The sequence below is a fragment of the Neomonachus schauinslandi genome, chromosome 2, assembly GCF_002201575.2.
Source record: "Neomonachus schauinslandi chromosome 2, ASM220157v2, whole genome shotgun sequence".
In the NCBI taxonomy this organism is placed as follows: Eukaryota; Metazoa; Chordata; class Mammalia; order Carnivora; family Phocidae; genus Neomonachus; species Neomonachus schauinslandi.
Genome location: NC_058404.1, coordinates 122,453,563 through 122,597,741, shown reverse-complemented (window position 1 = coordinate 122,597,741; position 144,179 = coordinate 122,453,563). Strand labels below are relative to the sequence as shown.

The 144,179-nt window shown below is 39.0% G+C and overlaps 3 protein-coding genes across 4 annotated transcripts in view; 1 reads left to right on the top strand and 2 right to left on the bottom strand.

Annotated features, from left to right (window-relative positions):
• The window catches only part of EIF4E (eukaryotic translation initiation factor 4E), a 43,073-nt gene extending 31,187 nt beyond the window's left edge, over positions 1-11,886 (bottom strand). Inside the window, exon 1 of the mRNA XM_021680388.1 lies at positions 11,771-11,886. Coding sequence (XP_021536063.1) covers positions 11,771-11,788 — 18 coding nt within the window. The 5' untranslated portion in view covers positions 11,789-11,886. The remainder of the gene's footprint in view (positions 1-11,770) is intronic.
• A 54,132-nt stretch (positions 11,887-66,018) lies between these two features.
• METAP1 (methionyl aminopeptidase 1) lies at positions 66,019-132,331 on the top strand. Its single transcript, XM_021680387.1, has 11 exons — positions 66,019-66,200; positions 101,525-101,576; positions 107,204-107,316; positions 108,474-108,534; positions 112,627-112,718; positions 113,958-114,041; positions 116,756-116,894; positions 118,449-118,580; positions 122,188-122,331; positions 126,322-126,387; positions 130,546-132,331. Exons 1-11 carry the CDS (start codon positions 66,087-66,089, stop codon positions 130,707-130,709), a joined length of 1,161 nt encoding a protein of 386 aa, XP_021536062.1. The 5' UTR covers positions 66,019-66,086; the 3' UTR covers positions 130,710-132,331.
• Positions 132,332-140,803: 8,472 nt separating this feature from the next.
• LOC110572115 (alcohol dehydrogenase class-3) overlaps positions 140,804-144,179 on the bottom strand; it is a 15,020-nt gene continuing 11,644 nt past the window's right edge. For both annotated transcript variants that reach the window (XM_044912667.1, XM_021680386.2), the window contains exons 8-9: positions 141,260-141,398; positions 140,804-141,123 (exon numbers count right to left, since the gene is read on the bottom strand). In XM_044912667.1, coding sequence (XP_044768602.1) covers positions 141,099-141,123; positions 141,260-141,398 — 164 coding nt within the window. In that variant the 3' untranslated portion in view covers positions 140,804-141,098. The remainder of the gene's footprint in view (positions 141,124-141,259; positions 141,399-144,179) is intronic.

The window sequence follows — 144,179 nt, the reverse complement described above, 5'->3', positions numbered from 1 at the left end:
TTATTTATTCTTTCAAATAAACTTTACAATCATTTTATAAAACAGGAGCTTGCAAACTTTTTCTATAAGGGGTCAGAGAGTAAATACTTTAGGCTGGTGATCTTTGTCACTTATTCTCTGCTTTATTTTACAACCCTTTGAAATACAAAACACATTCTTGGCTAGCAGGCCACACAAGAACAGACCTAAGGCCAGTTTGTGGACCTCAGCATATAGTTCCCCATCCCACTGCAAAGATTTTGGCATTTTGATTCAATACATACTGAATTAATTCAGGAAAAATTAACATCTTCCCAATATCAAATCTTTCCCAAAAGCAAATTATGACTTTGTTTACTAAAGCCCTTCATTGTATTCCTCAGTAGAATTGTAGAGCTTTCATTTATGAATCCTGCAAATTACTTACTAGGTTTGTAATTTCTGGGCACTTGAAGGCACTGGTACCTGGGTACAGGAAAGCAGCAAATTACTTGCTAGGTTTATTATTCCTGGCACTTTTTGCCTAGTTACAGAAAAACTGTAATACTGTATTCTATGATCAGAATGAAACAATGTTACTTTTTAAATATCATGCTAAGTGTTACTTCTTTACTTTTTTTGCTATTCAGTAATTCAGTAACTTTAAGCTCAAAGGAAAGCCAGGTTAAGCACTCAGAAGTGTCTAGCACATGATAGTACAGTACTCAAATGTTTGAATAAATGAAAGATTTTAATTTTGTTCCTTCTCAAAATCCCACTAAAACGATAATAGAGATTTTTTTCTAAGTCCACAACTATGGGAAGAGCAAAGAAAAAAAGAAAAGAGCTGGAACATAGATGGACAAGTGGTCCCTAATCAATATACACACCTAGATCCTAAAAGTCTCAAAAACTGGCAGCACCTTTAGAACTGAGAGTGAAAGAAGGAGGTAAATTAAAGAGAATATGGTGACAGCTATTGAAAAATAACTAGATCCCTCAATTTCCTCCCTCTACCTTCACAGGAATGCTGCCATGAGTTCAAAAATAAAAAAGAAAATAAGCAACTTGGAGGGAAGAGGCAGGGAAAAGAAAATGCCTTCAAAAATATGTAGCTCTCTATATATCCTCAAAAGGTTAAAATGTGGGGTGCCTGGGTGGCTCAGTTGTTAAGCGTCTGCCTTCGGCTCAGGTCATGATTCCAAGGTCTTGGGATTGAGCTGAGCCCCGCATCAGGCTACCTGCTCCGCGGGAAGCCTGCTTCTCCCTCTCCCACTCCCCCTGCTTGTGTTCCCTCTCTTGCTGTGTCTCTGTCAAATAAATAAATAAAATCTTTAAAAAAAAAAAAGGGTTAAAATGTTGCATCACAATTATAGGAAGTTATAAAGTGAACACAAGAGAAGTGTCCTGGAAATTAAAATTATGACAGAAAGGCTTGAAAATAAAATTTCCCAGAAAAGACAGAAAATGAAAACAAGATTTAAACTTAAAAAAAAAAAAAAAATCAGAGACCCATGCTAGGAGATCCAGTATCTCAATAACTGTTTCAAAGAGGGGAAAATCACAAATAAATCTATAAAGTGATGAATAGGAGTTGCCACGTTAAAAAAATGCAATGAGTACCTAGCCCAGTGGAGCATGTCATTGTGAAATGGGGACAAAAAAAATTTCTCGGTTGAAAAAGAACTGGTCACACAAAGAAAAGAAGAGAAAAGAAAAGAAAAAAGAAGTCATTAGACTATCTGACTGAACAGCCACAACAGAAGATGACCTGAAATAATGACTTTAAAATTCCGAAGAAAAGAATTCTACACCCAGCCAAACTACAGATATGACATTGTTTAATAGGCAAGGTCTCAAAAATCTTTAACTCTCATGTATCTTTTCTCAAAATATTACTGGAGATGTGATCTACTGAAATGAAACAAGAAACCAAGTAAGACAACAAGGGACACCAAGAAGTCAGATGAGAGGAAATCACGAGCACAGTCAAAGACAAGTGTGCACCAGATATAGAGAGCAACATCCAGATTGGACCAATGTGATTCTTCATCTGATGGCTATAATGATCAAGATGCTTATTATTCTACCCTCAAAAAAAACAAAACAAAACACTGATTGCCATGGTTTGTCTGGCCCAGACTTATCTTTACTTAACTCAGCTTAACCCTGTGTTAACAAAGCTCCTTTTCTCTCCTTTGTGCCCTTCCCCCTGAAACAGCTACAAATTTCACACCAAATGAGTTCAGCTTTAACCCACACTTAAAACAACACACAAAAACACAAAGCATCTTACTACCACAAACCACTCTCCTAACTAAAAGTTCTTTGCCTGGCCCACACCATAACCTGCCAGATAACAACTGTGGAGTCCTATGTTTCCCAGAACATGTTCATGATCTTGCCCACTGGTTTCCCCAAGTGGGGCTTTAGTAGAGATTCGAGGAAGCTGAAGCCATCATAAAGACACGATGATGTCTTAGGTGATGAGTACAAAGGTCATCAATTTATTACTCTAAAACTTATGCACATGTGTATCTTTTATGTTTTTTACATATAAATTTTTCACAATTAGAAAGAGGTGTAGTTCTAAAAAAAATTATAGCCTGATAGCCAACTATAGTCACAAAGCGTTTTATCTAACCAGTAGTTTCTAAATTTTCAATTTACTGGCAAAACATTTACCTTTCATCTATACTACCTCATGTATGGAATATTAGAAGGCTATTCACCATAAACTGAATTAGCAAATGGTTGGAATAACCCAAATGTATAGAAATACAATATAGAAATAACTATGTTTAAGACCAAACCGTGCAATACATACCAACAAAAAAAAGTGAAAGGTTTATGTGCTAATATGCAATGCTCTAAAACACCTATTATTAAGTGAAAAACATAATGTGCCAGATTAATGTATACAGTTGACTAACATTTTTTAAAAATGTTAGTCCTTGTTGCCTATATATATAAATCTCTATGGAAAGATAGAAGTGACAATACTGGTTGTCTCTAGAAGTGATCTACCTGAATGGGATCAGCCTGAGATACAGACTTCACTATATAGTCTTTTGTACAAAATCTGATTTTCAAACAACATAAAGTACTGCCTACCCACAAATTTTTTTTAAACAGCACAAAAAAGGCTATAGGACAATTCTAATTATCCATACAAGAGCAAATAATTGCCTTTGAAATGCATATGTTTACACCAGATAGGTCTAGATTCTACAGCTACACTGTCCAATTTGGTAGCCACTAGCAACATATGAAATTAAATTTCAATTAATTAAAATGACATTTAAATTAAATGAAGTATAAAATTCACTTCCTTGGTTCAATCAGTCACAATTCAAGTGCTCAAAAGCCATGTGGGGCTAGTGGCTACTGTACTGAACAGCACAAATGTAGAACATTTCCACCATCACAGAAAGTTCTCTTGTACAGCCCTTATCTAAAAGAATCCTCAAACTGGTTAACAGTATGGATGCATTGGAAAAGGGAACTAGATGGCTGCAAAAGATAGATAGGAAATAGGTTTTTCACAATAAAAAGACAGGACTGGGGCGCCTATGTGGCTTAGTCAGTTGAGCATCCAACTCCTGGTTTCTTGGTTTCAGCTCAGGTCGTGATCTCATGGTCATGGCACTCAGCAGGTAGTCTGCTTTGAGATTCTCTCTCCCTCTGCCCCTCTTGCTCATGGGCTCGCTAGCGTGCACTCTCTCCCCACAAAATAAATAGATAAATCTTAAAAAAAAAAAAAAGACAAGACTGAGCCTGTGCCAGGCAGCATCCTTAAGGCAGCATCCTTAATGCTGCATGTTAACTCAGTTAATCCTTACTGTACTTCAATGTAATTAGCTTCTTTTGTAATCCTAAGTATTTTACTTAATGCATTTAAAAACATTATTCTGACAATGGGGCCATAGACTTCACCGCTAAAGGGATCTATTTGAATTTTGGACCATGAGCATGTATTACTAATTCAAGAAAAAAGTTATTAAAAATAAATAAATAAAAGCTAAATGGTAATTATTTATAAACCAAAATCCAAAAGAGATTTTACAATCCTGAACACTATTAAAAAATACAGCGTACAAGTTCAAATGAATGAATAAGAAAAAAAAAAGAGAAAAACCTGTATTGCTCCATGCCACAGCCCATAAGTCATTTGGTATGTCTTTTCAAAGACAGGCATTTTTTTTAAATGTTTATTTGAGAGAGAGTAGAGAGAGAGGGCGTGCGCATGTGTGGGGGAAGGGGCAGAGGGAGCGAGAGCAGCAGACCTCCCACTGAGCATGGAGCCTGACCCTGGGCTCAAGCCCAGGACCCTGAGATCACAACCTGGGCCAAAATCAAGAGTCTGCTGCTTAACCAACTGAGCCATCCAGGTGCCCCTTCGAAGACAGGGCTTTATATTTAATTTATTTGTGCATAATGATGATCTATCCAGCAATTTTATGCTTAAGGTAGGAGTTTTACTGAAGATAAGGAGTTAAGGCTTTTTAGTCTTGAATTTCAGTTTCTTTTTTTGAACAGAATAGTAACACAGCTTGGGGCCAAGGCCTGGGTTTGAGTTCTAAGCTTGGCAGGAAAAAAAACTACTTGAAATATGAATTTCCCACCTATTATTTATCTCAAAATATTAAGAGAATTAGGGGGGTAAAACTACAAGAAAAATATGTGTTTCATCTTTCCTTTAAAATATTACATTTTCTTTCCTTAGTTAATACTTGGAAGTTATCAGACTTTGTAACTGCATAAGCTGTTGCCCTAAGATGACTATGTAAAACCCCATAAAAATTCTTCATAAGAACACTAACATAGGACGCCTGGGTGGCTCAGTCAGTTAAGTGTCCGACCCTTGATTGCAGCTCAGGTCAAGATCTCAGGGTCCTGGGATCAATCCCGCATCAGGCCCCATGCTTAGCACAGAGTCTGCTTGAGATTCTCTCTCCCTCGCCCTCTGCCCCTGCCCCAACTTGCGCTATCTCCCTCTGAATAAATAAAATCTTAAAAAAAAATCCACACTGACATTAGTTCACATAAATATAAAAATCTTGTTGACTGTCACTATAATAAGCAGAGCACATATTTTTTTTTTTTTAAGATTTTATTTATTTATTTGACAGAGAGAGACACAGCGAGAGAGGGAACACAAGCAGGGGGAATGGGAGAGGGAGAAGCAGGCTTCCCGCGGAGCAGAGAGCCCCATGTGGGGCTCGATCCCAGGACTCCGGGATCATGACCTGAGCTGAAGGCAGACGCTTAACGACTGAGCCACCCAGGCGCCCCCAGCTATGGAATTCTTTTTCTTTTTTTTTAAAGATTTTATTTATTTATTTGACAGAGAGAGACACAGCGAGAGAGGGAACACAAGCAAGGGGAGTGGGAGAGGGAGAAGCAGGCTTCCTGCAGAGCAGGGAGCCCGATGCGGGGCTCAATCCCAGGACCCTGGGATCATGACCTGAGCCGAAGGCAGACGCTTAACGACTGAGCCACCCAGGCGCCCCACAGATTATAATTTCTGTACAGCATTTTATAGTAACAAGTTTAGAACATATATCTAAAAACATGCAAATATATGTTTTAGCTCTAACAACTACTGCAAAGCCTTGAGTTTCAGAGAAATGGTCTTACTACTATCTTCCTCAAACAATTGAGCTTTTAAGACTAGCAACATTAGGGGCGCCTGGGTGCCTCAGCTGGTTAAGCGACTGACTCCTGATTTAGTCTCAGGTCGTGATCTCATGAGATCAAGCCCGGTCTGGCTCCGTGCTCAGTGGGGAGTTGGCTTGAGATTCTCTCTCCCTCTCCTCCCACCCATCCCCCACATGCACTCATGCGCCCGAAAAAAAAGAAAAACAAGACTAGCAATATTATACTGAAACTTTTTCAAAACAACTGCTTAACTCTTAGACCTTTCACCAAAATTACTAACAGTACAAAGGTAGTTACGAATAAATTCCATAATCACAAATTTTTAAAAACTTACTGCACTGTTTTTACTAGGAAAATATTTTAATTGGCAAATCATTTGATTTGACAAGGTCCAAAAATCAAATGAGAAGGGGGAGAAGGGAAGTGACCATTTGCTTTCTTCAGAAATCTATCCAAAATGTTCTGGACCAGTTTCTAAAATATAACCTTATGTGTAACAACGCGTTTAGTCCTTGAATTTAGACACCACAGTGCTATTTTCTTACTGTACTTTGGTTGTTATCAAACACTGTAGAAAAAAAGAGCCTAAAATGTCCACACATTTTCTTTTAGAGCTGCAGTAAAATACCTAGTAAGTTTATCAAATTAATCTCCCCAAATCCCATAAGGAAAACACATTACATGGCTATTGGAAAGACGGTATCATGGTTAAGAACACATCCTCTGGAATTTGGCTGCTTTAGTTTGAACTCCACCCCACCATTTACTAGCTGTGTGATCTTGAGCACGTTAGTCACACGGTTACTTAATCTCTTCGTGCCTTGGTTTCCTCATCTGAATGAAGGATAATAATATCTACCTCATAGGGCTGCTGTAGGATTAAATGAATTAATATATGTAAAGTACTTAATGTAGTGCCTAACATACATATATGCTATATGTTAATTAGTAAGAAATAAAGATCTGCCTACATTAAAAATCACTGTTACAAATAGGTTGTGATTAAAGGTCATTTGTTTTAAAGATTTATTTATTTGACAGAGAAATAGAGCCAGAGAGCACAGCGGGGGGGGGGGGGGGGGGGATGGCAAAGGGGGGGGGGGGGGCCGGCAGGGGGCCCCAGGCAGGGCTCCATCCCAGGACCCCGGGACCAAGACCTGAGCCGAAGGCAGACGCTTAACCACCTGAGCCATCCAGGCGCCCCTTAAAGGTCATTTTTAGGGCAGCTGCTTAGAACTCTAAATCCATATCCCTGGAAATTCAATGCTGGTTAGATTTGTCCTAATGCCACTGAAACTTACTGAACAATGTGACAATATTACAGCTTCCCATTGTTTCTGTGGAATAATGTATCAAAAGTTCCAACTGGAGGGAAAAAAACACTTACTTTCTGACCACATACCTGAAAGTCAAAAGTGATCCTTTCTTTTTCCTCCAGACACAAACAGGAACTTTTGAAGGAACACTAGTGATTTTTATGATAGGGATAGGAGTGGGAAGAGTATCTGAGGATTGTAGAGCATAAGCTTTGCATTTCTTGCCAATGACTAAGGATTGATAATCAAAAAGCAGCTATGTGAATTTCTTAAAAAAAAAAGAAAAAGATGAGTATACATGAGTATGCATGAATACACCTGCATGCAACACACTCATGGACTATTAACTTGGTATACCTAGTTTTTCATAACGGACAAACTGTCATCTCTGAATACTGAATTTGAAAATCAAAATCACTGTAAAATATCTTATTCCCATTTTCTCAGCTAGACTTAGAAATTTCAGCCAGGGTGACACAGATATTAAAATTAGACTATACCCCATGCTCTTTCCCACTTCTCTAAGAAGTCTCTCTAACATAGATGAAAAAACTCATAGGTACCAGAAGAGCAAGAAAATTTCCAGCAGTAGCAGAGAAGGAAAAGTAATTACCATTGCTAAAATAACCATTTCACAAGTTCCTTGTTACAACCAGGTACTCTACATTTTTAACCTGATATAAATTAAACAACGTATTTTAAGTATTGCCTAGAATTTGCTGTCCAAATTGGATTAAGTTTACCTAATTCATTTAATACTATATTCTCTGCAACTTCAGTGTATAAACTAGGACTGCTTTCTAAATTGGATTTCTGAGGGGCGCCTGGGTGGCTCAGTCGTTAAGTGTCTGCCTTCGGCTCAGGTCATGATCCCAGCGTCCTGGGATTGAGCCCCGCATCGGGCTCCCTGCTCGGCGGGAAGCCTGCTTCTCCCTCTCTCACTTCCCCTGCTTGTGTTCCCTCTCTTGCTATGTCTCTGTCTAATAAATAAATAAAATCTTAAAATAAATAAATAAATTGGATTTCTGAGTTAAATGATTATGCACAGTATTAATTCAGAGTATAAAATGAAATGAAACTTGAAAATATAAACACCAGAACCAAATTTATTTGGTTTATCAATGAACTTTGATACATGTACTGGGTTCTTTCATTAAGGCAAAAACATAATATTAATTTGCAAGGTGTGCTTGTCAATCAACAGTCTTTGATTAAACAAAAACACTGAATTATATACAACATATTTGTCCATATATACGTAAGCCTTATTCACTTTTAATAAGCTCTTTGCAGTACAAAACACGTTTCTTTTTTTTTTTTTAAATGGAAATTCTTACAATTAGGTTTTTTTTTTTTTTTTTAAGATTTTATTTATTTATTCATGAGAGACAGAGAGAGAGAGAGGCAGAGGGAGAAGCAGGCTCCCAAGAAGCAGGGAGCCCGATGCGGGACTCGATCCCAGGACCCCGGGATCATGACCTGAGCCGAAGGCAGACGCTTAACCATCTGAGCCACCCAGGTGCCCCCAAAACACGTTTCTAAAGGGTAAAAATGGAAACACCGACTGTCCAAGTTGATTCCAGTAAGCAATTAATGTAGCTTTAAAAATCCAAGAAATACAGGGCACCTGGGTGGCTCAGTTGGTTAAGCGACTGCCTTCGGCTCAGGTCATGATCCCAGCGTCCTGGGATCGAGTCCCGCATCGGGCTCCCTGCTCTGCGGGGAGCCTGCTTCTCCCTCTCCCACTCCCCCTGCTTGTGTTCCCTCTCTCGCTGTGTCTCTCTCTGTCAAATAAATAAATAAAATCTTAAAAAAAAAAAATCCAAGAAATACAATGTAAAAACAAATAAAACTGTATACCTTCAGTTTAAACAAACAAAAAAACAAAAAACCTCTTACCTTAAAAAGAACTACAAGTCAAAAAACAGCCCAATAATGAAGAATGCAGAATGAAGATAAAGTTACAAAGAAATGTTTCGCCACTGGAAGCAAGATGGCCTGGGGAAACTGCCTCCCCATCTTCACTACTAATATTAAGTCTAATTTTGATCTAGCCACAAAGGATAATTTTGGCCTAGCCACAGTTCAAATGCCAAGAGAATAACAGAAAAGCACTGTTTATCCCAATGGTCAAAATTTGCCATATTACCTATAAAGAGGTAAAATGCTTCCTTTAATTTTCCCTATCAAGCTTCTCAACAAATTTAGTATTTGTAAGCCACATCTTAATGTAACTGATCTCTTACACACACTTGAAAAAATCAAATATCGAACTGAAAATGACTGATATTTTATGTAATTTCCATAGATAAAAATTCCCCAAATACCTATGAAAGGTGGGACAATCAGGAAAAGCCATGATTCTTTAAGTGCTTATGATTATGCCCTACAGAAGAGCAATAAGGAAACTCACAAGCTAGCTGAAATAGCAGTGAACAAATATAATGGTTTCTGTAGGCTTCAGCAGGAATATCTCAACTACAATCAATACTAATCAGCTGCTGTTTAAAAAATTAAAAAAAAAATAAACAACCTCCCAGTATTTAAAATAGTCAAAGAATTCTAAAAGACTAACCTGTGAAAAGGGTGCATTGAAAGTGCAAAAAATTTGCCATTCTCACTAGAAATGAACACGTCAATGTATTTTACATACATCCTCAAACTACTACTGGCCTTCCACTTTCACACACTTTTAGGTTTTTAGGTTCCCTACTACCCAAATTTAAATGCTGTATCCAAGTTTCCCTGGGTCAGCACTAGAATGAATACTATACTGTATCACCCACCACATCACTGGGAATTAAGCTCCTTAAGAGTTTACGTTGAACAAGGTACAGAATCACATTTTGTATAACTTTGTATCCTAAAGAACATTTGATATAACCTCCTAAACATAACAGAGGCTATAAATATTTACTGACTCAAAATAGTCCTTCAACACTTTGTAGTTCTGTTCTGTGCGGTTGAAAGAAAACTGCATAGCTTTACAAAATCCAAAGGACCTAAATGTTACTGAAACTTCACAGAATACATCATTATTTCGCAGCTTAGAGGTTTTAGCCTTGCCCCTATTACCCGCTGTAATGCTTTTTAATGACACTGGTACAGTAGGGAGGAGAGCAGATCCAGTAAAAAGTTGACATGGGAACTTGTTAAAAGGGAGTATTTTCATATTCATCCTTTACCCTTTTATTTATGTAACATTAATGTTCTAAAGTCAGTTAACTGTATCAGCAAATTAAGAGACAGTTTTGCCGAACAAAGATGAAAACTGATACCAATAAAAAACAAGTAACCAAAGAGAAGAGCTGCCTTAAATTCCGGCAACAAGGTAGGATAGTTCACACCAATGTAATGAAAAATAAGTCTTTTTGTAGTCTATAAACCGTCCATGACTAATTTTTGAGCTAGCTATAAAGGTCTCTAAAAAGTTAAAACAAATTGGTTAAGTCATAATCAAAATCACAAACTATCATTAAAGATACACAAAAATATCTCGCAACCAAGGTCTAGAATTGGTTCCAAGGTCTTCAGTTGTTAAAATACTCCATTATGCCTCTAAAACAATTTCACTTAGATGTGACATTCCTAAAACAGCAACACAGGCCTGTAAGTTTCAGTGAGCCAGTGCCGGCAAAACCAAACTATGACAAAGATATCCTCTCCTTTGGGCGGTAACTACCAAATTACTGTTCTGGGATCGGCTTGCTTCAACTAAGTTTAAGATGGTGCCTAAACTGAAAAGAAAGAGGCAGAACGCGTAAAGGAAAAATAAATAGAAAACTAATTTTAAAAGTTAAGTTCCTATTTCCAGTAAACTGTGTCTTAGAAATCTTTCAGACGATAAACGCGCCGAAGAACAGATGGATCAAGACCCAGTCGCATTCTCTTGAGACGTGCGCACTGCGCGGAAAAGGATGAATGAATGGAAGACAGGCGCGTGTGAAATGCAGCAGGTCCGGCCGGCAACCAGACCAGCAGCAGCGATCAGTAGGCCTCGCTCCTCCCCCTTCCCTCCTCCATGACAGCCCAATATCAAGCATGGAGGGGAGAGGACAATGTGATCCCCCTTTCTCACCACCACCACCCTTCATCCTACTCTGAGAGCTCTACCGCGCAACACGAGGTTCTCCTCCCCACCCCAAACCTTTCTCGCCTCCCCTGCCGCCAACCCCGGCAACTCTCGGGCGCGCTGGAGAAACATGCGCTTGCCCCTCTCGGCTCCCCTCGGCGAGGTCGAAGCTTCTCCTCGCGTGCCGCGGCACCACTCTCGCCCAACCCACCCTCCGGCAACGCGCGCCCACCGGCTCCCTGGCCCACCGGTCTAAAGAAGACCCGCGCGCGCCTCGCACACGAACCCCTAGGCTGGAGCTCGGGAGGGAAGTAGGGACGGAAAAGCTACCCCGGGGCTCCCTCCTCCAACTCATTCCAGGCCGGCTCGCCGCCCACCCTCCCTGCGGATCCCGGCGCCCCCTCGGAGCCAGTCCTGCGCCCTTCTATCCCGAAGACACAAACCCCACACACCAAGTCCACGGCCCCGATCACCCTCAACCCTAGCAGACCACCTCGCGGATACGCAGGAGGCGCCGTGCCGCCCCTCCCCCACCCCCTTCCCCCAGCTCTCGGGCCCCCACCAGAACGTGTGCGCTACACGCCGCCGCGGCCAGCCTCCGGGGCGCCCCCAGTTGCCCGCGGAGAGGTCAGGCCCAAGAAGAGGGGGAGGGGGCTGCAAGGGGTAGCGTGCGCGCCGGGAACGCCGTCCCGCGGGGTCCTCCAGTCCGAAGGGAGACGGAGCGCGGGGACCGGTGGGGGTGGGGGCCAAAAGCAATACTCACCGGTTCCACAGTCGCCATCTTAGATCGATCTGATCGCACAACCGCTCCTGAAGGGGGGGTGAGAGGAAAAAAAAGAGATTCAAACCGGATTGGCCGGCTACTGTCCACGTGACGGACGTGTCCGTTTGGCCCTGGCGGCGCCTGCGCAAGACTGCGGCTGCGTGGGTAACAAGAGGCTTCTGGGAAGTGGAGTCTCTCTCGCTCAGTGTCTCTCTCCCTCTCTCTTTTTTTAAGGGCAAAGAAGTTAAAAAAAAAAAAAAAAGACTGGTCGCGTGGTTGGTGGGTAGGGTGCGCAGTTCTCGGCGGCGGACCCTAGCGTGCCGGACGGTGGTTTTCAGTCCCGTGCTCTTCCGCCTGGTTAGATGCTGTCGCGTTTACTGCCAGGCATGCCTGCTGCGCCCTTTGTTGCCCTGTCCTCCCATCTTCCCCGGAAAGTTGGGAACTTCAGGCTCAGCACGCACAATGAGGCTTCATTTGCTTAGTTGAGGTCCTAGGACAAGTTGTCTGTTTATTTAAATTTTGTTTGACTTCCCACCATTTTCTCTTGCTTTCAGAAAGAGGCGGCGATGGAGAGTCCTTGTTTAAAGCAATCAACCCTCCCCCGTCCCCCGGCTCTGCTAACGCTGGTGGTCACTCATTGCCATCACTGCGAAAGGGGGTGGCGGAACCGCCCGCAGTACCCACTTGCCACAGGTTGGGGGAGGGGGAGTGCACCCGACAGCTTTTCCTGTCCCAAATCCTGAGATTAAGACCTCAGGGCTAAATCTTGAGTAGAAGTAAAAATTATTTGAAAGTTCTGTCCTCTCGGTTCCCCTACTCTGCTTAACAGAACGGAAATAGCCTTAGTCCAGGTGCCAGCCAGGGAAGCCACTCCGGGCCCCGCTGACTAAGCCCTGGACTGATCGTCAGAAGTTAGGTCGCTCAACTATGACTCTTGACGTTGACTCATTCTCCTTAGGCGAGTGACTTAATCATTCAGTGCCTCAGCTTTTTCATTTATGAACCACAGATGATAATACACTTACCTCACAAGGGTGTGCTGTGGTAATGATTGTAACCAGCTTTGAAAATGCATTGGACTCTATAAGTGCTTAATAATAAGGCACCTTGTGCCTCCCTAAGGATAAGCTGCTTCCCCTGATGTTTTTTTAAACAATGTTTTAAATTTTTTTTTCTGTTTACTTTGCTACATTATCATGTACACCAAGGAATTTAAATTTTAAAGTTTCAAGATGACTTTTTTCTTTATCACTGTAGCTACCTTCAACAGAGGCTTTATGTCAGGAATATATTGTAATATTCACAACAATCACTGGCAGTTAGAAATTTATCCCCACACTAGCATCCTACATTTCCTTTTCCTCTGAGATACTCTGCTGTTTTCCTTAAGACCGTGTTATTCTGCAGAGTTTAGTCGTTAATAAAACAAATGGAGATAAACCTAACAGACCACTACTATAAAGTTCTAATGAGGAAGACATATCATTACTATTTTCCATACTTCTTAAGAATGTTAACACTAGAAACATCAGTATAAGCAGGCTGCCTCTGCCTGCCTGCTTTAGTGTTGCTGATGTCCAGAACTGTGTCATACCTATTATTGAGTACATAATGGTTGCTTGAGTTGACTAACACATAATTGAGGCTGTATATACAAAACCATTGCCTTTGCATATGTTTTGGTTTCCGTGGATGTCAAAGGTGATTAATGAAAGCTTTTTTTCCAGTCAGCTTAGCTCTAATAGGCTTAAAGTAGATGGAATTGTGAATAAATATATAAATGAATTTCTACTTACAGAAACTACTCTTACTTAAACTATCCAAAGTAATTACAATAGATCTCAGTGATATCTTCTGTAGTACCTGGTTATCTTCTTTGAGGAGATAGCATAGATGTATTTTCTTTTTTTTTAAAAGATTTTATTTATTTATTTGACAGAGACACAGCTAGAGAGGGAACTCAGCAGGGGGAGTGGGAGAGGGAGAAGCAGGCTTTCCGCCGAGCAGAGAGCCCGATGTGGGGCTCGATCCCAGGACTCCAGGATCATGATCTGAGCCGAAGGCAGATGCTTAACGACTGAGCCACCCAGGTGCCCCAGCATAGATGTATTTTCATTGTGCTGCTAGATAGTAGCAAAGAATTAAGGAAATTTCCGTCCCCATATGAGACTGAAAGCCAGTGATATTCTTAAAACTCTTTTTAATTATAGCTTCCATTTTATTAACTTTTCTCGATTAAAAAGCTCCCCACTTTTGTCAGTCATCCCAGTACTTCTATAAGACTTATATATGCTCCTATTCTTTGTAGCTTAATTTATCTCCATTTTGTATATGCTTTGTTGGATGTGTTTATGGCACATTCATGTGTCTTTGCCTAATATCACCATTAGATTCTACCACGTCATAGATTTGGTGATTAGATTTTTATCTATGTGTTTATGTGGTGGTATTGTTTTTGTCAGTCTGAATCATGCAGAGTAGAAATGTTATACTTTATTTTTGTACTAATATACAAAAAAATTACATTTGTTATATTACTACCATATTCATGCTTATACTTAAGGAAAAGAAAGGGCAATAAAGAGATATATGAAATGGGATACGGTATTGAAATACTATTCTACTTCATCATGTTAGTTAATACATAACTAATGGCCCAGCATCGTATCATGGTAACTGTTACTTAAAAACCTGGGATGATTGGTTACCATTTAGCACGTATAAATAGTCATGATCTTTCCCTACATAATATATTCCTCAAGCTGCTATATTACTAGCCTTTATAGATTTAACTCATGGTAAAAGATTTTAAATAAATTGATAGAATACATCAGTTTTTATCATTTATTTACCTCTTTGTCATTGGAACTTTATTTAGGTTTTCTAGATAACCAGAGTCATTGTTTTGCTGGGCATTGTTCAACTATGGTTCAAACTGATCACATCTGTTACAATCAATCCCTCAAAAATATTATTGCTGTACCCTCTGGGATTTTTTTTTTTTAAGGCCTTGGAATTTTATTTTTTTTTAAAGATTTTATTTATTTATTTATTTGACAGAGAGAGAGAGAGCACAAGTGGGGGGAGCGGCAGGCAGAGGGAGAAGGAGAAGCAGACTCCCCGCCAAGCAGGGAGCCCGATGTGGGGCTTGATCCCAGGACCCTGGGACCATGACCTGAGCCGAAGGCAGACGCTTAATGGCTGAGCCACCCAGGCACCCCGGGCCTTGGAATTTTAGACAATCTGTTCTTATTAGATGCCTTTCTTAGTTTTTCTTAATCTCTGATCAGCATTAAGCAACCATTTTTCTTAAAATGAATAGATCTTCAGACAGAAGATACGAAATTACATAATAAAGTAAATGGTCCTTAATATTACAGTGTTGGCTATTAACTTCAGATATAATCTAAAGCAACCTCTAGTTAACATTAACATTGAGGTTTGGTTTTTGGGGTTTTTTTAATTTTATTTACTCTCTTTTTAAACTTGATCATACCTTAAGCTCTATTTTTTTGTTACTGTCACTTTCTACAGTGATGTTCCTTAAAGAAAGACTTAAGGTGATGGCTTCAGACAGGATAAGTAATCTTTTAAATTATAATTGCTTAGTTTAATATTTAAGAACGAGCTGTGATTTCAAATGATCTGATTTGTAATCCCAATCCTACCACTTACTATATGACCGTATGCAGATTATTTAATCTCTCTGTGTCTCATTTTTAAAATTTTTTTTAAGTAGGCTCCACACCCAACATAATTATTTAATCATAATTATCATGATGTGATATTGTAGTAACATAAGTTTCTTATTTCTACTTTTTAGTTTAGTCTAATATGCTTAAGAATTCTTTTATGCAGGGGCGCCTGGGTGGCTCAGTTGTTTAGCGTCGGCCTTTGGCTCAGGTCACGATCCCAGGGTCCTGGGATCGAGCCCCGCATTGGACGCCCTCCTCCTTGGGAAGCCTGGTTCTCCCTCTTCCACTCCCCGTGCTTGTGTTCGTCTCTCGCTGTGTCTCTCTCTGTCAAATAAATAAATAAAACCTTAAAAAAAAAAAGAATTATTTTATGCAGAGAACCAACCCCAGCCCATTATCTTTAAGGATACTCTAAGCTTTCAAAGTCAAGTAACATTTATTGATTTCCTATAACTTACCAAGTATTTTTCATATCGATTACTTTGTTTGACCTTTACAACAATTATGTGAACTAAGCATTATCATTCCCATTTTATAGATAAAGAATAAATGCATTAAAGTTAGAGGACATATGCAAATCCATACAGCCAATGGTGAGCTGGAATTCAAACCCAATTCTCTTGACTCAAGATTCTTTCCTCCATACCATAGCAACTTTCCTCTGATAGGTTCTTCCAAACACCTGTTCTTTTTCAAAGGACTTCTAATACTAAGTTCATTTGCAGAACTGACAAACCAGTCAAGAAGTACTAAGTCAGTAATGGGAAATGTGTAATCACTGGCAGATATTTAAAGCACTTGGAAAGCCCATGCACTTCCTTCCTGGACTGTAAAATCTGCTTGGCATCCTAAGTCATAGAAATATAAATAGTTCAGTACCCATATAAAGAAGTGTGACTAAGAACCAAAAGGATGCAGCTAACAAACACCATAACAAGCACTCATTCATCTAATGAATGAGACAGTCACATAGTTCCTTCCTTCATTTCACTCAGGTCTCTGTTTTAATGCCATTCCTGAGGGAAGACTTCCTTGACCACCCTACCTAAGTTAGCATGCTCATTACTCTTTATTGCCTTACTTTGCTTTATTTTTCTTCAGACCACTTCATTACCCTAGCTCTACACCCAAGTGTATATTAAACATTGTTTAATTAATTATAGGTTGTCTCCACTATTAAAATATTAGCTTCTTGGTGATTTGTAGGTAGATTGCTAACAAATATTTGGGAAAATTCAAATATAATTTTAAAAACTACATAAAATTTCTAGTCTGAAAACTAATAATGTAATAGAAAAATTATTATATGCCAGGCACCATGTTATGCAGTTTACTTGCCATGGTAATAACCTAATTTTATCTTCAAAACAACATTCTGAGATAGATAAGGAAACTGAGGTTAAATAACTTTCCCCAAAACACAGTTTGGTTTTTAGGGCTCTTAACACTATATAATATTGACTGGATTGTGATTGGACTGCCTAGTAAGTGAGATCATTGTCTGAAATAATGAGAAAGAAATAATCTGCAAAGAATACATGAAAAATTCATATAAGTAGTATGTTGGGCAGCTCCCAAAATGATTTACCTTAATTTACCTTTAAAACTGAAATTAAGAAAAATGTAAACATATGAGATGAGATCAATAGTATTTAGAAATAACCTGCAAGATTGTAAACACCCAAAATTCAGAGATTTAAGTGGAACTCCCAGGGAGGCATGACTGAATTGCCACATATGTGAATAAATGCCTACATTGAATTTCTCTAAAGACAGAAATGTATTAAGGGGTGGCAGATGGCCTGCTTGCTATCTATAAAGGAGAAATCTAGAATGACAATATTTGATGATCTGTCTCTAGCATTGTTTTGCTGAGAAGGTGCTCTGGTGCAAAAATATAGATCTCAGGTCCATTGTTCCTCATTGGAGATGGTTTCTTGAGGACACTAACCATACAACTGATTCACCTTGCTTTGATTCCAGGTTCACAATCATATGGTAAACATATCTTCCCATGTTGATTTGTGCAACTGTGGAGCTGATATGGAAACACTAATATCCAGGTCCATAATAGTTATATTACTCAGAGTCCATTTAAAAAAAATTTTTTTTAAGTAAGCTCTGTATCCAATATGGGGCTTGAACTCATGACCTCAAGATCAAGAATCACATACTCTACCAACTGAGCCAGGCAGGCACCCCAGAGTCCGCCCCCCCCCTTTTTTTTTAAAGAGTACTAAGTTTTATAATTACGGTCTCTGAGCTTGGAAAACAGCTACCCCTGCAGACTGGATTTTCTCTGTGTCCTCAGATTGTAATGATTCTGTGAAGAAATGTCAATCTGTAGGAATTGTCTGGATGGCTAATCAGCCTTCTTTAGTACTTGCCACGTGCCTTTTTTTTTTTAAGATTTTATTTATTCATTTGAGACAGAGAGATACAGAGAGAGAGAGAGAGAAATCATGAGCAGGGGAGAGGCAGAGGGAGAGGGAGAAGCAGGCTCTCAGCCAAGCCAGGAGCCAGGCGTGGGGCTCGATCCCAGCACCCTGGGATCATGACCTGAGCCAAAGACAGACGCTTAACCATCTGAGCCACTCAGGCACCCCTTGCCATGTGCTTCTCTATTCCAACTGCATCTTTAGAGACCTGTGAATTAGGAACTTTTGACTTGCCTGCCTCTAAACTCCTTAATTTCAGAGTTTGAGAGATACCAGTCCTCATTCAGGAAGTTGCTTAAAAACAGGAGATGTACTAAAAATTCTGATATGACCCTATGTTTTTCAAGTAGCTAGTGGAAAACCATGATTATTGTTTTATTAATATAAATTATAAAATAATGTTAATAATACTCAAAGAGCCATTTGCATTGTAGGAAAAATGAGAAATCGCTATTAAAGGCACGCTATCTGGGGAGATCTTTTGCCAGCTCTACAGATGCATTTAGTACAAATTCACCAACAGCATCAGAGCTCTGAAACGGAAAGTCAGTAAACAAAGGTCTATGCTTTATCATGTCAGTACCTGAGGTAATCAGGTTTTAAGAAGAGGGAAAGGGTTTGATCCAGATATGGGTATTAGCAGACTGGATATATTTAGCGTGTAAAAACTGACTTCTGGGAAATGACAAAATACCATTTTCAGCTGACCTCTGAAGCTGTTAGTTTAATTGCCAGGCAATTTATGGAACTGGCACCTTAAAAAAATAATCCCACCTTGTTTAAAAGTTCTTCCTTATAGCCCTATATGCATCCTCCCACCCAACCCTGCTAAGTCGAGAGAATTTATTCAGATGAAAGTTAAATGTGGTAACTATTTCATGTTACAATAAAGTAAGATGGCAAGGTGAGTAAACACAATCTTATCATTTTATTAGAGCTAAATTTTTACATTCTGAAAGGGATTTTTGGAAATATATAGGAAAATATCAGCAGCCTTTGTTAAAATTGAAAAGCCAAGGGGAAAATATTTGTTTTGTTAATTACAAAAAAAATTGGCTAAATGTAATATTTGAAAGGCAGAGCAATCAACAGTACTTGACTGAAAATATTTGAGTGAAAGTTTTAAATATTTTAGCTTATTACTTTTGTTAATTTTTGTTCTGAAAAGCAACGTTACATTGTATGTCAACCATACCACAATAAAGCTGTTTGTTTTTTAAGCTGAAAAGAGAATGTTTAATATAGGAAATTCATGCTATTTTCTAAACCTGCCTAGAGGGTAAAGGTATTTAAAGTACTGACAGGGGTGCCTGAGTGGCTCAGATGGTTAAGCGTCTGCCTTCGGCTCAGGTCATGGTCCCAGGGTCCTAGGATCGAGCCCCACATCGGGCTCCCTGCTCTGTGGGAAGCCTGCTTCTCCCTCTCCCACTCCCCCTGCTTGTGTTCCCTCTCTAGCTGTGTCTGTCTGTCAAATAAATAAATAAAATCTTTAAAAATAAATAAATAAATAAATAAAGTACTGACAAAGAGGGGCGCCTGGGTGGCTTAGTTGGTTAAGCATTTGATTCTTGGTTTCGGCTCAGGTCATGATCTCAGGGTCCTGGGATCGAGTCCCTCATCGGGCTCCCTGCTCAGCAGGGAGTTTGCTTCTCCCTCTACCTCTGCTCCTCCCCCACTCGCCTCTCTCTCGATCTCTCTCAAATAAGCACATAAATAAAATCTTAAAAAATAATAATAAAGTACTAATAAAGAAACTTGGAATTATGTTGCTAGTTTGGGAAATTAAGTCAGATATATAATAGAAGATAATATTACTTAGAAGTCTTGTGCTTAGCCCATTAAAAAAAATTACACCCACTCCCAAAGGTGAATTTGTTTGCTTTTTAACTTAGAGCTGGACTTTAGTAGATTTCATTTTGGGGTTGGAACAGCTTAAATCAGTTTGAATCTACAAACTTTTGCTTTTCAAAATGATTAAGGAACCTTGGAGCAGAATTAGAACTTTAAAAATTATTTTATTATTCATGTTATTTTTTATTGTTCTTCCCCTTGGTGATTTTTTTTTTTAATTTATTCATGAGAGACAGAGAGAGAGAGAGAGAGGCAGAGGGAGAAGCAGGCTCCCAAGGAGCAGAGAGCCCGATGAGGGACTCGATTCCAGGACCCTGGGATCATGACCTGAGCTGAAGGCAGACGCTTAACCATCTGAGCCACCCCGGCGCCCTCCCTTGGTGATTTTTTAAATGCGTTTAATCTTATGTTGGTTTCATTTTAAACACAATATAACAAACAATATTAAAGAAAAATTTTTTTATTATTTTTTTAAGATTTTATTTATTTATGAGAGACAGAGGGAGAGAGGCAGAGGCAGAGGGAGAAGAAGCAGGCTCCCAAGGAGCAGGGAGCCCGATGCGGGACTCGATCCCAGGACCCCGGGATCACAACGAAAAAAATTTTTTAAAGATGTTTTTATTTGAGAGAAAGCAAGCGAGCGAGCGGGGGTGGGGGGCAGAGGGAGAAGGAGAATCTCAAGCAGACTCCCTGTTGAGCGTGGAGCCCAAGGCACGGCTCAGCCCTGGACTTGATCTGGATCCCACAGCCCTGAGATCACAACCTGAGCCAAAACCAAGAGTTGGATGGTGACTCAACCGACTGAGTCACCCAGGAACTCCAAGAAAAAAAAATTTTTTTAAGAAAATCTCTTCTATTCCAGTATATCCAACATGCCAACATTTTATACTTTTACAATTGTAGGGCACATGCAATTTTAAACTTGGCGTTGTTTCACATGATATTTTATTGAAAATATTGCATATTGAACATTGGTTACAGACTGGATAACATTTTTAAACATTTTATTTTGAAATATTATCAAACTTACAGAATCGTTTTAACAGTAAACTCTCACAAATGTTTCTAAATTCACTAATCATTAAAATGTTGCCTTGTCTCTCAATCTTTCTCTCATTATTTCTAAGTCATTCAAGAGCAAGTTGCAGACATAATGACCTCTAAATAGTTCAGCATATTCCTGAGTATAAAGACGTTTTCTTATAGAGCCATACAATTAATGAAATCAGGAAATGTAATATTAAGTCAATACTTTTATCTAAAATATATAATCAATATTTGAATTTTGCCAATTGTTCCAATAATTACTTTTATAGAATTGGTTTTTTTTTTCCAGTCCAGGATCACGCATTGCATTAGTTCTCATGTCCCTTTTGTTTTCTTTAATTTGGAAAAATTTCTCAGTTTTTCTTTGTCCTTTGAGATATTGACACTGAGGAATAAAGGACAGTTGTTTTGAAGACTATCCCTTACTTTGGTTTATCTGATTGTTTCCTTACCACGGTTTGACACTCAGTGCTGATAAGGTTACTGTGATCTTATTATGTTGATACAACATTTTTGGATTGTGCATCTTTGGCAGAAATGCTATGTAAGTAATATCGTGTCCCCCCTAGTGCATCATAACATTGGTAACATTAGTGGCTTCAGAATATTCCACTGAGTAGGTATATTACAATTCTCTTACCCAATTCCCCAGTTATATATTCAGGTTATTTCCACTTTCTCCTATTATGAATAAGGCTGGACTGTGCCAGAAGAAAATTCATGAAAATTTTTTTTTCATATTTTAGATGATTCTTTCAGGATGAATTTTCAACAATGGAATTAAACAATTTATAAGGTATAAACAAAATGTTCACTCTTTATATATATATTGGAATTCACACGGCTCTCTAAAAGTGTTATATTGATGTAACAGGTCACACAAACTCATCAGCATTGAGTGTTAAAAAAGAATTAAGAGAATATATTGGGGCGCCAGGGTAGCTCAGTCGGTTAAGTGTCTGCCTTCGGCTCAGGTCATGATCCCAGGGTCCTGGCATCGAGTCCCGCGCATCGGGCTCCCTGCTCAGCGGGAAGCCTGGTTCTCCCTCTCCCACTCCCCCTGTTTGTGTTCCCTCTCTCGCCGCGTCTCTCTCTGTCAAAAAAAAAAAAAAAAAAAACTTAAAAAAAAAGTATATAAAAGCCAATGGGGCCTGTCCCTCAGAATTATGGAAATAGTTAATAGGACATGAAGTCTCTAGGTGCAAAATAGATGGGCAGCCAACAAGAAAGCTATTTGATTTGTACTATCAAAAAATTATGATGGATGGTAAGAAGGCCAAAGGCAGTCATATCAATAAAACATCACAATTTTTAAAATTCAATTATGATTAACATACAGTATTATATTAGTTTCAGGTGTACAATATAATGATTCAATAATGCCATACATTTCTCTGTGCTCATCAAGATAAATGTACTTATCACAATCTTTTGCCCAATTCCTGGACCTGAGCCAGTTTTCAGACCCATATTCCACTGACTGAAGGAGCTGGGTGCCCCAAAGAAAGGAATCATGGCCAGTAATAGGGAAATGATTTTCCCAGTCCTCTCTCAAATGGATCTAAGGCCATTTATTTGGGTAATTGCACACCTTGGAGAGGGGAATACCTAAATATTTCTAATATCATTGGACTCAGGTCTAACTTTAAACTGATACCCAGAGGCCTGAAAAATCATCCTGGCTCCCCCTCTTAGAATGAGGGCATATGGAATTCAAGTAATAAATGGAATCCCCATTAGTGCCTAGTACACAGTCAATCCACTGTATCAAGAAACCCACTGGGTAGTTATTTTACCATTCCCCGAATGTGTAGCTGGAATAGTCATACTTTGTAGTTGGAACCTTGGCCCTTGGGAGAAAAGGTTTCATACTGGTAAAGGCCAAGTGAAAACCTCTGAAACTCTTCCTCCTCGCCCACTGACTCCAGTTAAGGTAATAAGCCAGAAGCAGTATATTTCTGGGAACAATGGTAGTACCACTCCTAAAACTCAAAAAGGTGCAGGGATGGTAGTCCCCATTATATCTTAATTTAATCCACAAGTCTTACCCATTTAAAAACTAGATGGATCCCAAAATATGACATTAGATCTTTGAAACTCAAATAAGTGGAAGCTCAAATTGCTGCTACTGTACCAGACATAGTATCTTTGCTATAGCAGATTAACATGGCCTCAGTACATCGTATATGTCCATTAGTTCAGTGAAATTTTTTTTTCCATCCTTATCCAAAATGTGGATTAAAAAGACTGCATTTACATAGACAGGACATATACATTTATAGTTTTGCCCTCAGGCTATGTTATAATATGGTATACGATATGCTTCTGTCATAATATAGTTCCATGAGGTCCTCAATGGCTGGACATCCTGCAGAACATCACATTTACTTGCTGTATCAGTGACATCATTCTAATCAAACTGGATGAGCATAAGGCTAGCACATTGGAGACTTTGGTAGGACATATATGCATCAGAATGTAGAAGATAAACACTACTAAGATTCAGGAGCCTGACATGTCAATACAATTTTTAGGGATCCAATGGTCAGGGGCATGCCAGGATATCCCATCCAAACTAAAGGACTAATTGCATCTCACACCACCTCCAGTGAAAAAAGAAGCATAACATCAGGATATATGCTTCTTCAGGTTCTGGAGGCAGCATATTCTCCTTCTGGGATAAATAAAGTCATAAAGGCTGCTAGCTTTGAATGGAGCCCAGAGGAAAAAGGGCTCTAGAGTAGGACCAGATTAAGGTGCAAATAGCTCTGCCCTTTGAACCATATGAACCAGAAGACTTATGATGTTAGAGGTGTCAATAGTGGTGAAAGATGCCATGTGGAATTTTTGGCAAGCCACAGAAGGATAATCACAATGTAAGCCTCTGGGGTTCAGGGCAAGGCCATGGCATCTGCAGCAGAGAATTTTACTTCTTTTGAAAAACAATTTTCTGGCATGCTGTTAGACCCTGATAGAAGGGAAATACTTGCCCATGGGACATCAAGTGACCATATGGTTGCAACTACCCATGATGAGCTGGGTTCTGTCAGACCTATTCCACTAAGTCACAAGGCTAGGCAGCCTGGCAATGATTCATTACGAGATGAAAGTTGTACACCTGGAATCTAGCATAAGCAGGACCAGAGGGCACAAGCAGGTTGTAGCAGCACATCTCCTTCACCTTACACTGTGGCCATATGGAGAATTACTCAAGATCACCTGATGGAAGAGGAAAGGTCAAGTTTGAATCATGGCTGGGTCCACTCAATAAGTGGGTGCAAGCTGAAAATAGAAGTTCACTGCAGCTCCACATGGGTGTGGCCTTAAAAAACACTGGTGAGTCCCAAAGACAATGAGATACCTAGGAATAAACCTAACCAAAGAGGTGAAAGACCTGTACTCTGAAAAATACAAAATGCTGATGAGAGAAATCAGAAGATGACACAAAGAAATGGAAAGACATTTCATGCTCATGGATTGGAAGAACAATGTCTATCCTATCCAAAGCATTTTATACATTTAATGCAATTCCTATAAAAATACCAACATCAGGAGTGCCCAGCTGGCTTAGTTGGAAGAGCGTGTGACTCTTGATCTCGGGTCATGAGTTTGAGCCCCATGTTGGGTGTAGAGATTCCTTAAATAAATAAAAAACTTTATAAAAAATACCAACAGCATTTTTCACAGAATTAGAACAAAAAATCCTAAATTCTATATGGAACTATGAAGACCCCGAATAGCCAAAGCAATCTTGAAAAAAGGAAGCAAAGCTGGAGGCATCATAATTCTGGACTTCAAGTTATATTACAAAACTGTAGTAATCAAAACAATATGTTATTGGTACAAAAAAAAAAAAAAGAAATATAGATTGATAGAACAGAATAGAAAATCCAGAAACAAACCCACAATTATATGGTCAATTAATCTTCAACAAAGCAGGAAAAAATGTCCATTGGGAAAGAGACAGTCTCTTCAACAATGGTGTTGGGTTTTCCCAACTGGACAGCAAAATGCAAAAGAATGAAACTGTACCAAACACAAAATAAATTCAAAATGGATTAAAGATCTAAATGTGAGACCTGAAATTATAAAAATCCTAGAAGAGAGCACAGACAGTAATTTCTCTGTCATTAGCTGTAGCAACTTTTTTCTAGATATGTTTCCTGAAGCAAGGGAAACAAAAGCAAAGATGAACTATTGGGACTTCATCAAAATAAAAATCTTCTGTACAGCAAAGGAAACAATCAACAAAACTAAAGGGCAACCTATGGAATGGGAGAAGATATTCGCAAATAACAAATTTGATAAAGGATTAGTATCTAAAATATATAAAGAACTGATGCAGTTCAACACCCAAAAAGCAAATAATTCAATTAATTCAGAAGACATGAACAGACATTTCTTTAGAGAAGACATACAGACGGCCAACAGACACATGAAAAGATGCTCATCATCACTTATCATCAGGTAAATGCATATTAAAACTACAGTGAGATATCACTTCACACCTGTCAGAATGGCTAAAATCAAAAACACAGGAAACAACAGGTGTTGGTGAGGATGTGGAGAAGAAGGAAACTCTTGCACTGTTGGTGGAAATGCAAACTGGTGCAGCAACTGTGGAAGATAGTATGGGTGTCCCTCAAAAAGTTAAAAGTAGAACTATCTTATGATCCAGCAATCACACTACTGGGGTTATTTGCCTAAAGAATATAAAAACACTGGGGTGTCTAGTTGGCTCAGTTGATACAGCATATGAGTCTTGATCTCAGGGTCATGAGTTCAAATCCCATGTTGGATGTGGAGCCTACTTAAGAAAAAAAAGGGAAAAAAAGAATACAAAAACATTAATTCAAAGGGATACATGCACCCCTATGTTTATATCAGCATTATTTACAATAGCTATGATATGGAAGCAGCCCAAGTGTTCATCAATAGATGAATGGATAAAGAAGATGTGGCATATATATATATATATACACATACATACATTTATATATATATATTTTTTATATATATGGAATATTATTCAGCCATAAAAAAAGAATGAAATCTTGTCATTTGTAATGACATGGATGGAGCTAGAGCATATAATGCTGAGTGAAATAGATCAGTCAAAGCCAAACTACTGGATTTCACTCATATGTGGAACTTAAGGAACAAAACAAACAGGTAAAGGGAAAAAAAAAAAAAAGAGTGAGAGAAACAAACCAAGAAACAGACTCTTAACTATAGAGAACAAATTGATGGTTACCAGAGGGGAGGGGGTGGGGGGATAGGTGAAATACCTGATGGGGATTAAGGAGTGTACTTGACATGATGAGAACCAGGTGATTAAAATAAAAACTTAAAAAAAAAATCACTGGTTAGTGAAATTCCTCCAAATGAGTACACTGTGCACTGGGTCCTCACTTTGTATGGAAAGATAAGCGGCCTAGGGTTAGAATGTATAAAAACTCATGTCAGTGGTGAATGGCTCGGCCAGCTAGATAGGGGCCTGAAAGAACTATTAGAAGATTAGAGCCAAGTAGATCTGGGGTAGAACATGTGGATAAACATATGTGAACACAAGTATAAGGATCCCTGTGTCACATGTTCATGTCCACCAAAGAGCATCTACCATGGAAGAGACTCTAAACAACCAAGAAAACAAAATGACTTGACCACTCTACATTAGCCAGCCTCTGTCATCAGCCACCTCAGTGCTTGCACAATGGGTGCATGGACAGAATACCCAAGGGAATGGTGAATGGAGGCCACACAAGGCCCCCAAAAGACGAACTCACTCACCAAGGCTGATGTAGCTACGGCCGCTGGCAAGCTCCAACTTGGCAGACAAAAGGAGGACCCATCCTTCCGTCAGAAGTCATTGACCCTGCTGATCAGGATGAGGTAGAACTGCTATTAAGCAGTGGGGGCAGGGAGGATACACTTGGTGCCCAGGAGATCCACTTGGGGGCCTCCTGGTACTTCGTTGCCTAATTTTAAAGGCAAATGGACACAGAAGGGCATGGCACCCTGGGAATCTGACTCTTAGGGTAAGCACCTGGGCCAAACCACGGGGCAAACGACTAAGACCAGCACGGATGCTCTCTGAAGCTGAGGAGAAACGTGAGGGGATCATGGAGGAGGGAGATAATGAGGCTTAGCCCCAGCCCTGACATCAGCTGCTGTGGTGGTGTCTGCTCATCTTCCACTTCCAAATTCCCCTTGGAAAACAGGTCCACTGAGATCTGGGAGGAGGTGTTCCAGAATTTATGTGAAGAAGCGGATCTGGACACCCGAAACGAATGTAACATCGTGTGTCAACTGTACTTCAATTAAAAAAAAAAATTACTTAAAAAAACAGGAGTAGGTGTGAGCAGCACAGGGGATAAACTACTGTTAATGCAATGGTGACCCACCAAGACTTGCCTTTAATGAGTGACTTGTTGGCCTAGGCTCTGTGTCAGAGTGTACTGTCCGGAGTGTAGAACCAGCAACAACCAATAGACATAATACTATAAAATTCTGAGCAGTGGGAAATTTGATATCTAGGTGTAGAAGAACACTTATGTTTAGTACTTTTTAAATGAAATATTTTTAAAAATATGTACCAATAATTGAATAGGCCTAGAAAAATTCATGATTGAATCATAATTTATGAATAAATTGGAAAATATATAATGGCATAATTTGTCATAAAACCCTGAGTACATCTATTAAGCTGAATATGTAAATCAGAGTGAAAAATATTAAATTGTCATGTGACACATCTGGCAACTTAAGTTGTGATTTCCAGATTTTTTTCTAAACTGCTATATAAAGAATTCATATGTCCTGACCCAAAGGATTATTACAGCTTTTTAGGGTAATACAGTTTGAGAATGTGGCTGAATATTATTATACTTAGATGGGTGGCTTACTCACTTCTATATTTGGAAATGCTAAAATCCTGAAACTATACTTTATGTTATTTATAATGTTCCTGCTTATTTATTTATTTATTTATTGGATTGAGAACAGGTAAAAATTCAGCATTTAGACACACTGACCTCATAGTCTCCAATCCCCACAATTAAATTCTAGCTCGGGCTGCTAGGACAAGACCTTCCCACTAAGTGACCTTATGTGACTATATTAGGGTTTTCCAGAGAAACATAACAAAACAGAGCAATATCCTGCTATAGGACATTTATATATCTCCTATATACATGACTTATAGGAATTGGCTTATGCAGTTATGGAGGCTAAGAAGACTCACAATCTGTTGTCTGCAGGCTGGAGAACCAGGAAAGCCAGTGGTATGATTCAGTCTGAGTCTGAAGGCCCAAGAACCAGGAGAGCCAATTGTGTAAGCCCTAGTGCAAGTGCAAAGGCTGGAGAACCAGGAACACTGATGTCCAAGGGCAGGAGAAGATAGACGTCCCAGCTCAGGTAGAGAAAAAATTCACCTTTCCCCCAACTTTTTATTCTGGATTGGGTGATGCCCACCCACATTGATGCGGGCAGTCTTATTCAGTCTACCATTCAAATGCTAATGTCTTCCAGAAACACCCTCACAGATACCCTCAGAAAAAAATGATTTGCCAGCTATCTGGACATCTCTTAGCCCAGTCAAGTTGACTCATAAAATTAACAAGCACAGTGACACTGGAATAGCTAAAAATACTATCTGGGACTCACCAGCTTAAAGTAGAATTGCACTCTTAATAACCAGCCTCCTCCAATGTTGACCAGGTGTTTTATTTTTAAAATAAAATGCTGCAGGGGCGCCTGGATGGCTCAGTTGGTTAAGCAGCTGACTCTTGATTTTGGCTCAGATCATGATTTCAGGATCATGAGATCAAGCTTGGCGCTGAGCGTGGAGACTGCCTAAGATTCACTCTGCCCCTCCCCTACCCCCCAACCCCACCCTGTTTGCAGGCATGCCCCCCATGCTTTCTCTCTCAGCAAATATTTTTTAAATAAATAAATAAATAAAAATAAATGAAGTGTTGCAGGGGCACCTGGCCGGTTCATTCAGGAGAGGGTGTGACTCTTGATCTTGGGTTTGAGCCCCATGTTGGGCATAGAGATTACTTAATAATAATAATAAAAAAATTAGACTGTTGCAGATACTGTTGCAACAACCCCTTTTGTATTCCTCCTACATCACACTTCCTTCGACCCTCCCCAGTAGTCCTAGGGCAACCTTCCTTAAGATTGAACCTCTAAAAATACTTTTATATATTGTTGGTCATATATAACTTATAAGGGTTAGTAATCTTTCCTGATTTAAAATGCTTACTATTTGTCAGCCTCAAGAAAATTTTCAAGAAATTAATATTAAGGTACTTTGTCAGAACTTGTCAAATGGAATTCCTAGTTTGAATGCTAGTAATTAATATGACATTTAATTCGTCAAGAGATTGTGAATAGAATTGATGAAAAATGTGCTTTAAACTATGAAAATTATGGTTGTATAAGATGAGGGAGTGTGTTTGTGTGACTCTTACATCAGTCTTGGTGATTTCTTTTTTTTTTTTTAATTTTGTTTTTAAACAATCTCTACACCCAACATGGGGCTTGAACTCACAACCCCAAGATCAAGAGTGACACACACATTCCACCGACTGAGCCAGCCAGGTACCCCAGTCTTAGTGACTTCTAACTCAAAGACCATGATATGATCCTGATTGTATGTTTGCTCACTGCTGTTTTCTTTTCTTTTTAAGATTTTATCTATTTATTTGAGAGAGAGACAGAGATAGTGACAGGGAGCATAAGCCTGGGAGGAAAGGGAGAAGCAGGCTCCCCACTGAGCAGGAAGCCTGATACAGGGCCCAATCCTAGGACCCTGGGATTATGACCTGAGTCGAAGGCAGATGCTTAACTGACTGAGCCACCCAGGTGCTCCTCACTACATGTTTTCATCCATGCACTGGTAACAAGGAAAAAGTACCGATAGTCTGATCCAGTTGATTCTACATGAGTGCTCCTTGAAGAAATAGCATCTTATATTTACAACTTTTGAGGATCCTATTAGTGAAAATAAAGTTCAGAACATCCTGTGTAACCTTAATGACATATCTCGAAATGTTTTGTTCTGTTGAAACAAAGTGATGCTTCAGAGATGGTAAGAACAAAATGGGAGTGTCCTTAAAATAAAGAGAATATGTTATTTGGGGACCTAGCACAAGCAAAAAGAGGGAGATTACTTAAGAATCTCTTTTAAATGGAAGAAGTTAGAGAAGAAAAGAATGAAACTAAGTCTCAGGAACAGGGAATTTGAATGACCTCAAAACCTCCTCTGTCTGTAATTTGCGCTCTTCATGTCTGCTTCATTCTCTCTCACTGCAAACTGTCTCCAAATTGTAGGAAAACATGGCTGCCCAAAACTCTGAACTTCACTGTCATACTATAGGCCTTGCCACCATAATGGTATTGACTCCCATGGTCTTGTGCTAAACTAATCGCAGGGAAGGAAGAGTTCTAAGTCATGGGCCCACATCTAGACCACAAACGATGAAGTCCAGCAAGGGTGGCTTGTTATGATTGGCCTGACTTAGGTTATATACTCCTCTTGGACCAGTCAACTCTGCCTGGGAAAGGGGTAGCATTTGCAATAATGTAGTAACTTTCATGTGAGTCAGAGAGTTGAAGGAAAAGGAAGAGTAGTTTATAGAAAGGTGAAAGGAGTGATGGGATCTCAAGAAAGGAGTGTAAATTTAGCATAGAAAAGAAAAAAAAAACAAGACAAAGCCTTCATTAAAATCATACACAGGGGCGCCTGGGTGGCTCAGTCGATTAAGCGTCTGCCTTTGGCTCAGGTCATGATCCTGGGCTCTGTCGCTCTGAAATAAATAAAAATCTTAAAAAAAAAAAATGGATGGATAATTAACTAAATCAACCAACTTAGATATTATAAGATAAATAAGCTCAAATAGAATAAAAACTGAGCATATTTTGAAAGAACAATAAGATGTAAACATCCAGAGGAATACATATCAATGTATTAGCAATGGTTATTTCTGGGGAATGTGTGGGGGGAAGGGTCGTGCAGATACTTCCATGTTTTACACGCCTATAGTGTTTGAAATTTTTATGATCATATGTACTTTTGTAGTGTACCAAAGCTTATGAAGAAATAGCAAACAAAGACAGAAGACCCAAGATTCCTTAAAAGTCTGTTAAGCAACAGTAATAGAGGAATATTATATACTGGGAAACTAAGAGAGGTGTCATGGTGTGATGAAAAACACACCAGAACCTATAAAATGTAACAGTCATCAATTCTGTGGATTTGAAATGAAGAGTGAGAACAGTTCTCCTGCTCTCTGGGAGAAGAATATCTGCAAAAGAAATAACATACAAGCTGATGAAATGGGTATGATACTTCCATGAGGTCGCAAAGTACGTTGAAGTCTAGATATATAAAAAAGAAAAATAAGTAATTAGAGGAATCTGAGGCAAGAGAAAGTTAGTTAGGGATAGTTCAAAGATTTCTAAGGCCTAGGTTGTGGAGATGAACCCATAACCAATACTTCCCAAATGAGGTAGAGAGTAAATTTAGTTGGTTCAAGAAGCTAAAAGCATAGTATGACACAAAGTGATGAGTATGCTTCCCCAGTGAGAATGGAACTCAGAAGTGTAATGCATGGTCTGTTTAGGTAGAACTTGTCATTTGTTTTAACAAATTTAAAAATTGCCAGGCGCTACTCTCAGCAGAGACAGAATTTCAGTTTAGAGCAGATTATTTTTGGTGGGGGGGTATAGAATCACCCGAGTGGCTGCTTTTGGTTATATAAATGTAAGAACACAGGCACCCCATACCCTTTATTTTGTCTTGACAAAGGCTGCCCTTCCACATGCTTCTTGATATGCAAATTTTCATAGAAAACAAGGAGCTTCCTGGGTGGAAAGGAACCAAGACCTTGACCTCTTCTCTTCTGATATTCCAATATATTACAATCTATTTAGTGGATTGAGATGGTGCCCTCTGGCAGTAAAGGACACCAAAGGCACCAGGAATTAGCCATGAAGAAAGGGGGCATCTGGCGACAGGGACAAATCCCTATGTCGCATAGCATATGGCTCACAAGCTTTTCTCTTTTCTTTTAATTTTATTTATTTATTTATTTGACACAGAGAGAGAGAGCAAGCGCACAAGCAGGGGGAGTGGCAGGCAGAAGGAGAGGGAGAAGCAGACTGAGTAGGGAGCCCTACGGGGGGCTGGATCCCAGGACCCCAGGATCATGACCCGAGCCGAAGGCAGATGCTCAACCGACTGAGCCACCCACGTGCCCCACTTTTCTCCTTTCTACCTCACAACTTGTCTTGGAGAGTGTGTTCTTAAATATGTTTAAATGGTATAGCTTTGGGGGCACAAACCTACAATGACCAGTGCCCCATTTTGACCAGCAAAGTATTATTGTATTAGTAGACAGAATCATAACCCCAAACTAGAGCTGTTGGTGAACTGGTATGCTTCTTCAATTCTCTTTTCTGTAGCTAAGCAGTTTAGGATTAGAACAGGTCTTCTTGGACTGAATAAGTTTCCAGGCTTTTTTAGTAATTCAGGGGGTAATGCCAAAACAGAGCACACTCCTCCAATAATGAGTAGAAAATAACAAATTCAAGAAAGATGTTCTAGGTATAAATTTAGAGAAGCACAATTGGGTTGTGATTTTAACCAAGAAACTGAAATGAAGTGGTTGCAATATATTCTGCCTGAACAACTGTGCTTTAACAAGGGAGAGGGAGTTAGTGGTAGTCTCCCTGTCATATTTAAAAGGAAAGTTGAGAAAGATAATTTGGGCTGTTCCACCTGCACATTCAGAGCCTTGGAACACAAATATGGTAGCTGACCTGTGAGCCAGGAATCTCTTCCTATTCTAGACTAACGAAGTTGGTGACACTTGTTGTTATTAAGTAGGTTATAAAATTTAAAGGTAGCCCTATAAAATTAATCCTAAAAATTGCTTCCAGATGAATGCTAATGAAAATAAGTGAATCTCTTTTTTACCTAACCAAACATGATTCTTTTCCTGAATTCTTTGTCCTGGTTAATGATAAAAATCACCTTCTAGCCACTCTTTTTTCTTCAAATCTTGTCATCAGCCCTCCAGTGACTCTTTCTCTCATCCTCCATATCTAGAAAATCATCAGGAATAAACAATTCTTTTAAACATTCCCAAACATCCCCTCATCTCTTCATTCTCACTTACCTTAGTGTAGTGGACATATTTAGATCCATAGCTCAGCTTCTCCTTCCTCTGGTAACAGTGATTCTCTTTTTCTGATGACCTACTCCTCTCCCACTCTAACCCTGTGGTCCTACTGGGGTCCCTCTCAGACATCTTCTTACTCTAGCCACAAGTGGAGGCACAGGACCCAGGGGAGGAAATTAAAAGGGGAGACAAACTTGACAGGATGTACTTCAGAAATTTAACCTTCTGCAAATCAAGGTTATTGTAGTTGTCTTGGTAGATAACTCCCCAGCAGTGGTCTCTCCCCAGATGGTTAGCCTAAGTCAGTAAGTCCCCATACTATTGACATTTGCGGTCAGAAAAATCTTGGTTGCGGGGGCTGTTCGGTGCATTGCAGGATGTTTAGCAGTATTCTTGGTTTCTACTCATCAGATGCCAGTAGCACCCTTTCCTGAAGTTGTGACCAAAAAGCCTCCGGATATTGCCAAATGCCCCCTGGAAGGCAAAATCACTTTAGGTTGAGAACTGGTTTGAGCTATTTATGGTGATTCCCTTACTTTTTCCTGTGGTAGATTTAGGACTGAGTTGAGATCCCCAACCTGGCCAATGTGTTATTAAGGAATTGTCCACTAGAGGGCTTCTAGGAAGAGGTCCTCACTCCTAGGAAAGTGAACCTGAAAAGAGACGTTCTTGCCAGGAAGTTGTGTCTGCATGTTAGTACTTAAACTGCCGCAGCTACCTGGTAATCATAGAACAAGCCCTAGGATGAAGGCAATATGGAGGGAGAAATGGAGAAATGTAGAGAAATGCAAGAAATGGGCATCCTTAAGTACTGAGCTGATGATTTCCTTGCACGTTCATGCAATGTAGTAATACATACCCGTTAAAATAATAAGATATGTTTCTAGTTATTGACATAGAAAATATCTATACTATATTATTGACTAAAACAGTACATTATATAAAGGCATGTATAATATAATACTTTTTTTTTTTAATTGAAGATGATTGGGAAGGATGTTTACCAAAATGTTAACAGTGGTTTTAGCTGGGTAGTAGGTCTCTGGTCAATTTTACATTCTTTATGCTGTTCTGGAATACTTAAGTGTGTTATAACCAGCTTGTATCGTTTTTAAAATCAGAAAATAAGTGTTATTTTCATGTCAAAAGCAAAAACCAATAATGGTAAAGTCACCTTTTTTTTTTTTTAAGATTTTATTTATTTATTTGACAGAGAGAGAGCCCAAGCAGGGGGAGTGGCAGGCAGGGGGAGAGGGAGAAATAGGCTCCTAGCTGAGCAAGGAGCCAGACGTGGGGCTCGATCCCAGGACTCTGGGATCATGACCTGAGCCGAAGGCAGACGCTTAACCGACTGGGCCACCCAGGTGCCCCAATGGCAAAGTCACTTTAAAAGAATGGCTTCTAGACCAACTTGACTGGACTGTAAAAGATAGAAAGCATTAACACATCAAAAGAAAGAAAGTGTGAATGTGTCAGCCCCTGAAGGACTGGTCTACTATGGAAGCACTGAATGAAAAGAGAAACTTAGGCAGTACTCATGCAAGTACTATCCAAGAGAGGGAGAATCATGGCCAGTGGAGAGGCTTTACTGACAAGACCATTCTTATTGTGTTGATGAGTTATTTCAGGCACCCTCAGCCTAATGCATTAAATTATAACAAAAGAGAGAAAAACCAAACCTATCATGTTAGGAATGAGAGAGAGTATTAAAAACCAAAAATTCAGAAAAGATTTTTAAAACTTACATGAACATGTTATATACAACTCTGTTGCAAAAAAAAAGTTTTTTTAAAGAATTTAGTCAAGGGGGTACCTGGGTGGCTCAGTTGGTTAAGCGTCTGACTTAGGCTCAGCCAAGAAGAGTCATGGCTAAATATACTAGTAAAAACACAAAAAATTGAGAAGATGGTCAAAGTGTTAGCTCTCCCCAAAACAAATGGCCTAAATGGTTTAATTGATAAATTATATCAGATTTCAGAGAGCGGATACCATACATTCTATTTAATATTTTGGAGCAAATATAAAAAGATGGGAAACTTCTCAATTAATTTTAAGAGGCTAACATGATTCAGACATCAAAACCAGACAAAGAACAAAACTTAAAATTAAATCTATAGAAACAATCACTTAAAAATAGAGAAAAAAGGGGGGTGGGAGGTGATTGAAATGGGCCAACGGGGTAAAAATACAAACTTTCAGTTATAAAACAAATAAGTCCGGGGATGTAATGTACAACCTCGGTACTATAGTTAATAATACTGTATTGCATATTTGGAAGTTGCAAAGGGAGTGTATCTTTAAAGTTCTCATAACAAGAAAAAATGTTTAACTATGTACAGTGATGGATGTTGGCTAGACTTACTGTGGTGATCATTTTTCAATATATACAATTATTGAATCATTATGTTGTATACTTGAAACTAATATAACATTATATGTCGATTATACCTTAATAAAATTAAAAAAAGAGGAAAAAGAATTCCAAATAAAATATTAGACAAATATGCCCATTATGTCTTAAAATGAATCATGGCAAAGTAAGATTTATTCCAGCAATGTAAAATAATGTATTTATTTAAAAGCCTATTATATGTATGCATGTATTATGTATAAAACTGATGGCCTTAAGCCCTTATAGGAAAAAGTTCACAAACTCATCGACATAAATACTGAAAATATGTTTAATAAAAATTCGGCGGCCATTTCAGATTCAAACTAGAATTGTAATCTACTTCTTTATTATCATAATAATTACTTATCTGAAACAAATAGCCAGTTAGTCATTCTTAACAGTGAAATCTTAAAAGCATTCATGTGAAGCCACTCGTGGATATTTTCATTCTTTTTGAAATCTTTACCAAGATAATTGTTGTTAAGGCTTTCTCTATGTATTCACTTAAGCAAAATTTCTGAACATAGCTGAGAAACTTCAATACCTACAAGCCTAGGCAGATGGCATAAATGCATGACACAGCCCGGGTATAATAAAGTATTTTTTTGCTGCAAAAAAGAGTGCTATCTTCTTTTTTCAAGAAATGTATGACACATGGGTATAAGGACGGTTTCCTGTCCTCTGAACTTTACTACGAGAAACACAGCAATGCAAGTATAATGATAAATGTCAACTGACGACAGCATTAATGTGGGGAAATTCTGTAGAGTGATGATAGCTGTGTGTGTGCTTGCTCGCAGGGAAGCAGAAAAACACACACAAGGAGAGCTTCAGGTGCTACTCTGTCAGTCTGACTCTTACATGTAATTGTGAACAATTGACAAATCAGAGGTGGGCCTCAGGGATGTGACGTGGTATTATAAGTCTTCTGTTTACACTATCTATGAAACGGAAGAAATTGTTCCATAGGATAAGAATTCCCCAAAAGATAGTGTTGAAATCTTTTATTGAGACCACATTCATATGGTGACCAGACCCCTGGTGTGTCTTCTAGTAATATTTGGCTTTGGTTTTCCTTAGTCCCTCTGTAATTTGGGATCTCTGACCTCTGCTTGTTGTCTTGCCCCTCAGTACTATCTCCTGCCACCAGGATTTCCCTCAAGCCTCAAAATTTTCTAATTCATGTTCACATCGCCTGGATAGTTTTTTTCTCTTCAGTACACGTAACATTTTCTATCTTGAACATGTCTTAATGTTTAGTTTTCAGCGTATGTAAAACAAATTAGTGTAGTTCAAAATTTTTAACTTTTTAAAAAAAGATTTTATTTATTTATTTGAGATAGAGCGAGAGCAAGCAAGGGAGAAAGAGAGAGAGAGAGAGAGCACGAGCTGGGGGGGAGGGGCAAAAGGAGAGGGAGAAGCAGACTTCCCACTGAGCAGGGGGCTGAGCTGGGGCTCGATCCCAGGACCCTGAGATCATGACCTGAGCCGAAGGCAGCCGCTTAACCGACTGAGCCACTCAGGTGTCCCAAATTTTTTTTTTTTTACTTAAAATGAAGAGTATTTGTATACAAGTTAGAGGAATAATAGTAGAAATTACTTCTGCTTTATCATGTGTCAAGCAATGTTCTAAGGACTTTACATGTGAAATCTCATCTAATCGCCCCCCCCACACAACCCTATGAGATAGGTACTGTTATTATCCTTATTTTCAGATGAGGAAATTGAGGCATGGAGATGTAAAGTATATTATACAGGCTCACGTTGCTAACAGGTGCGGCAGCAGACTGTGAACCCACGCTGTGTGGCTCTGGTATGTGGCTCTACCCCAGCCACTTTGCCGTGTTGCTGTGAGACCACAGACAAAAAAAATGAAGGGAAATAGTCCTTCTTTTACACACGCCAATGCTTCTCATTTATCATACTATTTGGAATGCATACTATGAAAAAAAAAGTGGTCTTCTGGGAATGGTACAAACGTTAAAAAGCAAACAAATAACCAGCAAGTGCTACAGAAACCCAAGAAATATATAAACTCAGTAGGAAATAAAACAGATTAACCAATTACATTAGTGATTTATTATAATCAGATTTGCAGTTAACTTTATTTTTATTTAATTTTTTTAGAGAGAGAGAGGGAGGCAGAGGGAGACAGAGAATCTTAAGCAGCCTTCACGTCCAGTGCATGAGCCTGACTCTGGGCTCAATCTCACAACCCTGAGATCATGACCTGAGCCCAAGTCAAGAGTCAGCCGATTAACCGACTGAGCCACCCAGGTGCCCCTTGCAGTTAACTTTAATCCAGTTCATGACAAATTGTTCTTTTGTTTTTTTAAGATTTTTTAAAATTTGGGGTGCCTTGGTGGCTCAGCTGGTTAAGTGTCTGCCTTCAGCTCAGGTTATGATCCCGGGGTCCTGGGATTGAGCCCTATGGGGCTCCCTGCTCCGCGGGGAGTCTGCTTCTCCCTCTCCCTCTGCCTGCCACTCCCCCGCTTGTGCTCTCTGTCAAAGAAATAGATAAAATCTTTTTAAAAAACTTAAAAAAAAAAGGTTTTTAAAAATTTTTATTTATTTATTGAAGAGAGAGAGAGTGCTCACACAAGCAGGGGGGAGGGGCAGAGGGAGAAGCAGATTCCCTGCTGAGCAGGGAGCCCAATTCAGGACTCATCCCAGGAGATCATGACCTGACCTGAAGGCAGAGGCTTAACTGATGGAGCCACCCAGGCACCCGACAAATTGTTCTTGAATCCCTAATAAATGCTTTCGACATTTCTCAACAAAACTAACTGAAAACTTCATTTTATTTTCTCTATTTAATTCTGTTTAATTTGGATAAAAATGTTGCTTTAAGCAAATCTAATTTAGTTACTCTCGAATTATCATGATAGATTCAGTCTTCATTTGTTCTTCAGTCCTATGAGTTACTGACAGCTTTCTAAATTATTCTAAGATTCTGGAGTGCAATGATTTATTATTTGCGCAATAATTTCTGCAAAGCTGCTGAAACCTGGCAAGTCTATAACTAATTACATATATTAGATGAAGCATTTGGCTCTGACATGAAGTGGGTTTTGTTTTTCTCATCTCTACAGTATGTTCTGTTACTGTGTTATCACTTCCCTATCTATAGGAATGCCTTGTTTCTGTTTTAGTGGTGTAGAGAGCATATGTATTTGCGCACATTACTTGAAGTTCTCCTAATTAATCTGGAAGATAGAACTGGGAAAGAACAATATACCCAATAGTACTGAAGTATAGAGCGGAGTCCCCATTTGAAACTAGGATAAGTTTCAGGCATGAGCAGGGATGTCTGGCAAACTGGTAGGATGGGCTCCCCCAGAATCATTGGTACGAAGACAAAGTTGTCTCTTGGGAGAAACCACCTTGAAGAAAGACCAAGTCAGAACCAATGGACTTGAGTCTGTCAGAGAGCCTTATTAGGAAGAGAACAGTGCTCTGTGGGCCTCCTGGTGGCTGTTATTGAGCTCATTCTCATTTACAAGGGGGTATTTAGGGCGTAGGGAGAGAGAGGGCTCTACGTAAAAGTTGAAAGTGTGTTTCACTGAAGGCCCTAAAACACTGACACTACTGGTTTGGATTGTCCCTCTCGGAACTGAGGGGGAGAAGCATATTCCTTCAGTGCCGTTATGGTAGTGCTTGGTGACAGACACTGGTGGGCTGAAACGCCATGCCTGTTGGAGCAGCGCAGAAGCTGGGAGGCCCCACAAACACAGCAGTGTCTGCAGGGAACTTGGTACCTGCAGTGCCCATCCAGGGATCTGGAGGCCTCCCTGAACCTCAGCGGAACCCAGTAGAAGTTGCCACGCACAGCTCCGGCTAGGGAAACAATGCTGGCGGAAAAGTTCCAGGTTCCTGTGAGCAAATGTGGTACCTGGTGGGTGGTTGCTGAATCAGGGTGTGTTGGTGAGCATATGTGGGACACCCACTGAAGATGCCTAAAACACCTCAAGACAGTGAGATTTCAAAAAAGGACTGAAGTCCTGCATTATGCAGGTGATGACATAAGCCAGTGACTACTGGGTTATTCCTCTTAACATGACCTTATTTGTACCTACAAGTTAGTGGAAGCTGGACAAACGGATATATAAAATACTCTAGAGGTCAGAAGTCATCATCAGAACTATTGAGGATATTTGAAGGGAACTTGTGTCATAATAATTTAGAGACAAATAGAACGTGTAGTCTGATTTTGTAGCCGTAGTCTACCTTGTTGTATAAAGTCTTATTTAAGACTAAATAACCCAGACTTTGGAAAATGTACCAGTTTGGACTCTGGTCATTGCCTCACAGAGGTCATGGAACCAAACTGTGTCTGCATGGGGCAGGATGAGGTTTTATCCCCAAAGGGAAAGGATATGTTTATATTGTGAAAGCAATATTTCCTTTATTTACTCTACCTTTGATAGTAACACTGAGCAAGCTAAGCCTTAGGATATCTGTCTGCCAATAGCCCCTCCTAAGAGGTCCTTGCCTTTAATACTTTTCTAGAGTTTTACTTCTACATAGAATTCTCGTCTTGTATAAAATCACCCTGTCATCTTAACCACAATTGATGTGAACAAAGGCAGTTAGTTATCTGATCCAAGGAAAGCCAATAACCCATTCAGTTAATAGCATACGAGTGGATCTTTCATAGAAACTCAGTTGGGAATAACTGTATTTAGGCTGATGAGTATCATCTTTCCTTGAGAGGTGTTCAAATAGTAACACAGGCAAAAACTGAAAGACAAAGATTGAGAAAAGGTAATTAGTAGAAGCCTATAAGCAGGAGAAGCCAAGAATGAGGAGAAGCCAAGAATGAGGAGAAGCTGAAATTAGCGGATGCCATTATTTTGAGAGGAAGAAGATGGTCAGTTTATTGGTGGCATCTGGAGAAGGACAGTCAGACACAGTGATTGAGTCATTGTTATGGTTGAGCATACAACAAAGGTCACTGGAAGGTTACTGAGTCACTAGAACTGCTGAACATCATGACAGACCTTGCAGTTCCCAAGCTATATTCTGTCTCCTTGAGTCCTGGTAACTTGAATATGTCTCTATTTCTGTAACCTCCTAGACCCTAGCTACCTCCTACACTACTACAATGAATTTTATCAGTTTAAAAAAAAATACTGATTTGAATAGTGAACTTGTTTACATGGTATGCCTCATAAAGTTAATAATATGAGAATGACAATCTGAAATCAGAATTTAAGAATAATGAATTAGTAAATATCCTCACTTCAAGGGTCTATAATTGTTATGTGCATTGAGCATAAAATTTGAGCCCAAGCTTCTAGGTATCTAAGGCAAGAATTAAAAAAATTAAGAACAAAAATATTTTGAAACATTTAACTTTTATCTCTTTATTTTTCCCTTTCCCTTTCTCTGGGTAGGTGGGCCAGATCTGTGCTTTTTTCACCAAGAAGAAGTATGTACTAAGGATGGATATTGAAGTTGCCAGGAAAACTTTCTGGCTCTTATTTCAAAAAGCTAAGTCTCAGTAGAGGAGAGAAGTTGCAGGTAGAGACAAAATTGCTTGAAGAAAGCTGAAGTAAAAGAACTTCCCTCACTTTAGTACAGAAAGATTCTATATGCTCAATGGGACCCAGAAGACTTGGGTTTTGGATGCAGGAACCTGGATCATGCTCTCAGGCAGTATTGTTAGGGAGGGAGCAAGATGGACCTCAGAAAGGGATGGCTCAGGGTAATATGAGACCCCAAGCTTGGAATTCTTGGTAAAAATATCCATGCTGCAAACCTGGTGCAGAAGCAGCTAAGAGCTGCTGGACCTGAACAGGACAATGCAGACAGAGCATGGTCCGGGCTGTGAACAGATGCCTAACAACCAATGGCTTTTCTTCCACCTGACTGATGCCCTGGCACTGCAGAAGACTCCAGGACTATGAACAGCCCCGGGTAGGTTGGAGTCAGCTCCAAGAATGAACAAGATCAAATTTCCACAGACCTGGTGGAATGATGGTGGTGGGGTTCAGCATCAGGAAGTACCTTGATAGAAAACATTTTTGCACCTCTGGATCTGTGAACTGAGATTCACAAGGCACTATACTTGTATCATTGGAAAAGAGAAAAGTACCAAGATCACTTCTTAGTTTCAAATGAATCATAGTGGCTATGACGACAGGCTCTTTCAAATCACAAGCTGAAATGACATGCTAGGGAAGCTTAAGTGATAGGGCTTTAAAATAAGGCAGACAAATAACTGTCTTGCAGTCAGGCCCCCCACCCCCACTGGAATGAATCTGGAAGGTCATTTGGGATATTAGCAGTTCATGCCATTGTGTTGTCATGTCACCATGGATCCCTACCGCAGTCCTATACCATTCTGGTGACTCAGCTACTCTTTGTAGCTGCTATTCCTGCTATTCCATTCTCTCCATTGTCTTTCTTAGCTTTTGCCATTCCTGGTTTCTGACTACTCTTGGGTTTTATTGTCTCATGGCTTCTGATTATTGCCTTTTCTCTGGGTGTTTGTTTGGTTGTTCTTTTCATTTTCTGAATTCTGCCTCCATAATAAACTGCTGACCTACTCGGTGTGTTACACACTCAGCCTTTGTGAAAGAGGATACTGGTCCATTCATTCAGTTATACAGCCACCTCTGGTCAACGGAGCACTCACACCTGTATCATCTCTGCTGCCGCCAGCGCTATGTGTTCTTGAACCCTTCTGAGCCTACCTCAACAAGGAGAGTTTTAGGGACGGACTCTTTTTTTTTTTTAAAGATTTTATTTATTTATTTGAGAGAGAGAATGAGATAGAGAGAGAGCATGAGAGGGGGGAGGGTCAGAGAGAGAAGCAGACTCCCTGCTGAGCAGGGAGCCCGACGCGGGACTCGATCCCGGGGCCCCAGGATCATGACCTGAGCCGAAGGCAGTCGCTTAACCAACTGAGCCATCCAGGCGCCCTAGGGACGGACTCTTTGAAAATAATAATAGTAATATCTCACACTTACGGAGTGCTGACTGTGGGCTGGACGTTGTTCCAAGTGCTTTATAGTTAGTCTGTTCTAACCTCTGAATAAAATTCCCATTTGACAGATAAGGAAGCTAATATGGTGAGAGGTGAGCAGTATTTCCAAGGTCAAATGGCCGGTAAGCAGCAGAGCTAGGATTCTACCCAGGCAGTCTGGCTTTTACCCACTACATTTCCGATCTGACTGAATTTAAAGAAGCCTACACTGGAGCTACTGCACACAGCAGAGGGGCTAGCTGACGACTAACGCCTCAAATTCTGGGCTCATAGTGGAGAGTTGTAATTAGGAAGCAGCTGCCCGGCCAAGGATTATGTTTTCTGGTCCCCACCCCCTTTTTTAAAAATAAAATTAGTTTATTTAAAGTAGGCCCCACGCCCAGCTTGGGGCTTGAACTCACGACCCTGAGATTAAGAGCCACATGCTCCACTGACTGTACCAACCAGGCACCCCTGTTTTCTAGTCCCTTTGAATCTAATCAAGAGCCTATGACTGGTTCTTGACAATGTGAACATAAGTGATGTGTTTCACATTCATGTCAGAGAGGTTGGTGTCTGGTGTGCTTTCCTCATGCTCTATTCCCCTTCCATGAAAACCTTGGAATCCACCTATTTAAGATGGTAGTTCCATAAGATGGAAAGTGCCTGGTTCTCTGACTGACCACTTGGAGAAGAATTGCCTAGGAGAGCTGTCCGATCAGCAACATCTACAAAACTTTGCAAGTGGGAGAAATAAACTTTCATGGACTGAGATTTGGGGATTGTTATGGCAGTTAGCCTAATCTGACACAACATGTAAGCGTGAATTTCTTGCCTAAAATTTGTAAATCTGTCTATAAATGCATGGTTGAGATGTTCTAACCATGTAAATGTTTTAGACGTTGATGTTATGTGACCTAAATAAACAGTTTTAACAAAGGCTCTGGGAAGAAAAGGTTAACTCTTTACTGATCTTTACTAAAGATTAATACCTTCTAGCAGTAATTCACTCTTCTCTTCTGCATGTGTGGCTATATATGCAAATATTGTTGTATGCTGGGGCATCTTTCTCTGGACCTCCTAGAATTATGTGCATAATCATGGTCATCCATTGGGAAATACTGTGAGCTGCTTCCACATTTCTTGAATCTAGATTCTGATAGATCTGATTGAGATTATATTTCTCAATATTATGGGATGAACTGTTTCCCCCAAAATTCATATATTGAAGTCCTAACCCCCTGGTACTTCAGAATGTGACTGTGCTTGGAGATAAGGTCTTTAAAGAGGTAATTAAGGTAAAATGAGATTCTGTGGGTGGGCCCTAATGTAACAAGACTGGTGTCCTTATAAGAGATTAGGACAGGGGCGCCTGGGTGGCTCAGATGGTTAAGCGTCTGCCTTCAGCTCAGGTCATGATCCCAGGGTCCTGGGATCGAGGCCCACATCGGGCTCCTGGCTCGGCCGGGAGTCTGCTTCTCCCTCTCCCTCTGCCTCTCCCACTGCTCATGCTCTCGCTCTCTCTGTATCTCTGTGTCTCAAGTGAATAAATAAAATCTTTAAAAAAAAAAAAAAGAGAGATTAGGACACAGACAACACAGACCAAGGGGTGACTGTGAGGACTCAACAAGAAGGTGGTCATCTGCAAGCCAAGGAGAGAGTGGTCTCAGAAGAAACCAAACCTGACAACATCTTGATCTTGGACTTCTAATCTCCGGAACTGTGAGAAAATAAACTCTGTGAGTGATATTTTGTTATGGCAGCCCTAGCAAACTAGTACTTTCCAAAAGGCCCTTTGCTCCTCAGAATTAAGATTCTGCTTCTTTAAATCTCCTAAATCATCACAGGTATAATCTTGCACAGTGTGGGTAGGATTTTTATGTGTGAGTCAATCTCTAAATATTGTGAACACAAAGCTTTTTTAAATTTTACCAATTCCATGGCCAAGAGCACTTTTCTAGCATCCTACAAAATCCCTGTGTGTTAGAAGTTGTTCCTTTATTTTCTGAATTCAGACAGATAATCCAACTCTTCAATTAAGTCAGGAATATCCCACCAAGCTGATTGCAGTTCAATCTTTGAATATCACTAAGAGAAAAATTCTTTCAATAATCTCACAAATTCATTAAGCATTTTTTTCCCTAAGTGAAAAAGAAGATAGAGATCTGATTATGGCAAATATTTTTCTTCAATATTCAAAACTACGAGGAGCACAACATGGTTTTGCTGGGGACCTCTATTTTTGTTTATTTTAAGGAAGCCTTAGAAGAGCAGTTTCACTAATATCAGACTTTTCAAAGAGCCCTCTAAAAGCGTTTTATGGTTGGGGCGCCTGGGTGGCTCAGTCGGTTGAGCATCCAATGCTTGATTTTGGCTCAGGTCATGGTCTCAGGGTGTGAGACCGAGTCTCTCATCAGTCTCTGTACTCAATGGGGAGTCTGTTTCTTTCTCTCTCTCCCTCTCCCTCTGCTCCTCCCCTTGGCTCATGCTCTCACGCTCTCAAATAAATAGATGAAATCTTAAAAAAAAGTTTTTGGTTATGTCCTATTCAGTTTTTATAAATTATAGAACCAAGTATTTATAGATAATACCAATGTTTTAAATATGATAAAATGACGTAAGGATTTGGAATCCTATGCTGTTTATCATTGTAAAAAATACCAGAATACATGGCGAAAACAATGATAAAAATACAAACTTACTTAGGAATCCTTAGAGATGCATTACTAGTATTCTTGTTGTAAAGACTATTATTTTTTTAAGTTTATTTTTTTAGTAATCTCTACACCCAATGTAGGGCTTGAACTCATGACCCACAAATCAAGAGTTGCATGCTCTTCCAACTGAACCAGACAGGCACCCCTGTAAAGACTATTATTGAAAAAAAACTTGCTTAAATGTGCCAAGTGTTTGGGAAGAAATATGGTTTAACTGTAAGACAAGGAAAGAGCACTGTTGCATTATTCAATTACATTATTCATTTTCATGCTGATGAGATTGGACTAAAGCAAAGTAGATAGCTTGTGCAATCCCAGGTTGCACATTGACACTTTGAATTATCAGGAGACACTTGATTAAGCACCACCACACTGTCACACTGGCCATTCTCACACAGCAGCTGTACTCACAGCTGGATGAAGTGGCATTCTCACAAAGGCATTCTGACCTTGGTAGCATGTCTGACCTCTCCTTTGAGCCTTCTCTGCTAGCTTCTGTAGATCTCACCTCTCGCACTGCTCTCAGACATGCCCAGAATGGAGCTGAAATGGAGTCCTGCCATAAATCAAGATCCATGAATGGATACTATAAATTTCCTGATTTATACACTACGTGGTGTGTGTTCCTTTGAGGGACATAAAGCTATGCAAATAGAGTAACTAGAAGGCATGATAGAGAAGGACCATTTTGCTTCCTAAGAAAACAGTAGAAATCAGTAAGCTTGTTTCTCGTGAGTATACCACCAAGTAGTGCCAAAGGGCAGCTGTAGAGGGCCTTGGAAGAAGCTTGGCTCAGCTATCAGAGAAGAAGCTGATAAATTTATCAGACAGGGTGCCTGGGTGGCTCAGTTGTTAAGCGTCTGCCTTCGGCTCAAGTCATGATCCCAGGGTCCTGGGATTGAGCCCCGCATCGGGCTCCCTGCTCCGCGGGAAGCCTGCTTCTCCCTCTCCCACTCCCCCTGCTTGTGTTCCCTCTCTCGCTGTGTCTCTCTCTCTGTCAAATAAATAAATAAAATCTTTTAAAAAAATTTATCAATCAAACAGATGCTTGTCTTTCATTTCCAACCTGGTTTGGTGGAGTGTAGTTGTCTTTCCTGTCATCTACTTGGAAGGTATGACAAACCATTCTGGTAATTTGAGCCCAAAGTGAAAGATGTAAAAGAATTGTACTTCCCCTTGCTTCTTTCCTGGGCTTCTGTCTTTGCTAAAAAGGTTGCCATGAACATAAGTTATTTCCTTGTATATAAATTTTAGATGGGTAATCCAATCTCTATCTTTTAGATCCTGCTAGCCTGTAGATGACATGTTACTTCCACAGTTCAGATAATAAATAAAGTTCAGAATCTGCAATGTGACTTTGGTGTTAATATATATGTCACATATTCCACAATTTATGGATATTTGTCTATTTCTAATCACTCAAAGATTTCACTTTTTAAAAATTTATCACAAGCACTCCAGACAGAACACGAGAATGGTGCTGACTATACACTACATCTCCAAATCCACTTCTTTAAAAAAAAAAAAAAATCACTTTTAGTTCAACTTGTATGGGTAATCAATCTTAGACCAGTCTTATAATACTTTGAAGAATATGTCAGCAGAAATAAATTCAAGCAACTCTTCAGTATCTCTTGCTGCCCCAAAGGGTTAGCAGATGATGCCACTTGACATTTTAATTTGTTAAACAGTATTGAGGGAAACTAGACTGGAACGTGGAACACATATTTCAAATTAAACTTTGTAGTGCTTGGTTGATATTTATCTGAGGCATTGCATTTTCGAGTTGTATTAGCACAGAATTTGAGTCAATTAATTCTGAGGCTGACTTGTACCTGAAACATGCGTTTTCCATGAAAAGTAGTGAAGATGATCCCAGGAGTTTGCTAGGCTTTTGAGTTCAGTACTCTTTCTTAGACACTATTTTTTAGAAATGCAGGTTGAAAAATTCCCATCTTAAAACTTTTTTTTTTTAAGATTTTATTTATTTATTTGACAGAGAGAGACACAGCGAGAGAGGGAACACAAGAGGGGGGAGTGGGAGAGGGAGAAGCAGGATTCCGGCGGAGCAGGGAGCCCGACGTGGGGCTTGATCCCAGAACCCTGGGATCATAACCTGAGCTGAAGGCAGACGTTTAATGACTGAGCCACCCAGGCACCCCGAAAAATTCCCATCTTTATAACTGGACTGAAATCCAGAACTTGTAATTAATTAAAAAGAAATCAGAAAGTTTGGAAAAATAGTGTGGCTATCATATTTATTATAAATAGCATATTGTGTAAGTTAAAGAAATAATATTTCTTCTTTTTAAAATAGCTTTCCCCCTTCGTTTTAAGAACATATTCATTGACAAACCATGAGAAACTCTGGACTCCGGGAAACAAACTGGGGGTTTCAGAGGGGAGGGGGGTGGGAGGATGGGGTAACCAGGTGATGGTATTAAGGAGGGCATGTGATGTGATGAGCACTGGGTGTTATATGTAACTGATGAATCGTTGAACACTACATAAAAAACTAATGATGTACTATATGCTGGCTAATTGAACATAATAATAAAAATAAATAAATAAAAAATAAAATCAAATTTCAGAGACACTAAAAAAAAAGAACATATTCATTAAGAATACTGGAAAGTACAGAAATGCATAGAAAAAAACCCTATTTGTCATTGTTCCACCATGCAAAGATAGGTATTATCTATATTTGAGTACGTTTCCTCTGTGCTTTTTTATCCCTCTGTTTTGAGTTTCTCTTTGTATACAATTATTTTTTTATTCTGCTCTTTTTAGTTAATAGTAATAATACCATTTATCTTTGTTAACACATATCTTTGCAAACAATTTAAAGGGTCATACAATTTTCTATTAAATGTGGGGTCTGTAAATTATTTATCTAGTCCTAGGTCATTAGATATTTAGGTTGATGTAAGTTTTAACTTTCATAAAATATACTACTGTGAACATCTTTGTGCATAGAACAAACTCTTAATTTTGAATTTTAGATTATTTTTGTAGGTTTTCTTCTCAGAAGGGAAATCATATTTAAAGACCTTAAAAAAAAAGGACGCTACCATAAGAAACTTATGAGAATGCTGTTCAATGGCATTATTGTGCCAGTTATCATTCTATTTTTAAAAAATGATTTTATTTATTTATTTGAGAGAGAGAGCAAGAGAGCATGAGTGGGGTGGGGAGGGGCAGAGGGAGCAGCAATGACCAGTATTATATATATGACTTCCTGTAAAACATGGCACCATGACCATATATATTTATTTTCTCTTTTACTCAAAGCTTCATTAAAGAGGCGGTAAAAAAAAATTATGTATTCTAACTCAGAAGATTAAAAAAAATGAGAATGAAAATGAAAATATGAAACTTGGGGGCTCCTGGGTGGCTCAGTCTGTTAAGCGTTTGACTCTTGATTTCAGCTCAGGTCATGATCTCAGGGTTGTGAGTTTGAGCTCCATGTGAGGCTCTGTGCTCAGTGGGGAGTCTGCTTGGTATTCTCTCTCTCTTCCTCTTCCTCTCCCTCTGCCCTCCCCCCTCTAAAAAAATATGAAATCTGGACCACAGGAAGCAGTTACTCCAGGAGCTGACCAGAATAGAGGGAAAAATATGCCGACTCTTTCCTGGGGGTTGAGGCTGTCAGATATATACAACTTCTTGGCAGGAGATAAGAGAATTATTTTCTTGAATAGCCTAAGATCAGGAGAAAAGACCACCAAATAACATTTTGGGCTCCTAACACAAGGGCTGACTCTGAAATATTCAGACAGAAACTTAGAGAAGAGAAAGGGCAGAAAATGTAAAAAAGAACGTTAAGAGTCACATTAGACACAGAAAAGAAATTGAATATATGTGTAATTGGAATTTACTTTTAACATATGTGTAATGAGAGATACTAAGAATTCTCAAAATCCACCAAGAGCCAGTAAGCCACAGAGCCAGTAAGCAATAGACTACAAGCAAGATAAATACAAAGAAAATCATGTCTGGGCACATCATAGAAAAACTACTGAAAATCAAAGGCAAAGAGGGAAATCTTTAACGTATTGTTGGGGGGGGGCGGTTGGCTATCAGTTTCAAAGGAACAACAACAACAAGGTTAACACTGGCTTTTAAACAAAAGCCCTAGGGGCGCCTGGGTGGCTCAGTTGGTTAAGCAACTGCCTTCGGCTCAGGTCATGATCCTGGAGTCCCGGGATCGAGTCCCACATCGGGGTTCCTGCTCAGCAAGGAGTCTGCTTCTCCCTCTGACCCTCCTCTCTCTCATGCTCTCTGTCTCTCATTCTCTCTCTCTCAAAATAAAAAAAATAAATAAATAAAATAAACAAAAGCCCTAAAGACCAAGAGCTATTAGAATGATAACTTTAGGGGCACCTAGGTGACTCAGTCAGTTTGGCTCTGCTTTCAGCTCAGGTCATGGTCCTGGGGTCCTGGGATCAAGCCCCGCGTTGGGCTCTCTGCTCAGTGGGGAGTCTGCTTCTCTTTCTCCCTCTGCCCTTTCCCAGCACACTCATGCTCTTTCTCTCAAATAAATAAATAAAATTTAAAAAAAAGAATGATAACTTTGAAGTCCTTTTCAGGAGAAGCTCCATGTATCAGTCTTTACATATTTTTCCTTTTTTGTTTCATAGTAACTTTTAAAAATGAGATATAATTCATATATCATAAAATCCACCTTTTCCAAGTATACAGTTGAGTGGTTTTTAGTATATTTACAAGGTTGAACAACCATGGCCAGTATCCAATTTTTGTCATGCAAAAAGAAACCCTCAGTCACTCTCCATTCTCTTTTTGCCCTCATCCCTGGAAACCACTAATTTAATTTCTGTTTCTATGGATTTACCTATTTTGGACATTTCATATAAATGGAATCATACAATATGTAGCCTTTTGTGTTTGGCTTCTTTCACTTAACATAATGTTTTTGAGATTTCCCCATGTTGTACCATGTGTTAGTCTGCCATTCCTTTTATGGCTGAATAATATTGTTACATGGATATAACACATTTTAAAAAATATTGTTACATGGTTATAACAACATCATCAGTTGATGGACATTTGTGTGGTTTCCATTTTTTGGAAAATAAATGTATGGATTTACTCCTGGACTCTCAATTCTATTCCATTGATTTATATGTCTGCCTATAAGCCAGTACCACACAGTTGTGTATTTTTTGTGAAAGCAGTTATTTATTTATTTGATTCTTGTCAGAACAAAATACATTCAAGAATACAAAGTCTATGTTGTCTGTTGTATCCTGAGAATCTAGAATAGTGTGTAGGATATGGTAGGTAGCAATAAAACAGGCTAATTCTATTGTATTTCCAGAGTAAAAATTATTATTGGAGATACAATTTACCATATCCATTATCTAACAAACACCTGGATATTGTAGATAAGCACAAGAATATGCTTTGTGTGGTTCATAGATGAAATGTACATTTGTGTGATCCCATTGTGCTTTGTTACTCTGGGCACATATACACATAAAAACATACACAAATACGTACATTGTTAATATTAATTGTAAAAAAACACTTCCTAGTAGAATTAAAATATGTACATGCAAAAATTAAAGCATATAAATCAGGGTCAAAGTACCACCTCAAAGTAGGTCAGACAATTTTCATAATACCTAGAGGCAACTTTTTAAAAAAAGTTGTAGGCAGAGTTTATTATACAATGCATTAGAAAAATTAACTAGCATACATAAAATATTATTTTTTTAAAGATTTAGAGAGAGCGAGCGAGAGAGAGTGAGCTTGCTAGCAGGGGGAGGGGAAGGGCGAGAGGGAGACAAGCAGACTCCTCACTGAGCCCAGAGCCAGACATGAGGCTCAATCCCAGGACCCTGAGATCATGACCTGAGATGAAACCAAGAGTCAGAGGCTCAACCAACTGAGCAACCCAGGTGCCCCCATAAAATATTATTTTATAAATACTTTGTATAGGATGAAGCTACTTTTCTTGAAACAATCTTAAACTTAGAGAAAAGTTGTAAGTACAATACAAAAATTATTGTTTCTTTAATATTTGAGAGAAAATTGCCTACCTGATGTCCCATCACCTCCTAATAGTTGAGAGTGTATTCTCCACAATGAGGACATTCTTCTCTGTAATCACACTACCATGAAGATCAGAAAATTTAAAAAAAAAATAAAGAAAATTACCATTGACACATTACTACCATCTGATCAGCAGACCACATTCAAGTTTTACCAGAAGTTCAAATAATGTCCTTTATAGCAAAAGGATCCATTTCAGAATCATGAGTTGTTTTTGATTGTCATGTCTCTTTAGTTTCTTTTGTCCAAAACAGTTTCTTAGTCTTTCCTTTATTTTCAGAACTTTAACTTTGGATCATATTAAGGCAGTTGTCTATATAATGTTCCTCAATTTCGGTTTGTCTGATGTCTCTTCATGATTAGATGCAGGTTATGCATCTTTAGAAGAGACATACATTGTCATTGCATCCTATCAGGTAGAACACTATTTCGATTTGTCCCTTTGCTGGTGATGTTTGCTTTGATTACTTGATTAAGGAGGCATCTGCTGGGCTTCAACTCTGAAGTTACTTTTCCTCCTTTATAATTAATAAGAATTTGTGGGGAAATATTTAAAATCATGTAAAGAGGGGTGCCTGGGTGGCTCAGTTGGTTAGGCGTCTGCCTTCAGTTTGGGTCGTGGTCCCAGGGTCCTGGGATCGAGGCCCGTGTCAGGCTCCCTGCTCGGCCAGGAGTCTGCTTCTCCCTCTGCCCTTCCCCCACATCGTGCGTGCATTTGCATGCTCTCTCTCTCAAATAAATAAATAAAATCTTTAAAAATAAAATAAAATAAAATCACGTATTCTATTCTTTTTTTTTTTTTAAAGATTTTATTTATTATTTGACAGAGAGAGACATAGTGAGAGAGGGAACACAAGCAGGGGGAGTAGGACAGGGAGAAGCAGGCTTCCCCGCGGTGCAGGGAGCCCGATGTGGGGCTCGATCCCAGGACCCTGGGATCACGACCTGAGCCGAAGGCAGACGCTTAACGACTGAGCCACCCAGGCGCCCCCACGTATTCTATTCTTTATCAAACTAGCAATTTATTCATTTATCATTTATAGCAGTAAATGACTTATGAGTAATTATTTTTTATTTTATTTAATGGGCTATAATCTATTACCCTTATTATCATTATTTTTGTTCCTTTTAGCTGATACTTAGAAGCCAAGATCTGGCACTAGGTATGATCTTTGCTATTGGGATGATGCTGGTCTCAGCCTCCCTAAGTGGCTAGAGCTAGGGAATGTGTCTTTATTTACATGCACACATATACTTACAATTAAATGTATATTTGTGTCTATATCCATCTCTGTATATTGAAAACCATAGCTCACACTGATTCCTCCAATTTCATTCACCCTCACAGGGTTTCTTTCAGTGTTCCACCTTTCCATATTTGCAATTACCTTCTTTGACAGAGGGAGAACTGGCTTCGATTATTCTTAACATATTTATTTGTTGGATCCAGCATACACAACCAATCCCCACTGTTGCTCTTGTCCTCCTGTGAACGCATTTTCTTCTTATCATACCTGGGCTCCAATACCCCACATCAGTCTTCTCCTTCACTGGTATGATTTCCTCACCCAACTTAGGCTGGGACACCCCACACTTGCCCCCTTTCCCTGTGGATCTCCTCCCCACAGCAGCTAGGCTCTGACTACCCATGTTGGCCCACCCCTCTGGAGGGACACCCACCTTACCTCCATTAGGCTCTGACTTTTCATGCTAATCTGCCCTTCTGTGCAGGCACCCTCCCCAACATACTCAAGGGTTGACTCCCTTTGCCAGCCTGTCCCTCTGTGGGCATGTCCTTCTCATCCTGCTCTGGTCATGACACCCCAGGTGGGACCATTGCAGAGATGTCATCATCATTGTGCTGGGGCTCTGACATCCTACCCCAGGCTATCTCCCTTGGGGGGACATCTTCTTTACACCTACTGTCAGATCTTAAGCAGGATGAAAAGGGAATCTCCAAAGAAAAGGTGCCCAGTGTGGGTGTCAGCCTGAGTGGGGTGCGTGCAGTGTCAGGCTCTGATACTGAGCATCAAGCTGCCCCTCATATGGACTCCCTCCACACACCTGTTTAGGTTCTGACACTCTATTCTGAGCTGCACTGACCACCCACCCCCCACCCCACCGCATGGACTCCTTCCTCACCTCTTTAAGCTCTGACACCCTGTGTCATTTGTTTTTCCCCTCACCTTCCCATGGATACTTTTCTCACACCTCCTGGTGCTAAGTACTGAGAATCGCTGGAAAAAAAGAAGTAGAAGGACCGCTCCTTCAGATATCAGTACTTATTATAAAGTTATATTAATTAAGGCAGTACAGTATAGAGCCAAGGGATAGCCAAATAGACCAATATCATTTAACAGCATTAAGACACGAATACACTCACATATCGACCCTTGATTTAAGAAAAAGATGGCAAGCAGAGCTGAGGGAAAAGGGTGGATTTCAAAAAATGAAGCTTTTGTGTCCTGTTTAAGAAATTGCTGCCTTCCACAATGTCATGGAGATATTTTCTAATGTTATTATCTAGAATCTGTATTGTTTTACCTTTCACATTCATATCTTTAATCCCCAGAAACTAAATTTTTCTGTGGCTATCCAGAAAAAAAAAAAAAAAAGAAAGAAAAAAATGTGAGTCCAACAAAGAAGTCTCAAGGAAGTTAGACTTCTTGCATGGTGGTTAGGTACCAACAGGGAGTATTCCAAGAGGAGTTAAAGTTGAAGCTGCAGCTGTCTTAAGGTCTGACCTCAGAAACTTTAGCATTCACTTGATCCAAGGGTGTTCATGTCTGAGGAAGATTGAGGTGGGGATGATGCAAATCCTGAAGTAGAGCCCTTGTTGCTTCAGAATGGAATAGAAAAGGATTAGTCTCTTGGCCAGCAGATTAAAATGACAAGCCTTCCATGTGAGATTTTGGAAGCAAGATTTCAAGAGAAGGAGCTTCTGGCTCTGTTTCCTAAGGAAGGTCGATATTGCCATGATTTTTTTTTTTTTAAAGATTTTATCTATTTATTTGACAGAGAGAGACATAGCGAGAGAGGGAACACAAGCAGGGGGAGTGGGAGAAGGAGAAGCAGGCCTCCCGCAGAGCAGGGAGCCCGATGCAGGGCTCGATCCCAGGACCCTGGGATCATGACCCGAGTCGAAGGCAGACGCTCAACAACTGAGCCACCCAGGCACCCCTGCCATGATGTTATTAGACCCATTGGTCTAATAAAGGTGCAGCAGCAGCATTTGCTAACCAATCTCCCCAGACTCCACCTCTGGGAAATGAGACTGTTGAGAAACTACTAGGTTCTCAATGGACCTTAACAGCACACAGTGAAAAAGCTGTAGTCACTTTAGCTGACACAAGTTCAATATTAAGGTTTTTAAAAAGCTAAAAAAAAAAAAGTGGATATTAGGTGCATTCATATGTGTATATTTCATTCATTTATTTATTCTACAAATATCTATTAAATGCCATAGCAAAGACTGGATAGATGCTGACCAAACTCATTTTCTCCTATTTTAAGGCTACAGTGACTACATTTACTAGCATTGCTTGGAATATGACGTGGCCAGTGACTGACTTCTGGCCAGTGGAATGGGCTAGAGTGAAGTGTACCACTCCCAGGGTTGGCCTGTTAAATCTCATGCACAAGAACCTCACGTATCAGCCTATCCTCAAGTGATGATTCCAAGAATCTATGAAGTGGTGGAGATAAAAGATGGGTCTGGAATCTCTGATGACTAAGAGGGCAGGGCTTCCCTGCTTCCCTGGCTGACCTATGGCTGACTCTGACATGAGAGAGACACAAACTTTTTTCTTAAGCCACCGAGTTTTGGGATTGTTACAGTAGTTAGCTTTCCCTGATTAATACTAATGCAATGCCTATTCTGTACCAGCCCTCATTCTGGACACAATAGCAAACGAACAAGAGAGACAAGGTTTCCGCTTTTACAGGCCATGTTATAGACAATAAACAGTAATATTTTACATTCATATGCTTTATAGCTTAAAAAGTATTTTCATTGGCACCAACTCATTTGATTTTCGTAATATTTTAGATGGAGAAACAAAGCTCAAAAATTTTCCATGCCTTGCACAAGACAAAGTTAGAAACTAGATACATGGAGCTCAGTTTTCTGACTCCCAACCGATAATTTATAACGTGTTTCCCCAATATAAGGATATGACAGAGCAAAGAAAGAGTTGTCAGAAAAATACATTATTCAATCTTATTTTAAAAATGACGTATTATGGAGAAGTGTGAGAATCTTTATGGCTGTACTCATTGTAAGAGCACAATGTGGAAAACAAAGTAAATGTCTATCAGCAGGAGAATGCATAGATTTTGGTATATTCAGAGCATCGAATAATGTATCATAGGGAATATAAACAACCTAGAGCGGTAAGTGCCCACAAAGATGGATCTCACAATCATAATGAAGAATGAAGGTAAGATGAAGACTACAAACAGTATAATGCCACTATAAAATTTGAAGATATTCATGGGAACAATGAACACCAACTTTAGGATAATGACTCCCCTGCAGGAGAGAAGGATGCCATAGGGGAGGGATACACTGAGCACTTCAACTGTATTGGCCATATTCCATTTCTGAAGATGAGTGGTAGGTACAATGTTGTTCTGGATTATCTTCCATTTGCCCCTGTGGATCCATGTTCCACCCTTCTCAATCCAGCCCTCTGCCCTGAGAGGCTAACTTACAGGGTCCACTGTAGATCAATGAGCTCCTTATCCTTTTTAGCTTTTAGAGGATTAGAAGGAGGGAAGAGAATGAGGTCTTAGATTCCTGACTTTAGGGTGGCTTTGGGTTGGCTAGGTCTCTTAGGCAAAGCTCACAGCTCCTGTAGAGGCACTTTCCTCCCAACGTACTCTAAGTTTTGGTATTTACCCAGTCCCCTTACTCCTTCAAGCCTAGGAATAGAAATGTTGCCCCATTGTTATCTTTGTTCATTGCACTATTTCTGTTGTTTTTCCAAGACACTGACTTGCCTTGGTACATAATGCCTTTAAGAAATCCTTCACTCTTCCCAAATTATCCAGCTTGAGAGTATAATTTACTTCTTGCTAGGATCTAAATGATAACCTAGGTATTCTCTCTTTCTGTCTCTAAACTCAAACACACACACACACACACACACACACACACACTCTTTTTTTTTTTTTTAAAGATTTTTATTTATTTGAGACAGAATGAGAGAGAGAGAGCACATCAGAGGGGGGAGGGTCAGAGGCAGAAGCAGGCTCCCTGCCAAGCAGGGAGCCCGATGCGGGACTCGATCCAGGGACTCCAGGATCATGACCTGAGCCGAAGGCAGTCGCTTAACCAACTGAGCCACCCAGGCGCCCCACTCTTTTTTTTTTTTTGTATATTTGCGATAATTCATGTTTACAAAAACTTAAGGAAAAACATTTATTGAGTACTTACTATATGTCAAGCATTGTGATAGGGTTAAGGATTGGGAATAGAGAGAAAAATAAGATATAAACCTTCATGTCACAAGAAAGTAACAGTAGGAGAGAGAGGTGAAAAATTACAGGCAATGAAGTATAGTGGTTAAGAGCAAGAGATTCATAGTCAGACTTTCAGACTGGAGCCCAAGTCCAGGCTAAGCCACCTACTAGCTATGTGATCTTGGGCTAGTACCTTCCTCACAGGGTCATTGTGAAGATTAAAAGTGAACCCATTAGCATTTATACTTATTATATGCTAAGCATAGATAGATGCTGTGATCTATTTGTGCTTAGCATTAATTAAGTCTTCAATAAATACTACTTAAAATTATTGTTAATTGCAATGATAGCACTTGTGTCTGGTTTAGAGGTAGCACAGAGAAGGTATTGATTAGCTAGAGCTGAGGTCACCAAAGTTTAATGGGTGAAGTAAGTCTGAGCTGGATCTTGAAGGAATAGTAATTTCACCAAGAGATCAAATAGGGAAAGGCACTTGAGGCAGAGGAAACAGCATGTATATGAACATGGAAAATGAAATAGCATTGTGTGTTTAGAGAAACATGAGTTGTTTGTTATTGCTGGAGGGTCGAGACCAAGGAACGAGGAACAGTGAGAGATGAGGCCAATGAGTTAAGCAAGGGCTTAACACACACAGAACCTGGTTTGGACTTGATCCTGCAGGTCGTGAGCATCTAGAAAGAACTTTCAAAACCTTCTTTTATATTGAAATAATTTCAAACTTAGAGAAAAGTTACAAGAATTGTAAAAAGAATGCTGGTATACCCAGGTTCCCTATTTGTTAAAATTCTACTACAAATGTCTTATCATTCACTTTCTCTGTCTCTCAGAATATATATAAGTATATATATATGTATATGAATTACATATTCAATATATAATATGTATATCCAATATATATGAGTATTCATATATATTCTGAACCAATACTGTAACCATGATATAACTGTCAAAATCAGGGAATTCTTAAGGATACAATACTATATTTGTATTTCCTTTATGGCAAAACCATTTTTTCTTTTCATCCAGAATCCAACCCAGTTGTCATAACTTTTTAGTCTCTTTGATCTGGAAGGGTTTCTCAAATCTTTCTGTCTTTGGGCTATTGACATTTTGAAGAGTGCAGATCATTTATATTGTATATTGTTTTCCGTTTGGGTTTGACTGATGTTTCCTCATGATTAGAATCAATTATGCATTTCTGCCAAGAATACCACAGAAAATAGATTGTGTTCTCAGTGTTTCATATCAGAAGGTGCACAAAGTCAATTTGTCTCATTACTGATGCTTTTAACTTTGATAACACAGTTAAGAGAGTTATCTGCAAGGTTTCTCACTGGTTTTTGTCTTTTTATTATTTTAAAGATTTATTCATTTATTTGAGAGAGAGAGCGCACACGTGTGCATGTGTGCATGAGTGGGGGGAGAGCCAAAGGGAGAGGGAGAGGGAGAGAGAGAATCTCAAGCAGACTCCCCGCTGAGCTCAGAGCCTAATGTGGGGCTCCATCTCATGACCCTGAGATCATGACCTGAGTCAAAATCAAGTCAGAAGCTCAACTGATTGAGCAACCCAGGTGCCCCTATTTTGCCTTGTTAAATGATAAATATTCTGTAGGGAGTTACACTGAGACTATGAAAATATCCTGTTCCTTAAGAACCTTTCACTCAGTGAAAGTGTCCTTTTTTTTTTTTTTTTTTTTAGCATCCTTTGATGATTCTGGCCTGGATATATTACTGCTATAATGACTGCCAAATAATGATTTTCTAACTCTGTCATTCTTTCCATTATTTATTTTTTCTAGTTTTTAAAATTTTATTTAACTAATTTATTTTTTAAAAATATTTTATTTATTTATTTATTTATTTGAGAGAGTGAGCAAGAGAGAGAGAGAGAGAGAGCATGAGTGGGGGTAAAGGGCAGAGGGAAAGGGAGAAGCAGACTCTCCTGCTGAGCAGAGAGCCTGATGTGGGACTCTGACCCTGGGATCATGGCCCGAGCCAAAGGCAGACAATTAACCAACTGAGCCACCCAGGTGCCCCTTTATTTTATTTTTTTATTTGAAGTATAGTTGACATACAATGTTACATTAGTTTCATGCTATTTTAATACCTTTGACTATATTCCCTATGCTGTACCTTTCATCCCCATGACTTATTCATTCTATAACTGGAAGCCTGTACTTCCCATTCCTTCACCCATTTTGCCCACCCCCTTGCTGATCTCCCCTCTGGCAGCCATCAGTTTGTTCTCTCTATTCCTGCTTTTTGTTTGTTTGTTCATTTGTTGTGTTTTCTAGATTCCACATATAAGTGATCATACAGTATTTGTCTTTCTCTGACTTATTTCACTTACCATAATATCTTTCAGGTCCATTTATTTTGTTACAAATGGCACAATCTCATTCTTTTTCATGGTTGAGTTATATTCCATTGTATATACATATACCACCTCTTCTTTATCCATTCATCTATCAATGGACACTTGGGTTGCTTCCATATTTTGGCTATTGTTAAGTAATGCTGCAATAAACATAGGGGTGCATATATCTTTTCCAATTAGTGTTTTTGTTTTCTTTGGGTAAATACCCAGTAGTGGAATTACTGGTGTGTGTGGTATTTCTATTTTTATTTTGAGGAAACTCCATATAGTTTTCCACAGTGGGCTGTGCCAGTTTGCAGTCCCACCAACAGTGTATGAGGGTTCCTTTTTCTCCAGATCCATGCCAACACCTGTTATTTCTTATCTTTTTTATTTTAGCCATTCTGACAGGTGTTAGGTGATATCTCATTGTCATTTTGATTTGCATTCCCCTGATTAGTGATGTTGAGCTTCTCTTCATGTGTCTGTTGGCCATCTGTATGTCTCTTTGGAAAAACATCTATTCAGATTCTCTGCCCATTTAAAAAAATTTTTTTTTAAAGATTTTATTTATTTATTTGAGAGAGAACATGAGAGAGAGAGAGAGAGAGAGAGCATGAGGATGAACAGGCAGAGGGGGAAGGAGAAGCAGGCTCCCCACTGAGCAGGGAGCCCGATCCAGGGCTCTATCTCAGGACCCTGAGATCATGATCTGAGCCAAAGGCAGCCGCTCAACCAACTGAGCCACTCAGCGCCCCCTGCCCATATTTTTAATTGGATTTTTTTTTTGATGTTAAGTTGTATAAATTCTTTATGTATTTTAGGTATTAACCCCTTGTCAGGTGTATCACTTGCAAATATCTTCTCTCATTCAGTAAGTTGCCTTTCTATTTTGTCGATAGTTTCCTTTGGTGTGCAAAAGCTTTCTATTTTGGCTTAGTCCCAATAGTTTATTTTTGCTTAGTCCCAATAGTTTATTTTTGCTTTTGTTTCCCCTGCTTGCAGAGATATATCCATAAATACTTCGCGAAGGCTGATGTCCAAGAGATTGCTGCTTATGTTTTCTTTTAGTTTTATAGTTTCGGGTCTCTACTGTGGTTTTTTTTGTGTATATGGTGTAAGAAAGGGGTCCAGTTTCATTCTATTGCATGTGGCTGTCCAGTTTTTCCAACACCATTTGTCGAAGAGACTGTTTTGTATCCACTGTAAAATTCTTGCCTCCTTTGGCATAGATTAATTAACCACTTACGTATGGGTTTATTTCTGGACTTTCTATCCTGTTCCCAATGATCTACGTGTCTATTTTTGTGCCAGTACCATATACCTGTTTGATTACTATCACTTTGTCGTGTATCTTGAAATCTGGGATTGTGGTATCTCCAGTTCTTTCTCAAGATTGCATTGACTATTCAAGGTCTTTTGTGGTTCTATACAAATTTTAGGATTATTTGTTTTAGTTCTGTGAAAAATGCTACTGGTATTTTGATAGGGATTGCATTGACTTTATAGATTGCTTTGGGTAGTATGAACATGTATGAACAAGATGTTAATTCTTCCAATCCATAAGCATGGAATATCTTTCCATTTGTTTGTGTTGTCTTCAATTTCTTTCACCAATGTCTTACAGTTTTCAGAGTATAGGTCTTTAACTTCCTTGGTTAAGTTTATTCCTAGGTATTTTATTCTTTTTGGTGCAATTGTTAATGAGATTGTTAATTCTTAATTTCTCTTTCTGCTACTTTGTTATTAGTATATAAAAATGCAACAGATTTCTGTAACTAATTTTGTATCCTGCAATTTTACTGAATTGATTTATCAGTTCTAATAGTTTTTTGGTAGAGTCTTTGGGGTTTCCTGTATATAGCATCAAATCATCTGCAAATAGTGAAAGTTTTACTTCTTCCTTACCAATTTGGATGCCTTTTATGTCTTTTTCTTGTCTGATTGCTACAGCTAGGACTTCTAGTACTATGTTGAATAAAAGTGGTGAGCATGGACATCCTTGTCTTGTTCCTGATCTTAGAATAAAAGCTCTCAGTTTCCTTCCAGTTTCTTAGATGACAATCTATTGTAAAGAAGTGCTTACTTTTGTCCCTCATTTGCTTGTCTATGTATTTTTATCAGTATGGACTCATGGAATACTATTTTTCTTCAGTGGGTTATCATCTGATACTATCATTATTTATTCGGTGTTCAAATTGTATTCAGTTTGGTTGGTGGGAGATGCTTCAAGTTGGCTACTGTGTCCTTTCTACAGTCTCCATAATTTTTGTGCTCTACCTCATGTTCTGGTACAATGAGACTTTCCAGACTTGTACTTTCCCTGCTCTGGTCCGGGAATGAGCCAGCTCTCCAAGGAGATCTGATTCCTTTTAGTGGAGAATAGTATTTAGAAACCAAGATCTGAAAATTAAGTGTGCTCATTGCCTATTAGTCCCGTTAGTGGTCAGAACTTCATATATATACATATACACATGTCCATATTATCTATTAATCAAAACCTTGAGTTTACATCAGTATTTCTAATTCCAATACAACACCACATGATTCATCCTAGCCTTTATCCTTTTCCTATTTGTAACTCCTCCTCAGACAGTGATAAACTTGGCTCTCATTATCCTTAATTTAGTTACTTATTTGCTATTTTCCCTTTTAGGTACCAAGCCCCTAATCTCCTTGACTGTGTCCTTAGCTTTGGCCTTGGTGGTTTACAGATCTCCTTAGTCCTGACTGTTTCCTTGCCACCAACTCTGCAGGTTCTGGCCACCTTTTGACCCTGGTTCCAGCTCTCCAAGCCCCATATTAGTGAAGGATTTTAAGTAGGGGAAAGGCATGATCAGATTTATCTCTGAAAACAATCAGCTTGATGGCAGGGTAGATTCAATGGATTAAAGGCAGTTAAGAAGCTATTGTAATAGTCTAAGCAAAGGCCTAAAATGGCCTAAATTAAATCTGCAGCCATAAGAATAGAGAGCACACATTAAAAAATATATTTAGAGGATAAAATCTACAGGACTGAGCAATTCATTTGATGTGGGGGTATGAGGAAGAGAAGGGGCCTAATTTTTAACTTGAGAGAAAAGAGTAGGCAGAGGATGTCACTATGCAAGACCGGGAAGTCAGGAGAAAAAGCAGATTTAAAGGGCAAAAGTGGGTAAATACAAGATAATTGTTTCTTTTTGGCCATGCTGGATTTGAAATGGACGCTGGAAATATAGTAGCGAGTTGGACAGATGGCTTTGGGCATGTGCTTGGACACAATCTCAGAAGTGCTTCTCTCTGTGCAGAAGTCCCAGGAAACAAGTGCCTTCCAAGGCCAAAGGACTCTTTATCAATGTCAAATTCTCAGAGATTCTGAAGTCTACTCTTTCTCCTAGAAGTGGGTTGGCTGAACTTTGCCCACAGGAATTAAAACAAAAACAGGATGTCCAATGGGGACTTGGAGTTAAAATCTCAGAAGGATGAGAAGAATAAAACAGGGACTGACTGACATAATTTTGTAAAAATCTCCTATTTTGTCACTTTTTTATGCTTAAACAAAAGGGATCTGCACGATTATCTTAAGAATAGCCAGAAAGGTGGTCTTAGGAAGTTTATTTCACCCAACAGCTGGTTTTGGGGGTGGGGGGAACCAAGGAAGGAGGAGCTAATGGCATGGCTAACTAAGTATCACTTAAGGGGTTCCTAAGCACTTCACAAAATCTATCCAATGTAATTATCATAAAACTCTATGGGTAGGTACTCTAGCCGGTATTTTTCAGATATGGAAAATGAGGTTAAACAAGTTGCTCACGTTAACATGACTAAGGAAGGAGAGTTGGAGGCAGAGGTTTCAACCCAGTCTGCCTATCTTAATGCAACATCTGTGCTCTTAATTGCCCCACAGCATTGCATTCCCAAAGGTACAAGGACACGGCAGCCTCCAGAGCAGACAGCCAGCAAAAGCAGGAGAGTTTCCAGTCTCTCCTTGCCTGAGAAAAACCCCGAGGACCTTCTGGACTAGAATTTTCAATAATTCCTGTTCCTCTATTTGATTAGCTTAATCTGAACACAACCCATCAGGGGACAACAAACTGGAATTCCTCCAGATTCGATGGAGAAAGATTGCAAGGGATCTAAACATACCACAAGATATAAGGGGATGCTGTAAGACTGACAACCCATAAGACATGATGGTCTCAAACACATAAAGAGCTGTCATGGAGAAAAGGAATAGAACTCAGTGTTTTTCCTAAATCTAAGATTAATCCATGGCATAATATTATGTGAAAATGTAGAATAAAAAATTTTATCAATAACTGCAAATATGTAAACACTGAATATGCATGTGGATAAGGACTGAAGGTAACAAGGACAAATGAAGCATGATGCATTTAGGGGATGGTATTGTGGCCAATTTGTCTTGGCTTTTTTTTTTTTTTAAGTATTGTTCTGCAAAAAAGAAAATTTGACAAATAAAAGCAAACACAGGAAAACATACAAATGCTGATAATTAGAGAAAAATGTTCAGCCTCATTATAATATAAAATAAAAAAACAAGATACAATTTTCCATTTATCAAAATGACAAGCATGAAAAATAAATAATAACTAGCACTAGTAAAGTCTCGGGAAATAATATGTCAGAATAGTTCTGACCAGATTGAAAATTTGTATACACTTAAAAAAATATATTTTATTTATTTATTTGAGAGAGAGAGAGAAAGAGAGCACACAAGCAGGGGGAGTGGGAGAGGGAGAAGCAGGCTCCCTACTGAGCAGGGAGCCCGATGTGGGGCTCTATCCCAGGACCCTGGGATCATGACCTGAGCTGAAGACAGACACCTAACTGACTGAGCCACCCAGGTGCCTCTTATATACACTTTCTAAAGGAAAATCTGACAAATTATATTATAAAAAATAAATAGTGACAACCCTTTGATGTAGTAATTCCACTTTTAAGAACATATCTTCCAGGCACCTGGGTGGTTCAGTCAGTTAAGCATCCCACTCTTGGTTTCAGCTTGGGCCTTGGTCTGGGGTTGTGAGTTTGAGCCCCATGTTGGGCTCCATGCTGGGTGTGGAGGCTACTTTAAGAAAAAAAAGAATATAGCCTAAGTAAATAAGGATTTACACAAAGTTCTAGCTAAAAGGGTATTCACTGAAGCCTTGCTTATAATATATAATAATTTAAAATAACTTAAATGCCTATTATTAAACTTGTTTCAGTAAACTGTCCATACAATAGAATATTGTGCAGATGTTAAACTTATGTGGTAAATTTTATTTATTATAATTAAGTCAATAATTTAATGATTTAATTATAATTAAATCAATAATAATATATTAAATTATACTATATTTAACGACAATAAAGGAAGTTCACAATGTAATAACTGAAGAAAGCAAGTAACTAAAGATTCTGCATACTATGGTCCAGTTTTCATTAAAAAATATTTTATATAGGGCGCCTGGGTGGCTCAGTTGGTTGGGCGACTGCCTTCGGCTCAGGTCATGATCCTGGAGTCCCGGGATCGAGTCCCGCATCGGGCTCCCTGCTCGGTGGGGAGCCTGCTTCTGCCTCTGACCCTCCCCCCTCTCACGTGTTCTCTCTCTCTCGTTCTCTCTGTCTCAAATAAATAAATAAAAATCTTAAAAAAAATATTTTATATATACATGTGTATATATATACATATACACATATGTATATATACATACATATGCATCTATACACATATATATTTAGTGGTTGATTTCTTTTTGCTCAGGTCTAACTTTTTAAAGTGTACTTGGGGGCACCTGGGTGGCTCAGTCTGTTAAGTGTCTGTCTTCCACTCAGGTCATGATCCCAGGGTCCTGGGATTGAGCCCCACATCCAGCTCCCTGCTTAGCAGGGAGCCTGCTTCTCCCTCTCCCTCTGTGCCCACCTCCCCACTCTCTCCTTCTCTCAAATAAATAAAATCTTTTAAAAAATGTATTTGATTTTATTACATTATTTGTATTGTTTACACAGCAAAACTTATTAAAAATAAACGTACCATGAGTTTTTCTCTTCTATTAAAAATGTTAAGTTTTAAAAAATATGGGTTAGATAACATGAAGTTCACAACACTTAGTTGATGATCATTAAGTATTAGTTCCTCTCCCTTCCCTAGTGACAGGAGATATTCAAGCACAAGTTAGAAAATGGCAGATCTGGGATGTAGTTGAAGAGATTTGGGCAACCAGCTGCATCAGATGACCTCTAAAGCTCCTTTCAACCCTGATGATTCAAGATTAATACAATTCTTCCCTACTCACCTTTTAAATAATCGACTGGAATAGTACAAAATTGTTTTATCGGATATCTAGTAGTCGTAGTGTTACTATTACTAGCATTGTACATTGTGAATGGGGGGTTGTGTGAAAAAAAAAATCAGGCACGAGGGAAGGCTGATTCAAATCTCAGCCCATCTCCTCCTGACAGCTCTCTGGCTCCCCTTTTTGTGAATGACTGAATGGTGGTCCTTAGGCCTCACAGCAGACACTATCCGTGAGAAACAGAACTTTAAAAAGGGAATTACTTTCCTTTTCCTAGGAGCTGCCGGGTGACCAACGCAGAGCAGCAGCGCGCCCTTTCCATTCTCCTGCGAGTGTGGGGGACACTCAAGACCCTGCGATCCAGTAAGGCACGACCAGGGCGCTGTCTCTCCAGGTACAGAGAGCGCAAGACATGAGGGCCCCTCCCTGCCGGCCGCACCTGGCCTTCTCCGCCCGCCGCCAAGAGGTCGTGCTCGCCCGACGGTGCGCGGAGCTGGCGGAGGTCTCCGCCAGGTCCCTCGAAGCCCCCACGTGCGCGCCTGGCGCCAGGAAGCGGGGGCCGCGGACAGGGGCGGGGCGAACGCCGCGGGGCGGGGCGCCAGCTGCGCGCGCGGGGCGGGGCGGAGCGCGCAGCGTGGTCTGGGCCGGCCCGGCGCTCCTCCTGCTTCCGCGCCCAGGCCCCGCGGGCCGAGCTCCTCCCCCGGCTCGGCCTCTGTCCCCTCCTCTGCCCTCCCTCCCTCCCTCCCTCCTCCTCCTCCTCCTCCATCTCCCCCCCTCCTCCTCCTCTTCTTCCTCGGTGAGGCGCTCCTCCAGCAGCCAGGCAGCATGGCGGCCGTGGAGACGCGGGTGTGCGAGACGGACGGCTGCAGCAGCGAGGCCAAGCTCCAGTGTCCCACCTGCATCAAGCTGGGCATCCAGGGCTCGTACTTCTGCTCCCAGGTAGACGCCTGCTCCCCCACGGCGCTGCCGCTGCCAGCGGACTTCCTCCCCTCTCCGCCTGCCCTCGCGGCCGGTCGGGACACACTCCTCCTCTTCCACTCCCGGGCCGGCCGCGCTTCCTCTTCCCCCTAGCCGCAGCGCCGTCGCCCCCTCCCGCCTCCGGGGATCCTGGGCCCCTCGGACGCGGGCGCGTCTTCCAGCGGCCATGTGGGCTGGGGGCGGAAGCGGACTTGTCCCGGGTGGCCCGGCGGTCCTAGGGCGCCGCGTTTAGGGGCGGGTTCCCGCCGCGCATCCTCTGCCCTTGCTGGGGCTGCCAGGTGTGCGGGCTACCGGAGACAGCTGGGGACGGCCCGGGGAGGGGGCAGCCTCAGCCGTGCGTGTCCCCACAGCCGCAGCTCCCGGCAGGACTCTGGTCGTGGTCGCGGGGGGTTGCGGGGCTGGGTAGTCAGTCACTCTGGTCCCGGCGGGATTGGGGGTCGGAAGAGACCCGCTGGGTTTTTGAGGAGTGGGTTGCCCGGGGTCGCAGAGAGGGGGAATGCTAGCTGCAGCCTCACCTCTCTCCTTGTGTTTTACTACCGCGCTTTGACACTTGAGCAACTTTGGGCTTGGGGATGGATAGGGATCTGTAATTCATTCTTTTGCTTTGGCATCCAAAATTACTAATTTAGAGAACCATAAGTTAGCGCTATGAGTCACCGTCTTCATTTACAGAATTTCCCACTGAGTGAAAAAGTCAGTTCCATTAAGGGCCATGCTTTAAGGCCGGGGTGTATTTTAGTAAGTTTTGTGCAGTGGAGCAAACCCAGCCCTGAATGGGGTCCTGACTGAAACGGGTGCTCGTGTTTTATGTTTACTGAAAAGTACTAGTGTTCCGGTTGCATTTGGACGCTCCGAGTATTGGCAGGGCAGCAGTGGTAGGGCTCTTAGTTACAGTCCAGGTTTGTTGAAGAGAGAGACACATGAAAGTTCAGGTATTAAATTAGTAGCGTCCTGTGGGGAGAAGAGCATGAACAAAGAATCTGAAGGCCTGGTCAGGGCCCTGCCTTTGCCAAGTACTGTGCAATCTTGAACTAGCCAAAAGTTACCTAACCTTTCTGAGCTCCAATCCTACCACTGTGCAGAGGGGAAGATGATACTCTTACATATTTCACAAGGTTGTTCTGGAGCTCAAATTATCCAATGAATGTGGAATGCTGGTAAAACGTGAAGCATTTTTTTTTTAAAGGCTGTCAGTACAATGCAACGCTGCCATACGAAAAATATAAATGAATGGAATGAAAACAAATACATAAGAATAGTATATATAAGTAATATGAATATTTTAAATATAAAGTATGTAAACATAAAGACGTATGTAAAATACAAATAAATCCTTCAGGTCACAGCACTTGTACATAAGGCAGTATAAGAGATCCTAGCTATTTGTATAGGTCTTGTTTTTAGATAGACATGATCCTTGACCTTGTTAGTATCATTTGGAAAAAGTTGCACATGAGAAGTGTTGCTCTTTCTAAAAATAGCATTGGGACTACTTAGCATGCTAAACCTGGTATGAGTCTTTTTGTTTCTTTGAAGTAATTTTCAAATTTTAATTTGTTGAAGCCTGTGTGGGACCTGGATTTAAAACAAAAACCCAATAATTTGCTTTTGGAAATTGTGTACCATGAGTGGAATAATGTGGTTTACGTTGAGTTTAAAATTAGGTTGCATTTTGTAATGCTAAATGAGTTAATACGTACAGACACTTACCTGTGGAGATTTTGAAAAGCTACTGTGAAACCATATTCATCAGGCACAGGTGATATTCTCTTCTTAGGCATGGTATTATTCCGTAGAAAGAACATTGTCTCCTTAGGATTTGTGGAAAAATGCCAACACATTCGTGAAAACATGACACTAGGGCTTCTCCTCGCCACTGCTCTGATCATCTTCACTAGGAGTGGTCTGTCTTCTGTCTGCCTGCTTCTCTGGTCCCCAGCCTGGCTGTCTGGCCAGCTTGTGTGGGAACAGTCTGAGAACAAAACTGTAAGAGGCCACAACAGAGGTAAGCCTTCCCCAGTTACTTCCTCACAACACCTTCTTGATTTCCTTTAGAATATTTTATACAATCTGTAATTATCTCATTTATTTTCTTATTTGTTTTTAAATCAGAAGGTGAGGTTCATGAATAAGCTATCTTGTTCACTGCCCTCTCATTTCTCAGCATAATGCTATGCATGCAATAGGTGGGCACTGAATGTTTGAATCAGTGATAAATGTATCACAAGCTGGATAGAGGTATGCGCTGCATTTGAATCATGACTCCATCATTTACTAGCTGTGTGATTTTGGGCAAATAACTTGACTTCTCTGTTTTATGTTACATCCTTTTAAAATGGGGCCATTGATAGTACAGGGTTTTGGTGAATACTAAATACTAAGTGTATGTAAAACACTTTGCACGTTAGTAAAACTAATCGATGTTAGGTCTTTTTTTTTAAGTTTTTTTTTTTTTTAATTTTTTATTTATTTGCGAGAGAGAGAATGAGAGACAGAGAACATGAGAGGGAGGACGGTCAGAGGGAGAAGCAGACTCCCCGCTGAGCAGGGAGCCCGATGTGGGACTCGATCCCGGGACTCCAGGATCATGACCTGAGCCAAAGGCAGTCGCTTAACCAACTGAGCCACCCAGGCGCCCTTAAGTTTTTTTTTAAACATTTAAAAAAAATATTTGAGAGAGAGTGCACATGCTAGTGGGGGGGGTGTTGAGGGAGAGAGAGAGAATCTCAAGCAGACTCCCCACTAAGTGGGGAGCCTGTCGCGTGGCCCAGTCTCAGGACCCTGAAATCACCACCAGAGCCAAAATAAAGAGTCGGATGTCCAACCGACTGAGCTACCCAGGCGCCTCTCAGTATTAGGTATTTTTAGTATTATGCTGTGTTTTATGCTTAAGGTAGAAAATATTTTTATCTAAGATGCTTAATTTATTTTTTAAGACTTGTTTTTTTTTTTTAGTAATCTCTTCATCTAATGTGGGGCTCGAACTCACAACACTGAGATCAAGAGTTGCATGCTCTTCTAACTAAGCCAGCCAGGTGCCTCTAAGATGTTTAATTTTAAGTAAAGTTTTGTTTCTTTATATGAGTAAAATCCCTTTTACTTGAAAATTGAGGTTTTCTGATGTTTGATGGTATTTCCTTATAGAAGTGTCCATTCTTATTTAATAGTTTACTAGTTTTAATAGTAGTATAGTAGTTTACACCTAGTTCCTAGGAGTCTGTAAGAATATTTTGAGGATGGAGGCTGTGCTTTACGTATTTTCATTTTCTCTACCTTGTACACTGTAGGCACTCAGTTTCTTAACTTAAGAGGTGAAAGGCCTGAGAAGGAAAGCAAAGAGCATTCAAGCCATTAGTAAATAGCCCAGGGCAGGTGCTATCTTGTTTGTAGTTAAAGGATCAGCTGAGAAGGACCTGAGTGATTTGTAACCATTTATAAAATATAAGAACTTAAAAGAGTATAGTATGAATGGAAGGAGACTGGGTTTATAGTCTGACCTGGGGTTAAATCTTTGCTACCAGGTCCTTGGCCAAGTTCTCTCTTAAATTTGTAGTAATAAAGTATAGCAGAATCTCAAAAAAAAAAAAATTTGTAGTAGAGGGCTAATAGTGTATCCTCTTCATGGAGTTGAGGGGACGGTGGATAAGAGAGCATGCAAAATACTTAGCACAGTGTTCAGTGGTTTTATTATGCATGTGGTCTCATGTCTAATACTATTTATTACACTTAGTTATAAGAAAGGTTTTTTTTTTTTAAGATTTTATTTATTTATTTGTCAGAGAGAGCGCACGAGAGAGCACGCACACCCAAGCAGGGGGAACAGCAGGCAGAGGGAGAAGCAGGTTTCCCGTGGAGCAAGGAGTCTGATGCCGTACTCCATCCCAGGACCCTGGGATCATGACCTGAGCTGAAGGCAGATGCTTAACCGACTGAGCCACCCAGGTGTCCCAGTTATAAGGAAGGTTTAACAATGTTTAGGGAGAAGTATCATTTGTTTATGAAAATTTTATTTTTGTTTTTATTACAAAAACAATTTTTGTTTGTCCATAATAGCTATTGAAAAATAAAATTACAAAAGATGTTACTTACAGTAGCACCCAAGGAAATCATTCCAGTTTTAGTATATGTGCTGCCGAAACGAGCACGCACCCAAGGGAATCAAACAACTAGGAAAAATCTAATAAAAGCAAAGAAAGATCTCTGCACTAAAAAATACATATCATTGCTGAGAGAAATTAAAGAAAAGCTAGAAATGGATGTATATGTAGGTATACCTATATATGTATATGCACACACACATATATACACCTATTTTATTGTGCTTGCTTTATTGTGCTTTACACATGCTCTGTTTTTTACAAATTGAAGGTTTGTGACAATCCTGTGTCAAGCAAGTCTCATTTTTCTAATAGCATTTGCTTACTTTGTATCTCTGTTACATTTTAGTAATTCTCACAGTATTTAGAACTTTTTCATCATTTTTTTAAGTTTTTTAGTTTGAGTATAGTTGACACACAATGTTACATTAGTTTCAGGTGTACAACAGAGTGATTCACGATCTCTCTACCTTAGGCTATGCTCACAAGTGTAGCTACCATCTGTCACTATACAACACTATTACAATATCATTGACTATATGTCCTATGCTGTGCCTTTTATTCCTGTGACTTACTCATTCCAAAACTGGAAGCCTCTATCTCCCACTCCCCTTCACCCATTTTGCCTATCCCCCCTACACCCATTGCTGCTTCCATCTGTTTATGAAAATTTTGAACAAATTCTTGCAGTAGATTCTTTCAAAGAAGCAGTGGCAAGGTAAGGTGATGAATTGGGTCTCCAGGAAGAAAGTGAGTAGCTGGGCATCTTGGGGGTTGCAGCTGGAAATTGAGGAAGGAATTGCTCTTCCAACATACAGCATCTTTGAAATGTGACCGTGTCCTCTGAAACTTTTTGTCCTTTCATAACAAAGTTCCTGATAATGCAGGGTGTTTCTGGAACTCATCTTCATCACTGATGGAGATATTACCATATTATACTTTGCATTTATAGGGATTATCTTTAAATTCCTCGCATTATCTCACACCATCCCTAGGTACTGCTGTAAGTTAGGTGATTGGATACAACTGTCATAGCTTCTTAGAAAGCTCATTGATCTTATAAAAGACCATTGTTGGTTTGAGGACATTGTGGTGGTCAGCGGAGATATCCTTTTATTGACATGCTTAAATTATTATAAACAGGTATGCCGGGGTTTTGGCATGAGTTATATTTATATTCCAGTAGAACTTGTAAAAAGCAAGCATCGTTTGGTTGGTAGGTAATCAAAAGGTGAACAAGTCTTTAACTCTTTTTTTTTGAGATGGAAGTAAGTGTGATCTTACATTGTTCATACAGTTTGTAGATAGAAGTTTTAGTAATTTTTTTGGGGGGGTGAATCTTTTTCAGGTTTGGCATACAAAATTTTTATTTTTATTTTTTTAAAGATTTTATTTATTTGTCAGAGAGAGCACAAGCAGGGGGAGTGGCAGGGAGAGGGAGAAGCAGGCTCCCCGCTGAGCAAGGAGCCCGATGTGGGACTCGATCTCAGGACCCTGGAATCATGACCTGAGCTGAAGGCAGATGCTTAACAACTGAGCCACCCAGGCGTCCTGGCATACAAAATTTTTAGTTTCGTCTTGGTAAATTTGGTAGGGGTGACATAACAGACACATAAGCACATAGCTAAGCACATACTTAGCTCTAGATGTTAGAGGAGAGAAGCAGTAGCGTGGTAACTCCTGTACTAATGAGGAATTGTCCCTGATATTAATAGCAAACCCATTTAGTAGATGTAATATGGGCAGGCGTACTCTATAGAGCAACCACCATGAATCTCTGCATAGTAAAGTTTAATGTAATGGAGTATAAATATGATTATCACCCTTTCTGCTTGATCCCAAACCTCTCCTGATCTCACTGTTTTAACATGAGGCATTTGCTTACTCATGCTTGGGCAGGTAGTACTCCTAGCTCAACAATTGTGTCTTTTTATTTCGATTTCTTTGACTGGTATCAGTCTTGTGTCTGGCTTTGAATAAAGAGCAATTCAACATACTCTGTAAGCTAGGTCTTCTTTTCTCAATGTGTTTGGCAGCTGTAGTTGAACCTGGTAGAAGAACCCTGTGGAACTTCCCTCGAATTGCAAATAAGTTCTCTTCTTATAGCACTGTTCACAGTGGCTAAGTTGTGGAAACAACCAGAATGTCCATGGATGGGTGAATGGATAAACAAAATGTGGTATATATACACACAGTGGAATACAACACAGCCTCAAAAAAGAAGGAAATTCTGCAATATGCCATATTATACTGCCTGGAATAAGCCGGTTACAGAAAGACACTGCATGATGCTACTTACATGAGGTATCTAAAATAGGCAAATTCATAGAATCAAAGAATATAATGGTGGCTGCCACGGCCTGGGAGGGGGGAGAAATGGGGAGCTACTAATCAGCAGGCTTAAAGTTTGAGTCCCACAAGATGAATAGGCTCTAGACATCCACTATTCAACATTGTACCTACAACAAGGGAAATTATATTTGATACTTACATTTGTTAAGAGGGTAGATCTCATAGTAAGGTGTTCTTACATTAAAAACAAGTTCTCTCCTGTTTTTGTCTCCAGTGACTTCTCTCTTTTATTGCAAGGTTCAGTAGGGACTTCTTCCTGATACATTAGAGCTGTGCCATGTCTGTTGGAAAGCATTCCTAAAAACCCTGTCCCCTGGGGTCTGCTACTGTGGCATTTATTTGGGTCATGGGCTCAGGCCTCTAGTGGTTAGGGTATAAAAGATAAATGAAATTGTGACATTAGCAATTTCCTTATCATCATAAAGTAAGAGGCAACAGAGACTTCTCCATATTATGAACCTCTATTTAATGATTCTGCCTTGATAAAAGGTGCAAAAGGGCAACCTTTTGTATCAGATTCTGAAGGCTACTTTGTCTTACTCATCAAGCTTGAGCTTAAATCATTCAGTAAAATAGGTAACTGTAAGTGCCATTAGATATGGCATGGCTTTTGTTTTTTTCCTCAAATGGGGCATGGCTTTTTGGGTGGGGGGATTTATTTTATTCCTCATTATTTTGCAAATTAGTACTCCTGATAGGTTTGACTGTTTGAATACTGACAACTTTGCATTGTTCACTACTAAATAAATGCAGAGAAATGTAAGTGCAGTTATTATGTGAATAATTTAGTATTGTTTTTGACCTTAAAGTCAGTTATTATCTTTTTTTTACTCAGTTATTAGATTTTGAGTAATAGTAAATCATTAATGGAATCTAAAAAAAATTAGATTTTGAATAATAGTAAATCGTTAATAGAATCTAAAAAAAAGTGATACAGTAAATGCCTATATACTTAGCACCTAAGTTCTTAAAAAGAACATTAGTAGTAAAACCAGCAGGCTTCAGTGTGTTCCTCACACAAGAGGAACTACTTATCCTGAATTTTGTGTTTATCATTCATTTGCTTTTCCATATGTTTGATTCCTTAGATAATGCATTGTTTACTTTTGATGTTTTTGAAATTTTTATAAATGAAATCACTGCTAGTATTCTTACGCAACTTGCTTTCTTTAACATTATGTTCTTGAGATTCATTCATGTGTGTAGCTCTAGTTCGTTCATTTTCGTTGCTTTATGGTATTCCAGTGAATGCATCTATCATAGTTTATTCATTTCTTTGTTAATGGAAATTTGGGTTGTTCCAGGTTTTTGTTCTTGTAAACAGTGCTGCTTTAAATATTCTTATACCTAACTCCTGATGCCTATGTGCAAAAGTTTCTCCTGGGTATGTATATACCCTTCAGAAAAATTCTTGAGTCAGGATATGTATGTGTTAAGCTTTATTTTGATGGTGCCAAATTGTTTTCCAATGTGATTGTAGTTATACTCCTATCATCAAAAGCTTTATATTGTTCCATATCCTAGCTAGGACTTGAAATTAACAGACATTTTGGTTTTTATCAAACTGGTCTTTTGTGTTACTTATGAATAACAACATCCATTGAGCTATTTGTATATTTGTAAACCTGTAATAATTTAAGTGTCCTCAAGGGACTTAAGGTTACTTGTACAGACAGGAAGTACTTTAAAAAAAGATAAGTGAAAAAAAATAAAAAAAGATAAGTGATCGAATCAGGATGTTGTGCACCTGAAACTAATATTATATGTGAAGTATGCTTTAATTAAGAAAAAGATAAATTACAAGGAGATGCTAAGTGAAAGTTAGAGACAAGGAATTATTTTTCCCCTTATTTTACAACTTTATTAAATTTCCCTAGCTTTTTATTGTGAAAAATTTCAAACATGGAAAAGTTTAAAGAATATTCATAACTAATTGCAGTATACTCATCACGTAAATTAATATTTTGCCCTGTTTGCTTTGTGTCTGCTTGTGTGTGTATTGCATTTGTGTATTTGTTGAAACATTTGAGAGTAAGTCACAGACAACGTGACACCACACCCGTTAAATATTCAGCATGCCTCTTTTAATGACAAGGACACTCTTCTTTCTTAATTACAATGCCATGATTACATTTAAGAAAATTGACAAGAATTCCCTAACATCATCTAACAGTCAATCCTATTCAGATTTCTCAGTTATCCCCTAGGCATCTTTAATAGTTGTATTTTTTGCTTTTTGTTGTTTTTTGGAATTCAGATCTTATCAGAGCTCACAAATAGCATTTAGTTGTCATGTCTCTCAGTCTCTTTTAATTTAGAAGAGTCCTCTCATCTTTATTTCCTGATGCTGACTTCTTAAAGAGACTAGTCAGTTGTCTTGCAGAACGTCATATATTCTTGATTATCTCATTATTTCCTCATAGTGTCTTTAAGTTCTTTTATCCCCTGTATTTTCCTTCAGTCAGATATTAGGTCCAAAGGTGTAACTAGGATCTGTCAAGATTCACTTGAAAAGACTCATAGGTGATGCTGTGTACCTTGTAGTGTATCACATTAGGGACACAGAATGCCTGGTTGTCCCATTCCTAAATTTGATCATTTGGTTAAAGAGGTTGCTGCCAGATCGCCATTGTAAACATATATTTTTCACTTTGCAATGACTGTAATCTCTGGGGGATACTCTGGCACGGTGAGAATATGCTTTTCTTCAATGATCTTTCTCCAAGTGGTTTTAGTATCCGTGATGATCCTTGCCTGATGATTATTTCAATAGGGGTTGCAAATAGTGATTCCCCTTCTAACCCCATTCTGTCGTTTACTGGCTGATTTTTTCTTTTTCCCTCTAAGGAAGTTCTTCCTCATCAACTGGTTAATAAACTATGTTCTACCTAAAAATGGTAATATTCCTACTCAACAGACATGTAATGGTAATATATTGGTCACTTCCAGTGATCACAAATGTTTGTTTAGTTTCCTCATTTTTCAGTGTAGGGACCTTTGGATTTTTTTCCCCTTCATTCCCCTGTCCCAAGAGAGAAAGAGAGTGTGGGAGCGCAGTGGGGAGGGACAGAGGGAGAGGGAGAGAGAATCCCAACCAGAATTCCACGCCTAGCAGGGAGCCAGAAGTGGGGCTCCATCTCATGACTCTGCGATCACAACCCCAGCCAAAATCAAGTCAGGTATTTAACTGACCGAGCCACCCAGGTGCCCCTTCCTTCATTAAACATTAAAATAAGTTACAATCCTTACTCTTTTTGATGTTCAGATTGTCTCAGTTTCAGTCAGTGATACCACTTTCAGAGTGGCTTCTATATCCTTTTGACCCTCCTGCATTAGTCTCTGATTGCATCCTGGCCTTCTGGCGCAAGACAAATCAGATTTACCTTGTAATTTCCCTATCCAGATCTGGAATCAGTCCTATCTCTAAGGAGCTTTTGTTTCTGGTAGGAAAGTCTTTAGAAATCTAGATTTCGGTGCTAAGTATATTTCATGCCCCTGGAGTGTCCTTGCCTGTAGGAGAAGGAGTAGTAACATCTTCAAGGAACTTTGCTGATGGCTCTATGAGGGACACAAATAAAACCTCTATAGGGCAGTTTTTTAGCATATTAAATAGGTGAAAAATGGTATAGGTAAGGACAGGAAGGCCTCCTGAAGGAGGTGAGTTAAGAACTGGGTTTTGATAAATTACAAAAATAAAAGTGAAAAGGTAAATCAGAAGGTGTGCATTAGAGTATAGGAGAGGATATTTCAGGGGAAGGATAGCTTATGGAAGTAGAGAAGAAAGCAGAAAAAGTGTGTTATAGCAAATAGAGTAGCTTTACTGTAGTGGAGAGTCTGAGTCCAGAGATACAAGTAAATAAAGTCATTGTTAGTAGGGATAGAGACCTTGCTGTTACATTAAGTATACTTTTTGAAAATGTCAATATCTCCTTTTGCTTTTCATTATAAAAAGCAGTACATAATCTTTTCATAAATTTAATAGAAGCGTATGAAGTGAAAACTCCATCACGATCAGAGAGAATCTAAGAGAATGTTAATAGTTTGGTTTATTATCTTTCCAGACTTTTCTGTATGTACTGCATAGAGGTTAAGGGCATGGATAGTGTCTCAAGAGGGCCTGCATTTAAAACCTGGCTTTGGGGGTTGCCTGGGTGGCCCACTTGGTTAAGTAGCCAACTCTGGGTTTTGGCTCAGGTCATGATCCCAGGATCCTGGGATCAAGTCCCACAGTGGGCTCTGCGCTCAGTGGGAAGTCTGCTTGAGGATTCTCTCTCTCCCTCATTCTCTGTCTACCGCCCCCCACCCTGCCCCTGCACTTGTGCATGTGTTCTGTCTCTCAAATAAATCTTTAGGGGCACCTGGGTGGCGCAGACAGTTAAGCATTTGCCTTTGTTCAGGTCATGATCTTGGGGTCCTGGGATTGAGCCCCACATTGGGCTCCCTGCTCAGTGGGGAGTCTGCTCCCTCGCCCTCTGCTCCTCCCAACCCCCCGTTTGTGCGCTCTCTCTCTCAAATAAATAAATAAATAAATAATCTTAAAAAAAAAAAAACCCACACCAAAACAAAAAAACCCTGGCTTTGTGTTTTTCGACATGCTCAGTAACCTGTGTCTCCGTTTTCTCATCTGTAAAATGGGATGGTAATAGCATTACTGACCTTTTAGAGTTGTTATGTGATTAACAGCATTAATACATAGTAAGTGGGTAAATCAGAGCTTGGCATATAGTATGCACTCAAATGTTAGCTGTTTTTATTTTTTCAAAACAAAAATGGGGTCATTGCTCTTATATACAGCTATACAGTTTTAAACTTAACTTTTTGTTTTAAGTGTGTCTTTTTTATTGTGGTAAAAGAACATATAAACTTTAGCACTGTAACCATTTGTAAGTGTACAGTTTCAGTATTAAGTATATTTACATTGTTGTGGAACAGATCTCCTGAAATTTTTCATTTTGTAGAACTGAAACCCATTAAACAAGAATTCTCCTTTGCTCCCTTCTCCCAGCCTGATAACCACCATTCTACTTTCTCTATCTATGAGTTTGACTATTTTAGATACCTCATACTTGTGGAATCATATAGTATTTGTCCTTTTGTGGCTGGCTGGCTTTCCTTCCTCCCTTCCTGCCTTCCTTCCTTCCATTTATTTGACAGAGAGAGAGCACAAGGGGGGGGGGTGGTGGAAGAGAGAAGCAGGCTCTGAAGAGAGAGAGAGCAGGGGATCATGACCTGAGCCGAAGGCAGTCATTCAACTGACTGAGCCACCCAGGGGGCGGGGGTTGGGGGAGCAGCAGGGAGAGGGAGAAGCAGGTTCCTTGATGAGCAGAGAGCCCAACTCTGGGCTTGATCCCAGGACCCTGGGATCATGACCTGAGCCAAAGGCTTAACTGACTGAGCCACCCAGGCACCCTTGCAACTGGCTTATTTCACTTAACATAATGTCCTCAAGGTTCATCCACGGTGTAGCATGTGACAGGATTTCTTACCATTTTAAGGCTGCAGAGTATTCCACTGTCTGTATCTATGGTACATAGGTTGCCGTTTCACGTCAGTTGTGTCCTTTGATGAACAAAAGTCTTAATGTTTGGGGCACCTGGGTGGCTCAGTTAAGTGTCTCCCTTTGGTTTAGGTCATGATCCCGGGGTCCTGGGATCGAGCCCGGAGTTGGGCTCTGCTCAGCGGGGAGCCTGCTTCTCCCTCTCCCTCTGCCCTTCCCCCTGCTCATACTCTGTCTCTCTCTCAAATAAATAAAAATCCTAAAAAAAAAAAAGTCTTAAAGTTTGATGTAGTCTCACTTTATTTTTTGCTTTTGTTACCTGTTCTTTTTAGTGTCACATCCAAGAAATCATTTTATCTAATGTCATGAAGTTTTTCCCCTATGTTTTATGGTTTGGGGGCTTATGTTTAGGTCTTTAACCCATTCTGAATTTATTTTTGTGCATGGTATAAGATAAAGGTCTAACTTCAGTCTTTTGCTTGTGGATATCTAGTTTTCCTAACACCATTTATTGAAGGGACTGTCCTTTCCTTATTGAGTGGTCTTGGCATTCTACTAAGGTCATTTGTCTCTATATATGAGGGTTTATTTCTAGACTCCATTCTATTCCAGTAGTCTCTATATTTATCTTTACGGCAGTACCATACTGTTTTGATTATTGTAGCTTTGTAGTATGTTTGAGATCAAAAAAGTGTCAGTCTTCTAAGTTTGTTCTTTTTAAAATAATTGTTTTGGCTGTTTGGGGACCCTTTAGATTCCGTATGAATTTTAGGATGATTTTTTGAATTTCTGCAAAATAAGTCTTTGGGATTTTGATAGTGATTGTGTTGAATCTGTAGTTTGCTTTGGGAAGTACTGACATTTTAACAATGTTAAGTTTTTCAATCCATAAACATGGGACTGTTTTCCATTTGTAGCTGCTTTTAATTTATTTTAGCAACATTTTGTAGTTTTGGGGGTATAAGTCCCTCACCTTCTTTATTAGATTTATTTCTAAGTATTCTTTTTGATGCTGTTGTAAATGAAATTGTTTTCTTAATTTCCTTTTCAGATTGCTCATTGTTAGTGTATAGAAACACAATTGTTGCATGTTAATTTTGTATCCTTCAACTTTACTGATTTTGTTTATTAGTTCTAATGGTTTTTCACTTTAGAATCTTTAAGAAGTTTTCTACATACAAGATCATGTCATTTGTGAACCAAGATATTTTGCTTTTCCTTTCTAGTTGGATGCCTTTTATTTTTCTTGCTTAATTGCTCTTGCTAAGAATTCCAATACTGTGTCAAATAAAAGTGGTGAGAGTGGGCCTCCTTGTATTGTTCCTGGTCTTAGAGGAAAAGTTGTCACTCTTTCACCATTGACTGATGTTAGCTTTCAGCTTTTATTATGTTGAGGTAGTTTCTTCTGTTCCTAACAAGTGTTTTTATCATGAAAGAGTGTTGACTCTTGTCAAATGCTTTTCCTGCATCGATTGAGAATACTGTGATTTTTGTCCTTCATTCTGTTAATGTAGTGGTGATTTTTAAATGCTAATCAGATGATTTTTTTGTATGTTGAACCATCCTTGAATTCCAGGAACCATGTCATCATGGTGTATAATTTTTTAAATGTGTTGTTGAATTTGTTGTGCTAGTATTTTGTTGAGGATTTTTGCATCAGTATTTATCAGGAATGTTGGTCTGTAGTTTTGTTGTGGTGTCTTTTGTCTGGCTTTGGTATCAGGGTAGCCCTGGCTTCATAGAATGAATGCACTGGGAATTTACCCTCTTTTTTGTGAATTGAGGCTTCTCTCTTTTTTCTTAATTTAGCTAAGGGTTCATCAATTTTGTTGATCTTTTTAAAAAATTAAACTCTTAGTTGGGTTGATTTCCCCCCCTGCCCCCCCATCATTGTTTTTCTGTATTATTAATCTCTTGTAATCTTTATCATTTCTTTTTTTCTGTTAGCTTTAGATTTAGTTTGTTCTTTTAGTTCTCTGAGGTGTAGTGTTATTAATTTGAGATCTTTTTTCCTTTTCAATTTTTTATTATTTTTAATTTATTTAATGTTTTTTAAAGATTTATTTTATCATTTTTGAAGGGGAGGAGGGGCAGAGGGAGAGGGAGAGAGAGAATCTCAAGCAGATTCTGCACTGAGCACAGAGCCCAATGGGGGGCTCAATCTCCTGACCCTGAGATCGTGGCCCCAGCCAAAACCAAGACTCTGTTGCTTAACTGACTAAGCCACCCAGATGCCCCCTTTCTTCCTTTTTAATATATGAATTTATAGCTATAAACTTCATTTTAACTGCATCCCATAATCTTTTTTTGTTTTTTAAAGATTTACTTACTTATTTTAAAGAGAGAGCACAAGTGGGATGGGCAGAGGGAGAGGGGAGAGAATCTAAAGCAGACTCTGAGCTGAGCATGGAGCCTGACATGAGGCTCAATCTCACCACCCTGAGATCACAGTCTGAACTGAAACCAAGAGACGGTCCAGGTAGGGAGACCAGTGGGAAGCTGTTTTGGTAGTTTGACAGGTCAGTAGAGCCTAAAATAGGGTGGGAGGTGTTGGGATTAACTAGATAAGAAGAATAAAATAGGAAATGACTTGTTCTAGCAGCGAAATGGAAATACAAATCTCTTAACCCTGTTGGTACTTTTTTGCTCTCCAGTGATTCACAATTCTGGAAATAAATAAGAATCACCTCATAACCTGTCCTCAGAGATTCTGATTAAATTTGAGGTAGGACACAGCATGAATATTTTTAAAGAAAAGCTTTCCAGAGGATTCTAATATGTAGCTGGGACTAAGAACCACACTATCTCCTATCAGCCCCTATACCTGGTAGACCTTTTTATTGGTGCTAAACAAAAAATATGTTCTCTTGGGGTGAAAACTCAAGATTTACAACTAGTTATAATAGGGAATCAATAGACAATGCTTTGGTGCTATTAAACAGGTGGAGAATAAAGCAGTGAGACAAAGTGCTCTCACACAAGTACCAAATAAGCACATGTGACCTGTTAGGTTTGGGGGTGGGATGAGGTTTGGTGTGGACACTATATGGAGAAGGTAGCATTTGAAATAGACCTGAAGGGGGAGATAAAGCTTTTGAGAACTGAGATGTAAAGGGGAATGTCAGCAGCAGATAGACCAGGTTGTGGCAAGGAAGGGAAAGTGTGTTTGGGGAACTCTAAGTCTAATTTAGTTAGGTCATTAGTGCATTTTGCTGAGATGAGGAGGGAAAGATTGCCCAGTTAAGCATTCAGAGGTCTGAATGGGTAGTCAGTCACTGGTGGTTTGGGGTGGTCCTGGTCTGGTAATGAATGGGAGAAGAAAAAGAGGGAGATTGTGGTTTAGGGAAGGAACACTGTTCAGCCATCAGAAGTTATTCTTGACGCCCTCAGTGATCTTGAAGGCCATGACCAGGTGCTTTATGGCCTCAGCAAGTAAGAGGAAGGTGGGTGTCCTTATACAGGTGAGAGGTGTTTATTATACTTTAGTTCCTTCATTTACTTGAGCCCTCATATATCTTGAAATACAAGTCTTTAGCTAATTATGCTGTTCCGTGAGATAGCTCCCCTGTTTATTTAATGAGAATAATCCTATTAGTCAGTCCTCTTATTAAAAAGTTGGGATTTGATGTGTTTCATGAACCAAATATAAAGCACTCTGAAATCCTCTGAGGAAAGTAGAAGGCTAGTTGGATAGCTACTTTTCAATAAATGTGTGAAATTTCAAAATGTTAGTCAATGATAGCTACATTGAAAATACGGTAGGGAGAAAAATTAAGTGGGACAGAGTTGATCCCCAGTGCATTGTAAGCTTCTTTAGAATACCAGGTAGTCTGAAATATGTAAAGTGTGTTGTGTTTTTCCAGGAGTATGTTCATAATCTTGTTCAAAGTGTTCTTTACCGAAGTAAAATCAAGCATGATTATTATTATTTTTTTTTTTTAAAGATTTTATTTATTTATTCGACAGAGACAGAGACAGCGAGAGCAGGAACACAGCAGGGAGAGTGGGAGGGCGAGAAGCAGGCTTCCTGCTGAGCAGGGAGCCCGATGTGGGACTCGATCCCAGGACCCTGGGATCATGACCTGAGCCGAAGGCAGACGCTTAATGACTGAGCCACCCAGGCACCCAAAATCAAGCATGATTATTTTTAAATCTTGGTAATTACTAGATAGCTTATGACTTTTCAGAATAGATATGAAAAAATAATTTTATATGAATACTTAAGAGGTATTTAAATTTGGTCTTTATATATTATTTTGGGTTGTTTTACTCTGCCCACCATGAAGTGAGGATGGAGTAGAAGGGTTTTGAAATACGGTTCCTTTAAAAGATTTATACTGCTTTTAGTTTGTCCAGAGTTTACCTGAGAATTGAATCAACAGTAGAGATCACAATGGAATAGATGAAGTGAATTGTAGAGGCAGTAATTGCTAAAGGGTTTAGAAGTGCCAGTTCCCACTGAGGGACGGATTGTATTTAAAGTCAGTTATTATTATCTTCTGTACTCTTGAAGAAAGGTGAGGTTTGGATGGAGGAGAGGAGGGCATCTTGTTACTTAAACTTAATTGCTTTGAAAGATAGCTATAGAGTTGGGCACAAGTGGGAATGGTATCAGCTCCCTGCTCCTGTCTCAGAGCTGCTCTTTTTTTCTATTTTAAATACTGAAGACTGCTCTAGATTACTTTTTAACAAGAGTTCCTTGATCAAGAGGGGTAAAGGGAAAAACGTTTGGAACTTAACTCCGACACGCTCCAGATGGCAAGCATTTGCGATTAGAAGCAAGAAGTCTTTGTTTACCTAAAATTCAGGAAGATTTGATGATTGGGTTCTGGATGTTGTCCTGTCTTCTAAGTAACATGACCTTCTGAGTATCATCTTGGAACGATCAAATAATGATGAATGTGTAGACATATTCCCAGTAAGAGGGTAAGTCACTGAATACAACAGGTGTTAGGATGGAGGTAAGATCGATGTGAAAGAAAGGGGCAGTCAGTCTGATTGTTGTTCTTGATGCCAGTCTGTCAAGCCTAGTTCACCAGAAGGGTGATGTCCCTCAGGGAAGAAGCTTGAAAAGGTGGGTTGTGTGTTTTGCCGCTTGGGCTATTCAGTTGTGGGGTGGAGAGTAACTTGTTCAGTCACACTGTTAGCAGAAAGTATAAATATGTTGTCCTAATTCTGTATTAATTGGTGTAATGTCTTAACTCAGAATAAGAAAGCAACTTGTCTTATAGATGGATTCTTCATGGAGCTAGAAAATGGCATTCAACTTAAAATACTGAATGTAGGAGATGAGACTTAGACTATATGCATCGTGCATTATAGGGAATATGGTTTTGATTCTTGAAAAGACATGATTATAGTCAAATATTCTATATTCCTCATACCATGTAATTTATTTCAACATTTTTTTCCAGTTTTACTGAGAAATAATTAACTTTAAGTTTAAGGCATATCAAGTTTAATGATTTGATATATGTATATATTGCAACGTGATTACCACAGTAAGTTTAGCTAATATCCATTACCTCGCTAGTTACAAATTTTTTTTTCCTTGTGATGAGAACTTTTGGATTTATGCTCTTAGCAGCTTTCAAATACACAATAGAGTATTGTCAACTCTAGTCATCATTTTGTACATTACATTCTCAGAACTTATCTTTATTTCAACATTTTAAACAGATTATTTTGGCATTTAATTCCATATCTCTAAATAACATGATTGCTGTGTCCTGATGATTTGGCTCAGGCCTTCTCTCTAAGCTTCCTGGAATGTAAGAAGAGGATTTGGTTGTTTTACCCCTTGCCTGCCATATGCTTATCTTCTGATTTATAAGTGGTTTTGACAACAGACGTATAGCATGCTTGCCACCTAATAGTCGTGTGACCTTGGGCAAGTCATTTATCATCTGTGTGTTTCAGTTTTCTCATCTCTGAAATGAATATATGAATAGTACCTTCCTCATAGGGTTGTTAAGAGTTAACATCTGTAAAGTAATTAGAATAATGACACATAATAGGCATTACATGTGTTACCTATTATTATTATATTGTGATTACTTTTTCTTTCACATACAGATCCTTTACTTAGCTCTCTGTGTACTTATTTTTTTAAATTTTATTATGTTGTGTTAATCACCATACATTACATCATTAGTTTTTGATGTAGTGTTCCATGATTCATTGTTTGCGTATAACACCCAGTGCTCCATTCAGTACGTGCCCTCCTTAATACCCATCGCCAGGCTAACCCATCCCCCCACCCCCTCCCCTCTAGAACCCTCAGTCTGTATACTTATTTTTAATTTACCCCAACCTTTCCTTTGGTTTCGTAAATCTCTTTTTAGTATATTTAAACATACTTGGTATTCTGTCAGTTGTTTTCATGTTTCTGTAAGAAGTCTCTTTTAGGTCTTCTGACTTTTTCAACCTGGATTAGTAGGTTGTATAGTTTTTTGGGGGGGTGGGGTGGGTCGGTGGGATCTATTTCACATCATTCTGGGGTTTGCTTTTACTTTGTCTTGTGTAGTATTCCCTGATTCCTGCATCCTGCAAAATATTTGTGGAAGATTTTTTTGAAAAACAACATTTTGAGAAAAGTTTCTTTTCTAAGGTTATAAAGCATTTGTTTCTAATTTAAAACCACATATGGGTGACAGTTTTTTAATGCCCTTTAGTTAGAAGTAATTTTGATATTACTTGATAGTTATAGAAATCAGTAGTGGTGAAAGCTATTCAATAGCAATTTTACATGGAATACCACCGTAGTTTGGACTCAGGTACTTTCAAATGCAGTAAACTGTCACTCAGGAATGCTTTTTATATGTTGAACACTCACTTAACAGTAATTGATTTTGGCAACTCTTAATCCTTCTATTTGATGAAAGTTTTACAGTAGAAACAACCAAGTCTTAATAGTTACAAAACCACAATATGACAGTAGAGTTGCTAGTTACAGTATTTCTGGAACTTAAAAAACAGGCCTGTATCTTTAAAGGACATTTTCCTGAACTTCCTAATGCTACTCTGTTCCTTTGTTTTCCTTGTGTCTAGTAGGTCTTCTAGAGTAAGCAGGCAGTTTTTTCGTTTTTTGTCCTCTTTATTTGAAAACGAAGAAGAAAGCACTTGCTTATAGCCTAACAGGAGGGATTAAGAAACCATATTGTGTAACATTCTGGCTGTATTTGCTCATTTTTATTATTTAGAGGTAGCATTTTACCAACATGAAGGATTAATAATCTAGTGGAGTGACTTATTAGCATTTAGTAACTTTTCACTAGTACAACTTAAAAGTTCTTGAGTTCATTCTGTTCATGTGACGTCCTTTCTGGGAGATGCTGATGCATCAGGATGGTTAACTTCTATTCACTGTCGTTTAGATGCTGAGTATTTTTCTGTGTATATGTTTTAATTCCATGAAAATCACTGAAATGTTTTATTACCATATCCCTTTTTGTTGTTGTTAAAAAAAAGGTAATACGTGTTAGTTGTAGAGAATTTAAAGTGAGGGTGCCGTCTCCCAAATTTATCTCTTATTCCTTAGGAGTAATCACTGTTAACAGGTTGCTGTGTATCCCAAGAAGTTCTCAAGGTACATAATACATCTCTTAATGAGCATCTTTATTCAACAGAATTCAGTAAGAAACATTCTGTTTTCCTGTCTGTGCTTGATAACATGGGTTACTATAGTTTCTAATAAAGAAATATTTTTGGTAAGAGAATTAGCATACTTATAATAATATAAGCTCCATGGATGAAAACATTTAACGTTGTAAAATGTTTGTTAATTGGTAATGTGATTCTGCTTGGGACCAGTCTCATATTTTTCTCTTTGATTTTGTCCTTTTGCCAAGTCTTAGTATATGCTGAGAAATTCTTCATATTTTTCTTATTTATATTTTTAAAAATCTTAAGCTAAAATTTTTTATTTAGCCTTTTCTCTGAAATCTGTCCTCCTTTACCTTGATCTCATCTGCTTCTTCCTCTCTATCCTCCATGCTGCTAGATTGTTTTTGTTTCTCTTTACATTTACTGATTTATTATACAGAATACAACTCAGGGACAGCCAAATGGAAAAGATGCACAGGGCACGGTATTGTGGGGGGTGGGGGGGGGAGGCAGTGGTGCAGACCTATATCTTATCCCCTTTTACCTCCTTAACCAAGCTGTCGCTTCCTCCGAGCCCTGCCCTGTGAGCCTTGTAGCTGTTTAAGAGAGTGGACTTTGGAACCAGAAAGCCCTATATTTATATTCCAGCTCTGCCACTCAATAGCTCTTTGAACTGGCTCAAATTATTTAAACCTTTCCTACAAACTAAAGTAGGAAAGGTTTAAATAACTTCCCGTCTGTAAAATGGGAATATTAATATTCAGTTCCTAGGATTAGTGTGATGTCTAAATGAGATAATGCATCTAAGGTGCCCGACCCAAAAAAAGGCTCTCAACAAATGGTGGTTCCCATTAATAAACGTCGAATGGAGGCTCACTGTGCTTTTAGCTATAATGGAAGGTGATGTCCTGCTAACCCAGCTTGATGGGAACCTTCCTCTATAGATATTTGCCACCTGGTCCTTTTTTATTCATTAAGAAGATGGCAGAACTATTTATATTTTTGAGACAAATTATCTGTTGGCCAGTAATAGTGAAATGGCAGGTAGACAGGAAAGGGAAGAAAGGGCAGCAAGGAAACCCTGAATTAAAATATCCAGTAGTACCTAGTGAGAGATATAAAATGCCTACAACTTTGCAAAACAAATATTATCAAATTGTATTGCATAGTATAAAAAAGAATAACCCACCATAGTCAGCTAGATTATTTCAGGGAGGTAGAAATCATGAAATAATAGGAAAAAGGGGCGCCTGGGTGGCTCAGTTGGTTAAGCGACTGCCTTCGGCTCAGGTCATGATCCTGGAGTCCCGGGATCGAGTCCCGCATCGGGCTCCCTGCTCAGTGGGGAGTCTGCTTCTCCCTCTGATTCTCCCCCTCTCATGCTCTCTCTCTCTATCTCATTCTCTCTCTCAAATAAATAAATAAAATCTTTAAAAAAAAAAAGAAATAATAGGAAAAGCTATTAATATAATACATCAAACCATTACATCAAATACAAAAAAAAATTGCTTCTGTAGATGCTTAAGATGCATTTGATGAGATTCGCCATTAGTCCCTAATAAATTATTTTTAGAGTAGAATTAGGAAAAATTATTTCCTTAACATAAGAAAAAGTGTAAGATTCCTCCAATTCTATTCTTCCTTTTCAAAATTGAGCAGTTCTAGTTTGTTTGCCTTTTTATATAAATTTTAGAATCATACTTTTTTATATCTTAAAAAAAGATCCCCATTGGAATTGCTTAAAACTTATAAATGAATTTGGGGAGAATTGACATCTTTCTGAAGTTTAGTTTTCCACTCCATTCACTCAAGATGTCTCTCTGTTTATTTAGACCTTATTTGATTGATCATTGTTTCTTAGTTTTCAGCATATAGCTGCTGTACATGTTTTGTTAATTTATACTCTTTATTTAGTTTGAGGAGGAGTGACTGTAAATGGTATTGCTTTTGTGTCAAGTTCCAATTATGTATTGCCAGTATAGAGAAATACAGTGGGCTTTTGTGTGTTGACCTCGTATTTGTGACTCTGCTAACCTGGTATTTTAGTTCTGGGAGTTTTTTCCTTTGTATTTTTATATAGATACTTATGTCATCTTTGAATGGGGACAGTTTTATTTCTTTTTTTCCTGTCTGTATTGTCTTTTATATTTATTTTTCTTGCCTTGTTGAATTCTAAGACTTCCAGTGTGGTGTTGAATTAGGAATGTTGGGAGTGGACATCCTTGTTTGGTTCCTGATCTTAGGGAGAAAGTGTTGTGTCTTTCACAATTAAATATGACACCTGTAGACTTCTGGCAGATGATTTTTTTTTTTTAAAGATTTTTCATTTATTTATTTGGGAGAAAGAGAGCAGAGAGAGCGAGAACACGAGTGCAAGGGGGAGAGACAGAGGCAGAGGGAGAAGCAGACTCCCTGCTGAGCAGAGAGCCCGATGCGATGTGGGGCTCAATCGCAGGACCCTGGTATCATGACCTGAGCCGAAGGCAGACACTTAACCCACTGAGCCACCCAGGTGCCCCTGGTAGATGATCTTTATCAAGTTGAAGAAATGCTCTTCTAATTTATTGGGAGTTTTTATTATGAATGGATGTTAATTTTTGTTTCCAACTGTATTGTGGATTTTTCTCTTTCACTTTTGTCACTTTTTGCTTCATGTATTTTGAAGCTCTGTTGTTAGACATGTACAATTTAGACTGATATATCATCTTAGTTGACCTTTTTTTTTTTTTTTATCATTATGTAATTTCCCTCTTTACTCTCAGTAATTCGTTATTCTCACATTGGTCCCTGAGGCTCTGTTCATTAAAAATAAATCTTTTCCATGTTCAATGGGATAATTTCTTTTGATCTTTTAGTTCACTGGATCTTTCCTCTGTCATCTCCATTATGCTCTTGGGTTCACCCAGTTAGTTTTTTATTTTGGGTACTGTATTTTTCAGTTTTAAAATTTCTGTGTGGTTTTTCTTTATTTCTGTTTTTCATTGCAAAGATTTTCTCATTTTCCACTAGTATTAAGAATGTCCTCGCTTGTTGGAGCATTTTAATAATACCTGCTTCTAAGTCTGTCAGTTAAAGGTAACATTCATGTCATCTTAGTATTGGTGTCTGTTGACTCACTTCCCTTGTGAGTTGAGATTTTTATGGTTCTTTATATGTCAAATAATTTTAGATTGTATCCTGGAGATTTTGAATATTATGAGATCCTGAGTCTTGTTTAAATCCTATGGAGAGGGGCACCTGGGTGGTTCAGTTGGTTAAGCGTTTGCTTTCGGCTCAGGTCATGATCATCACCAGGGTCCTGGGATTGAGCTCTGCATAGGGCTCCCTGCTCAGTGGGGAGTCTCTGTCTCCCTCTGCCCCTCCCCCGCTTGTGCTTGAGCACGCGGTCTCTCTCTCAAAGAAATAAATTTTAAAAAAATCTTAAAAAAGAAAATCCTATGGAGAATGTTGATATTTTTGTTTTAGCAGGCTCCTAATCTGGGTTAGATTCAGGCTGCAAGTTCTAACCTGCTTTCTGACCCAGTGCTTGGTCTGAGACCTGGATGATGGATTTTGGATTAGTTCTGTTCTCACAAGCATCTGTGTATTGTGTTATGAACAACTCTACGGGGTCCCTTTCTGGAGCTCCTTCCTGGTATTTTCTGGTTTCTCGGGAATTCTCTTTTTCAGTTCTCTGGCCAGAAAGCTGTGGTTTAGATACCTGCTTTGCTGCACACTTCATGACTGTGCCTGTGTCTGGGGCCAAATGGCAGGAGGGCAGAGAGCAGAAAGTGGGGTTTGGTCCCACCTTCTGTGGACTACAGCTTCACTGATCAGAGAAGGAAAATGCCTCTTCCTCAGAATTTTGGCTTCTACAGGCTCCTATTGTAGGTGGCCACCTCGGGATCTCTTGGGGTCTGGAGTGTGAGAGGGTAGATAGAGAAGAGAAAGTGGTATCTGTGCTCTTTGAGCACTGGGAATTCCCTCTTCTGTTGCTTGAGCCAGAAGTAGAGCATTTCTCCAGGAGCACTATGTGTTTGTGCCAGGTGGTCACTTCTCTGGTGCCCCTGAAGATGTGCGGCGTTGGGTGGGACGGTGAACTCATCACCAGCTCAGTGGAACGTCAGAGTTTGGTCTTCCCTAACCTGCCTGCTACTGTTTGCTTTTCAGAGTCCTCAAATAACTGCTCCATGCATTCTGTTCAGGTTTTATAGTTGGACTAAATCTGTGATTTTTGTCTCCTTTGCAGTATGGCTACTGGTGTCACTGATCAATGTTCTATTTTTTTATTTTTTTAAATTTTATTTATTTGACAGAGAGAGACACAGCGAGAGAGGGAACACAAGCAGGGGGAGTGGGAGAGGGAGAAGCAGGCTTCTCGTGGAGCAGGGAGCCCGATGTGGGGCTCGATCCCAGGACCCCAGGATCATGACCTGAGCCGAAGGCAGACGCTTAATGACTGAGCCACCCAGGCGCCCCTATGTTTTATTTTTTATATATATTTAAAAAAAGGCCTGGCTTTCTAAGGGTTGCCATTGTGTCTGCATAGCGTAGTATTCTGCCAGAGATTGGGCCCTGGTTGTACTCGGACACTGCGAGCCAGGAGGCTTTGTTCTCTCTGATGGTCTGTGTGGTGGGAGCAGATTCGGACTTCAGGTTACATGCCCTTCCCTACTGTGCAGCTTCTGTGGGCAGTAACGATGCTAGTAAGATACAAAGCTCACAGTAATGTCTAGCTGCTTCATTGCCATCAGTTTTCATAAGCTGAGACTTTGGGCCAGGGGTGATACATGTTAAAGATAGATATTTAGGTGCATCATCTTTTCAAGTTTAAAATTTAAATTGCTTCAAAAAATAATAAAATTGATGATAATTAGAATTGAGCGCTTACTGGCCACACATTTTACACAGTTGTTTTCCCCACATAACAGTTGAGGAAAGCAGAACTTGAGAGATACTAAGTGTCGTACAGCTAATAAGTGACCAAGCTAGGATACAAGTCTGTCTGACTTCAGAGTCAGTGATTTTTAGCCACTAGCCATTTTTGAAAAGGAATGTTTTAGAAAACCTTGTGGGTTTTGAGTTGTCCCTACTTATAAACCCTTTAGGAATTATGAAGTATCCTTAGTAATACATAGACAATATGTTTTTTTAAAGTATTTTTTTGTTTTGTTTTTTAATATTAAAAAATTAGGTGAATATGCTAAATTTTTGGTAACATTTTAAATGCTTCTTCAAAGAAATGGTTTCTTCCCCCTCCCTTTCTTGTTTAAATCGGTATGTATCCCCTGCCCCTCACTTAAATTGGTATGTAAACTTCTGTGTTCTCTAAATGAATCAGTTGGGATAGATTTTTTTAACTTCAGGAAATGTGTGTCAGCTTCTGTGAGGGTAAAAAAAGATGCTGGGTGATGCAGAAGTGTTTTGTTCACATAACCTATTTAGAAGAGTTTTATAAATAGGTTGTATCAGAGTACCAACTATATAAAGGCAGATCTTTTTTTTTTTTTTTTTAAAGTAAGCTCTACGCCCAACGTGGGGCTTGAACTCATGACCCTGAGATCAAGAGTTGCATGCTCTACTGACTGAGCTAGATAGGTACCCGCTAAAGGCAGATCTTATTTTGCAGTTTTGATATGCATGAATTTAGTTACCATAGTTTAGTTAAGCGAAACCAGTCTCCCAGCAACATGGAGTAATTACATGAAGTACGTACTGCACGGCTAGCTCTTCAGTTCTGGGATCACTGTGTAAATCACAGGTGTGCACCTTGATCAGTGACCAATCACTCCCTTCTTTCAAAACCTGTCAGTGATTGGCCACTGTGAATCTCTCATCCAGACAGCAAAGTCTATAGTTGTGTTGCTTCTTGTTTTACAATGATGACTTCTGTGATATTTTACAAAAATGGATAATTGAAAGAAGGAGTTGGCCAACGAAGATGAAAGTGTAGCAAAGAAATGGTAAATGCTAATGCTGGAAGCAAAATCTAAATCCAATATAAAGGGGGTTGTAGAAGAAATAGCTGACCACGGGAATGTTGACATTGCTCACCATTCTAGAAACTCTAGACGTGCAGCCAGAGCAACTCTGTGAGGCCAACTTGTTGGCATAAATGAGGAAAATGGTTGTGATGAAAAGAATGGCAGTGTTGCAGGGGAAATGATACCAACAAAAACTTTAATGGAACTCTCAGAGGTGTTGAAAGTGCAAAGGATAAAATTTGGAAGCTGTTCCATACCTAGAAAGGAGTAGGACAGTTTACCAAGCATAAAAAAGATGCTCACTTCGTTTCATGAGTTATATAATGGGAAGAAGGCAAATGTTCAAACTGGTCTTGGTAAGTTTTTAAATAAAGAAATAAGATATTTAATTCTCAGTGGCACAGTGTACTAAACAAATGTGAGTTTTACTTTCTCCCCCAGTTCTCTGTGTATTTATAACTGACAGTGAAGGAGTTTTTAATGTTTTATCAAAAATTTTAAAGGTCATGGAACAATTGTAATTTCCCCTGTTGATTACGAAGATTGCTTTGTACAGTTACAGCTTGCATGGTCATTTTTATGATTCTGCACTACTGTACAAAGCAAGGACTGCCTGTATTAAAAACCAGTTCTTGGGGCCCCTGGGTGGCTCAGTTGGTTAAGTGTCTGGCTCTTGATTTTGGTTCGGGTCATGATCCCGGGGTCCTGGGATCAAGCCCCACATGGGGCTCGGTGCTCAGCGTGGAGTCTGCTTATCTTATCCCTCTCTTTCTCTCTTTCTCTTGAATAAATAAAATCTAAAACAAACAAACAAACAAAGCAACCCAGCTCTTCAAGACCATTATTTAGATTATTATTTAGAAAAAGGAGTTTTAATTTTGGGTTTGTAGATGAAGATCAGGGATGCCATGAGCTCAAGTCTTTATCAGGTTTGTTCCTTGGTTTAAAACTCTTTAATGGCTTTCTGTTGTACTAGAGTAGACAGAATTCTTAACCTAATCTTACTCCTGCCTATTTATTCATTCATTCATTCATTTTACTCTGGATATGGAGGCTTAATGACATGAATACTTCATAAATGAAATACAGACTTTAGAGGATAATTTTATTCTGCTATTCTTGAGGCTTTAGCAATCTTTAGAGCAGCAAAATGGGCGCTGTCTCTTTGAAGGGAAATGGAAACATCCAAGACACAATGAGAGAGAATGAAGGTGAAGCCCCTGGGATTTTTCTCTTATTATGAAAGTGATCAGTACCCACCCCAAGCCATCCCCAAATATTTTTCTGCTTCAAGTCCCTGCCTATATCTTTAGTTCTTTTCCTCTACTTCTTTTCATAGCACTATGTAATTTTTCTTTTTAGCCCTTATAACTTAAACTATGTAATTGTGTAATTAGCCATGTAATATTTGTCTAGAACAGGTATATATTGTTCACTGCTGAATGCCCAGCACCTTGCAAGTGCTTTGGTCATAATGTGCACTCTGTATGAATGAAAGAATTAGTAGAATTGTGTGCACAAGTTTATATGTGCATGGATGTGTTTTTTTTCTGTGGCAGGGCATGATTGCTTTCCCAAGCATTTCAAAGGATTTAGTGATCTTAAAAATAGTCAAGTATCACACTAAAGTAATTGATATAATGAAATGGATACTCAACCTAGATGGTATCATTAAACACTGAAAATGTTTACTTTTCCATTTTTTTAAAGCTTATATTTAAATTCTAGGTAGTTAACATATAGTATAATTTTCAGCTTTAAACTATATTTGAATATCTGGCCATATAAGATGTATATGGCAATGAGCAAGCATTTTAAATTATTACATTGTAGCACATAAAGTTCATTTAAAAAATGTTATCTAATAGCATTTTAAAAATCTATCATTTTTTATGTAACATATATGACAACACAGTAGAGGTGCTATTGAGTGGGAGACCACTTGATTTCATCTTCTATAAAATTGTAAATTTCTTCTAGCTTTAAAATTTTATTTTCTTCTTAAAATGATTGATTTTTTTAAATGCTAATTCATATTTTAAACTTCTTTAAAGGTTTTTTTTAGTAGTGGATATATAAATATATAATATGTGTTTTAAAATATTTTATATTGAGGGGTGCCTGGGTGGCTCAGTCAGTTAAGCATTTGACTTCGGCTCAGGTCATGATCTGAGGGTCCTGGGTTCAAGTACCACTTCGGCTCCCCACTGAGTGAAGAGCCTACTTGTCCCTCTGCCCCTCCCCCCGCTCATGCTGTCTCTCTCCCTCTCTCCCTCTCTCTATCCTGTCTCTCAAATAAAATCTTTAAAAAATATATTTTATATAGAATCTGAACTCACAATAAAGTAATTTAAATGTTTCTTGATTGGGTTTATGTTTACTGTCTCAACATCATGGAGGCAAAATGTCCATAATTAAAATAAATTTTTGTAACTTTTTAGTTGGTTATTCAAATTATTTTACATACCTAGTCAAATGTTTGTTGTTGTTTTTTTTAAGATTTTATTTGTTTATTTGTCAGAAAGAGAGCACGCACAAGCAGGGGGAGTGGGAGAGGGAGAAGCAGGCTCCCCACTGAGCAGGGAGCCCAATGCGGGACTCGATCCCAGAACCCTGGGATCATGACCTGAGCCGAAGGCAGACGCTTAAGTGACTGAGCCATCCAGGTGTCCCCTAGTCAGATGTTTCTAAGTTACAAATCCCCTCACCCCTTTCCTATTTCCCATTTTCTTTTCTTTTCCTTTTTTTTTTTCTGAAGTAATTTCTATACCCACCATGGGGCTCAAACGCATGACCCCAAGATCAAGAATTGCATGCCCTGCCAACTGAGCCAGCCACGTGTCCCTATTTCCCATTCTTTTAACAGTTTCCTTTGGTCACTTATTGATTCATTCCCAAACTCTTCCACAGTTGCATAGAATTCCTCTCAATACTTTTAAATATATTTGGCATTTAGTCACTTTTACCTGGGAACACTGACCACCTCCAACCAGAACTTTTTGCTTTCTGGGCTTGCTTCAGAGCAGTCATCCTTACATCCCTCTTCAAGCATCATCCTTTACTTCTCTTTTGTCTGTATCGCATCTTCCTCTCTCTTGGTTAATTCTCATGTTTTATGTAGTATCTCCTCCAGTAGCTTCCTGAGAAAGATTGCACGGGAGGTAAATTTTTGAGATTCTGAAAATATCTTGCTATACCCTGACACTTGATTTTCAGTTTGGCTGGGTTTGGAATTCTAGTTTGGAAATTGTTTTCTCAGAATTTTTATATTATTGCTCCATTTTCTTTTAGCTTCCAGTGTTGTTGAAAAGTCTGTTGCCATGGGATTCATGATCTTTTACATATTTTTGCCCTCCCCCCTTTCCCTGGAAGCTTATTGGATCTTCTCTTACCCCAGTATTATGAAATTCTGTATTGTATGCCTTGGGTGAGTTGAGTTTTATCCTTTGGAGGTCTTTTCAGTCTGGAAACTCCTGTCTTTCAGTTATGGAAAACTAATTTATTTCTTTGATCTCCCCTCTCCCTTTTCTTCCTGAAACTTTTATTATTCAGATATTAGACTTGTTGGTTTCTTTTTTTTTTCCTAAGATTTTTTTTTTTTTTTTAATAAGTAATCTCTACACCCAATGTGGGGCTCGAACTTAGAACCCTGAGATCAAGACTGAGCCAGCCAGGTGCCCCAGACTTCACAGGTTTCAAATCCTTTTTTTTTTTTTTTTTAAAGATTTTTATTTATTTATTATTGAGAGAGAGAGAGAATGATAGAGAGAGAGCATGAGAGGGAGGAGGGTCAGAGGGAGAAGCAGGCTCCCTGCTGAGCAGGGAGCCCAGTGCGGGACTCGATCCTGGGACTCCAGGATCATGACCTGAGCCGAAGGCAGTCGCTTAACCAACTGAGCCACCCAGGCACCCCTCAAATCCTTTTTTTCAATAATACCATCTCTTTATTTACAACTTTTTGTCGTTTTGCCCTATTTCGGGGGGAAGATTAACTTTGAGATAATCATTTCTACTGTTACAAGTTCTTGTAATCTCTTCCATAATTACTTAAAAGATGGAATCCTAGGCCAGTGGAGCTGACAAGTATCTAAAAGTCATCTTTTAATAACCCTGCTCTGTCCAGAAGTCTCTTCTCTATTGTTCTTGGTAGATTTTCTTCTCTTTTTTTGATGGTCTTCTGCCTTTTTATATCCTAATTTTAGTGATGGCAGGAAAAGGAAGAGCCAGGTTGAGGGTACAAACTGTGCCGGTGCTTACCTAATGAGTGGGGTGCCTTTGGATTTTGGAGAAGAGGGTGTATGTGACAGGGCAAAAATCTGTCCTTAATTTTTTTCTGGGAAGACTATTTATTGCAGTGCTGCAATATTGGCTGTATCAGTACCTAGGAGACGTGTAAGCCACTTGAGCCATACATCATTCTCATTGGGCAGACGTTCAGTTGATTTATTCTAAGCTGTGCTACTGAAAATGAATTGAAAATTGTACCAAGCATACTTAGTATGCAAATGGTTTGCCTGGTATTAAGGAAACATTGGAGTCAAGGCCTTGAACTGAAGAACAGCACTGGTACACCAAGCATGCAACCCTGGTGGGATTTTGCCTCTGGGCCTGGCTGACTCTTACTGGAGTTCTAGGACCCACCCTGACTGCCTCTCTCCACTCCCCTCTTGCCCATCCCGGAACTTTTCCTTGCTGACAGCCCTACTGCCGTGAACATCTCTGCTATCATGTAGGCTGGAAGGAGGAAGAACAAGTGAAACTCCAGTCTGCCTTATCACTTCTGCCAATCTTATCCATGATGATGAGTAGTTTGGAAAGGGGAGGAAGAGAAGAGGTTGAAATTGCTGACTGAAGTTAAGTTTCTTAAAATAAGTCATATGCCTTTGCTGATCCCATTTAAAAACTACTGTGCGTCATTGGGAGTTGACCCCATGAATAAGTACACATAAGCAGAAAAAGCTTCAAGAAGACTGTAATGAGTCCTTCACCCTCAGTGCCCTAATTGGATTCATTCTTTCGGTGTGTGCCCTGGTGTCTTGTTGTGTCCTGCGTTAGCTTCCCGTGGCTGCCGTAAGCAGTTACCACAAACAGAGCAGCACAAAACAACAGCCGTGCATTCTGCCACAGCTGCGGACGTCGGAAGTCCCAAATCCGTTTCACGGAGCCTAAATCGAGGCGGTGGCAGGGCGGTGCTCCCTCCAGGGGCTCTACCACATGTCTCCAATCTCTACCCTCTGGCCGCATTACCTCCTTTTCTGAGTGAGCCTCCCTCTGCCTCCCTGTTACAAGGACACTCATGATGATGGCATTTAGGGCCTTCCAGAATAATCTCCCTATCACAAGACCCTTAATTGAATCACAGATGCAAAAATACCCTTTTTCAAAATAAGGCGACATTTAGGGATTAGAACGTGGTATCTTTGGGTGACCATTATTCAACCTGCTGTAGTTGTTATAGCCACCTTCATCCCCCACCCCCACCTCCACCCCCTGCCTTTTAGTCTGTTACTAAACAGGTGAGTGATTGTTCTTCGAGTTTTTGTTTTTCTCATAATCCAGTGCAATTTCTAACCAATACGTCTTCCAAAACTAAAGGTGTGGAGTTTTTTAATGATGAGGAGTCTGGAGGTGGATATTTTGAGACTGGACCAGCAGCTCCACGACGTCATCAGGGACCCAGGCTCCTTGGGGTGCACTCATTGCTTTGTGATCACAAGACTGCTGTTTCATCTCAGCCAGCATCTGTGGGTTTGAAGCAGGGAAAGGGCAAAGAGGAGAAAATGGGTGCCTGTTTTCTAAGAAGCTTTCCAGAGGCCCCACCTGACAACTGGGCTCAGATGTTGGCCAGACTAGGTCACGAGGCCACTTGTATCATCGAGGAGGCTGGGAATGTTTTTCGCAAGGTCCATTACAGCTCTGCTATCGCAGGGTTCTGTAGGTGTCAGGGAGAGGGGAGAATCGCTATGGAGTAGGCGGCTTGCAGTTGGTCCTAGAAGGTGATGGAAACAGTTTACATTTCCATCTACAACCAGAAGAAGACTTTGTATATATGATCACATTAATTTTCATTCATTCTCTAACATACACTGAGAAAATCTGTTCAATGCCAGGCATAGTGATAGGCACTGGGATATCAGGGACTCCCATATTTTGATACTTGCTATGTGCTAGACACTTTGTTAACTACTTTCCCATGATTTATATACATGATCTCCTTTAATCTGCTATATTATCTTTGCCTAGAGATATCAGCCCCACTTTATAGGTGAGGCAATTGAGGATCCATGAAAATGGTTAGTAGTTATCATTTCCTAGATTTAAAATAAAATTGTATTTATTTTTTCAGATTTATTTATTTATTTTGAGAGCAAGAGAGTGAGCACAAGTGGGGGGGTAGGCAGAGAGAGAGGGAGAGAGAGAATCTTTTTAAAAAATTTTTTTACTGTTATGTTAATCGCCATACATTACATCATTAGTTTTTGATGTAGTGTTCCATGATTCATTGTTTGCGTATAACACCCAGTGCTCCATTCAGTACGTGCCCTCTTTAATACCCATCACCGGGCTAACCCATCCCCCCACACCCTCCCCTCTAGAACCCTCAGTTTGTTTTTCAGAGTCCATTGTCTCTCATGGTTCGTCTCCCCCTCCGATTCCCCCCCTTCATTCTTCCCCTCCTGCTATCTTCTTCTTTTTTTTTTTTTTTTAACATATATTGTATTATTTGTTTCAGAGGTACAGGTCTGTGATTCACCAGTCTCGCACAATTCACAGCGCTCACCATAGCACATACCCTCCCCAACATCTATCACACAGCCACCCCATCACTCCCACCCCCCCCACTCCAGCAGTCCTCAGTTTGTTTCCTGAGATTAAGAATTCCTCATATCAGTGAGGTCATATGATACATGTCTTTCTCTAATTGACTTATTTCGCTCAGCATAACACCCTCCAGTTCCATCCACGTCATTGCAAATGGCAAGATCTCATTCCTTTTGATGGCTGCATCATATTCCATTGTATACATATACCACATCTTCTTTATCCATTTATCTGTCGATGGACATCTTGGCTCTTTCCACAGTTTGGCTATTGTGGACATTGCTGCTATAATCATTGGGGTGCATGTACACCTTTGGATCCCTACATTTGTATCTTTGGGGTAAATACCCAGTAGTGCAATTGCTGGATCATGTGGTAGCTCTATTTTCAACTTTTTGAGGAACCTCCATACTGTTTTCCAGAGTGGCTGCACCAGCTTGCATTCCCACCAACAGTGTAGGAGGGTTCCCCTTGGGAGAGAGAGAATCTTAAGCAGGCTCCACGCCCAGTGTGGAGTCTGATGCGAGGCTCAATCCCATGACCCTGAGATCATGACCTGAGCGGCAATCAAGAGTTGGATGCTTAACTGACTGAGCCACCCAGGCACCCTTTAAAGATAAAATTTTAGAGCTTATAATGGTAGAGCTTCATTGCACACATGTTTTCTAGTTCTGAGTTTGGTGCTAAATTGATGCTTTGAATTGAGTACAAACTCTCCACACACACCTACACCTCCCCATCCACACACTAAAGCAGTGAGAAAACATGACCTTCGTCAGGTAATCCTGGATTTGAGTTCTCATTCTGCCAGGTGTGATTCTGTTATGTGACAGACAAATTATTTAGCTGTCTGTGCTTCAGTTTTGTCATGTGTAAAATGGGGATAATGCATCTGCCTTGCAGGGTTTTTGTGAGGATGAAATGAGATATAGATGTATAGTGCACATATTCAGTACATGGTAACTTATTTATTATGGTTGTCTTCAAATTATAGTTTAACACTGACTTTACCCTTCTTTTCTTAGGCTGAATAGGTATAGTACTGAAGAAATCACTTATTCCCGTTTCAGTTCTTGGGACTTTTCAATTAATTACAATACCTCTTATGGCAGAATCATAGATAAATATTTGTGGTTGTGTGTGTGTGTTTTTTTTTTTTTTAAACCAGTTTTCTATAACTCCAGGGTGGAGAAGAACTGATCTTTTTGCCAGTTTTGAGTGGTTTTTGCAATTTGACAGCAGATAGGAATAACGATTTTCCCTCCTGTATTAGTTTTCTATAGCTGCCATACCAAATTACCACAAACTTGGTAGCTTAAGAAAACACAAATTTATTTTCTCACAGTTCACTAGGTCAGAAGTCTGACATAGGTCTCAGGGCTGAAGTCAGGTGTTGGCAGGTTGGCATCCTTTCTGGAGGCTTTGGGAACTATTACTTGCCCATTGTAGTTTCTAGAGACTAGTGTCTTGGCTCACGGCCCCTTCCTCCATCTTCAGTCCCAGTAATGTAACTTCTCTTCTATCCTGCCTCCATCATTCTGTCTTTCTCTGATGACTCCTGCCTCTCTCTTCCACTTTTTAAGGATCCTGTGATTATATCGGGCCCAACTGGATGAAACCGATAATCTCCCCATCTTAAGGTCAGCTGATTAGCAACTTTAATTCCCCTTTACCTTAGTGTGACCCAGCACATTCACAGGTTCCGAGGATTAGGACATGGCCATCCCTGGGGGTGCCATTATTCTCCCAACCACATCACCCGTCCTCCCCAAAAGACTGAGCTGAGTTTTAGCTTCACAATTGAAAAAATGTTGAATGTTGTGGATACCTTTTTATATACTTGAAGTCTTGAGGTTTAACATTGCAGTAGGAGGTGATGGGTATGCCCTGGGTTTTCTTAACCTAACTGTTGGCAGGGGGAAGTCGTGAAGATTCTGGCCCTGGAGGAGGGGAAACTAAGCCCTCAGAGCCCTTGGACAAACCTTGGGGGAGAGTAGCTTTACCATCACTGGTGTAATGTGGTTTGATGACTCCATAGTCCTAGTGGTGCTTTCTATTTTTTTCTTAGCTTTTTTTCTTATCCATTACTTACTCTTTTATATTTGCAAAGTCAAAACATTTGTAGGAGTTTGTGAATTTTATTAGTATTGATAATGATTTGTTTGAATAATTTTAAGTTCTTTGAAGGAAATACCATAAAAATGAAAGCATAAATAAGATCTATGTCTGGTTGAATTCATTTTTCGAATTTATTACTTGAGTTCATTATTTGAATTCAGTTTATTACTTGAGTTCATTTTCCCGATACAGTACTTCCTACTGGCATCTGAAATATGTCACGTGAACTTTTTTTCCTAAGTGAGAAGTTGAGTCTTTCTGGTCATTGATCCATTTTGATCAATCAGCAAGTACTCACTGAAACGCCACTGTGTGCTAGCTCTTGTGGTTGGCTGTCGGGATGTGGGGGTAAACTTGACAGTCCCTTCCCTCACGGAGCTTACCGTGTAGGGCTGTCAGCGTGGAGAAAACAAAGAGGGAATAACTAACCAGGAATCAAACTACTATAAATAATGGAAAAATCTGCAAAATTTTCCTTGTTTTTTTTTTCCCCTAGTGTATGATTGATTAATTGGGTCATGGTTCTTTTCAAATACTTCAAAATAATTGGTGACATAAAATTGAAATATGACAACTATTTATAATATAGGCTAATGTTTCTTACTTATTTAAAGTACTCTCAAGTTTAGGTTGCTTTTTGAAGTGAATTTTTAAGTAGGTGTCATCATTTCTTAAGCCTTCCCAAATACTGTATGTAATGAATGTAGTGAAGTCACAGATTTTGACTTGTGCAAACAAAGTTTCCAGTGTCTTATTTCTTACATACAGTATTCTTTAAAATGTCTCTGATGAAGGAAGGCCTGACACTAATTTTCATGTTTGCTCTTTTAGGAATGTTTTAAAGGAAGTTGGGCAACTCACAAGTTACTGCATAAGAAAGCAAGTAAGTAAAATCACATATCTGTGTACCATTTGTCTTAGAAATGGCTTTTATGCAGAAGACTAGAAGTCTTCCAGTTCTGGAAATGTGTATTTGAATTTCTGAAAATGTAATTCCAAGAGCTAGAATTAGCACGTTTTAAAATTTTTTACTCTTTGTGGTTTGTAATCATGGAAATAAAATGTGGCTGAGCAGTTTCTTTGTTAATCTTGTATGTGACATAAAAACATGAGATGATTGTTGGCATAGATGGATCTTTCTTGAGGAGTCCCTGAGAATGTCCTAATTTTCTGGCACCCACTTTTCTTTGCTAGAAGTGTTTTCGTGTTGTAGGCAGGGGCACATGAGCTGTGTGGCTTCCTCTCTTGTTTTTGTTTCGTTTTCAAAATTTTATTACTTTGTTTTTTTGGTGTTTTAATATTACTATTATTATTTTTATTTTATTTTATTTTATTATTTTATTTTATTTATTTATTTATTTATTTATTTTTTGTTATGTTATGTTACGTTAATCACCATACATTACATCATTAGTTTTTGATGTAGTATTCCATGATTCATTGTTTGTTTCATTCATTTGTTTTAAAGTTACTTTCTGAGACACCACAAAGTGAAACTCTTAGCTATTGCTGTCAGCCACATGGATCTATCACCAATTCACATGACTGCTTTGGCCACTCACTCATCCTGTAAATTCATTTCATTAGTGGGCTGCCTTAAGGGCTTAAGACAATTCGTTGCAGTTACCTGAAAACTGACAAGGGCTTTCTGGTCTTAAAACATGGCCATTCTGATGGATGAAGGCTTGGCAGACAGCTCATGGTTCTTGGTAAAAAGTTTCTGTTTCAACCTACTGATCTTTGTTTTTTTATTCATCTAATTGTATAGTTTTTAGGAATTTGCTGGTTTAATAAATGTAGATAGATTATTTCATATATATTTGTCTTAAAATCTCATTGAGGTCAGTTTAACCACCATTTGAAGGAAAGGGAAATAAAAATGTAAAAAGACAATTTCTGTGGTTCTATAAAGTGAACTCTACGTTGAATGGAAATGCTAGGTTATTGTGGGAGGAAATGTGGTTAGAGATGAGGAAGAAGGATCTCAAATAAATAAGAGTTAAACAAAGCATAAATAACAGGATTTGTTACTTCAGATCAAAGTATAGAGGTTGGCTTAAATAAAGCTATTTAACTTTATTCAGTCATACATTAAGTACTGTATTTCTAAGGTGTTAGATATTTTTAGAGCTCTTTGAGCCAGTCATTAACATTTTATATCCAGGAAGTTAAAGCATAGGGAAGTGAAGGGTTGAGATGAAATAGTATGTTAGTAAAACAGCTTAGAATGGTTCTCTACCCCTGGCGTTTGCTAACTCATTGAAGTGTGCGTGTTTTGTTTTGTTTTTTTTATAAGATTTTATTTATTTGAGAGGGAACGAGAATGAGTGGGGGGAAGGGGCAGACGGAGAGGGAGAAGCAGGCTCTCCACTGAGCAGGGAGCCCGACGTGGGGCTGGATCCTAGGACGCTAGGATCATGACTTGAGCCGGAGGCAGATGCTTAACTGACTGAGCCACCCAGGCGCCCCAAGTATGCGTGTTTCTTTAATACTGGATTCCTATGGGAAATTAAGGGCCATTATGACCTACACTCCAAGAGAATTAAACAAGCTGACGTCCCCTAAGTAAAAAGATCATAATTATTACTGCCTTAGACTGAAACTATTTGCATTTTACTCATTGCTCTTAGTGTTTACTATGGTGCCATCTTTTAGATGGTGCCCTCTTGGATCTTTGGGGATGGTTCTCTTAGTGGGTGAGAGCATTGTTCTTGGTCCCTTTGGGCTGTTTTGGATAGAGACAGCCCTCAGCTGGCCAGCCCTGTATCTTTCAGATCCTATTAAATTGACCCTGACTACACCCATTGGGGAGGACCGTCCTAGAGGAGGGAATGGTGTTGGGAAGGTTGGTATCCAGGGGAAAAAATGTTGGGCTGGCAAGGAACCAGGGCATATTAGAAGATCGCATTTTATTCCAAGAAGCAATAGTGAGATAACATACAGTATGCAGTTCATTTCATGAAGATGACATACCCTGCCTTTTTCTTTTTCTTTTTTTTTTTTAAGACCTTATTTATTTATTTGAGAGAGACAGATACAGCAAGAGAGAGCAGGAACAGGGAGGAGAGGGAGAAGCAGGCTCCCCACTGAGCTGGGAGCCTGACGCAGGGCTTGATCCCAGGACCCTGGGATCATGACCTGAGCAGAACGCAGACGCTTAACCGACTGAGCCACCCAGGCACCCTGTTTTTCTTTCTTTCTTTCTTTCTTTTTTTTTTTTTTAACTGTAATGTGGACTGATCTCTAATTAAGGAGCCTGATTTATATTTATATTGGTACAGGATATTGGTCTGTCATTTGCTTTAAATATTTTTGCCTAGTTTTGGCATGAGAGTGATCCTGGACTCATGAAATGGGAGATGTTCTCTCCTCTTTTCTTTTCTAGAAGAGATTGTGTAGAATTGGTATTATTTCTTCTGTAAATATTTGGTATAATTTACCAGTGAAGCCATCTGGACCTAGAGTTGTTTTGATTGCAGAAGCTAATCAGGCCTTAGGAAAATTTCAAGTGTGAGTTAAAGAAATGACTCAAGGGCAGAATTTACTTTTCACGTGTCCTAGTGAAGAAGACCGGTTAGATTGCAAAGCCCTTAGACGCACATCGTGTTGACGCTCGCTCGGTGCATATTTCCAACATGTATCTCCTGTCAGAATGCACACAATAGCATTGGCTTTTAGTCTGATCTGTAAAAGTTGTCAGTAATAATATAGTATGTTTTAGATTGTCACTTTTTTTAGGTTACCACTGATAAAATCCGTGTGTTTGTCACCTTTGCCTATAGTTAAAAGGTAGGAGGAGCACTTTATAAGTATTTTTTGAATAGCCAAAAGTATGATATGAAAACTCTATTTAAAAAAAACAACAACAAAACTTTAAATAATCCTTTTTATTCTACTTCTCTACCCCTCCAAACCTAGTATGCTTGATTTTTGGATAGCAGAGAGGTGTTATGTAATCATTCAGAACTGGTTCCACGAAGCTTTGTGAGCATGGGTTACATTAAGCCTCACCTCCAAAATGCTGAAATTATAGGTTTGTTATGAGGATTAAATAAATCCACATAAAGTGCTTAGCATATGTACAATGCCTAGTAAGTGCTCAACAATTGTTTAATAATCATCTCTGGAAGAACTGAGTCAGGATTGTGAGCAGAAAATCCTGTCCCAGGCAAAGCTTAGACGTGTGCAGTTCTTCTGTGTCAGCTGACTAGGAGGAGGCAGCCTGCACAGGACCTTTTTCAGAGTGAGGCCTGGGTGTGCTGTGCTTTGCGTCACACCTTGTGCATACCAGATACTCTTTGCCACTACCTGCAGCGTACCTGGCTGGGCCTTTGGCGTTGTCAGGTTTGAAGACAACTACAGATATTTATTTACACTGTCCTGTGCTCTCAGTCTTTTGACAAAGACCAATTAGTGAATAATTTTGTTCTAATCCCCAGTACAGTTCATGCTTACTAGTAGGTATCTGTTAATGTGTCTAGCATTTGTGGGTTAGATCAAATTGATCCTGAAATGTAAACTAACTTACTTTTGAAGTGTAAATTTCCCTAAGTAAATTATACCTAGAGATTAGAAATTGCCATAATTCAGTCTTAACTGATTTAGGTAGCTTTGAGTTATTTGTTGGAGGTCTGCTTTTAATTCTCTTTTGAAAATAGATTGTGGAAAGGCCTGAACGCAGATCAGCAGGAAGCTTTGAAAGATTGTACATCTTTCCTTCTCCCTCCACACTCCCCGGGAGTGTGTCAGACCAAAAAGCCTACATCTTGATTGCTGTTCTGTCCTAGGTTTCAGGTGAAAATTATTCTGGAAGTTCATATTTCAGACAAAGCACTGATGCACTTGATAGCCGAAGTAGGCGTCCATTGGCCTGCATTTTGAACTGTTTCCCGTAATGTTTGATCCTGGGGATAATGAATGGAGTCCAGTTTTGTCCTGGGATGCGAAACAGTTTTCCTATTGACATTCATGTTCACAGTGGCTTTCTTGGAACTCCAGAGGGGAGAAAGATCTAAAATTCAGGAGCATTGTAGAGCGTTTCTTTTCCTTTGCTATTCTTATTCTTATTTTCTAGTCTTATTCTTTTCTCTTCCTTTACTTTGTATGTAATATTATAATTGTATTCTCTTCCAAAGCAATGTGACTGGACTGGCTGTATTTTTGCAGTCTTGTCAGTTGTGTTTCAACCACCTTTCAATCCCAGGTTGGCGAAGGGCTCTGTGGAAAGGGTACTGTACTGGGAACCAGCGTTCCTACATGTCTCTGCTCTTGTGAGCCATACTGCCTCAGCTTCCTCCTCTGTAAAATGAGGAGTCAGTAGTGTAGATTGTCTTTTTGTTTTTGTTAACTTTAGTCACCATGCTGCACTTGACATGCCTAGGACTTACTGATCTTATAAATGGAAGTTTATACTTCACTCATTTCACCATTCCTCTCCAGCTTAACATTATACGAGTCTTTCTGTTCCCCCCCATTTTGGATGTTTAGATTGTTTAAAGGGGGGGAATTTTATTTCCCTTGCAGACCTCAGAAATTTTTATTTGAAGTCTGGCTTTTTTTTTTTGTTTTTTAATTTTTTTTAAGTCTGACTTTTAAAAGCTATGATAGCTTACCAGTAAACAGGAGAAGATCAGTGTGCATTGGGAGGTGTACAGGTTGATTTGGTGTAGGAGGGATTTGAATTCCTGCTGTGTAAAAGTCTTAGGTTACTTTTATTTTACTTGGTGGATAAGAGATGCAGTCAGGGTGCTGACATCAGACACCATTGAGGGTCTGTCCATGTGCAAAGAATTCTTAGGTGCATTAACATTATGTATTAATAACTAACCTGGTAAGAGTGAGTGTGTATGTGATTCTTAATTTTTCTACTGAGTTTTCGGTAATTTTCTATTGATTGTTCCCTCCTCTTACCTTTGACTTTCCTACTTCCTTTTGTTACTCCCTTTCTGAAAAAAGGCATAGGATGACTATAAAATTTTCAGAGCATTCTGAAGTACTTGTCTGAAAGCTATTTGCCAGCTAAGTGGGAAATTTTTGTTTTTTACTTTAAATTTGCTGTGGAATTATTTAGAATCTGTTCTTTCAGTAAGAGCACAGAATCCATTTATAACATCTGCTCTCAGTTGGGAAGTTTTGCCTAGGCTTAGATTTTATATTTCAAAAAATGGGCTTCCTATAAATTGACATTGTAGAGAGAATACATTTAGCATTTTCTTGGAAAAGGAGTTCTGTGAGCTATTCCTATTTGATATTGTGTAAAATCTTAGAATATGTTTAGCGTGGGTCTTTTCTCCCAAGACACTTAAATCTTTGAGGAATCATAGGGTGGTGAACATAGCAAGAAAGTAGAAGCTTTGGTGATTTAGGTTAGGGTGGAAGTTTGCTAGATTTTTATGCCTGGGCTCTGTGGCTTGGTTTCCAAACAAGTGATAGTTAAAGTATTCTGGTGCTCAGTAGCTTGACAACTGAAGTATTTCTTTCTCTTTTTTTTCTTGTCTGCCCACCTCCTAGAAGATGAAAAGGCCAAGCGAGAAGTGTCTTCCTGGACTGTAGAAGGTGATATTAACACTGATCCATGGGCAGGCTATCGATATACTGGTAAACTCAGACCACATTATCCACTGGTGAGTAAATAAGGTAATACAAATTTTACATTCTTTTTTTTTTTTTTTTAAGATTTTATTAGAGAGAGAGGGGCAAAGGATAAGCCGGGGGAGGGGCAGGAGGAGAGGGAGAAGCAGACTCCCCACTGAGCGGGGAGCCCACTGTCGCTGTCTGGCTCCATCCCAGGACCCTGAGATCATGAACCGAGCCAAAGTCAGACACTTAACTGACTGGGCCACCCAGTCGCCCACAAAATTTTACATTCTTTCAAACCAATTTTCAGAATTTTCAGTTTCCTAAAAATGATACATGTGTTTTGTATTCCAATTATTAATCATATAATCGGGATTAAATTTGCATTCTAGCTCTTTAGCTTTTATGATATATTACTTGGAATTTAGGATAATTGAGAATCATGGGCAAAGCAGAAAGAATTTTAGGTGAAAGTATTAAAAATGCCCTAATCTTAAAGAAGAATGAGATAGAATAGGTATTTTCTGGCCAGCACAGTGATAGTGTATATTACTTTTTCCCTAGTTTTTTTAAGCAGGATATATTTCCACCTTAATTTAGATATGGCTTTTCTGCCACACCCAGCCCTTCCTATGTTCTTGGCAGGTGGACCTCAGGAATCTTAACACAGGAATTGACTTAAGCTGACATCTGTTTGCTAACCTTAAATATTTAAAAACTCTTTACTGATGGTTTTCTTTTTATCAAAGGAGTATATCTTTAAATTTTAAAATTTGGAAAAATATAAAAAACATGAAAAAGTCTCTTTAATTCTACCTCCAGAGATAATGACCAGGAGCATATTAATGTATATTTACTTCGAGACATTATTTTATTAGTTTTTGATTTGCTGGTTTGTTTGGAGCAACATGGGCACCTTGCTGTCTGTGTCATCTTAAATCCTAACTTGTCCGCTCTCCTTCTTTTGAAAGTATCCTCAGAAAGGGAGTGGCATTAGCCACTAGGAAAGGAAAGCTTAGTCTTCATGAAAGAGATACGATATTTAAGATGTCGTTTAAAACTTGTTTTCCATTTATATGATATGAATGAACTTTTATCTTTAGTGTTTTTTCCCCTACATTTTTTTTCTTTGTTAGTAAATTTTAATAATGAAAGTTACTTTCAGATTTGAATTGGTTTTAACTAACCTCTTTGATGTTTTTAGATGCCAACAAGGCCAGTGCCAAGTTATATTCAAAGACCAGATTATGCTGATCACCCTTTAGGTAAATTCTGTTCTGATTCTCCATTTTTCAATTTGTGGGCTTGGTGACTACTGCAAAGGAAAGGAGTTTTTTTTTTTTTTTGTAGAAAATTTTCAGTGCTGGATTTCCAATAAATGTAAACGTCTTTTTCCGAGACACAGTAAAACATTTGTAAGAATCAAAAATTCTTTCCTCCCTTTAGAAATCTACCCAATTATGAAAACGTTGTTTACGTAGCTGCTAACGGCCACATTTAACGTAATGTATTTTGTGTTGTTCTGTCAAATTCTAGATTAAAAATTGTTTTGATTTTAACATGTCCTCCTACCTTAATTATGTAGTATCTATTTAGATTAAAAAAACAGCGTGGGAGGCCTTGATTGAACGCTTAACTAAAGACTCTGGGCTGTAGCAGTAATAGAAATAATAGGATGATTATGATTCTATAACTGGTACTTATTTTTTCATGACTATGTGTCAGGCAATGTGCTAAGTTCTTTACGTGCGTTCCTTTCTCCATTTAATATTTTGATCACCCCTGAGTTGGGTTCCGTGGTCTTCTCCATTTTATAGATAGTGAGACACTCAGAGAAGATAGGTAATTTGCAGCACAGGTTAGTGGAGCAGTCTGATCTTAGGGCCTGCATACATAGCTTCAGTTGGACTATGTGAGATTACTGATTTTGCATGTCTAAAATGTTGAGTATCAGTGTTTTTCTGTGGTTTAATCTACTAAGCTGAGCTACCTTTGGTTTGTTCTCTAAGAGGTGGGGAGGTGTATTAACTTCTTATGAATATAATTTTATTTTTTTTAAAGATTTATTGATTTAGAGATACAAAGAGAGAGTGCGCATGGGCAGTGAGAGGGGCAGAGGCAGAGGGAGAGGGAGAGGAAGAGAGAATCCACAAGCACACTCCCCGGCTGAACACAGAGCCCATCACGGGACTCAGTCTCAGGACCCTGACATTATGACCTGAGCCGAAATCAAGAGTTGGCCGCTTAATGGACTGAGCCACCCAGGCGCCCCATGAATATAATTTTAAAATTTGTTAAACTCTACAATTTTAGCTGAATTGAAGGACAGGACAGTCTGAATGACAGAATATTGTTAAGGATGTATAATTTCATTTCTCTATACTTAATATTCTTGAGTATAGTTTTAATTTGTTTTAAAAAAATACATAGACAAGGTAAATTCTAATAGGATAAAATGTTACACAGTGAAAAGTAAGTTCTACTCCCAAGAGGTAACCACTGTTAACAGTTTCTTGGGCTACTTTCTAGAGATATTTTATGTGTGCACACACAAAAATACCCCACCCCAATTCCACAGAAAAGGAACAAACTGTATATACCTTTTCACCTTGTTATATTCTCTTAATATTTCTTGAAAACATTCTATATAAACCCTCTGCTTTCTTTTTAATGACTGAGGTGTATTGCATTGTGTGGATGCATCAGTTTGTTAAACCAGGCCTCTACTAATGTATGGCTAGTTTATTTCCAGGCTTTTACTTATAATTTGACTGCAGTAACTCTTTTTATATTTACTTCTTTGTGAACGTGTGAGAGTATTTCTGTAGGTTAATTGCGTAAAGTAAATAGGTAGATCAAAGGATACATGCATTTTTTATTTTGAGAGGTACTACAAATTTCTGAGATTTTGCCATTTGTTACTCTCATTAAAAACGTATGGGGGTTTCTTTTCCTATATCTTCCCCAGTATAGAATATTGCCAAGTTTTATGATTTGTGCTAATTGTTACTGTAATTTATATTTTTAAATTGTAAGGTTGAGCATCTTTTTATATGTTAAAGGTCATTTTTATTTTTTTTCCCTCTTGATCTATCTGTTCATATCCTTAGCCTCCCCCCCCAGTTAGAATTGTAGTTTTTTCTATACTGAGTTATAAGCGCTCTTTCTATATTAAGAAAAATAATCCCTTGATATATGTGCTATAAATATTTTTTCCCGACTGAACATTTACATTTTTGTCTTTACAGCATTACATTTATGACAAACTTTCAACATTTTCCTGTAATAAAATTTATCAGTGTTTTCTTTTAAGGTGTCTGTGGCTTTATGACCTAGAAAGACCTTTTTGGTTCAGATATTATAAAAAATGTTTTCTCCTCTTTTCTTCCACTGTTTTCATGGTTTCACTCTTTTTGTGTATGATAAGATTTTTGATGCTTTTATCATTTATTATTAGGTGTTAAATAGGGATGCAACTTAATTTTTCTCTCATAAGAATATCTGGTTATCATATCACTAGTGTTTAAACAAATCAATTGTCTTTTAATTGATTTTAAAATGCAATCTATGTCCTTATAGTAAAGTCTCACACGTCTGGGTCTGTTTTTGGTTTCTAATCTGTTTCATTAACCCATTTGTCTAATCATGTGCCATTGCCAAACTGTTTTAATTATTATTGCTGTCTAATGTTTTAATACTTGGTAAGCCTTGTTGCCCCACCTTTCCTCTTTTTCAGAATTTTCCTAGCATTCTTGCATGTTTGTTTTTCCATGTGAAATTTATTTTATTTTATTTTATTACTTTTTCCATGCGAAATTTAGAATCTGTCTGGTTCCCAAAAATATCCTGTTGCCATTTTTTATTGGGATAGCATTAAATTTATAGACTAATATTGGAAGAATTCACACCTTTACAATATTGAGTATTCCTACCCAAGGAGAGGGTGTTTTTCTCTTTTGTCTCCTTTTATGTCTTTTAGTGGTGTTTTCAATTTTTCTTCATTAGGTTTTCTTTTTGTTGTTAAGTTTATTCCTGGATGCTTTTTTAGTTACTCTTATGAATAGCATCTTCTGTATTTTCTAGCAGTGGTTTGTATATGGGAAAGTTAATTGACTCTGATGTATTTATCGGATATTCTGCCACCTTGCTGCATTCTTATTTCTAGTCATTTATCAGGTATTCCCTTGTTCTAGGGACACATAATCATGTCTCTAAAACGATGAGGGTTTTGTTCTTTTCTTTCTAGTTTTATACATCTTATTCTTTCTCTTGTTTAATTACAGTTGTTAGTACTGTCAGAACATTGTTAAATAATACTCCTGACAAGTGGACATTCCATGATGATGGTTCTTAACTTGAGATTTGTATTTGTCATGTTAAGGTGCTAGCTGGCCATGTTATCAGAATTATCTTTGAAGATGATCATTTATCTTTCCTCTCTTAATCTGCAGCTCTGATGAATTATGTTAATAGATTTGTTAATATTGAACTATTCTTGCCTTTCCAATATGAATCTCATTTAAGTCGTGCTGTATTTTATGTTTTTTGGATTCTGTTTGATAATACTTTATTTGGGATTTTTATATCATTTATAAAAAAGCTTAGGTAATGGTTTATTATATTCTTTTTTGTCAAATTTTGAAATAATTATACTGACTATGACACTTTTCAAATGTATGAATAACTTGAATTAAGCTAATTTTATTAGTGAAGATTTTAGGGCGGTATTTTTCAAACTTTTTTGACTATGACCTAGAACGAGAAATGGATTTTATAACATGATCTGTGTGTGTGTGTGTGTGTGTAAATTTACAAACATTCCACAACAGCACTTAGTCCTATTCTATATGATTTAGTCTAATATTTTCTGTTCCAGGTATTTACTTTAAAAAAATGTTAGTCACGGTCCACTAAAGGGTCACAGTTTGAAAAACACCGACTTAGGTTCTTGTTTAAAAAAATTAGTGAGTATAATGATTCATCAGTCGTTGGTGTATAATTGCTTCATTAGTTGATGATTGTTACAGCAATTTGTAAATTGTATGGTACTGTTTAAGTGTGAATCATTTACTGACCTTATCAGCATATTGCCTGTCGTGTAATAAGTACTCCATACTGACTGATTTCTAATAGATCTGGGAGTTTGTTCTTTAGAATTCTTTCTTCAGTTTGTTTAGCAAATTTCTTTTTCATATTGAAAATATTTTTTAAAAATATCTGACCTGGACCCTCCAAAATGATAAGATACTATTGTGTGAAATAATGAGGCTTGACGATTATTGTGTCATTAGGAAGACAATTAGGCTAATAAATACTACATCTTTCCATTCATTTTGGCTTTTCTTACTGATTTTCAGGAATGTCTGAATCTGAACAGGCTCTTAAAGGTACTTCTCAAATTAAATTACTCTCATCTGAAGATATAGAAGGAATGCGACTTGTATGTAGGGTAAGAGTTACTTTTTTCCCCATGGAGTAAGCTACATTTAAGTGGACATGAAGTAGTTAGACATGAGGTCAATGATTTGTTGATTTATAAAGGTAGCAAATGTTACATTATAAGACTTTGGCTAGCCATACTTACTTTTCATTAAAGTATTGTTAGCATATAATTTTATGCAACTGTTGTTTTCTACATCGAAGCTTGGATAGCCTATTTGAAAAATAGTATGGCAGGTAATCTAGTTTAGTTGGCAGTCAATTTTTTGACCCGTTGTATTTTTTTGTTGTTGTTTTAAAGAACCAGGTATATTCATGATATTTTGTCATTTTACTTTCACGAGTCATCATAACATAGGGCAAAGTTTAAGGCTTTATATAACTTTAAGTTAAAGCCTCTGTTAAAGCCATGAAATACAGTAACCCACCCTTATCCGTGGTTTTGCTTTCCATGGTTTCACTTACCCGTGGTCAACCACGGTCTGGAAGCAGGTGATCTTTTTTCTGATGTATTGTCAGAAAGTCATTAGTAGCCTAATGCTACATCACAATGCCTGTCTCATTCACTTCATTTTATCTCATCATGGAGGCATTTTATCATCTCACATCATTCCCCAGGAGGGTGAGTACAGTATAGTAAGCTATTTTGAGAGAGAGAGAGATCACATTCATATAACTTTTATTAGAGTATATTGTTATATACTTTCTCTATATAATAATTGTTCTGTTATTGTTGTTAATCTCTCACTGTCCTTTATTTATAAATTAAATTTTATCATAGGTTTATATATATAGGAAAAACATAGTGTGTGTTGGTTTCAGTACTGTCTGGTTTCAGGCATCCAGAGGGTCTTGAAACAGATTCCCTACAGATAATGGGAGACTACTGTAACTAGGAAGTATAAAAATGTGAGAAGACTTAACTTCCATCAACTGATTATTGTTCAGATTCCTAGGATATGCATTTTCATATAGAAATCAGTCATGCTTACTTATTAAGCTAGTTAGCCCAATTTTATTTATATATTTATACACACATCTATTTATTGATGGACATTAGAAATGCAAATGGTTTTAAAATGAAAATTCACAAATATAATAATATCATATAATATTTAGATTAAAATCTCTATAATAATTAGAGATTTGTAAAACAAATCTCTCACAAAATCTAAGGTAGTACAAAGGGTACAGATTTCTGTTTCTGTTCCATTTCTTCTTGAATGTATTAAATGTTTCTCTTTTACAGCTTGCTAGAGAAGTGTTGGACATTGCTGCTGGCATGATTAAACCGGGTGTAACTACTGAAGAAATAGATCATGCTGTACACTTAGTAAGAACTTTACTTTTGAAAATGTTTTTCACATTTTTAGATGTTTCAGGCTTCTAAAAATTAAGTAAACCTAAGTTCTGAATGTCTAAAATAATGTCTAAATTAGCATAGCTAATTTGAAAGCAGATTTTTACTTTATTTCAATACAGAAAATATTCAAGTCTTTATTCCCCTTTTTAAGTATCTGTGATACTGAGGTCTGAGGTGGCTTGATATATCTTGTTTCTGAAACCTCACATTTTATAATGTTTTAGTTTAGTTTTTATAAAATGGTAATTTTATAAATATGTAGTGCTTTATTTTTTAATACTAGTGCTTTAAATAAATCATGCCACTACATACATTAAATATTTTAAAATAAAGAAGAATACAACTTCTGAAGCTATATTAGTAGAAAAATGTTCCTTTTATATCTACAATAACAAAGCAGTAACTAGGTAAATGTTTGTAGTAAATATGATATAGGGATTTTTTTTTTTTTTAAGATTTTATTTTATTTATTTGACAGAGTGAGAAGCAGGGGGAGTGGGAGAGGGAGAAGCAGGCTTCCCGCCGAGCAGGGAGCCTGATGTGGGGCTCGATCCCAGGACCCCGGGACTATGACCTGAGCTGAAGGCAGACGCTCAAAGACTGAGCCACCCAGGCGCCCCAATATAGGGATATTGTTTATAAAGATTGCCTATGCATCATGGAGAGACCTTAGCACATGAGTAGTAATGAATGCACACATTATATGAATAGATTATTCACAAGAGAAGAGCAATAATTAGTTAATATGTCACATGGAAAACTAATTAAACCTGCTATGGTAATCAAACAAATGCAAATCATGAAGACCTACTGAATTAGTTCAGTATTTTAAAGATGTTTATTTCCACTGCCTTTATGGAGAAGATGAAGCTGGAACTCCTTTACATGGTGGTGCTACTATAAATTGGGACAACCTTTTTGAAAGGAAATTGACAATGTGTCTTGAGCCATAAAAATGTTCATAAAATTATTTGTTTATTGAGAGAGAGAAAGTACATGCCTGTGTGTGTGAATGGGGGAGGGACTGATGGAGAGGGAGAGAGAGAATCCCAAGCAGCTCTTCGCCCAGCATGGAGCCCAGCAGTGGGGCTCGATCTCACTGAGATGCTGAGATCACGACGTGAGTTGAAATCAAGAGTCAGTTGTTTAACCGACTGAGCCACCCAGGCGCCCCAGCTTGTAAAATTTTTTACTTAAAAATATTTATAAAATCTGATTTGGGGGGATTGTTCCATATATTATAAAATATATGCAGTAATAGCATTTTGTGCACTTGCTGTATAGCCCAGGTGCTCTTTTTTTTTTTATAGTTTTTTTTTTTTAATAGCGTGCGCAGAAGCCAGGGGGCAGAGGGAGAGGGAGAAGCAGACTCTTCACTGAGCAGGGAGCCCGATGCGGGGCGTGATCCCAGGATCCTGAGATCATGACCTGAGCTGAAGGCAGACGCCCAACCAACTGAGCCACCAAGGTGCTCCCAGGTGCTCTTTTACATGCTGCTTTTACTAACTCATTTAATCTCTGCAACAGCTCCATGAAATAGATACCACTGTTGTCTGCCTTGTACAGGAAAGGAAACTGAGGCAGGGGTTAATTAACTTGTCCAATGTTAGACACAACTTGTGAGTGATGGAGTTGGCATTTTTAAAAGTTAAGACAGTTTGCTGTGTAAACTACTATTTATACTGGCTGTGAGAAGTGTAGAAGTATATCATTAAATAAGGGAAAAGTGACAGGCATGTAGTTATTGGTTCTAACATTTTTTGTAATTGAGGAAACTTAATTTAAATTTCCAATAATAGTGGAATTGCCAGTAAAATTATGGTGTATTTCACAAATCATATTAATATGCAACTATTTAAAAATTACTAGTCTGCAGACTGTGTGGCAGTATGGAAAGAGAAATCATGTATGCTATGACTCCCACTGTGTAAAAACATCCAAGTAAAATAAGACTTAAGGAGACCCAGACCATTTTCTTAGAGGTTCCTTTGTTGTTCCATATGAATGTAGTGATTAAAATGTATCTGGAAGTACTTTATCATCTCTTAATTATGTTGGTATTCCTTTTTTGGTCATAGGGATATAGGCTTCTTATATAAGATATAGTTACATTAAAAGTACATGAATGTTTACTTTAAATATTATCTTTTCATTTTAAATAATATATTTTTAATAAAAAGTAGTTAATTCTAAACTAGAATCTTCATATACATAACATTTGTGTGTATTTGTAAATATTTGTAATGTGAATTTACTTTTCTTTTGCAAATATTTATAAACTGGTTTGCATACAGTCTGACTGGTGTATATTAAGATAATATTTACTACTATTTCTAAAATAAAATATTAAGTTCATTAGCGTCTGTGCAGCAAATATTTTCACATTTTTCAAATTTTAAAATCTGATTAATTGGGGTGCCTGGATGGCTCAGTCCGTTGAGCGTCTGACTCTTGATTTCGGCTCAGGTCATGATCTCAGGGTCGGGAGATCGAGCCCTGTGTTGGGCCCTGTGCTTGTGGAGTCTGCTTGAGATTCTCTTCCTCTCCCTCTGCTCCTTCCCCCACTCAGCACACTCTCTCTTCTCTCTCTCTAAATAAATAAATACAATTAAAAAATGTGGTTAATTGCATACTGATTTTTTCTTTTGCACATTCCAAATTATATTCTCTGTATTTTATTATAGGCATGTATTGCAAGAAATTGTTATCCTTCTCCCCTGAATTATTATAATTTCCCAAAGTCTTGTTGTACTTCAGTGAATGAAGTGATCTGCCATGGGATTCCAGACAGACGGCCCTTGCAAGAAGGTGATATTGTTAATGGTAAGAAATAAGTGACTTTTGTCCCCATCAGTGAAGCAACAACAAGGTTTTGGGCATCTGATAGTGACTTGCGTTTTGTTCACTTGGTTCCTATCTTTAACTTATCCTTTTTTTGTATTTAAAATTTAAAAGAAATCTTAAATCTATGGAAACATTTTTTATGATTTTAGGATACTGCTTTTAAGATACTTCTAGTATGTGTTTGGTACAGCATGAATTTCTTTAATGCCAATTATCATATGTGATTGATAAATAGGTGCAAGATGTCAGTGAAATGTGGAAGTAATGTTAATTCAAGTGGGATTTTCCCCCCCTTTTCCTTTTCATCCACTGATGATTTTGAAGAGCTCAGGGCAGGCTTTCTTACAGATGAGGAGAAGTTTTTAGTAATATCTGAGGAGAAGGTTTTAGTAATATCTGAAGTATTTAGTAATATCTGAATATGTGAAGACCCTAAGAAAAAAGCTAAAATCCTACAGAAGTGCCTTCCTTGATATAAGAAGTTCAGAAAGTGGCTTTAAGGACCACTGTGTTAAGCTGTCTTGCAAGTGCAGAGGAAGGAGCTGCCAAGATTTCCCTCTGATTAAAAGAAATATCGACAAAGAAGGCATCCCTGGATGGTATTTTTAATATTGATGAACTCGGTCTCTTTAGTCATCAGATACCTTCAAAGGCTTACAGATCAGATGGGGAAGCATGAGCCCAAGTGCTAAAGGCTGCCGGGAGCGCACTGCCCGCAATGCTGGCTGGGAGGGATAGTGGACACAACGGGCACTTCTTGTTCTGGGTAGAACAGTCAGGGTGTCTGTTTATGAAGTGCCATAGGTGTTGAGTGGTCTGCCCATCCCTGTTTTTCCTACAAACCCTGTTATTTTTATTACATGCATAATGCGTGTGGTTTTTCAGGAATGTATGTGTCATGCTAGTCAACACACTATATTGTGATATTGTAGGTTGGTTGAAAATTCATGGTTTAAAAATCCTAATTTAATGTATACATTCAGTGTATTGTATAGTAGTAGTCTGTCCTCTTAAATATGGGGACAACGGGAGGGATGAATATTCACAAATAAGGGGAAGGCAGATGAGTTTTTGAGAAACAAATGTAGAATAGTGTAAGTTTTTCTATTTACGGATGTGCTAGGAGGAGGAAAAAAACTCGTCGAAGATGGTAAGTGAAAGCAGTGTTTTCTGTTTAATGTCAAAATGTAGCGTGGTCATCTCTTTAATGCTATTAATGTGGCTTATTGATCCTGCATGAATGTGTCCTCAGTACATGTCTTCTGCCACACGTGATCTGATTACTGCTGTACGGATAAAAGCCCACCATCTGGCTTGGGCTGCTCGACCACGCGCTCTTCTCCACAGTGCCTTTAGTTGCATTACAGGCAAGGAGTGTCTTCCAGGAAGTCACTCGATACCCCTTCGTGTCTACTTTGAGAATGCAGAAATTGTCTTGCTCATGAAACTGCTTGACACTGTCATGTTGGAGAAGTGACTTCTATTTTGAAATAAAAACAGATGTGGTCTTTACACTTGTACATTGTTTTGCAGTGGACATCACTCTTTATCGCAATGGTTATCACGGGGACTTGAATGAGACGTTTTTTGTTGGAGAGGTGGATGAGGGAGCGCGGAAACTGGTGCAGACCACGTACGAGTGCCTGATGCAAGCCATTGATGCAGGTCAGTGTGGGTGCTGCGCACCCGCCGCGGCGGCTGTGCGTTCGGGGGCCTCACCCGGCTCTTGATTACATTCCTTGTCCCACCGGCTCTGCCTCTCCCCTAACCTGACTTAGCTTGGGATTGTAGCAGGAATGGATTGATGGGTGATTTGGGCATCCCTTGGTGAGGTGGACCAGATGATTGCTTATCATCCTTTACCTCTTCTATGATCGATCTGCCTTTTCTTTGGCTGATAAATGAGGAGGAATGTGTATTATATGTATAGCATATGATAAATGTATAGGAATGTATAGTTCTTGAGTGCAGCTTTTTTTCTACTTGTTAATTCTTTCATAAGTATTATGTTCTCATTATAAAAAAACAAGATGCTAGATTGTAAGAAAAATGAATGATCTTCCTTTATACTTAGCTCTTTCCTTTTTATATCTTTTTTCTTTTTCTACTTTTAACATTTAGGCTTTTTCTACTTTTTTTTAAAATTTTTTTAAAGATTTTATTATTATTTATTTATTTGACAGAGAGAGACACAGCGAGAGAGGGAACACAAGCAGGGGGAGTGGGAGAGGGAGAAGCAGGCTTCCCGAGCAGGGAGCCGGATGCGGGGCTTGATCCAAGGATCCCAGGATCATGACCTGAGCCGAAGGCAGACGCTTAACGACTGAGCCACCCAGGCGCCCCATAGGCTTTTTCTACTTTTAACACTTAGTTTTTTTCTCCCCTGTGTATTAACAGACAGACAGACACACCACATATACCTATATATATGTGTTTACTTAGGTTAAATGGCGTTATAGTATTGGTAGTATTATGTAATTTAATACTTTCTCAGTAGAATCTTTATGATTTTTCCAAATGAGCATATGTATCTGCATGCATAGATCTACTCCCTTCTTTTAATGGCTCTATATTATATTCCACAGTATAAAAATTTCTACAATTATTCCCCTACTGGAATTTGGTGTTTTCCAAATGTCTTGCTTATTGTAGTGAATAACAACCTTTTTTTGTGTGTGTGTGAATAATACCTTTGAGTAGAGATATATTTCTGTTGGAGTTTACTCAGGCTGTCTTTGTCCCTACAAACAGCTCATACAGATATTTTTTTTGTTGATACTGTCTTAGGAGGAGAGAGAAGGAATGGTTTGTTGCGAATGCTAGCAGACTGTTACTAAAAGGACAGTTTGAGTGCAAACAACATTTTCAGTTGAAACCCACAACATTTTAGCTCTATTGTTTAGTATATTATTTGTACCCGCCGCCCTCTTCCTGCACAATAAACCTGATATATCATCAACAAAGTATTGGACATGACCAGGTTCTTTGGCAAACACATAGTTATCTCTAATGACATAGATCTGTTATTTTTATTGTCTTGAATCTATTTTAACATGCATGGGAGATGATGAAATTTTTACTAATAAAGTTGGAGGAATGAAAAATGAAAACGTGATATTCTCATATATCAGTGTATGAGAGAGTTCTTTTTACTCACTCATTGTGGATTATTTAAAAACTAATATTCTTTAGTGTTTAATTTCTCATTTGGGGAAGTCATAGTTTAAAATAACTTTTAGGGTTTCTGCCAGATAATGTCTTCAATGTTCATGTCCTTTTTGCTTTTCTGTGAGTTGATTGAAATAACCAGATAGTGAAAGTGTTGTTGTACAAAGACACAGGAATAAAACTTGCCAAGAAACTATCAGAAACCAGTCTTCGTAACAGTAGCCAGGAAGGAACAAAAGTTGCTTAATCTCTGGAAAGTGCTGTTAATACCTTTGTGTGTATCATTCTTGCCCCTTATTTTCTATTAACTTGGCGACTCAGTGTGGTGCAGCACAGTAGAGAGCTTCAGTGTTGTTGAAATTCTCCTTCTAGAATAGGGCTTCTCAGCATCTACATTATTGGCATTTTGAGTCTGGAAATTCTTTGTTGTGGAGCCTGTCCTGTGCATTGTAGGATGCTTATCTACGTTCCTGGTCGTTACCCGCTAGATGCCGGTTGCACTCCTACTTATGACAACCAGAAATGTCTCCAGATTTTAATGAGGTGCATCCTTGGTATGAGAACTGCCTCGGGTATGAGAATTAGGGAGGAATCTCCTCCTTTCTACTCTCTCATTATTTTTGAATAGGGATTTTCTTTGTTGTATATTGTGCAAACTGGGTTAAAATTTTGCTTTCCTCCCCCACGACTGGGGCTGATGGGAAGTCTGAGATGGGAATGCAAGCAAATCATTATGAAAGTCAGCACGGTTCCTCAAAATTATTAACATCCCACCCCCCAAAAAAGTCAAGCTGGAACATGTAGTTAAGAGCAAGTATATATTAATTGAAATGATTCCTGGAGCTATTTCCCCAGAGATTTGCTTGGCTGGAGGAGATATGTTGTACCTGAACCTCAGGTTGGAAATCAGGTAGGCAGAGTAGGAGACTGTAGGGAGTCTGAGGACCCCCAGAACCATGGCTAGGTTCCCCAGGAGTCTGGCAGGGCCCAGCTCCTGGGGTCTCAGTGCGAGGAGAGCCATACCAACCAACAATGAGAACCACTTCATTTGTTTTAGTTTTTATTGAAACAGTGGTAAAAGTCATAAAAATTAAGCAGGGCAGGAATATATAGTAAGAAGTATCTTTTTTTTTTTTTAAATTAAATTTATTAGAGACCGTGCACACAAGTAAGGGGATGGGGCAGAGGCAGAGGGAGAAGCAGACTCGCCTCTGAGCAGGGAACCCAATGTGGGGCTCGATCCCAGAACCCTGAGACCATGACCTGAGCCAGAGGCAGAAGCTTAACAGACTGAGCCACCCAGGCGCTCAAGAAGTATCTTTCTATACCCTATCTCCAGGACTGTGTTCAGAGGCAACTCTGAATAATTTTAGGAACACTTTTATGGGGATAAAGAAGCCCAGGGGAAGTAATTCTTTGAGAAGTTGATCAGACTGAAACCAAGGACAAGTCAAGTTACTTTCTGGACATTGCTTTTTCTCCCGGTGCTCTCTCCTCTCCTTACCTCTTCTGCTCACTTTAAAACACTAGCACACTTGGGGCCCCTGGGTGGCTCAGTCCGTTAAGCGTCCAGCTCTTGATTTCAGCTCAGGTCATGATCTCAGGGTAAATGGGATCGAGCCCCGCATCGGGCTCTGCACTGGGTGTGGAGCCTGCTTTAAGATTCTCTGTCTCCCTTTGTCCTCCTCTCCCCCCCTCCCCCCGGCCCGGTGCATGCTCACTCTGTCTTTCCCAAAAAAAAGAGTAGCACACTTGACATTAGAGAAGGAGAGGAAGAGATGCATGTTTTCCATTCTTTTGTTTGTTCAGAAAACAAAAGGTGCGTCTCCCCAACCCCTTCGTACTGCACATGTGTCCTTTTCTACACCGAAGGACAGAATACAGGTGCTACTGGTTTGAATCTCAACTTGGCCATTTACTGGCGGTACAGCATCTCTGTCCCTTGGTTTCCTCATCTGAAAGTTTTGTACATATCTCTTTACATGGCAGTATATAATGGAGGCATGTAAAGCATTTAGAAAGGTTCCTGGCACTTCGATAGTAATTGCTCAGTAAATGTTAGTTATTATTACTCTCTGTCATGACTCTTCTTTCTTCCTTTCAGTGAAACCTGGTGTTCGATACAGAGAATTGGGAAACATTATTCAGAAGCATGCCCAAGCAAATGGGTTTTCAGTTGTTCGAAGCTATTGTGGGCATGGAATCCACAAGCTTTTTCATACAGCCCCCAACGTACCCCATTATGCCAGTAAGTACTATCCAAAGATTTGGGTTTTGCTAGCCATTTAGTCAACTCATATTTATTCAAACATTTAACAGGACCTACTATTTTGTACTTACTAATCTATAAGCTCTTGTAAATGGACCGTCAAAATGTATATTTGCTCATACACAACACACATTCATATTTTGCTCACATAACAGTCCAAAACGTGTGTTTGGTGACTGTTGGGGGTGGTGGTAGGGCAGTTATTCTGCGACCCAGGTCCTGTCATCTTCAACCTATACCTTTCAAGGTCACTGGGTTACTCTTCTAACCTGTAGATACTGGCGAGGATGGGAAGAAGCATGAAGGGGTATGTTTGGGAGGTTTTAATGAACCAGCCTGGAATTGGCATAAATCACTTACATTTACTTTTCATTGGCAGGAGTACAGTCACATGGCTACACTCACTGCGGAGGAGGTTGGGAAATACAATCTAGCTGAGTACTCAGAAGAAAAGTAAACTAGTTTTGGTGAACAGCTAATAGCCTCTGCCATGGGTCTAGCTATCACTATTCTGATTCCTTAAGTGAAATTGGTTTGGTTTGGTTTGATTTTGTAGTGTATGTCAGATACTGTACTATTTGTTGGTATAAATACAGGGGAATAGAGTACCTTTCCTTAAGTTGAGTGGTGTTTGATAGAATAACGAAGGAAGTGTGGGACAGTTAATGTTTTCCAGACACCTTTTCTGTTGGAGAGCTAGGTCGTGCAAGAATAAGTCTGCTATTTAGTGCTAAAAAGGAAAGCTGTCCACACTAAGTGACCTGAGAAGGAATTTAACATGTATGTATGAGTTATTGCTATGTAGACACTTACACATAGCTTCTTGTGCTTCAGTTTTCCCATCTTGAACAATAGTAGGGAATGGCACCTCTCCGAGAAGTGTTACTAGGAGTGAGAGAGAGAACACATGGAGAGCACTTAATGTTAACTTTTAGGATGATCATGATGATGTTGATATACATTATTTCATTTGATCTCACCACTCTGAATAATTTCTTAGCCTTATTTATTTATTTGTTTATTTATTAAGTTGCACTGGCTGTGGAGCCTACTGCGAGCTTGAACTCACCACCCTGAGATCAAGACCTGAGTTGAGATCAAGAGTCAGATGCTTAAGAGCCACCCAGGTGCTCCTTTAGCCCTATTTTAAAGAGCAGATTGTGAAGAAAGAAAGAGAAAAAAAGATAGATAGATAGATAGATAGATTCTGTGCTTAGGGAAGTACTTTATTTACTCAGTTTCACACAGACTAGTAAATAAATTCTAGGGCTAGGATCGGTACCTGGGTTCTGTTTTTCTAAAGGCAGTCTTTATTTCTGGACTTTGTGCTGCCTAGTGAGGACTGGAGCAGTTGGGTACAGGTCCAGTGGGAGAAATATGGAATGGTTGAAATTTTGGTTTGGTGGAGAAGATGAGGAAGAACATTCCAGGTAGAAGATATCCTGAGTAAATGCTTCAAGTTGAGACTGAATAGAGACATGATAAGCTTGGGCTGAGTATTTTGTGTTAAAAACTAGCAGTAGGCAGTTACAGGACCAAGGATATTTGACTTCATTTGTAGGGATTTGCAGAAACATTTTTGAGCAGAAGAATGACAAGGTGAAGTTGCTATTTCGATAAGACAGGTTTGGCAGTGGTGTCTAGAACGGATTGCAGGTGTGAGGGAGTCAGGCTAGCCAGCCCAATGCACAGTTGCTGCAGTTGAGGTGTGAGCTGGAAAATCCTAGGTGTCAGTAATTGTGAAGAAAAGGGAAATGAGTGAGAAGCCTCTCAGCGGGAGAAGCTGGAGAAGTAGTTTAGAGCACAGCATTTGATCTATATCAACAAACATTTATTAGCAGACCACAAAGTTCTTATTTAAGCTGTGAATTGTGCTTGAAATAAAAATTAGCAAGAGAAAATAAGTTACTAACTCAGTTCCTTCCTGGTAGGCCCTGTAACCACCCGATGTGCATTCCATTAACAGATTGGAAGTAGCTAGTCCTGTTACAGTGATAAACATGTATGTTTGTGTATGTGTGTGTAAAAAGAGTGTGTGCAGGGGAGGGGGTGAAAAAAGTCCCTTTACTTACTGAATTGACAACTGAGGTTTAGATATGGGTTATAAAAAGAGAGACTGAAGAAGATAGAATTTATGGGAGAAGGGGATATGGGTCCATGATGATAGTGTCCATAAAACCATTTCATTAGGAATAAAAAATGATTTCTGGAAAAGGAAGCGAGGACCAGGTATATACTTGTTTCATAAATTTGAGACATTTATGAAAAGTCCAGTGTAAATTGGGTTTATGTAAATTAAAATACGTTGTGATCACTTTAGGGAAGTGTGAAAGGAAACTGCCGAGTCTATGTACAGAGACCTTTTGAAATGTAAATGATACCAGCTTTGGCTTGTCAACCCATATTCCTAACCCACTAAAGGTGGAACTAGGAAACTGTGTAACTTCCCTCCACCCCTTCTATGTAAGAGAAGTCCTTGTTAGCTTAGAGTGATTGCCTTTTATTTCAGTCAATATGGTTGGGAAGTGATGATAATACCCTATATTTAGAATGTATTTTACAATAATTCTTTGAGGTAGATGATAGAGAAAGTACAGATTTTTTAAAAAGTTCTTAGCATAGTATCTGCAGTCGTGCAGTCGATCAGATAAGGCATATTTGCTGAGTGAGGTATGTTGACAAACAAACCATGAGTCAGGTTGAGTGGGAGTTGTAACTTTTCTAGAATAATGAGTACTTTGTATCAGCACTGTCCGCTCGTAATGTATTATGAGGCACATATGTAATTTAAAAATTTCTTGTGGTCATGTTAAAAAAGTAAAAAGAAAGAGGTGAACTAATTTTAATGGTGTATTTTATTTAATGCATTGCATTCACAACGGCAGCATTTCAACATTTAGTCAATGTAAAAATGATCAAGGTGCATTACATACTTTGTCTTTGAGTTTGACTCCTTTTTTACACTCGGAGCTGATACGGCTCTGGCTGGCTCTTCGCGAGGGCTCAGTGGCTCCGTGCGGCCAGGGCTGCAGTACTGGGACAGCTCGGTTTCACGGTCCTTTAGCCTTTTTTTTTTTTAAAGATTTGGTTTATTTATTCATGAGAGACAGAGAGAGAGAAGCAGAGGGAGAAGCAGGCTTCCCGCGGAGCAGGGAGCCCGACGCGGGGCTCGATCGCAGGACCCCAGGATCATGACCTGAGCCGAAGGCAGACGCCCAACAACTGAGCCACCCAGGCGCCTCCTTTATCCTTTTTCTTTCTGTGACACCACACTGACACTCTTGACATTAAGAAATATATATGTCCCCAGGGAATATGACCAATTCTTTATATGTAGTAAGTTGCAGGTCATTGGGAAAGAAAGTTCATGGGATTAGCAATAGAAAGTCAAAATTGTGTTTCGCCTTTCAGATTTTATGACCATTTACAAACTTCAGATTTTAGAATCTGCAGGGAGTGTATTTTGGCAATACTGAAGATAGTGGAGAGCAGCACGATAGCTGTTCACAAGGAAAGATGTGCAGGTAGAAACGTGTGGGTGAGGTGGGACCATACCCAGGAAGAATGGTGCTTAGTAGATGCAACCTCTGGACACGTGTCCTTCTTTACCGAAGTCACCATCGTGAATAGCAGCCTGAGAGCCGGTCTCTTTGCCATCTGGTGGTCAGGCAGAGCAAATGCACTCACTCGTTTACTGATGTTCACATCCGTTCCTGGGTTTTAATTTGAACTTTAACCTGGTTCTCCATTTTTGTCTGAGATTGTCTCCAAAGGTCCATCCCTCTTTTTACCTTTTGGGCTTTTTTGGAGGATGGCGGGTCTGGATGCTTGAATTCATAGTTTTGTTTTTCATGATGGTCCTGAAAAATACTCTCATATTTGTGAACAATGTGTATACCGGTGAGCTGTTCAACAGTACACTCTTGATTTTTTGCTGTGTTTTGAGAATTTTATTTTCTTTAATTTCAGAAAATAAAGCAGTTGGAGTGATGAAGGCGGGCCATGTATTTACAATTGAGCCAATGATTTGTGAAGGTGAGAAAAAGGGATGCTGTCCTGTTCTTTAATTGAATTATTTACTTTTGGCTACTTACGATCAGATTAGTAGTCTGCTCTGTTTATTTTCTTTTTGGTTCATTTCCACTTCCTGTTCCAACTCAAACTCGATTCAGTATCATACAGAGACCTGAGAATCATATGGGTTGGCGAGAAAGCAATACTTTCTACCTGGTAATTCTGCTGTCAGTAGATGCTCAAGGACTTGAATCCCAGTCCCTTTCCATAAAAGACGCTGTCAAAGGGGGCATTGTTAACAGTCCCGAGCCTCTATCCTGTGTAGCTTGCTTGGCAGGGGCCTGGGAGGGGAAGGAAGATGTAGAGCCACTCACTTTGAGGCAGACGTCAGTATATGATTTAATTCTCCACAACTTGGGAGGTGTCGGTGCTGTCCCCATTATATAGAAGAGCAGCCTTATCCTTGAAGAAGTAACTGGACTAAAGTCACTGAGCTAGTTACATAGTGACAGAGTTTGTCAGACTCTAACCTCAGGAGCTGTTCTGCCTCTTCAGGTTGTGTGCTCAGGTTGTCTTGTGAAAGCACAGCCCAGACACATTTAGTGCTGGCAGATTTGTGCCCTCACTGTCACTGGTCCCTGTGGCAGGCTTGTGGCAGTGACGAAGACCCGGTGTCACGATTAGGACTTCTCACCCAGATGCTCACGTGTTCTCTTCACCTTTCTTCTCAGCCAGTTCTCTGTTGGGATTAGGGGATGCAGCAAGGCGATGGTAGTGGGGCCGGTGTGTCCTGGGGCCTCACTGAAGGATACCTCCTTTCTGGATCCTTCCAGTCTTTTTTATAACCTGATCTTGGGAGTGACCTCCCATTACTTCTGCCAGATTGCAGTGACTTAGGAGCGAGTCACTAAATCCAGCTCACAGGCTGCTTTATAACGTGATCCTTTGCTGCCTTTTCTGTAAAATGGAAATGCCAGTCTTGAACCTGCCACCTCCCCAGGGCTGCTCTAAGAATCGAGATGATTTATAGTAGCACAAAATACCTTTTGTACTTTAGAGGGCTGGACAAGTGTAAGGTATTTTGTCATACTCCTGGATAAGAATAAAGTTCTGATCATGTGGAACCAATTGCAAGGGCAGTGAATATATTAGCAGAGAAAGGCCAGAAGCTGAGCGGAAAGTGTTTTGATCATATACCTATTTTCATTAATTGGTACCTGGTTGGTGAGACATAATGTGGTATTTCCAGGTATAAGCAAATAACTTTCCAAGGAGCCTGGTCAGATAATCATCAAATTATAATGCATATACTTCAGTGTAGCTCAGCGAGGTTAAATCCTACCTCTGGAGTGGAAAGTTTCAAATCCAAAGAGGAATTTGAATTTTCTCAGAATAATATCCAGGTATGTTTGACTTGACATTAGTAAAGAACCTGTTTTAAGCAGATCACAATAAAGTCAGAGAAGTATTATATCTTAAAATCCAGTTGTGAAATGTTACTCATTACATCGAAAAATATCCAGTCACTCGTCTTTAGATGTTTGACAAAGCATGAGTTAACATTCTTCAAGCTACCTCACATTTTTCTTTTTAGGCTGGGATTTAGTATTGCAAAAGTAGGTTACTTCACTGCAGAGTTTATGTTCTGGGATTTTTCTGAGTCAGTGAAACCTAATCTTTGATAAAGATTACTTAGAATGAAGAATGTATTGATTTTTTTGACATCTGATTTGGAGACAAGAAAGTAAGTCTCTAAACACAGTTTTATAGCAGTATCCAGAATTGTAGAACTTTCTCATTTTGCTTCCCTCTCCCCTCCCCCACTCTCCTCCCTCTCTCCCTCTCTCTCTCTCTCTCTCTCTCTCTCTCTCTCTCTCTCTGCTGCTTTCATTGTCCTAGGGCTGTTTTCACTGTCCCTTTGGTAAATTTCTCTAGTCTCAGCCCCTCCCTAACCTATTTTGCTTTATTGTAATTTCTTAACTTCCCTCACCAATCCGTTTCTTAGCCCCTTCTGGTTACAGGCGTGTGTGGTCCACAGAAATTGCACAGTATAATCTGTTCTTACCATCTGTGTGCCTGACATTTAAAAATAATATCAGGAATTAAATGCTGTAATAAAAGTATAAAAAGATTATTTCCTTCACAATACACATTGGTTGTAGTTTAGTCAGATGCCAAAGTTATACCAGGAAAGAGCTAAATTCATTAATTCAGTTCTTAACTCATAGTTTTGTAATGAGTATTATCAATATGTTTTCTAAAATGAAACCCAGTGCTTTTATTTTGGAAATACCATCTTGATTTGATGTTTGGGAGGTATAAAAAATGTGAAAATATAACACACCCGAGGAAATTTAAAATACCATCATTACTTCATTGGACTAAAGACCAAAATGAAGTTGGAAAGACTAAAACAGTTGAAGTATAAATAGGAATCTTTTATTATTACTATTATCATCATTAATATTACTGAAGTGTAATTGACATACAATGTTGTATTAGTTTCAGGTGTCCAGTAAACATACTGACTGGACAGGACTGTACCAGTGCTCATCATGATAAGTATAGTCACCATCTGTCAACATACAGCATTACAGTATTATTGATTACATTCCCCAGGCTGTACTTCTTTCATCTCTGTGATTTACTTATTTTATAACTGGAAGTTTATACTTCTTAATTCTCATTATCTATTTCACACACACACACACACACACACGCACAGCCCACCATGTACCTCCCCTCTGGTAGCCACCAGTTTGTTCTCTGTATTTAAGAGTTTGTTTGATTATTCTCTTTGATTATTCATTCGTTTTGTTTTTTTAGGTTCCACATATAAGTGAAATCATAGGGTTTTTTTCTTTCTCTGTCTGATTTATTTCACCTACCATAATACCCTCTAGGTCTATCCATGTTGTGGCGTATGGCATGATCTCATTCTTTTTCATTGCTATGTAGCATTCCATTGTATCTGTATACCATACCCTCTCATCCATTCATCTATCAGTGGACACTTGGATTGCTTCCATATCTTGGCTGCATGCTGCAATAAATGTAGGGAGGTATATATCTTTTTGAATTAGTGTTTTTGTTTCTTTGGGTAAATACCTAATAGTGGAATTACTCTGTTGTGTGGTAATTCTAATTATAATTTTTTGAGGAACCTGCACACTGTTTTTCACAGAGGCTGTGCCAGTTTGTATTCCTACCAGCAGTCCATAAGGGTTCCCTTTTCTCTATTTCCTCACCAACACGTGTTACTGTCTTTTTGATTTTAGCCATTCTGACAGGTGTGAGGTGATATTTCATTGTGGTTTTGATTTGCATTTCCCTGATTATTAGTGATGTTGAGCATCTTTCCATGTGTTTGTTGGCTATTTGTATGTCTTCTTTGGAAAAATTATCTATTCATGTCTTCTGCCCAATTTTAATTGTGTGTGTGGGGGGGTTTGGTGTTGAGGTGTATAAATTCTTTATGTATTTTGGATATCAACCCCTTATTGGATATATTATTTGCAAATATCTTCTCCCATTCATTAGGCTACTTTTCTGTTTTGTTGATGGTGTCTTATGCTGTGCGAAAGCTTTTTATTTTGGTGTAGCACCAATAGTTTGTTTATTTTTTCAAGATTTATCTATTTATTTGAGAAGAGGGGTAGGGGGAGGAGCTGAGGGAGAAAGAAAATCTCAAGCAGACTCCATGCTCAGCGTGGAGCCCAAGGCAGGGCCCAATCTCACCACCCGAGATCGTGACCTGAGCCAAAACCAAAAGTCAGACGCTTATCCGGCTGAGCCACCCAGGGACCCCTAATATTTTATTTTTGCTTTTGTTTCCCTTGCCTGAGGAGACAGATTCATAAATGTTGATGAGGCTGATGTCCAAGAGATTACTGCCTATGTTTTCTTTAAGGAATTCCATCGTTTTAGGTCTTGTTTTACATTCAAGTCTTTAATTCATTTTGAGTTTATTTTTGTGTGTGGTGTTAAGAACATGGTCCAGTTTCATTCTTTTGCATGTATCTGTCCACCGTTTGTAAATAGGAGTGTTCATAGTGAATTTTCTAATTGTATCTGTGATATCCAAGGATATAGGAGTACATGCAAATAGACTTACCTAGAGAGTTTGTTTAGAAAACTGAGCGATAGAATTAAGAAACTGTTCTTGTTTGTTTGTTTAAGGCGGATGGCAGGATGAAACCTGGCCAGATGGTTGGACCGCGGTGACGAGAGACGGAAAGCGGTCTGCTCAGTTCGAGCACACCCTGCTGGTCACGGACACTGGCTGTGAAATCCTGACGCGGCGACTCGACAGCACACGGCCTCACTTCATGTCCCAATTTTAATTTCTCCTGAGATGGCACATCTCGATAATACCTTCTGGCTGTACTATGCATTTTATAGAGAGTACAGAATGGAAGAGGAAATTTTTACTACTTGTTTTGTTTTGACTATAGATAAGGAAGGACTACAGCATTGGATGTGTGTCCTCCAGAACTTGTCCCGGGTCTGAAAAAGCTGAGAAGAATAAAGGAGACATTCTCAACTCTTTTCATTGCTCCCCTCTCCCTCCAGAAATCTCTGCACCCCTATTTTCTCACTTGGCCTTTGAGCACTTTTTACTTAAACCTGCTTCTAGTTGCTTTTATCACTGCCACAACTGGGCCAGCAAGAGCCGGCTGTTCTCCAGGTGAATGTGGAAGATGAGAATCCTTGAAACTTTAGCAACATACGTTGTTTCAGATTTTTTTTATTATATATGTATGGAAATATATATGTATACATTTTAAATTCCACGTATGTAATTACCGAACACTAAATGACCTGGGTTTGTGTTGATTCTGCTCTGACAGGGTTATATGCTGTCCTAAATGGACCCATAGTTTGCAGTGATTTATTTCGCAGTTGGGAATTGGCCTCCCTCCTTCCCCATGCTGATTATTTACCCTTGTAATTGTGTGTAAGGAAGCACTCGGTCAGTGAGACTTTCTCTCCAATGTGGACTCTGTCAGTGAATGGATGTGGCAACAGTCACTTTGGAAAAGGGTTGTCAGGTTTTTAAAAATCTAGTTTATGGCAAAAATAGCCATGCTTTATATGGTAACTGGCTGTCGCAGAACATGAGAATTTTGTAATACGTTGCTATTTCAGACCTCTGTTTGGTCGAAATGGGAGGGAGAAAGCTCCCTTTCTTCCCCTCTGTTGTATTTCAAGGGCACACCTTGGAGATATTCAGAGAAGGGCGAAGGTTGCACTGTGGAGGTTGACGGGAAGAGACAGTTCTGAAATCTCTTTAGCAGCGAGCAGAGTAAGTCTGGTGGGCTGTTAGCTTCCGACATTTAGTAAACCTGGTAGTGATGAAAAAGGAACTTCTTTCGAGACTGGACTGTTCCCTTGCGGTAGAGATGCAGCTGTCCATGGTGTGTTGAAAACACACTTTACCTTTACGTAGTTGGGAACCTCATTAGAAATGACCTCAGCTGCCCAGTACCTGTGTTAGTTGAATCCAGATGGGAGTGTATCCAGTGAACACGTATCAGATCGAAGTTACTGTCATTGGAGTGTACTTGATTACTGGGTATCTGGTAACTTTCTTGTAACATAATTTGATACCACTGACATGTTAATACGAGAACATCTTTCCCAGAGTGCCTCAGACCTTTATTGCTTTAAAAGAACTATGATAATGTTTTCATTACTTTTATTATTTTAATGATTTAGTGAAGTGACTGAATCTGGTATAGACTTTTGGGGGTATGTGTGTGAAGTTTTTTATCAAACTGTAATATTTGTGAATGGAATGCCTTGCAATATGAATGTTAATATAATGTGTAAAGGGAGATTAAAAGTTTGAATGATTATCCTGCATGTAGTCATTAACTTGGCTGCATTTGTTTCGATTTCAGAGGGCAGTGGTGGGGAATAGGGTGGCTGACTTCATCATCTCAAATAAACTCATGACCATTGGAGTAAAAAGAGTTGTTTTGAGTTTAATAACTCCGTAAAAATTCCAGTACTGTTTGGTTCAGCAGTGTCCATCAGCAGCATCTGAGAGGGAACCATGTTTGTGAGAGCTAATTTTAAGATAGAATGCTGAATATTTAGGGGAGCATTTTATGTACTGATCGTGGAATTAACAGTGAGGGCTTCTTTGATATCTATCATTAGAAAATAAGCTCAAGGGGAAAAAAAGTCTTGATGGGGTAGTTTTTTTGTAAAAAGATAAGCCACATTGGTGATGATGCTTTTTCGGTTTGGGAGATTTAAAACAATATGGGCTCTAGTCTAATTGTAAATATCTAATTTCAGATGTTTATTAGATTTAGATGAAAACATCAAGTTGTATCATTCTGCCAACTTTTCAGAATAAGTCAGTATATTAAGTTTTCATTTTTTGTATTAACTTTTAAAATAATACATATATTTTTTCCTGCTACTCCATCCCCCTTGGGATTATAATTTAGAAGCAGGGAAACATGTTTGCCTTTTATCTTCGTTTTATGTCTTTTGCTGATGAAATGGATTAAGGTGCATTAGAACCCACTCACTGACACTTCTATTTATTTTTTTTCACTGACACTTTTATATCACTTGCCACAGGTCAAAATTAATAGGAGGAGAGTTAGGAATTTGCCATCTTAGCTTGATTCCTTTGTTCTGTAACCACTTCTGGGTCTTCTTTCTGTTTGGTGAAAATTGAAGGCCTGGTGCTTCACTTGGCGAAGGCCCCCCAAATCACCCTCATGGTATCTGTTAGCTGTTTCTTCTTAAAAAGTTATTTTTACTTCCAACTTTTTATTTCGAGAATTTTCAGATTTACAGAAAAGTCCAAATATAGTACAACAAAATAATCCTAAATCCTTTTCCTTTTTTTTTTTTTTTTTTTAAAGATTTTATTTATTTATTTGACAGAGACAGAGCAAGAGAGGAACACAAGCAGGGGAAGTGGGAGAGGGAGAAGCAGGCTTCCCGCGGAGCAGGGAGCCCGATGCGGGGCTCGATCCCAGGACCCTGGGATCATGACCTGAGCCGAAGGCAGATGCTTAACGACTGAGCCACCCAGGCGCCCCTGTAAATCCTTTTCCTGTGTTCAGCGCCTGCTGTTTTGCTGCATCTCTCTCTTGAGGCACTTTCCTTTTGAAAGCAGTGGTGCCACACTACACTCATTACTATTGAACCCTGTCTGTTACACCATAAGCACATTTCCTACGTGATCATGATGCAATTACCGCACCCAAGGAATTTAACATTGATACAGAATTATCTAACATACAGTACACATCCGTGAATCTCCATTTTCCCCAAATGTTCTTTAAAGCTTTTCTTCTTTTGTAAAAATCCAGGATCCAAACTCATAGCATTTGATTATCCTGTATCTGTAGTCTTTATTCTAGAACAAGTCTACCTTTTTTAAAATTTTTATTATTTATTTTGAGAGAGAACTTGTGCATGCATGGGGGCGGAGAGGGGCAGAGGGAGAGAAACTCAAACTCCATGCTGAGCGCAGAGTCTAACTCGGGGCTCGATTGCAGGACCCTGAGATCATGACCTGAGCTGAAATCAAGAGTCGGATGCTTAACCGACTGAGCCACCCAGGCACCCCCAAAAAGCCTACCTTTTTTGATGTTTTATGAAATTGACACTGAAGAAGCAAGCCAGTTAGCTTGTATAATTCTGTATTTCTCTGTTTCTCATGAATAGGTTCGGGATAAGTATTTTGGCAGAAGAGTCCATTGATGGTATGCGGTGTGTCTCATTCATGGTGTCACATCACATCAGGAGACAGTGTTATTGTCACATTGCCAATATAAGTTTGGTCACTTGCCTTGTCAGATCTTTCCATTTTAAGAATATCTTTTCTTAAGCAAATAATCTGGGAAGAGATACCTGGAAACCATTTTGGTATCCTGTTCACTCCATGGTTTTGACATTCATCGATAATCCTTGCCAGGGTCCATTATTTTATGATATTCAAGTTGACTTCAAGTTGAGATTTTCTAAGTTTAGCATTTCATCTACATTTATTAGCTGGCACTCTTACAAAGAAGCATTTTTTCCCCATTCTACCCACTGTTTTTGAGTATCCATGTGAGCCCCTCAATTCTTAAAAATTTTACTTAATTACCGTACTTGTTCCAAATTTGGCCAGCAGAAGCACCTTTCAGGGTGCCTGGGTGGGTCAGTTGGTTAAGCGACTGCCTTCGGCTCAGGTCATGATCCTGGAGTTCCGGGATCGAGTCCCGCATCGGGCTCCCTGCTCAGCGGGGAGTCTGCTTCTCCCTCTGACCCTCCTTCCTCTCATGCTCTCTGTCTCTCATTCTCTCTCTCACAAATAAATAAAGTCTTAAAAAAGAAATTTAGAAGCACCTTTCAGCTCATTCATGTGTCATTTTGACCTGTGCCTATCGGTCTTTGTGCACTTTCTTGCTTTTTGCCGTAAGCAAGATGTAGGTTTATCATCTAGTTTTCCTGTCCTACGGTGGCACAGGCTGTTTCTCCAAGGAGCCCTAGTTTCTTTTCCCAGGGAATGGTATTTGGAAATCAACATCTGGGTACTACTGGGTGTCATGGGGGTTTCCAGTCACCTTCAGGGAGCAGAGCCAGGAAGCGCATTTTTTATAAATCCTGAGTTCGTTCTGATACTTTCAAATCTAACACTAATCTTCCTCACTTTTTCCTGGTTCATATTTGTATCTGCTTTAAACCATGGTGAGAACTTTGGTTTTGAATAACGTTAATATTATTTGCTTGATTCTACAAGACATGTAAAATTTAGAATTACTATATCAAAATCACTACCAACAATGAACGTAAGTGCAAAATTTGTGAATTTTATTTTTGGAACACAACTCACTGTGGGAGTCCAGAGCATTGGTTTAAAAATTACATGAAGAATTTTGTTCCTACTGCATTTGAAACTTCATAAACTGTGAGCTACTTTTTAACAATGGATACAGTGAATGTTGGGGGCAAAACATACAGTAGGAGTGGGGAGGATATTTTAGTGGTCTGGGAGTTAGAAATATGGAACTGTTGGAGAGAGTGTGATAAGATTCCATCTACATCTGGTATTTGACTTCTACCAAGCTCTGTAGCTACAAGAGGAGCAAATTACACCACTGTGTAATGTGGATGTGTGGCCCATTTTCCAGTAGAGAAGAGCATCTGGACTTTAATGCCTTAGGAACAATTGTTTCACAACGTAGGCTACATTATGCTAATATCCTAAAGGTTTTTAATGTGTTGTTTCATCTTAAAAATGAACATGCAAGGAAAGTTTAGCTTAGCAGCCCAGGCTCCATGCATGGGAATTCCCTGGCTCTCCCGTGTTTGAGGAGCAAGCAGCCTTTGGTGGCAGCCTTCCTCTTTACCTCTTCTTCCTTTCAGTGCTAAGTATGAAAAAGAATAGTGGTTTGTATTTGGTGATTTTGAGAAAAAGGAAGCAGGAATAAGGTGGCCTTGGCTACTTGTTACCATCTGCTTTTTATTTTGGGGACTGTGGATGAGCAAAAACAAAACTGTCAGTCCACGGCGATTCTGTGGTTATGTTAAAAAATGTATTAACACTGGTATATCTTATTCAAATGTGCCAAAAAGTCACATTTGTGCCCTTTGAGGAAGGGCATCCTGGAAAGTTATCAGTAATACGTTTGTTACAGCTCAAAGTATTTTAATAATTTTTTTATGGATGCTTAATCTTTTTACCATCGTAAAGCTTTTAGGAGAGTAATTGCTTACATCTCCTGGGTGCTTAGCCCTTTTACTGTTACCCCAGCCACCTCATCCCACTCCCAGGAACAAACATGCTAACACTTTCCAAAACCTGTAGGTACATCTGTACTTTGGTGTCACCGAGAAGGGCACAACCCTAGGGCTCTGATTTCTCTAATTTTTTACTTGGTTGCATGACTAGGACAAATCACCATACTTCTGTGTGGAGACCTCCTATTTGTGGAATGGTATCATAACTTAGGAACTTTTATTCTATGGATAATGTGACTATAAAACAAATTTGCATGATTTCAGTAGTTGGGTCAGGGGACAACAGAAAACTCAGGCTAGAATTTTTAAAACTTCATTAGTAAATCTGAGCCCTGAGTGATTCTGAGGAAACGAAATAGCCAAGGATAAGAACTTTTAGTATGAAGATGTGTATTAGAGAAAGAGCAGTAGATATTTTAAAGCACATTTTCACTGTTTATCTTGCTTCTATAGCCTCGTTCTGGTAGTCAAGAACATCTGAGTCCATTTTAAACTGGAGGTGGTTCTATGGTGGATTAGCACTCCTTTCTTGAAAAGAACATGTGCAGAATTTATCTCATCACAAGGAATTCTGGTATGATGTCCACTTTGATAAAAACCAGTCTGCTTGAAAGGCATCCCACCTGCTTTGTGCCCATAAAGAAAAATTCCACCAAAGGAACTTATATAATGGAGGACTTTGTATATCCCTGTTCACTTTGTAATTGTTTCCTTAAAGACACAATTCCCTTAGTTCTATGCATTTATTATCTAAATATCTCTTGAAATATAATAAAATGTTTTCCAAATGTTTGTGGTGTACTTTTTCTAAAGGGTATTTGCTGACAAAGAATCCGATCGTGCATATTAACTGAAACAAAATTGGCTGAATCCAAAGTTGGTCTTTTTCCCCGGGTCACAAAGTGACTCTAGGCCCAAAGAACTGTCAGTTACTTTAGGACTTTGATCACCAGCTTAATTGGCAGATTGGTAGCCAAGCAGAAAATGTTCTCAAGCATTCTGTGCATGGAAAATATGTTCCCTCTATCCCCAAATCAACAAACGTTTTGAGAATTACCAGCTATGTATAATTTTGCACTCAAATGGGATAAATGGAAATAGCATTATGTATGTTTTTTGGAGCATTTTTTGTTTGGTTTAAGTTGTACACACATGAGCTGGTTCCCTGTGACAGAGTTTTGGATATAATACAGTTTTCCCCTGCCTCCATCCCCCACAACCTCATCATTCTATATGTTCATACTTTATAGGCTGGTTCTGTGCATATAATAAAGAACTTGTTCCAAGTCAGACATAGTCTGTATATGGACAATCTTACTCCAGTGAACATCAGTAGGGTTAAATAGAATAGCACATGCTGAAAATGGATATGCAAGCAAGATTTGAAAATGTTAGCTAGGAATAGGAAAAATTTTCAGTAAAAAGGATGTTTAAAGTTAGTTTTTTTTGTTTTTATTTTGAGAGAAACAGTGTGAGCATGAGTGGGGGGAGGGGCAGAGGGAGAGAATCTCAAGCAGACTCCCCTCTGAACGCAGAGCCCGATGCAGGGCCAATCCCATGACCCATAAGATACAACTTGAGCCGAAACCAAGAGTTGGACATTTAACCGACTGAGCACCCAGGAGCTGCTAAAGTTAGTTCTTAATACTGTAAAATTTTAGGTACTTAAAAGTACCTTTTACTAGCTTTCATGAAATACACAATGGGTGGGCCATTTCTGTTAAAATTATGTATCTGTCCAAGAAAGTAGTTTAAGATACTTAAAAAAAATTCCCAGCAATACTTCTAAAGTGGTAGACTCCTAATTTCGGACAACAAGATTTGCTGACATGCACGTAGTGAATGGATTTTAGCCGTGTTTTATCTATACCTTCTTCCAAAACCTATTTTGTCTAGCATTATACATAACATTCTAGATGCCATCTAAGAGGGTGTATTAAAAGGATCTTGAAAAGGCTTTATAGTCCCATGATCCAAGAATCTTTATAATAAGGATCTTACAAACTTGACTGTTTCTACTAATTCTCTGAAAAGAGACAATTGTGCTTTCAGCCAGGAAATGCTCATACTTGTTAAACCGATTAGCTGGCTCAAGAGTATGTACTTAACGGTGACAGAAATGAAAAGTAAACTCCCTAATTGGCCAGCTACAAGAAATGGAGTTATTTATTTTATATTTTAAAATAGCTTTACTTTCTCACATTGGTGAACATAAAAATGCCATCTCATTTGTGTATACCTCATTATATGAGAAGAAAAGTAATGGGGATAAAGACTTTTTAAAGAATTACTAGCTCTCCATTATTATCCTACATGTCCATTTTCTTAGTGCAATTGCTCAAGGTAATAATATACTTTGTTCCTGGAAGGCTAGGCTAAATCAAACCTGATTAAAAGCCTATTTCTTATAGCTTCAGTACAAGCTAGTTTTAATTTCTTCTTCCAGTTTTCTCAGGGCAATAGTTTGGGGCCATTTGGGCCCCTGGTGCAACTCCAGCCCTCTAGGTAAAATGAAAAACTAGATTGCACTGCCTGGCCCTACACTAAAGATCCAAAAAGGAGGTCCTGACCACAATTGCCACTTTTCTACTTTTCAGTCAACTAAATAGTGCTCAGGAACACAACCTTTTTATAGGAGCAATTAAGCCACATCGATCAAAAGTATTAAAATAGGGGCACCTGGGTGGCTCAGTCGTTAAGCGTCTGCCTTTGGCTCGGGTCATGGTCCTAGGGTCCTGGGATGGAGCCCTGCATCAGGCTCCCTGCTCAGCGGGAAGCCTGCTTCTCCCTCTCCCACGCCCCCTGCTTGTGTTCCCTCTCTCTGTGTCTCTCTCTGTCAAATAAATATAATCTTTAAAAAAAGCACATGGCTTCAGTCCAACCAAGAGATGTATGTGCATGGCATATGCAATGTGCTGATACAGTCTGCAGTATGCTTTGTGTAATTTTAAAGGGTATGTGTAAGTGGTATTAACATGCATTGAAAATTCTGGGAAGATATATAAACTTAACAGCAGTCAACTATTTTTATTGTGGGAGGGGAGTGTTGCTCTTCTTTCTTATGTAATTTTCTCTCAGATATGTTGTTTTATGTTTTTTTTTCAATGTCAATGGATTACCTGGATGGGAAGACTATGAATCATTTTTGCTTCTTTATATTGCTCAGAATAAAAATGTAAACGTTACTTAAGAGCACCACAAAAAGACTGATTTGACTATATTAAAAATAAGATACATTAAAATAAGATATAAAACTGACGAAGGATTGACATCTATAGTAACTCCTCTAAGAAGTACTCGGAAAAAGATAACTAATCCAATAGAAAAAGGAGCAAAGGATGTGAACGGATACTTCACAAAAAAGGAAATACAAATGTACAATAGTACTTCAGTAACTGAGGGGAATGCCAGGTAAAGTAACGAAATATCATTTCACGCCCATCTCACTTGCAAAAGTTTTCAACCATTTTGAGGAACAATCCGGCAATTTCTAGTCAAGATGTGCTTATCCTATTGACTCTTGCACAATGCAAGGGTTAGGGCCGCTGACCCTCCAGGTATTTGAAAATCCACGTATTACTTCTGACTCCCCAAAAGCTTTACTAACAGCTTACTTTTGACTGGAAGCCTTAAGAGAACAGTTGATTAACACATTTTTTATGTATGTATTACAAACAGTATTCTTACAACAAAGTAAGCTAGAGAAAAAATGTTAAGAGAAAATACATTTACAATACCATAATGTAAAAAATCCATGTGTAAGTGGATCTGTGCAGTTCAAACCCATGTTGTTCAAGGATCAGCTATATATCCTAAGTAACTAACACAATGAACAAGATGTACAATGTTTCACCAGTGTTAGCAAGACAGAAACAGCTCTGGAAGCTGCTTTATGCCATCATTTGGACAGCAGATGTTATGTTATTTCATATAACTGAATACTGTTGCACAGTATTAAAATTAGTGTATGAGAGCATCACATGGATTCATCACACCATAATGAGTAAAAAATGAAAGCTGCAGAATGAGACAGTATCAGGTTTTCAATACCAAAGACTAGAGGGTTAAGGGATATGTATAGTAAAAGTGTAACAATATGCATGAGAGTGAAGAACACCAAATTCTGGGTGGTGAGGAAAAGGATGTGGACAGATAATTCATAAAAAACCTCTGGAGAGGAAAGGCAATGTGTCCAGACGTGGTAAATGTTAAGATTTGAAAAGTGCCTGGGAACTCTGAAATTCAGTATATATTTTTTTACATACTTGAAAGAGTTCATAGAAGCTGCCACCAACACACATACACCTTTTTATGCCCAGAAGTAGTTTTGTCAATGAAGTTTAGTGCCCAGTGTGGGCCAGATGCCGTACTGGGAATTGGGAGTGTGAGTCTAAACACGGCATGGTATCTGTTCTCAAGAATGTAATCTCACAGGGGCTGAGACTTGGATCCTGATTAACTTTGCCCCCGACGGTGAGGATATCTGTGTTTAGTAAATGGGCCAGCAACTCCGAAAAGTTAAGCAAAAATTACTGAGGATGGAAGAAGGCAAGGTTCAGATACTCACCACTGCCCCGTTTTCTCTAGCTTTCCTGTAAAGAATGAAAATTATGGGGACAGGAACCATGAGAATGAAGTCAGCATAAAACAGAGATGACAATGTCTACATATACACAGAAATTACTTTTATTATGTTAGGATATTCCTTAATGAGTTGGCAATTATACATGTGAAGGAGAGTTCAGAAAACAGATTTATGACTGTATTAGCCTTGTCCTTGATTAGAGATTTATGAATTATACAAAAAATATTATTGCCTAGAGTAGGTTACTCTAGAAGTAGTAGTAGAGAAGGTCTAGAAGGTCTAGAATGTCTAAGAGGCTGTGAACTTGGAAGATCTCCCTGCTTGTCTGGCTGTTCCAGCTGGACCACAAGACTTCGGTACAAGGATGAACAGGTTTTCTCTGCTGAATTTAAAGCTTTACAACAGTTCGAATGCTGTAAGAGAAGGAAGCAATAAACAGGTTTTAACGGATATCTTTTAAGACCACTAAAACTATCTTTTTTTACCCTTCCTACATAAACCCTAAATCATTACTACATTTTATAATATATAGCCAAAGAGGAAGCTTACCTCTTGCCTGAATGCATCAGTTCAAAGGCTTTGTTAATTTGGTCAAAAGACAGATTATGAGTCACAAATTCATCAACCTTTATCTTTTTGGACATATATTCAGACACCAACTTCGGGACACTTTCCACACTCTTCCATCCTAAAAGAAATCATACATCTATTAATTCTCCCAAAAATCTTTACAGTATGCTTATTACTTAGTGGGTGACAGACATTTAAGAGAATTTTATCATGAATTAAAAAGGAATGAAGAACTTCAAAATCAGCAGAGAGGAGGAAGAATTTAATGTATGTCTTTAGCTAAGAAAACAGGAAATGCCTTCTGAGTGTTTTCCTTTTTCTGTATTAAGATTTACTAAAATCTCATTAAGTTTTTAGCAAATTGAGACAAAATTTTAAACTACCTAGCACAGAACTCTGGAAGTCTTACACCAAACTTATTTAGGTCGGTAACAGATTTCTGTAATCATGAAATTCAAGGAAGAATAAAACTGATGTGATACATGACTTTACTCCTTTGGTTTTAAGTTTAACAATGAAATTAGGGACAGCATCTCACCCTAGAAAACTGTGAAACTGAAAACAACAGTGGGAAATTTTTAGCTACTTAAGATTTTATTTTTAACGATTTTATTTATTTACTTGACAGAGAGAGACAAAGTGAGAGCAGGAACACAAGCAGGGGGAGTGGGAGAAGGAGAAGCAGGCTTCCTGCTCAGCAGGGAGCCCGATGTGGGACTCGATCCCAAGACCCTGGGACCATGATCTGAACTGAAGGCAGACACTTAACAACTGAGCCATCCAGGCGCCCTAGCTACTTAAGATATTAAACAAAATCAGGTCCTTCAGTCTTTCACTTATATTGAAGGACATAATAAATCGACAAAGAAGCCTTTCCACCTTTTAAACTAGGGACACTTTGTAGCTCATTTCAAACCTCTTTTGAGCCCTTTCCAAACCTCCCTCCTTATATCTTCTACCAATTATTCTTCCCCTAAAAACTGCGGGGCTTTTTCTTTTTTTTTAAGATTTTATTTATTTGACAGAGAGAGACAGCAAGAGAGGGAACACAAGCGGGGGGAGTGGGAGAGGGAGAAGCAGGCTTCCCGTGGAGCAGGGAGCCCGATGAGGGGCTCGATCCCAGGACCCTGGGATCATGACGTGAGCCGAAGGCAGACGCTTAATGGTTGAGCCACCCAGGCGTCCCTTTTCCTTTTTTTAAAAAAAATTGTATTTAGGGGCGCCTGGGTGGCTCAGTCGTTAAGCGTCTGACTTCGGTTCAGGTCATGATCTCAGGGTCCTGGGATTGAGTCCTGCATCGGGCTCCCTGCTCCGTGGGAATCCTGCTTCTCCCTCTCCCCCCTGCTTGTGTTCCCTCTCTCGCTGTCTCTCTCTCTCTCAAATAAATAAATAAAATCTTAAAAAAAAAAAATTATATAATATTGATTCATTGTAGGCTCCATGCCCAACATGGGGCTTGAACACATGACCCCAAGATCAAGTCACATGCTCTACCCACTGAGCCCGCCAGGTACCCCTTCTTTCTCCTTTAAATCTCCTGGTAACTGAGACAAGTACAGCCACCACTATTCTCTAGACCCAAACTTCTATTTCCATCTGTGGGTCATATTTTAACAACACCCATTGGGCCCTAATGCTCCAGCTTATTTCCCAACCAGCATGAGCTGGGAGGATGAGGCTCCAGTGAGAGGTTAGGATCAAACCCCCTGGCTCAGTCTCCCAGGCTTAGAATGCCCTTTCCAATATAGTTAAGGACCTGGGAGGATGTGTGGCCTTAAAAGTCTATTCTAAGATACTCAAGTGAAGCATACATCTAGTTGGAAAGGCAAGTTTAGTCAGCTTTACATTTCTTTTTTAATATAAATTTTTTTTTTTTTTTAAGATTTTATTATTTATTTGAGGGAGAGTGAGCTCGCCTGAGTCAGGAGAGGGGCAGAGGGAGAGAGAAAGAGAATCTGCAAGCTGACTGAGCTGAGCCCGATGCAGGGCTTTATCTCACAACCCTGAGATCATGACCTGACCCGACACCAAGAGTCAGACACTTAACAGACTGCACCACCACGGTGCCCCTTGACATTTTCTTATGGTGAATTCTATAGTACAAAGACAGAAAACTTGGGCTAAACCCCTCATACTTTCCTGATCTTTTCCTCTGGCGTTCAAAAAAGTGGACATAATATGAGGATGGGGATCTTAAGAGACACTTTGTTAAATACAGATTAAAAACTCATGCAATGTGATTTTTCCCCCCTAAAAGGATAGCGAGAATATAAATATATATATATATATATACATATAGGAGTGTGTGTGTGTATGTATATATATCTATAGATATATATATTTAAAAACCTATGAAAACACGAGATTTCATTCATTCATAATTGTTGGGATATAAAAGCATGATTTGTGCTTCCCAGCTGAGCAAGCACGGAAAAGATGGAAATGCTTTTTCAGCATTCTACCAGTAGTTAGGCAACCCCAGCCGACCGTATACTTTTTAGGATCACAAAAGGGAAAAATGATCAGTCTGGCAGCTTTTCAATTCTGTTACCAGGTTTGGTCTAATACGGTATTTTCAGTTTAAAGACTTTGTACTGGTTACTGCTGAGGTCAGTAGTATGTAGACAGAGCTACAATCACATGCAGCGATAACCACGCTCGGGAACACTGAGGAGAAATGCCGATAATCTCAGTCCACAACATAGCAGTGGGGCTGACACCATTGTTTGCGTACCCTCGAGCCAACTTCTCACTCCTGCCCTACCCCCAACTATTTCCTCATCAACAGGATACTGATTTTTGTGTGTGCAAAAAGGGATCTCATGCTTCAGAGGAAGCTGAGCATCTCCCCAGCCCCAGGGGTGAATACTGATTGAATAGGAAACCTTCTTATTAAAAT

What these genes read in the sequence shown, in the direction of transcription:
- METAP1 (XM_021680387.1), top strand. Translation starts at nt 66,087, where the DNA reads ATGGCGGCCGTGGAGACGCGGGTGTGCGAGACGGACGGCTGCAGCAGC. An exon ending in GCTCGTACTTCTGCTCCCAG is followed by an intron (nt 66,201 to 101,524) that starts GTAGACGCCTGC and finishes TTGCTCTTTTAG; the next exon opens with GAATGTTTTAAAGGAAGTTG. An exon ending in CAACGTACCCCATTATGCCA is followed by an intron (nt 122,332 to 126,321) that starts GTAAGTACTATC and finishes CTTTAATTTCAG; the next exon opens with AAAATAAAGCAGTTGGAGTG.